The following is a 112,739-nucleotide window of genomic DNA, read 5'->3' as shown; positions in this document are numbered from 1 at the left end:
AGATGAGGTTGTCTCATTTCCTCTCTGGGGAACTATCAGGAAACAGGGAACTACCACCACCGCGACCCGGCTTCACGCGTTGCCGTCTCCTATGGCAACCGTGAGGAGGCGTGGTTCGGGGGTTAGTCACGCCCCCTTCTTCTCCAACCCTAACAATGATTGGTCCGAAGGGGCGGCGGTGGCGCGAGGAGGCAGATCCTGGATCGCTGCTCCGGCTAGCCCGCGCCGCCATCTTGGGTTGTGTGAGTTTCCGGGGCGTTTGGAGCGTGGCCTCTCTCCGGCCGGGTTCCGCTGACCGCAGGCCCAGGCCCGCATCCAAGTGTCAGGTTGGAGCCGGGAAGCGGCCCTGGTGGTAGCGGCGGCGGGGGCAGGATGAGCGCGGAGGCGGCGGACCGGGAGGCGGCCACCTCCAGCCGGCCCTGCACCCCGCCGCAGACCTGCTGGTTTGAGTTCCTGCTGGAGGAGTCACTGTTGGAGAAACATCTGCGCAAGCCCTGCCCGGGTGAGCGCGGCGTCTGCACCTGGGGAGCGGGACGCCGCCACCGGCGCTGTCCGCCCGGCCTCGCTCCCTTCCCCGCTTTCTCGGCCACCGAAGCCGCGGCCTGGCAGGCGCGCAAGGGAGCCCAGCTCCGGTGGAGCTCTTCGCTTGCCTAAAACATGCCCAAGTGGATGGAGGGTCAAAGAAAAGCTGGAAACAAAGGCTCTCCTGCCCCTGGAGGGGCGGGCTTGGCGCTGTCAGCCCAAACCCTTCGGTCCTTTTTTACGATTTACCTTTTTACTGTTGGGGTTTTGAGCCGGCGAGGCGGGTCCTGTGGTTGCTTGGGTCGGGGAGGCGGACTGGACCCCTCTGTCACTGAACCCCAAGCGGAATAAATTCAGGGAAATGGGGAGAATCAGCTGTTGGATGCTGATTCTGACGCTAGTTATTAGGTTCTTAAACATTTTGTTTTTCAATGAAGGACTTTTATTGACTCTTAGTTATTCCGAAGTTGGGTTGTAAATAAAAAGAAAATATTTTAAAGCAGGAACTACTGCTCTTTTGCAAGATGGTTTTTTATACTGATGGTAATGATTAATAGCCCAGTTAAATGGTTGTGATTAGGGAAGGAGGAAGACTCCAGGCATTCTCAAAAAAGGTATTGGCACGAAAAGGTAAGTTCCTCGGATAGCATTTTGCTAAATTCAAATCTATATATGGCTTATTCAGTCTCATAGACTGGCGTTAACTGATAGAGACCACTGGGTAAGTAGTTAGCGTACTTAGGCAGTTTTGCCAGCTGTGTAATGCCCTGATTCGTTCCTTTTGAAAGGTACTTGTTGAGTGCTTACAGGGTGCCATGCACTGTGCTTAATTGTTCACATCTGTTACCTCCTTTAATTCAGTCTTCATAATGATCATGTGAAGTAGATAATAGCCTCTATTTTGCATTGGAGGAAACAGGTGCAGAGGTAACTTGACGGAGGTCCCCCTAATTAAGTGTCAAAATAATAGTTCTAATGCTTGTATCTCATTCTTCTAATTGGCAGTGGTTATTTGCAGAACCAGAAATCTGTAACTATCATGTGCTACGCTGTGAGGTGCTTTTTTTTGCTTGCTTTCACAGTGACCTGTTACCCTTTCTTCCCCCTTACCACTCTTCCTGATCTTCCCCTTTAACTCACAAGTGCACTTTTTACATATGGCATTTCTTGGTCGTTATAACAGCACAGCTGTTTGGATTCCTTTTGGGGCAAAAAAAAAAAAAAAAAACAAAAAACAACACTTTTGTATCTTCATAATTAAAACTTAAATTTAAGAATTTATATTCTTTTAAATCCTAGATCCTGCACCAGTTCAACTTATAGTTCAGTTTTTGGAACAGGCTTCCAAACCTTCAGTTAATGAACAAAACCAAGTTCAACCTCCACCTGATAACAAGAGAAATCGTATTTTAAAACTACTTGCTCTTAAAGTTGCTGCACATTTGAAGTGGGACTTAGACATATTAGAGAAAAGGTACATGAGATTTCAGTGAAATTTCATTTGAAGTACTATTTAAATATCTTTTATTTCTATATATGCTTTTATGATATTGGCTCTTAAAAATTACAGGCTGGGCACTGTGGCACCATGCCTATAATCCCAAGCACTTTGGGAGGCCAAGGCAAACGGATTACTTGAGGTCAGGAGTTCCAGATCATCCTGGCCATCAAGGTGAAACCCCATTTCCAGCCAGGTGTGGTGGTGGGTGCCTGAAATCCCAGCAACTTGAGAGGCTGAGGCATGAGAATTGCTTGAACCTGGGAGGCTGAGGTTGTCCAGCCTGGGTGATCTACACCTAAACTGTTGTAAATTTCTCAATTGACTTATCTGAAGACAATGAATAAAAATTAAGGATAGATGTTGTGTAGTATTATGGATGATTTGCTATTGAATAATTGAGTTAATTTTACTGGTCATAAATCACTATCTCCTATTAAAACCGCTGATCTAGAATCAGTGCTTATTTGCTTAAAAATACTTTCAAGCCTGTGGTTAGAAAATGATTTATTTTCATCTCCTCAGCACAATTAAATACTTTATAGGAAGTTGGGAAGTATTCAGAAAATAGGAAATAATTACGGATGGGAGAGGTTTGTTTTCTTTTTCTTTTTTTTGAGACGGAGTTTCGCTCTTGTTGCCCCGGCTGGAGTGCAATGGCGCGATCTCGGCTCACTGCAACCTCCGCCTCCTGGGTTCAGGCAATTCTCCTGCCTCAGCCTCCCGAGTAGCTGGGATTACAGGCACACGCCACCATGCCCAGCTAATTTTTTGTATTTTTAGTAGAGACAGGGTTTCACCATGTCGACCAGGATGGTCTCGAACTCTCGACCTTGTTATCCACCCGCCTCGGCCTCCCAAAGTGCTGGGATTACAGGCTTGAGCCACCGCGCCCGGCCAAAAACCCCCCTTTTTAACCACATTCTTCAGCATTAAATATTAGAATTTTTTTTTTTTTTTTAAAGATGGGGTTTCACCATGATGGCCAGGCTGGTCTTGAACTCCTGACCCCAGGTGATCCACCCACCTTGGCCTCCCAAAGTGCTAGGATTACAGGCGTGAGCCACCGTGCCCGGCTAAATATTAGAATTTTTTAAATGTATTTTTAATCTGAGGGGGAACCCATATGTGATAGACTGAAGAGACATCAGCAGATACCAGTGAGTACAAAGAAGTATGGCATGTGTGAGGCAGCTGGAAAATTGAACACTGATAGGCTGTTTGACAGTAAGCAAGTCTACATTTTTTAGATGTGAAATTAATATTGTGATTGTGTTAAGAGTGAATTTTGAGATATATTCTGAAATATTTATGGACAAAATGATTTGGGAAGTGGTTAAGAGTAGAGATTAAATAAGATTGGCCATCAGATGATAATTGCTAAATGATGGTTATGTAGGAGTTCATTATATCATTATATTCTGTCTACTTTTTCTTTTTTTTTTTTTTTTGAGACGGAGTTTCGCTCTTGTTACCCAGGCTGGAGTGCAATTGCGCGATCTTGGCTCACCGCAACCTTTGCCTCCGAGGTTCAAGCGATTCTCCTGCCTCAGCCTCCTGAGTAACTGGGATTATAGGTGTGTGTCACCACACCTGGCTAAGTTTTCTATTTTTTTTTTTTTTTTCTTGAGACAGTTTTGCTGCTGTTACCTGAGCTGGAGTGCAATGGCGTGATCGCGGCTCACTGCAAACTCCGCCTGCTGGGTTCAGGCCATTCTCCTGCCTCAGCCTCCTGAGTAGCTGGGATTACAGGCACATGCCATGCCCAGCTAATTTTTTATATTTTTAGTAGAGACAGGGTATCACCATGTTGACCAGGATGGTCTCGATCTCTTGACCTCATGATTCACCCGCCTTGGCCTCCCAAAGTGCTGGGATTACAGGTGTGAGCCACCGCGCCTGGTCCAAGTTTTGTATTTTTAGTAGAGATGGGGTTTCTCCATATTGGTCAGGTTGATCTTGAACTCCCAACATAGGTGATCCACCTGCCTCAGCCTCCCAAATTGCTGGGATTATAGGTGTGAGCCACCATACCTGGCAGTATTCTGTCTACTTTTTTAAGTTTTTTCATAATAAAAAGTTCTTAACATCTTTCCATATTTGGTAAACCCGAAGATGTAGTTCCTTGAAAATGTAGCTATTTTCAGTGAGGATATGGAATTGTGTGTATTTTGTGTTTCTTTCGCAGTTTACATGCAAACGTGTACCTTTTGCTTCTTTTAAGTTTGTCTGTTCCAGTGTTGAATATGCTACTAAATGAACTACTCTGCGTCAGTAAAGTTCCTCCTGGGACGAAGCATGTAGACATGGATCTGGCCACTTTACCTCCAACCACTGCCATGGCTATACTTCTCTACAATAGATGGTAAATGTTTTCGTAAACCCAGAAGGTGCTGGGCAACCTCTGTTTCATTGCACTGTGGCTTTTAGGGGTATGCTTTTAATGGACCCATTCTGCTGCAGAGATTTCTTAGATCTTGGGAACTGTGAGTTTGATGATGGAGAAAATTCGTGACTGCATAAATGAAAAGCAGTCTAATAAAAATGTGGATGACTTATGAAGGATTTACCACGTGCCATTTAATGCTTCAGATAATTTATACAAACCTGAGGAGTACTTGAAGAAATAATTGAAATGACATTTATAATCTATTTTCTTTTTCCTGTCGTTTCTTCAGGGCAATTAGGACGATTGTTCAAAGTAGTTTTCCAGTCAAACAGGCAAAACCTGGACCCCCTCAGTTAAGTGTGTAAGTTGGCAGCTATGACCCTTCCTGGCACTTTTTTCATTAGAGTCTTTAAAATGTTCGCAAGTTTTTAATAACCTGTTGTAAGAAGTAGAATAAGAGGAGGAGGGCAGAAGGCCTATGTGAAGGTTTGTTTGAAGGGGTTAGAAGGACTAGAGAGTCAGGTAGTGTGCTAGATACAGAGCTCTGAGAAGGAAAGCACTTTGGGAATTGTGCCATTTATCTGAAAGCATTAAGGTTTTGTTTTGTTTTGTTTTTTGAGATGGAGACTCGCTCTGTTGCCCAGGCTGGAGTGTACTGGTACGATCTCAACTCACTGCAGCCTCTGCCTCCTGGGTTCAAGTGATTCTCCCATCTCAGGCTCCTGAGTAGCTGGGAGTGTGGGTGTTTGCCACCACGCCCAGCTCATTTTTGTATTTTTTAGTAGAGATCGGATTTTGCCATGTAGGCCAGGCTGGTGTTGAACTCCTGATCTCAGGTGATGCACCTCCCTCGGCCTCCCGAGGTTCTGGGATTACAGGTGTGAGCCATGGCACCCAGCCTGATTTTTTTTTTCATTTAATTAAATTGTCTTGAAGAAGATACATTTCTGTGTGGGGAAATTAATATATATAAATATTAGAGTACAATTATAATAGTTGATTGGAGGTTTTCTTTTTTAAAATTTAAAATTTTATTTTATTTTTTTTTTGAGATGGAGTTTTGCTCTTGTTACCCAGGCTGGAGTGCAACGGCACGATCTCGGCTCACCACAACCTCTGCCTCCTGGGTTCAGGCAATTCTCCTGCCTCAGCCTCTTGAGTAGCTGGGATTACAGGCATGCGCCACCATGCCCAGCTAATTTTTTGTATTTTTAGTAGAGACGGGGTTTCACCATGTTGACCGGGGTGGTCTCCATCTCTTGACCTCGTGATCCACCCGCCTCGGCCTCCCAAAGTGCTGGGATTACAGGCTTGAGCCACCGCGCCCGGCCAAATTTTTTATTTTTAAGGCTAGTCATGTGAAGCTGTGGGAGTGGAGAAGGATGGAGTTTTAAACCTGATCTTAATTTCCATGTGGCAGCTTACCCAAATTTGGAGCTAGAAAGCATAGTTTCTAACTTGATATGAATGAGCTTTTGTTAAGTTTTGCTCTTAAATTGAGTAAATGAGGCTGGGTGCTGTGGCTCACACCTGTTATCCTAACACTTTGGGAGGTTGAGGTGGGAGGATTACTTGAGCCCAGGAGGTTGAAGTTGCAGTGATTGTGGCACTGCATTCCAGCCTGGGTGACAGGGAGACCCTGTCTGAAAAGCAAGCAGAAAACCCAAACAAAGTAAATGAGAAAATACTGGTAAGTTAAGGAGCATCATAATAGTTGAGGTTTTTTCCAAACATGAAAATAAATAACATTAAAAACAGTCTTGGGCCGGGCGTGGTGGTTCAAGCCTGTAATCCCAGCACTTTGGGAGGCCGAGGCGGGTGGATCACAAGGTCGAGAGATCGAGACCAACCTGGTCAACATGGTGAAACCCCGTCTCTACTAAAAATACAAAAAATTAGCTGGGCATGGTGGCACGTGCCTGTAATCCCAGCTACTCAGGAGGCTGAGGCAGGAGAATTGCCTGAACCCAGGAGGCGGAGGTTGCGGCGAGCCGAGATCGCGCCATTGCACTCCAGCCTGGGTAACAAGAGCGAAACTCCGTCTCAAAAAAAAAAAAACAAAAAAAAAAAAACAAAAAAAAAACAGTCTTATTTAAACTGAACCTGACTTAAAAACAGTCTTATTTAAACTGAACCTGACTTTCAAGAATGATGCTCATTAGATTTTTTTTAGTCTTGAGAGTAACTTAATACTTTTGTTTTCAATTGTTTTTCTTTAGTATGAATCAAATGCAACAGGAAAAAGAGCTAACAGAAAACATTTTGAAAGTGGTAAGTACTGGCATCTGTTGCACAGTAGCATTTCAGGAACAATTTTAGAGCAGCAGTCCCCAGCCTTTTTGGCACCAGGGACTGGTTTTGGGGAAGACAATTTCCAGGAAACTGAATGGGGGGCAGGGTGGGGGTGGTTTCAGGATGATTCAAACACATTACATTTATTGTGTATGTTATTTTGCATTATTATTACATTGTAATATATAAGGAAATAATTATCCAGCTCACTTAGAATCAGTGGAAACCCTGAGCTTGTTTTCCTGGGGTGGTGGGAAACAGTGACAGCTCATCAGGCATTAATTCTCATAAGTAGGGTGCAGCATGGATCCCTCACATGTGTAGTTCACGATAGGGTTGTGCTCCGATGAGAATCTAATGACCCCATTGATCTGATAGGAGATGTTGCTCAGGTCGTAATGTGAGCGATGGGGAGCAGCTGTGAATATAGATTAAGCTTCTCTTGTTTATAGATGAAGCTTCTCTTGTTTACAGATGAAGCTTCTCTTGCTTACCTGCTCCTCACTTCCTGCTCTGCAGCCTGGTTCCTGATACCAGTACGTGGCCTAGGGGTTGGGGACCTCAGAGATGCATCTTCAAATCTGGGGGGACACAAGAGTTGAGAAGGTCTAAGTACAGTGACATTAAGGTTTTTACTATTAGGATATAGGTATTATTCTAAATCACACATAGACTTTCAATTCTAATAGTAGAGTACTTTACTGCTATTTGTTTCTATTTTTGACTATTTCATGATACATTAGTTCATATGAGAAACTGATTTTGGGCCGGGCGCGGTAGCTCACGCCTATAATCCCAGCACTTTGTGGGGCTGAGACGGGTGGATCACGAGGTCAAGAGATCGAGACCATCCTGGTCAACATAGTGAAACCCCGTCTCTACTAAAAATACAAAAAAAAAAAAAATTAACTGGGCATGGTGGTGCATGCGTGTAGTCCCAGCTACTCGGGAGGCTGAGGCAGGAGAATTGCTTGAACCCAGGAGTCGGAGGTTGTGGTGAGTTGAGATCGTGCCATTGCACTCCAGCCTGGGTAACAAAAGCGAAACTCCGTCTCAAAAAAAAAAAAAAACATACAAAAAATGAGCTGAGCATGGTGGCGCGTGCCTGTAATCCCAGCTACTCAGGAGGCTGAGGCAGGAGAATTGCCTGAACCCAGGAGGCGGAGGTTGTGGTGAGCCGAGATGGCGCCATTGCACTCCAGCCTGGGTAACAAGAGCGAAACTCCGTCTAAAAAAAAAAAAAAAAAAAAAAAAAAAAAATGATTTTACAGGTGATGTCTTTACATTCTTTTGTATTTTTCAAAAACTCTGACAAACATATATACTTTATATTTTAAAAATTACTTTTATAGTAAGTTACAGCAGTTTTTAATTTTAATTTTTTTTGAGACAGTGTCTTGCCCTGCCACCCGGGCTGAAGTGACAGTGATGCAGTCTTGGCTCACTGCAACCTCTGCCTCCGAGGTTCAAGCAATTCTCCTGCCTCATCCTCCAGAGTAGCTGGGACTATAGGCCTGTGCCACCGTGCCCAGCTAATTTTTTGTACTTTTAGTAGAGACGGGGTTTTACCCTGTTGGCCAGGCTGGTCTCGAACACATGACCTCAAGTGATCTGCTCGCCTTGGCCTCCCAAAGTGTTGGAATTATAGGCGTGAGCCACTGCACCGGGCCTAGCAGTTATTTTTAAATTGATCTACATAATGGAAAATTAGAAACCTGAGAGTTTCTATAATTTAGAAACGATCTCTGTAATTAACACCTACAGTGTTCCAGATTACCATGTGAGGTATAGGGGCTGGGCAAGGAGAGAAAAAGGTAAGAAATGATCTGTATTTGCTTGTATAGCAAATATGCTCTATTATTTTGAATGTGGAAGTTTTGTTACCTAGTTCGTAATAAAATGGCTGGCACATTGAAGCACGCAAACGTTTCTTGAATAAATTAAGTGGAATAGTGCAAATCTTTTTTTAGACAGGGTCTGACTCTGTTGCCCAGGCTGGAGTGCAGAGTGGCCTGATCTTGGCTCATTGCGGCCTCCACCTCCTGGCCTCAAGCGATCCTCCCACCTCAGTGTTCTCAGTATCTGGGACTACTAGCATGTGCCACCACGTTTGGCTACTTTTTGTATTTTTTGTAGAGATGGGATTTTGCCATGTTGTTCAGTCAGGTCTCAAACTTCTGGACTCAAGCGATTCACCCACCTCAGACCCCCAAAGTGCTGGGAGTACATACGTGAGCCAGTCTGTCCAGCTAAATCTTCAAAGGATTAGCTTTTCTTTCTTTTTTAGACAGAGTATTATTCTGTCACCCATGCTGGAGTGCAGTGGCACAATCTTAGCTCACTGCAACCTCTGCTTCTTGGATTCAAGCAATTCTCATGCCTCAGCCTCCCAAGTAGCTGGGATTACACATGTGCAATAACACGCCCAGCTAATTTTTGTAGTTTTAGTTGAAATGGGATTTCTCCATGTTGGCTAGGCAGGTCTCGAACTCCTGGCCTCGAATGATCCCCCTACCTCGCTTGGTCTCCCAAGGCGTTGGGATTATAGGTGTGAGCCACTGCACCTAGCCTAAAGCATTAACTTTTTCTACAGAAAAAATATACCAGTCTTTCCTGTTTTTCATATTTTCTAATCTCACAGTAGGAACTTATTTTCTTTGATTTAAGGTAACTTTATTTCAACAAATTTAATTGTACTCTTGCTGTGTTAAATTTGTTTTAATAGCTTAGTGTACTGAGCTACTAAATATACTGTACATAATACTCTGTCTAATATCAATTGCTATTTTTGTATTTTAATTTATTTATTGATTTTTGTAGCTGAAAGAACAAGCTGCTGATTCTATTTTGGTACTAGAGGCAGCCCTAAAATTAAACAAGGATCTTTACGTCCATACGATGAGAACTCTAGATTTATTGGCCATGGAACCAGGCATGGTAAATGGAGAAACTGAGAGTTCTACTGCTGGATTGAAAGTCAGAACTGAAGAAATGCAGTGCCAGGTATTTGTTTGATGTTTAATTAATGTATGGCAATTTTTTGGAAAATCTTATATGAAGTTATCCTCCTGTTTTTAATTAGAATTTATTTCTGCTTTTGTCTCTTAAGATGCTATTAAAGCTGCATTGTATTTATACATTTATAAGATTTGACATTTTTCTGAAAGAAATGGAAGGGAAATTTTATGTGATCTATTGTCTCTGAAATAGTTTCCTGATTGTATTTAGGAGACAGAGTTTAAGTACTGAGAATATAGTTACATATAATTGATTTGCAGTTCATTCATATTATGAGAAATGTAATCAGAACAAAAGAAAACAAAAACTAATAACGTGCTGGACTTTGAAAAATCTAGACCTTAGGAGACGCTGTCTAGCTTTTCAGGGATCTTAAGTTTGCCCACTTTATCTAACTCTGGGCCCCTAATTCATTTCACAGCTTTCAGTTGATGCCTATTGTTGGATATTACTTGATGTATTTATGTCTTCTTTTTTCCCTACTGGATTATAAACTCTTTGACATCTTTTTTTAAATTTTTTTAATTTTTTTTTTTTTTATTATGTTCTGTGTCTTACTTTCTAGCATAGAACCTTGAGTAAAATAGAGATATTAAAGTATTCAGCAATTTCCTAGAGAGGGCTACTAGAATCATGCCTTCTAAATTGTATTCTCTTTCTTCAGTCGTATGAGTTGGCATGGCTTCTTTATCACTAATTCCTTTTCTGGCAAGGTATAAAAATAGTTACGACAGTTTTGGGAAGGTGCCTGTATAGATGAGCTGTTTCCAGAGCTAAAGGTAATCATTTATTTAAGGCCCGATGAGCTCGAGTTTACAGCAGGAGTGGGAGTAATGAAGTATTGAGACTTGGTAACCTTTTTTTTTCTTTAAAATTTTATTTATAGAGATAGAATCTCCCTGTGTTCCCCAGGCTGGTCTCGAACTCCTGGGCTCAAGGGATTCCCCCACCTCAGCCCCCCCGAAGTACTGGGATTATAGGATACTTGGTGGTAACCTTTTAAAATCACTGATGAAACTCGCGTATAGTAGTGTTACTGGTACATAGTTTCTCATGATCTTTCAAAACTTGTTTAAAAGTTGTTGATAACACTTCTGATTTTTCACAGTATGGTGGATGATACAACCTGAAAACAGAACTTCTGTAAAACATCTATATGTGCTAGATCAACTATCAACTGTTCTTTTACTTACATAGCTGAGTGACAATTCCTGTTTATTGAAAGGCAAATTCATGGTAACACTCATTTCCTGGCATGATAATATTTAAAGTAGGTTTTTTACATTATTAAAATTTACCTGAGACTTAAAAGAAAAATTGTTATTTTTTTCCCCCAATAAAACCAGGTCTTAGTGCCCTTCAGGGCAGCTTCATTATCAGGTTTTTTTGTTTTTATAATAAATCTGTTGACCGCCTCTTAACCTCTAAACTCATTGTAGTGGCTAGTCAGTTACTAGAGTAATACTTGAAAATATCTTTTTGGTATTTTGCAGTCCATCTTTCCCTAGAAAGCAGGATTATACATAACTATAATAAATATGTGTGTGTGTGTGTGTGTGTGTATGTGTATTTTTTGCTCTTTTAGCACCCTTTAATCCAGATAGGATGAACTCTATAGAATGAAAATCAGCCAAGGATGGCCGAGGTGGGAGGATCACCTGAGGTTAGGAGTTTTGAGACCAGCCTGGCTAATGTGGTGAAATCCTGTCTCTACAAAAAATATAAAAATTAGCTGTAATCCCAGCTACTCGGGATGCTGAGGCAGGAGAATTGCTTGAACCCAGGAGGAGGAGGTTGCAATAAAAACAAAAAAAAAAAGGGAAAGAAAAATTCAGCCAAACATGTAGTGTGGTCTAAATAGTGTAAAGCAATGTTGTAGAGGCTAAAAAGAATTAACCTGGTTTCGTTGAATTGCACAGAACCATATTTATAAAGCTATCAGTAAAGAGTGGTTTCATGATGAACACCAGGCATGATTATGGTGTAGGAGTTTGGAAGAGGAGTAAGTATCTGTTGCCAGAGGTTGGTTTGGTGGTATAAAAGGAGTAAGGGATGTGAAATGAAGCTTATTTCTAGGTTCTTATGTGAATGGGGAATTCAGAAGACTGGTATGGTTAAAATAGAGTATGGTAGAAAGGTTTAGAAAGAGAAATTAGGCCAGATTCTGAGATTCTTACATAGCAGGAGAAGGAGTTTGAACTTTCTTCTGTTTGGGGGAATAATTGAAGACTTTTTCTTTTTTTTTTTGAGATGGAGTCTCACTCTGTCGCCAGGGTGGAGTACAGTGTCGTAATCTCGGCTCACTGCAACCTTCGTCTTCTGAGTTCAAGCTATTCTCCTGCCTCAGCCTCCTGAGTAGCTGGGACTACAGATGTGTACCACCGTGCCCAGTTAATTTTTGTATTTTTAGTAGAGACAGGGCTTCACCATGTTGGCCAGTATGCTCTCCATCTCTTGACCTCGTGATCCATCCGCCTTGGCCTCCCAAAGTGCTGGGATTACAGGCATGAGCCACCGCGCCCAGCAAAGAATTTTTAAATCAGTCAGATTAAGAAGACTTCATCTGTCAGCTATGTGTAGAATAAATTTGAGGCGTTTAGGAATCTGAGTTCAAACATGGGCTCTGCCATTACTTGTATGCTTTTCACGTCACTTTCTGGGCCTTTGTATTCTTATCCATAAAATGGCCAAGTTGAACTAAATAATCTGAGTCTTTTTTGAGTTTTGCATTCGGTAATTCCAGGTGTCAATTTAAGAAAGCTTTTGGAAAAACATATAAATTCTTTTTTGCCTGTTGTCCACATCTTACATACAACTTCTGTCATAGAAACATACAACTGGAAAAGTTTTCTAGTTTAAATTTCTCAATTTAACCAGTATGTTATGTTAGATGTGTACCACCTTCACTTTTGAGGGGCTCTCCAGCTTTTTTTTCCTTCTCCTGTATTAGAAGAATTTCCGATCTTTTCAGACTTGTAGGAGGCAGAGCCTGCTTCTTAAAAAATAAACTGAAAACTCCAGTACTAGCTTTCTCTAGCCTTATCTGGCTCAAGGGCAGGCATATCACATAAGTTTTACAAAACAGATGGGTACGCTTCTTTTAGACTGAATCAGGAGCTAGTCCTAGTAAGTCATAGCATTGAGGGTGATGGAGAATCCATTGTGGTGGTACGTAGTGGCAACAGTGACAGTAAAAACTGGTTTCCACGGCCGGGCGCGGTGGCTCAAGCTTGTAATCCCAGCACTTTGGGAGGCCGAGGCAGGTGGGTCACAAGGTCAAGAGATTGAGACCATCCTGGTCAACATGGTGAAACCCCGTCTCTACTAAAAATACAAAAAATTAGTGGGCATGGTGGCGCATGCCTATAATCCCAGCTACTCAGGAGGCTGAGGAAGGAGGATTGCTTGAACCCAGGAGGCGGGGGTTGCGGTGAGCCGAGATCGCGCCATTGCACTCCAGCCTGGGTAACAAGAGTGAAACTCCGTCTCAGAAGAAAAAAAAAAAAATCTGGTTTCCAGGGACAGCACTTGCGGGAATGGAGCTGCTGCTTTCAGGGTCTGGTCTTGGTGGCTACAGGTGACAGGAGCTGTGGAATCTTGTGTTGAGATTGTCTGCAGTGGTATCTTCATTAGACCAGTGTTGGCTCTCATCTTAACTGCATGCCTCTCTTGCCCTTTTTTCTAGTTGGATTCTTTAGTCTTTCTTTCTTTTTTTTTTTTTTTGGAGACGGAGTTTCGCTCTTGTTACCCAGGCTGGAGTGCAATGGCGCGATCTCAGCTCACCGCAACCTCCGCCTCCTGGATTCAAGCAATTCTCCTGCCTCAGCCTCCTGAGTAGCTGGGATTACAGGCACACACCACCATGCCCAGCTAATTTTTTGTATTTTTAGTAGAGATGGGGTTTCACCTTGTTGACCAGGATGGTCTCGATCTCTCGACCTTGTGATCCACCCACCTCGGCCTCCCAAAGTGCTGGGATTACAGGCTTGAGCCACCGCGCCCGGCATGATTCTTTAGTCTTTCTAACAATTCTGTAGGCAACCTGAAATGTCAGTAAATCAGTTTTCTGCTTAAATTGACCAGAGTTGGTTTATGTTGCTTGTGACTAAGAACATTGATGGTAGCACCGCTCTTTGGAATATGTGTTTTTTCTTTGTTTTCCTGAGATAAAGAGAATTTTGTTCTGTCAGCTCTTAAGTACCTGAGAAATTATTAAGCAAATTGGTGTTCATTATTATTTCAGGTGTGCTATGATTTGGGTGCAGCATACTTCCAGCAAGGCTCCACAAATTCAGCTGTCTATGAAAATGCCAGGGAAAAATTTTTTAGAACCAAAGAACTAATTGCAGAGGTAAATCCAGTCATAATAGGCACTTAATATGCAGTTCTTTAAAACATCTATATATTTTTTTGGCTTTGATTTTTCTGATGATAAAAATGTGTTCATTATTTGTAATGTTCAAGAAAGTGCTAAAACTAGTTTTAAAAAATTTGTAGTAATATAACCTGAAAATAACCCCTTTTAGAAATCTAATATATTTTCTTCCCAGTTTTTCTTTTATTTACATGTTTTTGTACAGTTAAGCTCATTGTAAATACTCTATCTTGCTTAAATCTTTGACTAGGCATTATAAATGTATCATGTGGAAGTACTCTGACTTCATTTCCCTTATGCTTGGGCATTTAGGTTGCTTATTATAAAGCTGCAATATTTGTATCTTTTTTTTTTTTTTGCATGTTTTTATTGCACTCTGTTAAATGCTTACAGTTAGATAGCCTGTGTAAAAATGAAAGTTTACTTCAGGCAAATTAATTTTTATAAGTTTAGTGAATTATTGGCCCATAAACTGTATACACACTTGAATCTTTTATATTGATAAAAATATAACTTTGTAAATTATATCAATTGGGTCTAAAGCGTGCTAAAGCTGAACTTTTTTTTTCTTTTTTTTTTTTTGAGACAGAGTCTTGCTTTGTCGCCAGGTGCCAGGTTGGAGTGCAGTGGCGCGAGCTTGGCTCACTGCAGCCTCCGCCGCCCGGGTTCAAACTATGCTCCTGCCTCAGCCTCACAAGTAGCTGGGACCACAGGTGCACACCACCACACCCAGCTAATTTCTGTATTTTTCAGTAGAGAACGGGTTTTGCCATGCTGGCCAGGATGGTCTCGATCTCCTGACCTCGTTGATCTGCCCACCTCGGCCTCCCAAAGTGCTGGGATTAGAGGTGTGAGCCACTGCACCTGGCAAGCTGAACTTTTTCTAATGTCGTTCTGGAATAATTGGATGATATGACATTGCATTTTGACATTTCAAAGGTATGAGCCTTTTCCAAAGGTTCTTTAATGAGATTAATAATATTTATTAATCCCAAAGAGTGGGTATTTATATATTCAAGCATAAATTTTTCTTCACATTTCAGGTATGTTTAAGTTTCTACAAGCATTACCATGTCAGTAGTTTTTTTTTTTTTTTTTTTTTTTTTTTGAGGCTATAATTTATCAAACCAAATTACTTTCCAGGTACATTTCTCAGCGCACTTCAGTTAGCAGTGAGTGTTTAAAAACCATTATTTTTTTTTAACTTGATGAGTGAAATATGGTATCTTTTATAAACTTGCCTTCCATTAATTCCTAATATGAGTAAACATTTTTACTGTGTTTATGATTTGTGCTTTTATTTTTACGATTCAGATGACTGAATTGTGAAGTATACAACTAGGTTTTCATATGCCTGGTGCCTGGAAAAATTCCCACTTCAATCTCTGCTGTCCTGAGTAGAGATATTGATCAAATGCCCTAGAGGTTTAAATGCTTCTGTTATTCTAGCTAGACCCACTAGAAATCCCCGTTTTACTTTGCCTAGGAAATTCATCACGTTTCTAATTTTGTGGCATTTCAGATACAAAAATTTAAAACTTTCATATTTTTTTAAACTTTTTTTTTTTTTTTGAGACGGAGTTTCGCTCTTGTTACCCAGGCTGGAGTGCAATGGCGCGATCTCAGCTCACCGCAACCTCTGCCTCCTGGGTTCAGGCAATTCTCCTGCCTCAGCCTCCTGAGTAGCTGGGATTACAGGCACGCGCCACCATGCCCAGCTAATTTTTTGTATTTTTAGTAGAGACGGGGTTTCACCATGTTGACCAGGATGGTCTCGATCTCTCGACCTCGTGATCCACCCGCCTCGGCCTCCCAAAGTGCTGGGATTACAAGCTTGAGCCACCGCGCCCGGCCAGTAAACTTTTTTTAAAAAATCCTCTGGGTAGAAGCATTTCTGTTAGAGGTGAGTGATGATTATGTTTTCTTTGCTCTCTCCTTTTTTTTTTTTTTTTTTTTTGAGATGGAGTCTCACTCTCTTGCCAGGCTGGAATGCAGTGGCATGATCTCGGCTCACTGCAGCCTCCAACTCCCTGGTTCAAGCAATTCTCCTGCCTCAGCCTCCTGAATAGCTGGGATTACAGGCATGTGCCACCACACCTGGCCAATTTTTGTATTTTAAGTAGAGACAGTGTTTCACCATGTTGGCTAGGATGGCCTCGATCTCCTGGCTTTGTGATCTGTCCGCCTCAGCCTCCCAAAGTGCTGGGATTACAGGCGTGAGCCACCTTGCCCAAGCCTACTCTCTCCTTTAAATCTCTGCCTGGTATATGTCTTTTAAAACATTTAAACTTGTCTTTAATTTTAACACCGTTTGTTCTTTGTTAATGTCTGGTCATACCAACTTGGTATGATAATGATGTCCACTTTTGTATATAGGCCTGAAAACGCTAAATCAAGCTTCAGCAAACATTCTTTGCAAAGGACCAGCTACTAAATATTCCAGGCTTTCGGGCCCACATTCAGTCTCTATTGCATATTCTTAGTATTTTTTTGTCCTCTTTGAGTAGTTTACAGCCCACAGAAATTGTTCTTAGCTCAAAGGACAAACAAAAACAGACCATAGGCTGGATTTGGCCTATAGCAACGGTTTTTTGACCCCTATTCTAAACCTTTAATGTTTTTGTTTTTTGATTCCTCCAATTTCGAATTTTTCATTAACATTTCCTTTCCATTAGCAATTTGTTAGCATTTCCATGTACTGTTAAAACATGCTAAGGTGGTGCTAGACTATTGTTTATATTACATGAGTGGATAATGGTGTATACCTCTTACTTTACAGATAGGTTCATTATCTCTTCATTGTACCATAGATGAGAAGCGGTTAGCTGGCTATTGTCAAGCATGTGATGTTCTTGTACCTTCTTCTGATAGTACGTCTCAACAGTTGACTCCGTATAGTCAAGTCCATATTTGTTTGAGATCTGGCAGCTATCAGGTAAGATTTATAAGGGGGATGCACTGGTATAGTTGAAAAGTTTTGGAAGCCAGACAAAACTAAGTTCAAATCTTGGCACCACCAGTTTACCAGTTATGCGACTTGGGGCAAGTCATTTACACTGTCAGACTGGCCTGTAACATAATGGTAATAATTATACCATTTCCTGAGATTATTAGGAAAATCTAGTGAGAAGTTATAGTTCATAATTTCTGCAAAGCATTACACAGATGTTAGTTTTTCATTGTTACTGTCTTTTCTTAAAGGTATAAAGCAGGCGTCCCCAAACTACGGCCCTCAGGCCACATGCGGCCCCCTGAGGCCATTTATCCAGCCCCTGCTGCACTTCAGGAAGGGGCACCTCTTTCATTGGTGGTCAGTGAGAGGAGCACAGTATGCGGCGGCCCTCCAACGGTCTGAGGGACAGTGAACTGGCCCCCTGTGTAAAAAGTTTGGGGACACCTGGTATAAAGTTTGCCTATTTTAAATACATTTTCTAAGAAATACTTGTAAGCAGGACTTTTAACATTAAACAATTGCAGGTAGACAGTCTTTAGTTGTGTGTTTGTTTAGCAGCTGGGATTGTTGGCTGCTAATATATTAATAGCTTTTAGTTTTACAAAACATTAAGTCTTGTGTCTTTTGGATGTATGGCTTGTAGCCCAGCTTTATTAGCCCTTCCAAATAATAAGACTGAAGGAGAAAGGGAGCACAGCGAACATGGCAATTCTGGTGGGTTTGGATGGTCTGTTACAGACACAGCCCACCTGCCCTTGAGCCTACTCACCATCTCAGTTTGGTTCATGAAAAGGCCTTTATGAGTCGTTTGAGACTTTTGTTGCCTCCCTTCCCCCACCTCTTGGTGTTTATCTTCAGTTTTATTATGAAAATCACTGGAAATTATAATTATACTTTTAAAGTCTTTATTGGAAAGCATTCTAAAGAAGAAACAGTGCATTCATTCATGTTATTTAACTCAAAATAGGAATCGCGAAATGACGAAGCCGTAACTGACTTTTAGTTTTGTGTCTCCAATTGGGTATTATTCCAGCTTTATAGTTTTCTTATCTAGGGGATTTTTTGTTTTTCACAGAAAATAGAGGAAGAGAAAAAACAAGATGGCACTTCTTTCTCCTGGTTTTGGCCCTTTTTTAAAAAAAAAAAAAATATTGCTTTGTTCTAGGAAAGAAAATTAAACTTTCTTGAAGTTTAATTACATATACAAGTGAATTTAATAAAGACTAGAGAGCTTTCAGTTATATCTCCTTAGTGAAGGTTTATGAAGGGTGAGGTCAATTATTATAAAATACAGATTCTTTCACAAGTTGGCTGGGTGTGGTGGCTCACACCTGTAATCCCAGCACTTGGGAGGCCAAGGCAGGAGGATCGCTTGAGCCCAGGAGTTCAAGGTTGCAGTGAGCTATGATAGCACCACTGTACTCCAGCCCGGGTGACAGAGCAAGACCCTGCCTCAAAAATGAAACGAAACAAAAACCCAAAAAACAAAAAAGCCTCACTGGAGTGGTAAGACCTGTGCCAATAAGACGTTAGGAATATCACCCAGAGATAGGCACATGTCACTGTGACTGTAATAAAGTTCTAAAATACATAAATCAGAAAATAGCGTAATGGGTAGCTAAGAAGGGGTCAATAACAGTTTTGTGGCAACTCTGAGATTCATCCCTTACACATGCAGGAGTATCTTAGAAATTGTATTTCTTCGAATGGGCTTGTGTTTTTATGAACGATGTGGGTTTTGTTTAGTGCTGATGAAGTCGTAGTTGAGCAGCCGTAGCAGATGTGTCTTCTGACATTTGGGAAGCTGCTGTGTTGCTCCTGTAGAGCTCTGCCTTGCTTGTGTTGTGTTATGGAGGTGAAGCTGATGCTTGCTCCATAGTTTTGAAACCACTTTTGTCAGTACTTTCCTGGTAGTGGCTGTCGAGCTTCATTTTCAGAAATCTCCCTTCCCCCTTCTCTCACTAGCACCCCTTCTTTCTTTTCTGCTCTTCCATTGCTTGAGAAGGAGCTGAGAAAAAGTCTGTATGTAACAATGGGTATTTTTTTTTGTAGTGTACAGATAATATATTTTAAATCATTTAAATTTATTAGAATTACTTCTTAGCATATTTTTTCAGCTAAATTTTTAAATTATTGTTTTTTTAAGAGATGGGGGCTGGGTGCAGTGGCTCGTGCCTATAATCCCAGCACTTTGGGAGGCCGAGGCGGGTGGATCACGAGGTCAAGAGATTGAGACCATCCTGGTCAACATGGTGAAACCCTGTCTCTACTAAAAATACAAAAATTAGCTGGATGTGGTGGCACATGCCTGTCACCCTAGCTACTCGGGAGGCTGAGGCAGGAGAATTGCTTGAACCCAGGAGGTGGAGGTTGTGGTGAGCCGAGATCACGCCATTGCACTCCAGCCTGGGTAACAAGAGGGAAACTCCGTCTCAAAAAAAAAAAAAGAGATGGGGTTTCACCATACTGGTCAGGCTGGTCTTACTCCTGACCTCAGGTGATATACCCGCCTGGGCCTCCCAAAGTGCTGGGATTACAGGCATGAGCTACCATGCCCAGCTGTTAATTAGCATTTTTTAGTTTGTCTTACGAACTTCTGTTTAAAGTAGAATTTCTTCTTCTTTTTTTTTTTTTTTTTTTTGAGATGGGGTCTTGCTCTGTTGCCCAGTCTGGAGTATAGTGGCTCGATCCTGGCCCAGTGCAACCTCTGCCTCCTGGGTTCAAGAGAATAACTTGAAAAAATTTTTCAAGCCTCCTGAGTAGCTGGAATTATAGGCACACGCCACAACACCCAGCTAATTTTTGTATTTTCTTTTTTTTTTGAGATGGAGTTTCGCTCTTGTTACCCAGGCTGGAGTGCAATGGCGCGATCTCGGCTCACCGCAACCTCCGCCTCCTGGGTTCAAGCAATTCTCCTGCCTCAGCCTCCTGAGTAGCTGGGATTACAGGCAAGCGCCACCATGCCCAGCTAATTTTTTGTATTTTTAGTAGAGACGGGGTTTCACCGTGTTGACCAGGATGGTCTCGATCTCTCGACCTCGTGATCCACCCGCACTGGGCTCCCAAAGTGCTGGGATTACAGGCTTGAACCACCGCGCCCGGCTAATTTTTGTATTTTCATTAGAGACAGGGTTTCACCGTGTTGGCCTGGCTGGTCTTGAATTCCTGACCTCATGATCCACCTGTCTTGGCCTCCCAAAGCGCTGGGATTACAGGCGTGACGCACCATGCCCAGCCTAAAATTTTTTTCTAATAACGTAGCTGAATTGCCCCTTACTGATTGATTCTTTTCTTACCTCTAATTTTTGGTTTGTGATCTTCAATTTTAAAAGGGTAGCAGGGCTGTTTTGCCCTTAACCAAATTTTAGAATTTTAGGAAAAGGTAAGATATTTCTGTGATTTTTTTTTTTTCAACTTGTATTTTCCATTATAGAAAGACTTGTTTAAAGCAAGAAACGAAACAAAAACAAAACTTTGTCATGATTTTTTGAAATGGGTGCAACTTTTTGTATGTGTTCTAGGAGGTAATAGAGATTTTCATTGAAGACAACTTAACCTTGAGTTTACCTGTCCAGTTCCGACAGTCAGTACTAAGAGAACTCTTTCAGAAAGCTCAGCAGGGGTAAGTGATTTAGTTGAAAAATTACTTTTTGGTTTTTGAATAAAATAGCAATGCATTCTGGTTTATCAAAACCACACCTTTGAATTACTTTTATGACTCTGACATTATTTTCATGTTGTTAATATATGGGAAATAAACATAGCTAGAGAAGCCACTCCGGTGTTCCTCTATCTAGTCCATTTTAAAAGTGCTTGGAGGGGCCAGGCGCCGTGGCTCATGCTTGTAATCCTAACACTTTGAGAGGCCGAGGTGGGTGGATCAGTTGAGGTCAGGAGTTCAACACCAGCCTGGCCAACATGATGAAACCCTGTCTCTACCAAAAAATATAAAAATTAGCTGGGTGCGGTGGTGCACACCTGTAGTTCCAGCTACTCAGGAGGCTGAGGCACAAGAATTGCTTGAACCCAAGAGGTGGAGGTTGCTGTGAGCTGAGATTGCACTACTGCACTCCAGCCTGAGTGACAGAACAAGAGTCATCTCAAAAAAAATAAAAATGCTTGGGGGAAAACTCATGTATAGCAGAATTTCATTCTGTTGCCTGATATGTAACTAAATTGTCCCTTGATGAATTCAAAACCTGTCTGCTTGCTTTCTCACCATGATTTGGTATATATTTATTAGTATGCTTGAATTGCTTGAATATCCTAAAATTTTACCTCTCAAAAACAAATGGTTCATTCTTGTGAATATAATTTTGTAATACACACTTTTCTTTTACACTAAATATAATGCTAGTTGATCTACTTTTGTATTCTACAGAAATGAAGCTCTAGATGAAATCTGTTTTAAAGTTTGTGCCTGTAATACAGTCCGTGATATACTGGAAGGCAGAACAATTAGTGTTCAATTCAACCAACTATTTCTTAGACCAAATAAAGAGAAAATAGACTTTCTTCTTGAGGTATGACATGTTTTTCTTTCCCCTTTTGATTTATAATTTGCTATAAGCTTACCAGTAACCTCTTAATTGCCAAATCCAGTGCCTTTTTTTCTGTCTGCCTTGACTTTGTGTGTTGGACAGTCAGCACTTTTGACAGATTATGCACTTCCACCTTGTCTTCTACTGTAACTCTTTTTCTATTTCTCCCCCATGTTTCTTTGGAATCTTTATTGGATTCTCCTCAGTCCTTCATTGACTTGTCCTTTGCTCTTCCTTTAGTGTTTCTGTTTATAGAACTTTTATCTTTGGCTCACTCATTTTTTATTCACTTCCAAAGCTTCACTCATTTGTTTCATCAGCTGTTTACTAAGAACCCCCAAATCAGACCCGTAGTCTCTCCTGTGTGCTGTGGGGTCTGTGTTTCTACTGCATCCTCTACCTCTGTCTTAACAGTCTTAATGTTGCAGATATTGAGAGAAATATGTAAAGCACAGATAATACCACTTCTAAAAATACAGCGTTGCCAGCACTCTAGAAGCGTTTGTTGTGGTCTTTATAACTTCCTCTGCCTTCCCTTGAGGCAGCCACTGCCCTGGACTTCTGTGATCATCATTTTCTTGCTTTCTTTTCAGTTGTATCCCCTCTGTATGCATCCTGAAAGAACAATCTTTAATATGCCTGTTTTGAACTTCATATAAATGGAATCATACAATATGTGCTCTTTATCTTCGTTCACTAAACGTTATATTTGTGAGATTTATTCAAGTTGCATATAAACACAATTTTTTTCATTGCTTTAAGATGTTAGAAAATTATATGGACCACGCCACATTTTCTTCATTCTTATCATGGGAGACATTTGTGTTTTTTATAGTTTATGGCCGTATACAGATACGATGATTAATATTTGTGTTTACAGTTTTTGTTGCTTGGAACATACTTGTACATGTATCTAGGTGCACATATGTACCAGTTTACATTATATACCTAGGGAAAAATATATCTGCAACATTGGTTTTTAATATCCAAGTGGTTTGTACCACCAGCATGCCTGAGTGTTCTCATCGTTCAGTATCCTTGTTAACATTTGATGTTGTCAGATCACCTGTGAGGTGGTTTTCTAACAGTACCTCATTGAGGTTTTCATTTCTACAACTCTTTATTTAGTTTTTACTCATGGATTTTGTTTTTTGAGGTACCTTTTCCAAGTGTTATGCCTCTTTTTTTTTTTTTTTTTGGAGATAGAATTCTGCTCTTGTTGCCCAGGTTGGAGCACAATGGCTTGATCTCAGCTCACTGCAACCCCTGCCTCCCAGGTTGAAGTAGTTCTCAGGCCTCAGCCTCCCAAGTAGCTGGGATTACAGGCATGTGCCACCACGCCCGGCTAGTTTTTGTGTTTGTAGTAGAGACAGATTTTGTCATGTTGGCCAGGCTGATCTCGAATTCCTGACCTCAAGTGATGCTCTTGCCTTGGCCTCTGAAAGTGCTGGGATTACAAGAATCAGCTGCTGCCCCCAGCTGTGCTATGTCTCGTTTTTCTATTAGATTGTCTGTCTTTTTTCTGGAGGGAGCTTTTTTTTTTTTTTTTGGGATACCTTTATTCTGTTTTTTTTTTTTAACCAATTTTAAATATTGCAGGTATCTTCTCTGAGTTTCACTTTTAGTTCTCTCTCTCTTTTTCTGAGACAGGATCTCACTGTGTCACCCAGGTTGGAGTACAGTGATTTGATCTCAGCACACTGTAACCTCCAACTCCCGGGTTCAAGCCATCCTCCCACGTCAGCCTCCTGAGTAGCTGGGACTGCAGGTGCGTGCCACCGTGCCTGGCTAATATTTTGTATTTTTGATAAAGATAGAGTTTCATCATATTGCCCAAGCTGGTCTCAAACTCCTGAATGATCCACCTACCTTGGCTTCCCAAAGTGCTGGGATTACAGGCGTGAGCCACCACACCCAGCTTAATTTTCTTTATATTTTTCCAAAGTTTAATATCAAATTTACCATATTTTTCCTTTATGACAGTGATTTCTGTGTCTTAAGAAAGCTTTTTTTCCTATCATGTCATGAAGATTTTCTTCTGTGTTATATCTTCTAAAAGTTTTATAGCATAACCTTCCTTTCACATTTAGGTGTTTAATCAACCTACAGTTGCTTTTGTGTGAAGTAGGGTGAAGTAGAGAGTGTTCCAGCACCATTTATTGAAAGGTTAATCTTTTCCACCAATCTCTAGGGCTATCTCTATTGTATGCCAAGTGTCTATACGTGCATGGGCCTGTTTCTGAGCCGTTTTGTACCAAAGTGCTATTTGTCTGTCTGTACCTCATTATGTCTATGTCCTGATACCGTCGAGAGCAAGTTCTTCTACCTTGTTTTCAAGGTCGTATTGGTTGTTCTTGTCCTTTGCATTTTTATGTGTAAACATTAGACTCAAGATTGTCAAGTTTCACAAATCTGTTGAATTTTTGTTTGCAATTACATTAAATTTAGAACCCAGTTTGGAAAGAAAGGATGCCTTTTTTTTTATTTTTTAAGCTTTTTTAATAAAAAATTTAATGGGCAGCCTCCGAAGCCAAAGTATGCTCAGGGAGACCCCCCCAAGAATTTACATCTTTACGTTATTGGGTGTCCTAATCCATGCATGGGTATGGCTCTTGATTTCTTTAGGTAGTCTTTAGTGTCCTTTAGAGCTTTCTAATTTTTACATAGGAGTCTTAAATTTTTTTTCATAGTTCTTTAAATATAGACTTGAATATAACTTATGCAGCTGAGCTTGGTGGCTCACCCTTGTAATCCCAGCACTTTGGGAGGCCGAGGTGGGTGGATCACAAGGTCAGGAGTTCAAGTCCAGCCTGACCAACATGGTGAAATCCTGTCTCTACTAAAAATGCAAAAATTAGCTGGGCATGGTGGAGCGTGCCTGTAATCCCAGCTCTCAGGAGGCTGAGGAAGGAGAATCACTTGAACCTGGGAGGCGGAGGTTGCAATTGGCTGAGATCCTGCCATGGCACTCCAGCCTGGATGACAGAGCCAGACTCCATCTCAAAAAAAAAAAAAAAGAAAGAAAGAAGAGATTGATATAGACGTATAAGTGAACTTTGTAATAATTTTGTATCCAACAACTTTGCTCAGCTTTTAAAAATTCCATTAATTTATCCATAAATTACTTCATTTTTCTACGCATGCAGTCAGTCATCTGTTAAAAATGCATTTTGTTTATTCCTTTTCTAACCTTTTAGTTTTGATGTCTTTTTACTTAATGTGCTGGCTGTTACCTACAGTGTCCAGCAGAAGTATGAATAGTGAACTGCCTCATCTCACTCCCAGTCTCAGAAGGAAAGCTTATACTACTTCACCATTTAGAATGATGTTTATTGTAGGTTTTTCTTATAGCTATCCCTTATCTGATTAAGGAAGTTTCTTTCCTTAGTTCACTGAACATCCTGTTTTTAAAATAATGAATTATTTTTAGATTCTATAAATGTTTTTTTCCCTGTCTATTGTAATGATCACATAATTTCTCTCTCCTTAACCTTTTAATGTGATAAAGCATAATTGATTTTCTTTTTTTTTTTTTTTTTTTCCTGAGACGGAGTTTCGCTCTTGTTACCCAGACTGGAGTGCAATGGAGCGATCTCGGCTCACCGCAACCTCCGCCTCCTGGGTTCAGGCAATTCTCCTGCCTCAGCCTCCCGAGCAGCTGGGATTATAGGCACGTGCCACCATGCCCAGCTAATTTTTTTGTATTTTTAGTAGAGACGGGGTTTCACTATGTTGACCAGGATGGTCTCGATCTCTCGACCTCGTGATCCACCCGCCTCAGCCTCCCAAAGTGCTGGGATTACAGGCTTGAGCCACCGCGCCCGGCCTTAACATAATTGATTTTCAAGTGTTAAACCACCTTTGCATATATGGAATAAACCCAACTAGGTCATGATCTTTTTTTAATAGAAATTGCTGAATTTGATTTGCTAATATATGGGATTTTTTTTTCTATATTCATGTCTGAGACTGATGCACATATTTTAATTTTTTATTTTTATTTTTATTTTTTTTGAGACGGAGTTCTGCTCTTGTTACCCAGGCTGGAGTGCAATGGCACGATCTCGGCTCACCGCAACCTCCGCCTCCCGGGTTCAGGCAATTCTGCCTCAGCCTCCTGAGTAGCTGGGATTACAGGCACGCGCCACCATGCCCAGCTAATTTTTTGTATTTTTAGTAGAGACGGGGTTTTACCATGTTGACCAGGATGGTCTCGATCTCTCGACCTCGTGATCCAGCCGCCTCGGCCTCCCAAAGTGCTGGGATTACAAGCTTGAGCCACCGCGCCTGGCCTAATTTTTTATTTTTTGAGATGGAGTCTCACTGTGTCACCCAGACTGGAGTGTAGTGGTGCAATCTTGGCTCACTGCAACCTTTTTCTCCAGGTTCAAGGGATTCTCCTGCCTCAACCTCCAGAGTAGCTGAGATTACAGGCACCCACCACTATGCCTGGCTGATTTTTTTTTGTATTTTTAGTAGAGATGGGGTTTCACCATCTTGGCCAGGCTGATTTCAAACTCCGGACCTCAAGTGATCCTCCCACTTTGGCCTCCCAAAGTGCTAAGATTACAGGTGTGAGCCACCACGCCTGGCCAGTGCACTTATTTTTTTCTTTTTTGTTTTGCCTTTGATGTTGGTGTCAAGGTCATACTTGTCCTGTAAATAAGTTGAGACATCTGTCTTTTTTATTGTCTGGAAAGGTTGGTGTAAAAATGAAGTCATTGCTGCTTTCAGTTTTGGGTAGAATTACCAGTAAAGCCTGGGCCTGGGTAACTTTTTTGTGGGTAGGTTTTTGATCAGTGATTATAGAGCTATAGTCTCATTTTTCTAGACTTAGTTTTAAGAAGTTATTTTCTACCTCACCAGAATCTAAGTAAAAAAAAAAAAAAAAAAAGGTGGGGGGGAGAAGTTACTTTCTAAGGATCTGTTCACTTCATCATAAGTTTATTAGTATTAAAATTTATCTTTTTTTTTTTTTTTTTTTTTTTTGGAGACAGAGTCTTGCTCTGTCTTCAGGCGCCAGGCTGGAGTGCAGTGGCACAGCCTCAGCTCACTTCAACCTCTGCCTCCTGGGTTCAAACAATTCTCCTTCCTCAGCCTCCCGAGTAGCTGGGACTACAGGCATGCACCACCACGCCCAGCTGATTTTTGTATTTTTTTTGGTAGAGACGGCGTTTCATCATGTTGGCCAAGATGGTCTCTATCTCTTGACCTCGTGATCCGCCCCCCTCGGCCTTCCAAAGTGCTGGGATTACAGGCAGAATTTGTCTTTTTAATATTAAAGCATCTACAGAGATACCCACTAGTTCGAGTTTTTCTTTTTAAAAATTGAGGTGAGTGAAATTCACATAACATGATCTGTTGCTTAACAAAAGTTAACATATGCTCCCTACATGATTCCCTGACACATGTACAATGCATCTTACTATGTGAATAAGTAATCTTTTGTAAAAGGAGACTCAAATATTATTCCCATAATATCTTACATGTGACAGCAAAGAAGCAAAATTATTAGAATGTAAGTATATTTCATATACTCCAAGATACTCAGATGTTATTTACTGATAGGTTAATTTGTTAATCAGAAAATGATATTTGAACATAGTAATTTTTTTTTGAACATAGTAATTTTTAAATACTAGGCTTTTTTTTTGTTTCTGTTTTTGTTTTTTTGAGATTGAGTGTCTCTCTTTCGCCCAGGCTGGAGTGCAGTTGTGTGGTCTTGGCTCACTGCAACATCTGCCTTTTAGGTTCAAGTGATTCTCCTGCCTCAGCCTCCCGGAGTAGCTGACCACCACGCCCAGCTAATTTTTTGTATTTTTATTAGAGATGAGGTTCACCCTGTTAGCCAGGCTAGTCTTGAACTGTTGACCTCAGGTGATCCACCTTCCTTGGCCTCCCAAAGTGCCCGACCTCCCAAAGTGCCCACCGAGCCTGGCCTTTTTTTTTTTTTTTTAATAGTTCCATTGAGGTATAATTCACATACCATACAGTTCACACATTTTTAGTGTATAAGTCAGTGGTTTTTAGTGTATTCCTAGATTTGGGCAACTATCAGTTCACTTTTTTCACCCCAAAAAGATAATTTCTTAATCATTACCTCTCACTCTTAATTTTCCCTGAGCCCCCCACCACCTGAGGCAACTACTAATCTACTTTCTGTACAGTTTTGTCTGTTCTGGATATTTTATATAAATGTAACTATGAAATAAATGGTTTTTTATAACTGGCTTCCTTCACTTAGCATGTTTCAGTATTGTAGCATGTATCAATACTTCATTCCTTTTTATACTTCATTGAATGAACGTGCCATAGATTTTGTGTGTTCATTCATTAGTTGGTAGACTTAAGGTTATTTCTACTTTTTGGCAACTGTGAATAATACTTCTATGAACATTCTATTTTATGTGTGTGTGTCAGTGTAGAAAATACTTAACAATTTCTTGATTAGGGACTTTTACACTATTTTGGCTTCTTATGAATAATACATGGGGAAGAATCCTCATCTAATGAATAAATTCAAAATATTACGAAAATATTATTTGTAGATGACTAATATAATCATAACTAGTTTCTTTGTTTGCATTGTTTACTTTTTAAACTTTGGTTACCTTTTTAATTATTCATGAGCCACTCATGAATATAGAACCATTAATTCTGTTTTCATGATAAGTCATTCTTTTCAACCATTTTCTTTTTGTTTTTAAAAAATTTTTATTCAGCTCTTCTGACAGGAGCTACTGATTTCTATGGTTTATTACTTAATATAATTTGGCAACATATGTGATAAATTCTGCGAGAACCGTACAACATGGTAGCTAGGTTAATCTGCTGTGTGTATACATCTGCAGTTATTAAAATGGTCAGATTCCATTTCCCCTTTTTAATGGATTCTTACTCCTTGGTCTCATCTCCTGTTAAGTTACTTAACCAAATCTGTTATTGGTATATGATTGAGAAAGGAAAATTCAGTTGTTTTTAAATCTAACCTTTTCAAATTATAATGTACATTTTTTAAAGTACCCATATTCAAATGAAAATTACTCAAATTCCTAGGTATGTTCAAGATCAATAAATTTAGAAAAAGCTTCAGAGTCTTTGAAAGGAAACATGGCTGCTTTTCTGAAGTAAGTACCTTTCTTTTCTTTCTTTTTTTTAACTTTGAACTTAGTCCTGTGAAAAAAGCATCTGTTACTACTTTTGTTTTTGTTTTGGGTGTCTTATAACCAGGCAGTAACTGGGGTTACTACCCATTAAGTTCAAATTTGTGTAGCTGTGTAAGATGTTAGGATTTTATAGTTACCTTTTTTGTATATTGTGGCATTGACATCACAATTTTAAATAAGGACCAAAGGGAAATCTTAAAATCTATTTCAAAATATCATTATACAGTTTATGTAATGGTGGCTTTTTCAATCACTTACTAAAGTTCATTGATATGATTGTTTTTCTCAAACTAAATTACACACTTTTTTGTTTTACAATATTTCTTACTGATCTAGGAATGTGTGTCTGGGATTGGAAGATCTGCAGTATGTTTTCATGATTTCTTCACATGAGCTTTTCATTACATTGTTGAAAGATGAAGAACGAATGCTACTTGTTGATCAGATGAGGAAGAGATCCCCTAGAGTAAATCTGTGCATTAAACCAGTAACTTCATTTTATGATATCCCAGGTTAGCTCTCCAGTCTGCCAGCTAAAATGTTGGCATGCTTTGTCCCTCTATTCAAATTACCATGGAAACATATTTGAGGATTCTCTCTTGTTTGTTGTAATTAACACTTTTGTTGGTAATTAATAGAAGTTCGCCTCTCTTCCATATCAGATATCTGTATAAGCAGTTATGTGCAAGCTCTGCCGAGCCAATGATTAGTGCAGAATCAGGCCTAGGTACATGAAAGATTTTAGCTGGGAAATAGACCGAGGTAACACTGCTGCCAATATGTTCATGCAGGTAACAACAAAAATGGGAGAGGAGTGGTGAGGGATGCTGGGACCAAAAAAGAGGACAGACGTTCCTGCATGTCAGTCTGTTTAACTGTGCTAGTATCTGCTGGCTGAACAGCTTTGGCAGTATTGCCGTTTTTGGCTTATTTGTTTGATTTATTTTTTTTTTCCCCATTTTTACCTTTACAAATACAAGCAGAAAGCCGGGTGCGGTGGCTCAAGCCTGTAATCCCAGCACTTTGGGAGGCCGAGGCGGGTGGATCACGAGGTCGAGAGATCGAGACCATCCTGGTCAACATGGTGAAACTCCGTCTCTACTAAAAATACAAAAAATTAACTGGGCATGGTGGCTCGTGCCTGTAATCCCAGCTACTCAGGAGGCTGAGGCAGGAGAATTGCCTGAGCCCAGGAGGCGGAGGTTGCGGTGAGCCGAGATCGTGCCATTGCACTCCAGCCTGGGTAACAAGAGCGAAACCCCGTCTCAAAAAAAAAAAAAAAAAATACAAGCAGAAAATACAATGCTATTTTAAAATAAGAAACATAAACTTCAAAATTTAGTATAGATGAGAGAGAATTCAGTTGGTTTTACAAAAGCACAATTTTAGCTTTGACCTTCATTAGATTGAAACTGGTTGAATGTCCAGTTGTAAAGGAAAAGGGTAAGGTTAATACATACAGAACTGCTGGAAATGCGTTACTGAAGACTGCCTCTGATAGCTGAGCTGTAATTAGGGATTTTGGTAATTATTTTTGGGTCTCTGGGAAAACCATGCTTAATGTTTATTACTCAAAAGTAACATTTTATAAATACTTTTGTTAGTATTTATAAACTAATAAACTACTTTTATGCAAAAGTAGGAATCTATATGTTAATTCTTTTCATATATTCCACATAGTTCTTTGCATGAACTTAATATTTTTATCTTGTTTATATTTTCATTATCTTTATTTTTAAAATGCGTGCATTTAATAAATGTAGATATAAAATTGTGTTAGGTCATCCATGTGAGGGTAAAGTTAATATGTAATATGCACTGTGTTAAATGAATCAGTTCTCAAGATGATAGCAGCTTTTAATTTATAGATATAATAATTTAAGTAAATTGTCATTCTCATAGCTGTATCTTTGAATTAAATTGTTGAAACATAAATCTTTGTTTTAGCCTCAGCAAGTGTCAACATTGGTCAGTTAGAGCATCAACTTATATTGTCAGTGGATCCGTGGAGGATTAGACAGATTTTAATTGAATTACATGGTATGACTTCAGAGCGCCAATTCTGGACAGTGTCTAATAAGGTAAGAAACCCTTTGTCAAGACCAGATAAGAAAATTGCCCTTGTTTTTTGAGGTAATTTAATAGAAAAGCTGTTCCCTGACCTTTTTTTTTTTGAGATGGAATTTTGCTCTTGTTACCCAGGCTAGAGTGCAATGGCACAATCTCACCACAACCTCCACCTCCTGGGTTCAGGCAGTTCTCCTGCCTCAGCCTCCTAAGTAGCTGGGATTACAGGCACGTGCCACCATGCTCAGCTAATTTTTTGTATTTTTTTTAGTAGAGACGGGATTTCACCATGTTAACCAGGATGGTCTCAATCTCTTGACCTTGTGATCCACCCGCCTCGGCCTCCGGAAGTGCTGGGATTACAGGCGTGAGCCACCGTGCGCAGCCCTCCCTGACCTTTTTAATAAGGACCTCTTTTGCTTAACGGTTTCAAGACCTTCACATGACCATAATTGCATTTTTAAACATCCATTGACAGAGAAAGTAGAAGATGTCAGAAACAGAAAGATACTATTAACATCTAAAAATGAGTTTTTCCATTTGTTGACAAAATATCTACATGCATGTTGTTTATTTTTTTGAGATGGAATCTCTCTTTGTCACCCAGGCTGGAGTGCAGTGGTGCTGTCTTGGTTTATTGCAACCTCTGCCTCCCAGCTTCAAGTGATTCTCCTGCCTCAGCCTCCCAGGTAGCTAGGTAGCTAGGATTATAGGCACCTGCCACCATGCCTAGCTAATTTGTGTATTTTTAATAGAAATAGAGTTTCACCGTGTTGGCCAGGATGGTCTTGAACTCCTGACCACAAGTGATCTGCCTGCCTTGGTCTCCCAAAGTGCTTGGATTACAGACATGAGCCACCATGTCTGGCTGCATTTTAAATATAATTGTAAATATATGTAAATGGTATATTATTTATGCAGCCTGTAGCCATTATATGCTGTGTATTGTATAGGGTATTTTATTTTTGGTTTTTTAATGGCCTCTTGAAATCTAAAGCCTATAGTTTGGAACTAGTTCATTAATGTCTTATTATAGAAGATTTTTGGTGTTAAATGTTCCTTTAAAATCCCAGCTAATATATTTACCTGTTTCTGAGTTTATTTATTAGAACGTTTTCCTGCATAGAACGTGCAAATGGAAGTAGTTTTTAAGACACTATTTCAGTGGAATGTAGCTTAAAAATAGAAAGGAAGTAATCTACAGATAACAGGAGAAATTAAAGCAGTGTGGTAATGCTCCTAACTATATACTGACTCCTTCCCTGCTGAAGATGTAGTAAAAAGGCAGCCAGAAATATGGTTTTTTTTTTTTTTTTTTTGAGACGGAGTTTCGCTCTTGTTGCCCAGGCTGAAGTGCAATGGTACAGTCTCAGCTCACTGCAACCTCCACCTCTCGGGTTCAAGTGATTCTCCTGACTCAGCCTCCCAAGTAGCTGGGATCACAGGCATGTGCCACCATACCCGGCTAATATTGTATTTTTAGTAGAGCTGAGTTTCTCCAGGGAAGTCTCGAACTCCCACCCTCAGGTGATCCACTCAGCTCGGCCTTCCAAAGTGCTGGGATTACAGGCATGAGCCACTACACCCAGCCTGTATTTTTTAAAACAGGGTTTGAACATACAAGCACAGAGAAATGAAAAAAATTGCTCTAAGAATTAGTTGGGCTTTTTTTTTTTTTTTTTTTTTTTTTTAAAGCATTGATGCTGTTTATTAGTGTGAATTTTAAAGATGAGGGCAGATGCAGTGGCTCATTCATGTAATCCCAGCATTCTGGGGAGCTGAGGTGGGTGGATCACTTGAGGCCAGGAGTTCAAGACCAGCCTAGCCAATGTGGTGAAACCCTGTCTCTACTAAAAATAACAAAAATTAGCCGGGCATGATGGTGTGCACCTGTATTTCTAGCTACTTGGGAGGCTGAGGCAGGAGAATCACTTGAATCTGGGAGGCAGAAGTTGAAGTGAGCAGAGAGCACGCACTGCACTCCAGCTTGGGCAACAGAGTGCGACTGTCTCAGAAAGCAAAAACCAAAAATTTTAAAGATGTACAAGTATAGCATAATAGTTGTTATAGGATATTCTGGAATTAACTGCCTGCTTTAGTTTGAATGTCAGCTTCATACTTAAATAGCTGTATAATCTTGAACAAGTTATTTAACTTCTTTGTGTTGTAGTTTCCTCATTTGCAAAATGATAATAGTAGCATAATAATACTTACCTTAGTATTGTTGTGAGGATTACCTGAATTAATATATATAAAACTCCTAGTCTTTGTGTCTTTTTTTCCTGACAATAATCCTTCAGAAAGTCCCAATCTATTATTTATTATGCACTGATTGTAGCGAATAGGTTCATTTTCATCAGCGTTATGGCTGTCATTTTCCGTTCTCTTTAGGAGACCACCTATGAATTATTTTTTTTAGTGTGATTAAAGATTATTGAAAGATTCTTTTCTAGATTTGGCTTTCTCTCTTTGTGTGTATGCGTGTGTGTATATAAGTATTTTTTTGTTTCTTTTAGTGGGAAGTACCTTCTGTCTATAGTGGTGTTATCCTGGGAATTAAAGACAATTTAACAAGAGATTTGGTTTATATTCTTATGGCCAAAGGTTTGCACTGCAGTACTGTTAAGGTGAGTAAAAGTGTGTATCAAACACCTGTTAAGAATGTGCTTGGCTGGGCGCGGTGGCTCAAGCCTGTAATCCCAGCACTTTGGGAGGCCGAGGCGGGTGGATCACGAGGTCGAGACATCGAGACCATCCTAGTGAACATGGTGAAACCCCGTCTCTACTAAAAATACAAAAAATTAGCTGGGCATGGTGGCCCGTGCCTGTAATCCCAGCTACTCAGGAGGCTGAGGCAGGAGAATTGCTTGAACCCAGGAGGCGGAGGTTGCGGTGAGCCGAGATCGCGCCATTGTACTCCAGCCTGGGTAACAAGAGCGAAACTCCGTCTCAAAAAAAAAAAAAAGAATATGCTTTATCGGCCGGGCGCGGTGGCTCAAGCCTGTAATCCCAGCACTTTGGGAGGCCGAGGCGGGTGGATCATGAGGTCAAGAGATGAAGACCATCCTGGTCAACATAGTGAAACCCCGTCTCTACTAAAAATACAAAAAAAAAAGCTGGGCGCGGTGGCTCAAGCCTGTAATCCCAGCACTTTGGGAGGCTGAGGCGGGTGGATCACGAGGTCAAGAGATCGAGACCATCCTGGTCAACATGGTGAAACCCTGTCTCTACTAAAAATACAAAAAAAATTAGCTGAGCATGGTGGCACGTGCCTGTAATCCCAGCTACTCAGGAGGCTGAGGCAGGAGAATTGCCTGAACCCAGGAGGTGGAGGTTGCGGTGAGCCAAGATCGCGTCATTGCACTCCAGCCTGGGTAACAAGAGCGAAACTCTGTCTCAAAAAAAAAAAAAAAAAGAATATGCTTTATGGGGCCAGGTGCAGTGGCTCATATCTATAATCCCAGCACTTTGGGAAGCCAAGGTGGGTAGAAGAATATGCCTTATGGCCAGGTGCCTTGGCTCACACCTGTAATCCTGGCACTTTGGGAGACTGAGGCAGGCAGATCAACTGAGATCAAGACCAGCATGGGCAACATGGTGAAACCCTGTCTCTACTAAAATTACAAAAATTAGCTGGGTACCTGTAATCTCAGCGACTCTTCAGGCTGAAGTAGGAGAATCTCTTGGGAGATGGAGGTTAGAATGAGCTGAGATTATGTCACTGTACTCCAACCTGGGTGGCAGAGCAATACTCCGTATCAAAAAAAAAAAAAAAAAAAAAAATATATGCTTTACTAATTTTAGCAGGAAGTCAGGAACCAGAAAATCTTAACTTTTCCTAATGTCTAAAATTACAGTCATGGCCGAAAAGGATATTTGAAAAGGCATTCTGGTTTGTTCTTTTTCCTTTACCTTTATAATTAAAATGGTCTTGATCAAAGAAATGGATGGAGAACATGCAAAGATATTACTTGTAGAATTCAGTTAGTAAAGATTGTGTACCAAGATTAAAAAACAAAATTGTTTAAAGTTAACTTTTGTGTGGCTCACGCCTGTAATCCAAGCACTTTGGGAGGCCGAGGCGGGTGGATCACGAGGTCAAGAGATCAAGACCATCCTGGTCAACGTGGTGAAACCCCATCTCTACTAAAAATACAAAAAATTAGCTGGGCATGGTGGCGTGTGCCTGTAATCCCAGCTACTCAGGAGGCTGAGGCAGGAGAATTGCTTGAACCCAGGAGGCGGAGGTTGCGGTGAGCCGAGATCGTGCCATTGCACTCCAGCCTGGGTAACAAGAGCGAAACTCCGTCTCAAAAGGTACTTGTGTAGTGTATTGTACGTGAGTTTGCAGTCTGGGATGTTGAGACTTAAGTGGAATGTTTTTTTTTTTTTTTTTTTTTTTTTTTTTGAGATGGAGTTTCGCTCTTGTTACCCAGGCTGGAGTGCAATGGCGCGATCTCGGCTCACCGCAACCTCCGCCTCCTGGGTTCAGGCAATTCTCCTGCCTCAGCCTCCTGAGTAGCTGGGATTACAGGCACGCGCCACCATGCCCAGCTAATTTTTTTGTATTTTTAGTAGAGACGGGGTTTCACCATGTTGACCAGGATGGTCTCGATCTCTTGACCTTGTGATCCACCCGCCTTGGCCTCCCAAAGTGCTGGGATTACAGGCTTGAGCCACCGCGCCCGGAAGTGGAATGTTAAATCATACAAAATAGTGCAGTTGCATGACTGATGATACACTAAGTTCTCTAGGAAGGTTAAAGACACCATTTGGAAGGCAGAAATGAACTAAAATTGAGGGTTAAATAAGTTATCTATGTCCCCACACCAGCAGCATCTGTGATATTTGGTAACTTTTATTTTGAGACAGGGTGTTGCCCTGTCACTCAGACTGGGGTGTAGTGGCACGATCACAGCTCAGTGCATCCTTAACTTTCCTGGGCTCAAGCGATGTTCCCACCTCAGCCCCCTAAGTAGCTGGGACCACAGGCATGCGTCACCATGCCCAGCTTATTTGAAATAATTTTTTTTTTGTAGAGACAGAGTCTTACTATATTGCTTAGGCTGGTCTTGAACTCCTGGGCTCAAACAGTCCTTCCACGTCAGCCTCCCAAAGTGCCAGCATTACAGGCATGAGCCACTAAACATGGCCAGAACTTGCTGGAAATACAAATTCTTGGGCCCCATTCTAGACTTAATGAATGAAATTCTGAGATGGGGCACATCTTTTAAAATAAGCCCTCGAAGTAATTTTGTTGCATGCTAAAGTTTGAGAACTGCTGCTCTAGACCAACATTTGTCCAGTGGAAACATAATGTAGGCCATATATGTAATCTATAATTTCATAAAGTGAGGTTGATTTAAATGATTTATTTAACTCAATATGTCTTAACTATCATTTCAACCTGTAATTGATAGAAAAAGTTGAGATGTTTTGCATTATTTTAAAAATAAATGTGCTAAGTCTTCCAAATCCAGTAAGTATTTTATGCTTTGTAGAATCTCTCGATTTGGACTGGTCACATTTCACATGCTCAACAGCCACATCTAGCTAGTGGCTGCCATATTGGACAGTGCATCATGAGACAATTGTAAGCCATTGAAAAGTTTTCATGGGGGAATGTAGTTAGCAGCTTTTCTCCTTCCATACCTAACATAACATTTACTGGGCACAGAGACTGTTCAGCAATTTCATAGACATCTGTTATTTCATTTATTCACGAAAAGTTTGTGAAAGGTATGATCTCAGTTTTAAAGGCATTACATTCTCCAAGGGCACACAGCTAGTAAGTGTCACAAGTGTTAGAAGGGATAGAAGAAAACATATTAGCGAAATATTTAGGAGGTAAAATCTGGAAGCAATTGGTAACTGATTTAATGTCAAAGGCAAGAGAGGGAGAAAGAATTGAGCGTGATGCTCAGACTTCTGGTTTGGGAGTCAGAACAGGTGGCAATGCCAGCAAGTGAATGTGCAGAAGCACATTTTTGCAGAGCAGATAATGCGTCTATGTTTACAATTTTAATTTGAGGCTATGGTTGGAAACAGTCTGAAGCTTGGAGAATGGTCTGGACTGGAGTTACAGATTTAGGAGTTACCAAAGATCACCCAGAGAGAATATAAAGAGCCTGAGACCCTAGGGAATGCAACACTAGGTCCAGGAAAGAGTGGTGTGGTGGGTGTGAGGAGCAGACAGATGTAGAGGATGTAATTGCTAGGGGAAAAGAAAATGTCAGGAAAAGGATGATACATAGCATCAAGTTGCAGCTCTTCATTCCTGTAAGATAACAGACGAGTGTTCAGTAGATTGGACGATTAAAAGATCTTTGGCTAGCCGGGCGCGGTGGCTCAAGCCTGTAATCCCAGCACTTTGGGAGGCCGAGGCGGGTGGATCACGAGGTCAAGAGATCGAGACCATCCTGGTCAACATGGTGAAACCCCGTCTCTACTAAAAATACAAAAAATTAGCTGGGCATGGTGGCACGTGCCTGTAATCCCAGCTACTCAGGAGGCTGAGGCAGGAGAATTGCTTGAACCCAGGAGGCGGAGGTTGCGGTGAGCCGAGATCGCGCCATTGCACTCCAGCCTGGGTAACAAGAGTGAAAACTCCGTCTCAAAAAAAAAAAAAAAAAAAAAAAGATCTTTGGCTCATGAGAGCTATTTCTTTGTAAAGATGGGGGTAGAAGCCAGATGATTGGAGTGAAATATGTGGAGAAACAGAATCTAGTCTTTGGAAACAGGTGAGTGAGGTAAGTAGGAAAGGATTTAGATCATAGCTGATTTAATTTACTTGATTTTATAGGTGTACGAAGATTTTAGAATGTGCAACCCTTGAATGGTCTGTGATCTAATTCTGAATATGTTGGATGGAGAAGGGTGCTTGTGATAGAATTTTACACCCATGTAAATATGGAAGTCTTTGGTTATTTTATAACTTTTATAAAACTTGTTTAACAATATAGCATGTATTTTATATTGTTTATTGGATTTTTTAAATTACAAAGGTATTAAATATCGGAATAAATCAATAATACAGGGATGATGAAAAGAGAGTCTAGCATCACTACCCGAGATAAGCAACGTTAACCGTTTGAATTAATCCTTCTCCTCTTTGCTCTGTCATCATAAAGACACACATTTTTTGGTTCCAAAGGAAGGTGACCCAGGCTGTTCTTTTTCTTTTCATAGGACTTCTCCCATGCTAAACAGCTCTTTGCTGCTTGTTTGGAGCTGGTAACAGAGTTCTCACCAAAGCTTCGTCAGGTCATGCTGAATGAGATGTTGCTTTTGGATATTCATACACACGAAGCTGGGACAGGGCAGGCAGGAGAGAGACCGCCATCCGACCTTATTAGTAGGGTCCGAGGCTATCTGGAAATGAGGCTTCCTGGTAAGACTGTTTCACAAAGACAAATTTCTGAAACTTGGTACTCAAATAATTGTGGGGGAAAATTTAAAAATATTTACTTTAGTCTATCATCTTTAAAAAAAGTTATTTGACTCCTAAAACAGAATTTGGGTTTGGTGTTCACTTGAGAACATTGGGAAAAATGAAGGAAACTGTTCGTTCCCTGGGATTCTGTACCACAAACTGGGTGACTTAAACAACGGAAATGTATTCTCTCCCAGTTGTGGAGGCTGGATGTCTGAAGTCGAAGTGTCTGCAGGGCTGTGCTGCCCCCAGAGGCTCCAAAAAAGACTCTGTGCTTTGCATCTTCCTAGCTTTTGGTGGCCCAGCAGTCTTTGGCTTGTGGCTGCATCGCTCCAGTCTCTGCCGTCTTCACATGGCCTTCTCCCTGTGTATGTCTTATAAGGACACCGGTCATTAGATCTAGGTTCCACCCTAATCCAGCTGACCTCCTCATACCTAATTACATCTGCAAAGACCGTTTCCAAATAAGGTCACATTCTCAGGTTCCAGGTACACATCAATTTTGGAGGATACTTGTACACGTACACTAGAGAAACTATATTGCAATTTTCCAGTGTTTGAAAGAATCAGAATGTCCTTGACTGTACAGGTTGAAGTTTTATTTTCTCGTTACAGCCACAAAATGCCCTCACACTGATTGCCAGTGGGCTAGAAATTCACCTGTGTCTACTTTAGGAACAGATCTTGGGTGCTTCATTCTGATTGTAAATGTCTTACTGTGAAAAGGGGCTTACTATATAAATGATCATCTATAACATATATAAATCTTTCTTAGTTAAAGCAGCTTCTTTTCTATTTTAGGAGTATTTAGAGCAATTAAATCATACTGTACACATTTAATAGTATAAACACTGAAATTGCATCATGAAGGAAGGTGCCAGTAATGTGTTGGAACAGAAACAAGTGCTACCATCTTGAGTCGTTTGGGTTAATTTCTAATTAAAGTCTAATTTCCAGCAGGGGCATGCAGTCAGAGATCCCAACTTTTTAGTACCCTGTGGGGAGAATACCTTTGATCTTTAACACATCAGTGCTCTTAAATGTTGTAATGTCTTCATGAGACTTGATCTAACAATATGCTGGCGCTAAAGCACACATGCTGCTTATATACATGTTTACTTTTTAAAAGCAGGAGGTAGGTTTTTCATACAGGGTTTTTCTAAAATCAGAATGTTTAAATCCTGTTGAGTGCTAACTACATGTTAGGCATTGTTCTAAGCTTTAGGTGTATAACTCAATTTAGTTCTCGTAGCAGCTCTGTGAAGCAGCTGCTATTTCCTTATCCCTATTTTATAACTGAGAAACTGAGGTGCAGAGAGGTTGAGGAATTTGCCCGCAGTCACACAGGAAGAGACAGAACTATGACTTTACTCCATCAGCCTCGCTTTGAAGCCTTTGCTCTTATTCTTTGAAATGGGTGTGGTGGCTCACGCCTGTAATCCCAGCACTTTGGGAGGCTGAGGTTGGCAGATCACTGGAGGCCAGGAGATTGAGACCAGCCTGGCTAACATGGAGAAATCCTGCCTCTACTAAAATACAAAAATAGCCGGGCGTGTTGGTGCATGCCTGTAATTCCAGCTACTCGGGAGGCTGAGGCAGGAGAATCACTTGAACCTGGGAGGCAGAGGTTGTGGTGAGCTGATGTAGCACCACTGCATGCCTGCCTGGGCAACAAGAGTGAAACACAGTCTCAAAAAAAAAAAAAAAAAAAAAAAAACAAGAAGAAAAGGTGCTATTATTTCAAATAGGAAGAACACTAAAACGATCTTTTTCCACAGGTACAGTTCTTGTCTTTGACTTTGACCAGGCCTCAATTACGGACTAAGCTGTCTGAGTCTGGCATAGCCTCATGGCAGTGATGCTCTCACAGCTCTGTACTCCAGTACCGCTGAAAGCATCAGGGTTGATAGGCATGGTCTCTCCATGGAGAGCATCATCTGCCACCTTTTCTGCTCTCCTTTAAGAAAAAAAATTCCCTAGTGATAGAAGGCCAATTTTTGGATGAATTAGATGCATGCCCGTATGTAGAACACAGAAAGGGAAGCACTCTTTTACATGGGTTGACCTGGCTTTATTATCAGGAACAAAAGGTGATCTTAACTGACAGGAAATTCAACTTTCTAGTTGTTATAGAAATAAGGGGCTAGGCGTGGTTTCTCACCCCTGTAGTCGTTCCAGCTCATCCCAGGCTGAGGCAGGAGCACAGCTTGAGGCCAGAAGTTTGAGACCACTCTGGGCGACATAGTGAGACTTCATCTCTACAAAAAATACAGAAATTACCTGAGCATGGTAGTGTGTACCTAGAGTCCCAGCTGTCATGGAGGCTCAGGGAGGCTGAGTTAGGAAGATTGTTTGAGCCAGCGAGATCGAGGCTGCAGTGAGCCGAGATGGCACCACTGCTCTCCAGCCAGGGTGACAGAGCGAGACCCTGTCTCAAAAAAAAGGTGGGCTGAGGGGGCTACAAATTTATTCTAAGGCCAATTATGTGTCTGGAGAGAGACCTTGACTTTTAATACCTTTGTAGCTAAGTAGGATGCATTTTTAAAAAATATTTTTTTAATTTTTAATTTTTTTTGAGCCAGGCCTTCTTTCTATTCCTCCGGGCGGAGTGCACCCTCCACCTCCTGGGCTCAAGCAAGGCTCCCAACTCAGCCTTCCTTGGTAGCTGGGACTACAGGTGTTCACCACCACAACTGGCTAGTTTTCGTATTTTTCTGTAGCATTGGGGTTTCGCCGTGTTGCCCAGATTGGTCTTGAACTCGTGGACCCGTTTCTAGATTCTAATTCTCCCTTAAGAATTATTCCTCTGGGCCGGGCACAGTAGCTCATGCCTATAATTCCAGCACTTTGGGAGGCTGAGGTGGGTGAATCACAAGGTCAGGAGTTCAAGACCAGCCTGGCCAATCAATATGGTGAAACCCCATCTCTACTAAAAATATAAAAATTAGCCAGGTGTGGTGGCACATGCCTGTTGTCCCAGTTACTTGGGAGGTTGAGGCAGAAGAATCGCTTGAACCCGGGAGGTGGAGTTTGCAGTGAGCCGAGATCGCGCCACTGCACTTCAGCCTGGGCAACAGAGCCACACTCCACCTCAAAAAAAAAAAAAAAAAAAAAAAAAATTATTCCTCTAGTCAGCCGGTATTACTAATCAGAGTGTCAGGTGATGAAGCCTTGAGTGAGAGTGCCTGATGATGAAAGAAATCCTTTTGGCAAGATGTATAGAACTCAATGATGTGCATGTATTTGGGGAACTAATCTCACTTCTGTCTTCATTTCTTCCTTTTTTTTTTTTTTGAGACAAAGTCTTCTCCTGCCTCAGCCTCCTTAGTAACTGGGATTACAGGCATGAGCCACCGCACCTGGCCTGTTCCTTCTTTAGATGATGCAAGCCGGGCTCGGTGGCTCAAGCCTGTAATCCCAGCACTTTGGGAGGCCGAGGCTGGTGGATCACGAGGTCGAGAGATCGAGACCATTCTGGTCAACATGGTGAAACCCCGTCTCTACTAAAAATACAAAAAAAATTAGCTGAGCATGGTGGTGCGTGCCCGTAATCCCAGCTACTCAGGAGGCTGAGGCAGGAGAATTGCCTGAACCCAGGAGGCAGAGGTTGCGGTGAGCCGAGATCGCACCATTGCACTCCAGCCTGGGCAGCAAAGGCGAAACTCCGTCTCAAAAAAAAAAAAAAAAAAAAAGAAGATGATGCAAATAATGTATCTTTATTTTGCTGTGTTGTTATGCATGTTTTTTGTTATGTCCAATCTTTTTTTCTTTTGGAGTAAGAGTTAAATAGTCATAGGCCCTATCTTTTTAGAAAAACTGAGAAATATAGTTACCCTAGAAAAGGAGGCGTTTAATAAATCTCCCCATTTTCAGTCTTTTATTTTCTTTTTCTTTTTCTTTTTCTTTTTTTTTTTTTTTTTGAGACGGAGTTTTGCTCTTGTTACCCAGGCTGGAGTGCAATGGCGCGATCTCGGCTCACCGCAACCTCCGCCTCCTGGGTTCAGGCAATTCTCCTGCCTCAGCCTCCTGAGTAGCTGGGATTACGGGCACGTGCCACCATGCCCAGCTAATTTTTTGTATTTTTAGTAGAGATGGGGTTTCACCATGTTGACCAGGTTGGTCTCAATCTCTCGACCTTGTGATCCACCCGCCTCGGCCTCCCAAAGTGCTGGGATTACAGGCTTGAGCCACCGCGCCCGGCCTTATTTTATTTTTATTTTTATTTTTTTTGAGACAGAGTGTCGCTCTTGTTACCCAGGCTGGAGTGCAATGGCGCGATCTCGGCTCACCGCAACCTCCGCCTCCTGGGTTCAAGCAATTCTCCTGCCTCAGCCTCCTGAGTAGCTGGGACTACAGGCACGAGCCACCATGCCCAGCTAATTTTTTGTATTTTTAGTAGAGACGGGGTTTCACCACTTTGACCAGGATGGTCTCAATCTCTCGACCTTGCCCGCCTCGGCCTCCCAAAGTGCTGGGATTACAGGCTTGAGCCACCGTGCCCGGCTCCATTTTCAGTCTTAACGTTGTTATTCAGCATTCATTTTGGTTTCTTTGCCTTTTTCCTGAAGTACATTAAAACCTGATGTTACATACTTTGAGCCACAAAAAAATCACAATATATTAGGGTATATTTAACAATTATTTATTTCAAAGGAAATAATGTTCAAAATAAGCCTGGGTTATTTTTTTCATATTACTTACCTAAGATTGTTTCTGGTGTGGTAAATATTTGTTGAATGACTGGTCTCTTACGAGTATTTTAATCAGAAAAAAAATAGGATAAATATGTCAACTCAGATTTTATTACAATTTGATTATATGGTTTACCTACTTTGCTGTAAATGTGCTGAAAGTTTATCCCATACTATTTTGTACTTCTTTTATTTGTGTGATTGTTGTCTGCTCACTTCAGTGATAAACTTCTGGAAGATAAGTGTCTACTCTTAGAGTTGCACAAAGGAATGTTGACTCCTAACGATAGGTGATTTTGTTGATTAATGGGAGGAACGTGCAATCTATTGTTGGGAAATTTTGCAGAAATGTGTGAAATGTTTTTTTATTTTTTCTGTAGCTTTTGGTTTTCAAATTTTATTGATTGATTGATTGAGACAGAGTCTTGCTCTGTCATCCAGGATGGCTGCATTGGCATGGTCATAGCTCATTGTAACCTGAAACTTTTGGGCTCCAGAGATCCTCCTGCCTTAGCCTCCCAAATACGGGCACATGTTACCACTCTTGGTTAATTTTTAAAACATTTTTTGTAGCCAAGCATGGTGATTCACACCTGAAATCTCAACACTTTGGGAGGCCGAGGCATGTGGATCTCTTGAGCTCAGGAGTTCAAGACTAACCTGGACAACATAATGAGACCCCATCTCTACAAAAATGTAAAAATTAGCCAGGTGTGGTGGGACCTGTGGTCCCAGCTACTTGGGAGGTTGAGATGGAAGGATCTCATGAGCCTGGGAGGTCAAGGCTGCAGTGAACCATGATCACACGACTGTATACCATACTGGGCGACAGAGCAAGACCCTGTCTCTTCAAAATTTTGTTGTTTGTTTTCACTCTGTTGCCCAGGCTGCTCTCGAACTCCTGGCCTCAAGTGAACTTCCTGCCTTGGCCTCCCAAAGTGTTGGGATTGCAGGTATGAGTCACCATAGCTGGCCAGTTTTTTTTATTCAATTGAACTCTGGGCAAGTATTTGCTTTGTTCCTACTTCAGTGTTGTGAAAGTAATTCCAACTGTTTTCTTCTTTGCTTTTTAGATATTCCTCTTCGTCAAGTTATAGCTGAGGAGTGTGTTGCCTTTATGTTAAACTGGAGGGAAAATGAATACCTTACACTCCAAGTTCCTGCATTTTTGCTTCAGAGTAATCCATATGTGAAGGTAATTAATGTTTAAATAAAAGGATTATTAGGATAGTATTATTATACTTGTTTAACTTTACTTTGAGAACGTGTCTAATTTCTTTGATACAAATGATTGGACAAATGCTTGTTGATAGTTTTTGATAATTCATGCATCTCATCGTGCTCTAATACATTGTTTAATACCATATAGTTCATGAGCATGTAGTCACAGATGATTTAGTTGACAGACAACACGTTGGTGTAATCCTAAGGTAGTGAGAGATTCACTTTCTTTGCTTTGGTTGCTATAATCATACTCCAGAACTGATGGATACCATCAGGGATGCACTTCATCTTCTTTCCATCTGAACACTTTACCCTCCTTGAGAATTTTACCCTTCTAAGTTTGATATGCCTGAATCTCTAACAGGTTTGCTATTAGTAATTATTCCTCTAAGGAAAGAATTTATTTAGTAAAGCAGTAGTCAGTTGTTTATTTCGTTATCTTAATTATATCCTTTGTAACCTAAAGTGCTTCTGAGTACAGAAAATATCAAAACTAAAGAGAAACTGGAGGTATTTGCTAAGATTATGTCTTTCATAGGTTAATGTGATACACACTCCAAATAAGTAGTGGACTTTTCTCACTTTCTGGTCTTACAATTAAAAAAATAAAACATGGGATTTCACATACTAAGTCCCTGTCTCCCTTTTAGGGTATATTTGGTCCTTCATATTTTCTAATTATTTCTAATTGTTGCTATTACCTTTTGTTATTTGTCCTTATTTGCCCCAACTGGTCTTTAATAATACTTAATCCTTTAAATCTGTGTCTATCCGGGAACTCTTGTAAAACTGTACCACTTTGTAACATTTGTGTTTGGTTACTTGTTTCTTCCTTCATATTTCAGGTATGTCCTTATAAAACCTGAGCTCATTTCATTTGTACCCTTTGAGGATTTATTGAGAGTTTGTTGATTTCTTCAGTTTTTTTCCCCCCTTTTTGTCATCTTTACACTTGCTCAGGAAAATTGCCATACTCGAATTATCCTTTTCTTTGAAATTTCAGACATTGAATTCTATCTATCTCTCTCCTTTTTTTAGAGACAGAGTCCTCTCTGTTGCTCAGGCTGTAGTGCAGTGGCACCATCTCGACTCACTGCAACCTGCGCCCTCCAGGTTCAGGTGGTTCTTGTGCCTCAGCCTCCCAAGTAGCTGGGTTTACAGGTGTGCACCACCACACCTGGCTAATTTTTTTTTTTTTTTTTTTTTTTTTTTTTTTTTTTTTTTTTTTTTGTATTTTTAATAGAGATGGGTTTTGCCATGGCTGGTCTCAAACTCCTGACCTCAGGTGATTCACCCACCTGGGCCTCCCAAAGTGCTGGGATTACAGGTATAGCCACTGTGCCTGGCCTGAATCATATCTATCTCTTTAGTGAACTTTCTGGCATATGAGTTCTTAATATCTCGGGCACTTGTCTTATTATGCCCAGTGGTCTTTTCTTAGCCTTAAGATAATCAGATGAGGGAACCATTTTATTTCAACGTTACCATCATTTACATGTAGAATCTTAGCTTGTTGCTGAGTGCTAAGACAGTATAGTAACTTTTCTCTTTACCCCTGGCAGTAAATTCTGTGGAGCTGTGCAGCAGGAGAGATAGGCATATGATTGTGTAATGAATGCTTGAGGGTCTGCAATGTGTAAGGACACAGGAAATTGTTGTATAGGTTGCCTAACTCTGAGAGAGGCTGTCTCACTGCTTCCTGCAGTTCCCCTGATCTGGTCCAAAAGAGGAAGGATATGTGGTGACTTTGTTAAAGAAAAGTCACTTAGGTGTCCCCTCGTGTCATCTGGTGGTTGGGATTTTGTGTGCCACCTTCCATACATAATTGGCCTCACTGCCTTGTTAATGTCAAGGAAAAAGGAATTGGAGAAAGAAGTTTAGAATGAGGGATCGTGTTTTGAAAAAAATACAATTTGGATCAGTTTCCACACTTATACAATGTAGTGTGGAATAGAGACACCACACACATACACACACACACACACACGTAGGAAAAAGTCAGAAAGGATAATGGGATATTAGGTGATTTTAATGTTTTCTATTCTGTTACATATTTTCTTACTCCAATATGTACTATGTAATCACAAATAGGAACAGAAAATTTGTAAGCATGTGACTAAAATACACCCTTTTGAAATAATATGAAACTGTCTAGTGTGCCCTTGGGTCAGAGTGGGAGGCAGTGCCACATAATTGGAAGGGCAGAGGATTTATAGGCACTTGCGTGGTAAAAGTCTAGGTAGCAGTAGGAGGGATTGGCAGTCACAGTGGTGCTAATGTAGGCTAAAACCTTAGGTTGTTCATGTGGCCTGCCAGGCCTCTTAAGGTGTGCCTGCTTCTTCTCCAGGTGCAGCTCCCCTGCCCCTTGACCTTCCAGCCCTGTGCTGGCAGCACTAGCATGCCCATGCCATGTTTCTCATTCTGCTCCTGTGCACACGCTGTTTGTCTTCCTAGCCTGGATGTCCTTCCCAGCTCTGCCTGTTCGTGTGATTTCTCCGATGCTTTGTCATACTCTTTTCTGTGTAAATGAGTGACTTGCTTCCTCTCCTTGCTGCCTTTGTGCTGTTGTACTGATGCTGCTGCTGTTGTACCATTGAGGTGGTACTTTTGTTGTGGTTATGCTGAATAGTAAGTTATTTGTCCACTTGTCTTCTCTATAATGAGCTGCTTCAGGGCAGTTGATTTTTATGTTGTGCTTTCCATGATACCCAGCACGGAGTAGGTGTTCAAGAATGTTTGTGGAATTCAGTTGGTTTGGGGTGTAAGACTTCTGAAAATTCTTTTTTTTTTGAGATGGAGTTTCCCTCTTGTTTACCAGCCTGGAGTGCAATGGCGTGATCTCCGCTCACCGCAACCCCTGCCTCCCAGGCTCAAGTGATTCTCCTGCCTTAGCCTCCCAGGTAGCTGGAATTACAGGCATGTGCCACCATGTCCGGCTAGTTTTGTATTTTTAGTAGAGATGGGGTTTTGTCTTTTTGGCCAGGCTTGTCTCCAACTCCTGACCTCAGGTGATCTGCCCGCCTCAGCCTCCCAAAGTGCTGGGATTACAGTTGTGAGCCACCGTGCCCGGCCCTGAAAATTATTTTAAACTTAAGTAATAAATTTAATGACCTAAAGTACAATAAAATATATAAAAAAATAAATAAATTTAGTGACCTAAAGTATGTGATCACTGACAATAGCAGATGAGTTTGAGCTAAGAGCTACTGTAGCCCTGGCATTACAGTGCAGTAAGTAGCTGCGTGTATTGTAATGCCAGTTGTCAGAGAAGAGTATGTTAGGGGAGCATGCTGGATGAAATGTCTGCTAGGCTATTGGTCCATGTCCATTCACCCAGTATAGGTAGGTTTTTTATGTCACTCTCACTAGCTTTGGAAAGCCACAGTACTCTTGTTAATTTTCATGATCACAGAGTTGTGGCTATGGAGAGGAAAGTCCTTGTTCTTAGAAGATGTATATGGAAGCATTTAGGGATGAAATGTTGTGCCTAACTTAGTTTAATATGGTTTAACAAAACAATTTATGTAGATATGTAAAGCAAGCATGGCAGAATAGTCACAATGTGTCAGGTATTTATTGAACTATTCTTTTGATTTTTCTGTTTAAAATTTTTCATAATAAAAAAATGTGGGAAGAACTGCTAGTTTTTGTCTTTATCACAATCTTGCCACCTCCTTAAAAAAGCCACCTTAAGCAGTAGGGACCCCTAGAAAACTTTGTAGGTCCATATTCAGTAGGAACCAGGGGTTCCTGATGAATTCAGAATTTCTGGGTGCTCCCTACATCTTAGGTCCTTGAGGCTGCTCTTATTCATATCAGTCACTTCGTGTAAACTGTCCTGCCTTACTTCTACCTCCTCAGATGAACAGTAGCTTCATTCCCAATTGGTACCAGTTTTCTTAGGGAAAAATTGCTTTAAATCTGTCTCTCTTATATCTGCCAACTTCAGTTTCCTTATTCCTTTCCTTATTTTTCTCATTAAAACAATTTTTTTCAGTGATTAAAAGCTGTGTGTGTGTGTGAGAGAGAGAAATCTAAGCATCATTTTAATCTCACCCTCTGGGCTTTTACTACAGTTAAAATCTTGGTGTATGCCTTCCATTACACCTTTTCTTTTTTTCTGTGTAACTAACGTGGGATCATACTATGTGTATTTAGCAACTTGTGTTTTTTTCCACACTTGATCAATCATCTGTCTCTTTGCATTGTCTCATTTTCATTTTCACTAGACTGTAATTGTTCAGAGACAAAGTTTGTCTGCTTGAACCAGAGGATCTTTCTCAGATTCAGATCTGTCAGTAGACAGCGAGCCCTGAATTGCTCAGTTGTACAGAATGCACAGCATAAAATAACTGTGCTTAGTCTATCTGGGCAGTCGTTGCATCTTTCCTCCAGTGTGCCTTGATAATAGAACTAATATGCATGACGTTACAGATTATCTTTTGTGTATTTTGTTTTTCATGTTACAGCTTGGACAGCTTTTAGCAGCTACGTGCAAAGAACTTCCAGGCCCTAAAGAAAGTAGACGGACAGCCAAAGACCTTTGGGAAGTCGTTGTTCAAATTTGCAGTGTGTCCAGTCAGCACAAGCGAGGAAATGATGGCAGAGTTAGTTTAATAAAGCAGAGGGAATCTACGCTAGGTATCATGTATCGGTACGTATTGGTATGTTTCTGTGAGTTGCAGTTGAGTTCTTATTGTTTATTCTATTTATTCTATTACCCTATTAAAGGTTGATTTCAAGAACATCAACTTTTATTCTGTGTATCATAAAGATGGACAGTCTTAGGAGTTCTGTAGTATTTGTCTGTGATGCACCTGTGTGCCATGGCCACCTTTGGAAATGTCTTCTGTTTATATATCATTTTAAGAAATCATTTAATCAACTGGAATTCAAAATCAGCAGTGTTTCAGGTTGAATAGTATTAAAGACTTCACATGTGATTAAAACAGGCAAGAAATGTTATTAGGTTAGTATAACAATAGACTATTACATTCTTTTTCATACTTGCAGAATTGGAGCATTAAGAATAAACCTTCACCTGTAATTTTCTTTCTTGATTTCTATTATTAAATGTGTATTCAAAAATTTTTGTTTTGTAGGAGTGAACTGCTTTCTTTTATCAAAAAATTACGAGTAAGTTTTATTAAAAATTGCTCTAATTACTGTTGCTGGTTTTTGTAGAATATGAGTAAAAAATACTGGTTACTTCAAAAACTGATTGAATTATTATTTTTTTTAGTTTGTTTATTTTTTTTAAGAGACAAGGGGTTTTTCTGTCACCCAAGCTGGAGTGCTGAGGTGTTTCACTCCATCTTCTAACTCTTGAGCTTAAGCAATCCTCCTGCCTCAGCTTTCTGAGCAGCTGGGATTGCAGGCACATGTCACCATGCCCAGCTAATTTTCTGTAGGGGTGAGGTCTCCCCTTTTTGCTCAGGCTAGTTTCCAGCTCCTGGCCTCCAGTGATCCTTCCTCCTTGGCCCCTCAAAGTGCTGGGATTACAGGTGTTAGCCACCTTGCCTGGCCTCTAGATAAATTATTAAAGTGACCTGTTAATGTGCTTTTCTTGAGTGATCATTATTGGTGGGTGGAGTAATCTGATTGGAAAGTTTGTTTTCCATATACCTTACCATGTTTTAGTGAACAATGCAAGCATTTCTTTAAATTTTAAGGAAGTCTTCATAATAGGGGCTAGATGTGTGAAGTCTGGCTTTAATTTTTGCTTAGTAGGATCAATGTTATATTTATTTACTGGACATAACTTAGGTTTCATCCTTTGAACATTACTTTAAGGAATAAAAAGTCACTTAAGAGTCATGTGAGGAGTTGAGCTTGGAGATAGCACCATAAGACATATATGTAAATATGCTAATTTTATGTAAATTACATGTTGTGATTTCCCTACCCCATGCAATTAAAAATAAAGTTGACTTTTAGTTTGCTCTAAAGCAGATGCTAAATTTAAAAAAGGCAGGGGTCTTTTAAAATGCTTGATATTTTTGAGACTGACAGGAGAAATATTAAATAAATACACTGTTTAAGGATACTGTGTATTCTTTCTCATAGGAACCACTGGTTTTGACTATTATTTTATCGCTCTTTGTGAAACTTCACAATGTTCGGGTAAGTATTTCATAATTTCATTTTAAAATATTGGAAAGAAATTTCTTTGTAAATCATACCTTTTTTCTTTTTAAAGGAGGACATTGTGAATGATATTACAGCTGAACACATTTCTATTTGGCCATCTTCCATTCCCAAGTAAGTAGTGGTATGCCTTATATTTTATTGAATGAGTTATGTATTTGGAAACCATTCTGACTAGTATAGATACCCTTAGATAATTTTATTAAAGGGCCAGAAATCTAAGATTCTCTTTTTTTTTTTTGAGACGGAGTTTCGCTCTTGTTACCCAGGCTGGAGTGCAATGGCGCGATCTCGGCTCACCGCAACCTCCGCCTCCTGGGCTCAGGCAATTCTCCCGCCTCAGCCTCCTAAGTAGCTGGGATTACAGGCACGCGCCACCACGCCCAGCTAATTTTTTGTATTTTTTAGTAGAGACGGGGTTTCACCATGTTGACCTTGGTGATCCACCCGCCTCGGCCTCCCAAAGTGCTGGGATTATAGGCTTGAGCCACCATGCCCAGCCAGAAATCTAAGATTCTACAGTCTTTGTGTTTCTCTATTATGATAATTATCTTCCTATGAATTGTGGATAAGGTGTAACTCTTTTTTTTTTTTTAATTGAGACTGAGTCTCACTCTGTTGCCCAGGCTGGAATGCAGTGGTGCAAGCTCCGCAACCTCCGCCTCCCAGGTTCAAGCAGTTCTCGTGCCTCAGCCTCCCAGATAGCTGGGATTACACATGCCCACCACCACGCCTGGCTAATTTTTGTATTTTTAGTAGAGACATGGTTTTGCCATGTTGGCCAGGCTGGTCTTGAACTCCTGACCCCAAGTGATCCACTCCCCTCAGCCTCCCAAAGTGCTGAGATTACAGACAAGAGCCACCACACCTGGCCCAGCATAACTTAAGTAGGAGTTAAGATTTATCAGCCTTAGGGCTAGGCGCGGTGGCTCAAGCCTGTAATCCCAGCACTTTGGGAGGCCAAGGCGGGTGGATCACAAGGTCAGGAAATCGAGACCATCCTGGTCAACATGGTGAAACCCCGTCTCTACTAAAAAAATACAAAAACTTAGCTGGGTATGGTGGCGTGTGCCTGTAATCCCAGCTACTCAGGAGGCTGAGGCAGGAGAATTGCCTGAACCCAGGAGGCGGAGGTTGCAATGAGCCGAGATCGCGCCATTGCACTCCAGCCTGGGTAACAAGAGCGAAACTCCGTCTCAAAAAAAAAAAAAAAAAAAAAAAAAAGATTTATCAGCCTTAGAACAGAAGATCTAAGTGGTCCTGATTAGTTGTCAATAGAATTGGAAAATTGGGGCCAATGAAAGAATGACTTTCTGTCAGATTTCCAGCATCTTATCTCTTTTACAGGTATCCGTTTGAAAGTGATTTGTTTTTTCATAATTTTTTGTATGTCTCATCTAATGCTGTAATTATCAAAGGCTCCCAGTCTCTCTTAACTTCTTTAGTTACTTTGAGAAATACTCCCTTTTGCATGCATTACCTGAGAATCAGTAGGATGATGGGGACTTCTTTTAGGGGAGGAAAATGTCTTCATTTACTTGAAGACATCATTTTCATTTTTCTTTTCCCACATGTAGCAACTTCTCATGTAGGGGAATCCATTTGTTTCTTCACAAATGTTTTTCCTCCCTGCTCTCCCTCTCCGTCTTTTTACTTTGTGCTTGTCCAAGCCTTCTGCGGTATCTTTGAAGAAGAAAATATTTTGGTGGGTAGGCGAGCCGATAATAGAATAACAGTAAAGAATGTGCTTCCATCTCAGTCTTAGAGATTGGAAAAACTCTCTGTCTCATCCAGGGATTTGGAGGGTCAGAGCAGGTGAGTGCCCCTGCCCTTCACTGACTGAGTCTTGTTTCCCAAGGGAGCACCATGCTGCGGGAAGCATGCATGTGTGCTCCACAGCATTTGAACTGCAGAGTCCATATGTTGCTGATTTTTATATAAAATCTGTTGTTAAATAGCAATCAAAGATTCAGGTAGAAACAGTTTTTTTTTTTTTTTCTTTTGAGATACAGTCTTGCTCTGTCACCCAGGCTGGAGTGCAGTAGCAAGATCTCAGCTCACTGCAACGTCCATTTGCCAGGTTCAAGCGATTCGCATGCCTCAGCCTCCCAAGTAGCTGGGATTACAGTTGTGCACCACCATGTCCAGCTATTCAGTTGTATTTTTAGTAGAGGTGGGGTTTCACCATGTTGGCCAGGCTGGTCTTGAACTCCTGGCCTCAAGAGATCCCTCACCTTGGCTTCCCAGAACTCTGAGATTATAGGCATGAGCCACTGTACCTGCCAGTTTTGCAGTTTTAATTGTTGGGTTCAGTGGTTGTGTTTTTTGTTTGTTTTTTTGAGACAGTCTTACTCTGTCACCCAAGCTGGAGTGCAGTGGCATGATCTGGGCTTACTGTGACCTCCATTTCCCTGGTTTGAGCAATTCTCCAGCCTCAGCCTTCTGAGTAGCTGGGACTACAGGCATATGCCACCACACCTGGCTACTTTTTATATTTTTAGTAGACACGGGGTTTCACCATGTTGGCCAGGCTAGTCTCGAACTCCTGACTCAAGTGATTGGACACTGCCTTGGCCTTCCAAAGGGCTGAGATTGAAGGTATGAACCACTGTACCCTGCCCAGTGGTTGTGTTTTTTAGCCTCTGTAGTATTACCTCATCGGCCTAAGTTTAGACTGTAATGATTGTTTTCCAATGTGTTTATAAATGAAGCAAACGAATAGTTTACCTTAGGGGCTCTGGGCCAGGCTCACGGGGTTTGAGTCCCAGCCTTTCTGCGTAGAGCAGGCGTCCCCAGACTTTTTACACAGGCGGCCAGTTCACTGTCCCTCAGACCGTTGGAGGGCCGCCACATACTGTGCTCCTCTCACTGACCACCAATGAAAGAGGTGCCCCTTCCTGAAGTGCGGCGGGGGGCCGGATAAATGGCCTCAGGGGGCCGCATGCGGCCCGCAGGCCGTAGTTTGGGGACGCCTGGTCTATATTCTCTGCCCCTGCTTTACTGCTTGTAGGAAGCAGGAGCAGTTAGCAGTTTCTTGGGTGCCAGCCTGGCTTTTCTCCTCATAGTTCCACCTTCTGACTCTCTACCTCAAGGTCTCCACATTTAGCCGGGCTCACAGTGACCTTTTTGATTCTCAGGGGCTGCCCAGTGCACTCACGTGATATACTTGTCTGGTCCCTCACCGCATTAAGGCCCCTGAAACATCTCCTCCAGGGGAGTCAGTAACTCTTATGAGAAGCGTTAAGGTGGATGTAAAGCCACCTGGCAGCATTGTCAGTGTCAGAGTTGTTGATTGTTTTGTGGCTTCTCATAGATGACAGAACTTAAAAATTATTTAGGGGCTAGGTACAGTGGCTCATGCCTGTAATCCCAGCACTTTGGAAGGCTGAGGTGGTCAGACTACCTGAGGTCAGAAGTTTGAGACCAGGAGGCCAACATGGTGAAACCCTGTCTCTACTTAAAAAAAAAAAAAAAAAAAAATTAGCTGGGTGTGATGGCAGGCACCTGTAATCCCATCCCAGTTCCTGGGGAGGCCAAGGCAGGAGAATCTGTTGAACCTGGGAGGCAGAGGTTGCAGTGAGCTGAGATCTGCCACTCCAGCCTGGGAGATAGAGCAAGACTCTGTCTTTTTAAAAAAAAAAAAAAAAAAAAAAATTTGGGGGACATTTTATGAGTCTCTTTTCTTTTGTTGCCTGTAAATTTTGCTAAAAACAGAGGTAACAGTTTCATCTTACTTTTAGATGCTTTAAACGTTTGTAAAAGATGCAGATTCACTTTCTTGGTGCAGTCTTGTCTACCTTTGACATTTTGAGGAAAACAGAACAAAAATCAAATTGTTTTCAACCCCTCATAAAATGTTAGCTCATCACACTTTCTTAGGCTTAGTTGGTTGATAGTTCTTATAAGAGATTTACTCCTAGTATTTAGCATTATATTTATGTTCACCTAAATTTTGGCTGAATCTTTGTTTTTAATAAATACATGCTTGGAATTGAAAGTTGACTTTTAAAATATAGATTAATGTTCTACGTCTTTCCTTTAGCCTCCAGTCTGTGGACTTTGAAGCTGTGGCAATCACAGTGAAAGAACTAGTTCGATATACACTCAGTATAAATCCAAATAACCATTCCTGGTTAATTATCCAGGCAGATATTTATTTTGGTAAGTGAGATGTTTGGTTGCTTTGTGTTTTGCTTTTATAGCACTTTTTGAAGTGAAAGTAAATACATGACATATTTTATTACACTACACTGCACTACTATTTTATTACTATTAAGTTTTCTTGAGATTTACTTGTCTTTAGTAAAATTAAAGCAGTAAAAGTATGCTTTTTTAGTGTAGAATCTTTGGTCCAGATGCTTTTAATTTTATGTTGACTATGTTTATTCTTTTAAAAAATAGTGAATTTAAAAAATCTAATTGGTAAAACATCTTTAAGGAGAATGAGGTTTTCTTTGCAAAATTACTGGTTAGATTCTAAAATCTCTCCAGGTACACTTGATCATTATTTGTATTCGTGGAGATACAGCCTAACTCTCCCCACCACCCCCCTGCTGGGTTATATGTGATAGCGTTTTCCCACTTGATATCAAATTTTCGGTGCTTTTGTTGCTCTGCAGAGCAAATGAAATTTCTGACTAGCATTATTTTAGAATCTGTGTTTTAGGAGTTGGTTTTTTATTTTTAAAATATTTTCCTCTCGTGCTTGTTAAGAGTTGAATTTTTTAGAGCCGAAGTTCAAAATGTGAAGATAAAAGGGATGGTGTGCTGAGTACCCGTGTGTCCACCACCCAGCTACTAATTAACAGTCATTAGCTTATGGCCAGGCATGTTTCATGTGTCCCCTTTCTCACACCATTCCTCTCTTCTCTGGATTATTTTGAAGCAAATACCGATTTTAATGCTCATTTCCACCCCAGCCCCCAAAAGAAGCTATCAAATTCTTGATAACTGTCAAATTCAAGATACCAACTTGATAGCTATCAAGTTCTTAGTATACTTATTCTGTACTACTTTATAAAATTAGGATTTGTTTCCAGTTTGGACATTTGGGAAATAAAATCCCCAAATACTAAATTCTGTACTAGGACATTTGACAAGAAATCTGAACTAAAGTTTTATTTCTAGATCTATGGTTTGAGTCTGCTTTTGTTAACTCATGAAGTTATACCTGAATCTTCACAAAGGAAGCCCTGTTTTTCAACTGTTACTATAATGCTTTATGTCTGTTTTTCTGCTTCAGCAACAAATCAGTATTCAGCAGCTCTTCACTATTACCTCCAGGCAGGAGCTGTGTGTTCTGACTTCTTTAATAAGGCTGTGCCCCCTGATGTTTATACAGACCAGGTAAATTGTTTTCATGGGCTGGCTGGCTTCTTGCCTACCTTTATATGTTCTTCCTGGGCCCCCTTTTGGCTGAACTTATGCATTTCCATGTAATGTGATGGTAAATCCCAGGTTCATGGCTCTAGACCAGATTGCTCTCCATGTTTTCATTGTCCCAGTTTCTAGCACCTATTGCTGTTTTGCTTTCCCCCAAACACCTCAAATTCAACCTGTCCAAACCCTGATTTGTGTCTTACTTTACCATAAAGTAATAAACTCCGAATACACTCCTAATAAATTCACCTGCCCTTTCAAAAACAAACTGCAAAATACCAAACATTTTTGTTTAACCATTTGAGTTGTTCAAGCCCAAACCCTGACCATCATTTTTGGCTTTTGTCTTTACTGACCTTCCCGCCACCATCCAGTTAGCTCTCAAATCACATGGATTCTATCTCCTAAATCCCTATTTTTCCCCTAATTTCTTTGGTATATATTTAAGGTGTACAGAATAATGTTTTAATATACATGTACACAGTGACATAATTACTACAAACAAAAAAAATATCCATTGCCTTTCTTAGTTACCTGTTTTTTTTTGTGATAAGAGCACCTAAAATCTACTCTCAGCAAATGTTTAGTATGCAGTACATTATTCAGGTTTAGTATACAGTACATTTTAAGGTACAATGAATTCTAGTCCTCATACTGTATATCAGCTTACTAGACTTACTCTATCTAATTGCAAATGTTTGCCTTTTGATCTACTTGTCCCCGTTTCCTCCCCATTCCTGTACCTGGTATCAAGTTTTGTCCATTTTTTAAATATGCATTGCTGTTTCCTCTGATTTAGGCTACCAGTATCATAACCTAACAAATGATAGTTTTAAAATACTTAACAATGGCTTTCGAAATAAGATTTGACATTTATTACATTTTAAAAGTTTATTTTTTATAGCACTTTTACGTTCACAGCAAAATTGAGTAAGTGGTAGAGTTCCCATATACCTCCTGTTCCTCCGCATCCAGCTTCCCTCTGTGTTGACATTCTATACTAAAGTGACACATTTGTTATAATCCATGTTAGCTGGTTTTTGAAAATAATGAGAATTTTGCTTTTGTAGGTGATAAAACGAATGATAAAATGTTGTTCTTTGCTGAATTGCCACACACAGGTTAGTTTATATTATTATGAAGTTGTTTTATTTTCATGTACGTTAGAGTTTATAATAAATATAAAGCATTGAACTGGAAATTAGCTTTTATTTTCCATATCAAAATCACTTGGAGTTTGTAAGAGTTTGGCATATTCTTTAAATTTTTAAAAATGGTTTATAGAATGTCAACTAAAATGAAAGTAAGAATTAAAAACATTTGACTTTTAAACTTCCTAAGTGGGGAAAAAGCATCAAGTTTTTCAAGATAATCTAGATTAGAAATGTGCATTAGTCATTAGGGAAATGCAAATGAAAACCATGAGATACCACTTCCTGCCCACTGGGATGGCTGTAATCTAAAGACATCTAATAAGTGTTGTTGAGGATGTGGGGAAATTGGCACCCTCGTATGTTGCTGGTAGGAATGGTAAAATGGTATAGCGTCAAAATGGTGTAGCCTCAGGAAGACAAGTTTCCCAGTTCTTCAAACAGCTAACCCTAAGAATTACTATATGACCTAGCATTTCCACTCCTAGGTGTATACCCAAGAAAACTAAAAACATAGGTCCAGAGAAAAAGCTGTACACAAGTGTTCATAGTAGCTTTATTAATAATAGCCAAAAAGTAGAAACAACCCTCATGTCCATCAAATGATCAATAACTAAACACAATGCGGCATATCCATGCAATGAAATGTTATTCAGCCATAAAAAGGAATGAATTACTGTTAACATGCTATATTATGGCTGAACCTTGAAAGATTATGCTAAGTGGAAGAAGCTAGACACAAAGGGCTGCATAGTCTTTGGTTCCATTCATATGAAATGTTCAGAGTAGGCAAATCTCTGGAGACAAAATAAATTAGTGGTTATCAAGAGACTTGAGGTGAGAGGGAATGGAGAGTGACTGCTTATGAACTTTTTTGGGGGAAGTAATGAAAATGTTTTGAAATCACATAGTGGTGATGGTTGTAAAACTTGGTGAATATACTAAAAACCACCAGATTGGGTACTTTGAGAAGGTAACTTTTATGGTTTGTGAATTAAATCAGTAAAAACTAGTTTTTATAGAGATGGACATGATGACCTGCGTGAAATAGACATTTTTTGTGTTAAGCAGACTGGCAGCCTGAATTTTGCCAAAACAAGCATCTGTACTTGCCAGCTGTGAAAGGTTTAATTGCACATTCTGTATGTCCTTGAATGTCATGACACTTTTGCTTGGCAGTTTTCCACCCCTTCAGTTCAGTTTTCTGAACTGGCTTTTTGCCAGCTTCTCATTCAAACAAAGCTCTGAAAATTTGTGGTTTAGGTCACTGACGAAGAAAATATTGGTCAGACAGACACGTGTACAAAGGTTTTTGAAGTTAAAATCGGATGAAATCCATAAATATGAGCTGATTCAATGTGATCTGTAAGGCTTCTTAAAGATTATATTCTTCTAAGAAGATTACCCTGTAAAACCAAACTGTCATGACTTGAAACCATTTTCAAATCTTTGTTCATGTAGGTGGCAATTTTATGTCAGTTCCTCAGAGAAATTGACTACAAAACAGCGTTTAAATCTCTGCAAGAACAAAACAGGTATGAATACTTTTTAAAAAAAAATAATGAGGTCAACATTTTCCTGCTTAAGAAGTAACTGAATTCTGTCTTTCAGTCATGATGCTATGGATTCCTACTATGACTACATATGGGATGTTACCATTTTGGAATACTTGACTTGTATCCTTTCATCAGTGTGTGATGTTAGAATGATCCATTTTTGTAAATTAAAGGAGTATTTAATATTGTATGTTTTTCAAATCAAAACTGAAAATGAGTTTAGATTCTCTCGTATTTAACACTATCAGATTTTTCTTAACTGATTCATTAGATCTTCATCATAAAAGAGGAGAAACAGATAAAAGACAAATTGCAGTAAGTTACCTTATGCCTTTCTTCAGTGATATAGTTTCCAGAATATTAAACAATTGTTAAGATGTGAACCAACGAAAGATAGTGTGCCTAGTTACTGCCAGAATTTGATTATCAGTGTTTACTTTATAAAGATCCTTCAATAATTTTAGCTGTTCCATCTCATTATACATTATTTTAAAGTGTTACATTATGTCATTTCTTAGTTCCAATGGCTTCCAATGGCTTCTTATCTCACACAGTTAAAAGTCTTCCAATATACAATTTGACCTCTAGCTTACCCACCTAACTTTCCTCCTTGCTAATTTCTCCTATACCAGTACCCCTACTGTTGTTTGAACAAGCCAAGAACATTCACCACCTACGAAGGGCCTTTGAAATTTTCTCTTCCAAGAACATCCAAATTCCCTCAGATCTCTTCTCAATTAATCATCCTTTCCTGATCATCTTATAAAGTAACAATTTCTGCTTCCTTTTTCCCTCCAGCACTCTTATTATTTCTTTTTCCATTTTTCTCTGGGACACTTACCAACATCTGACATGCTGTGTATTTATTTATTAGCTATTTCCCCACGAGAGTAAGGACTTGTTTTGTCATAGTTGGTACTTAGAATGGTGCTTGGCACGTATTAGGTGCTCCAGAATCACTGATTAGATGAATTCTTTTTTTTTTGAGACAGTCTTGCTCTGTCACCAGGTGCCAGGCTGGAGTGCAGTGGTGCGATCTCAGCTCACTGCAACCTCTGCCTCCCGGGTTCAGGCAATTCTCCTGCCTCAGTCTCCCGGGTAGCTGAGACTACAGGTGCACACCACCACACCCAGCTAATTTTTTTTGTATTTTTAGTAGAGATGGGGTTTCACTGTGTTGGCCAGGATGGTCTTGATCTCTTGACCTTGTGAGCCATCGCACCCGGCCTAGATGAATTCTTTATCTAAATTTGATGTATGGGCCAAAACATTTTAAATTGTATGGCCATATTTACTTGTCTAACATTTACTGCAGCAGTATCACCACAGGTATTTTCTTTGCTCTTTCACTTATATTAATAAATGCTCTTTATTAAGTCTTTTAAACTTTGTACTTGGACTAAAGTGTATGCCCATTGTTGAGAAGAAACAATAACAGCACTTAAAAGGAAAAAAAACATGAATGCCAGTTCCACTTGATTGGAGGCTATTCATTCTCCTTTTTCTAATTTACCCAGGGCTGGAAGGTCAATACTGAAAAATTTTCCTAGCTCCCCTTTGCTATTTCCAAACCACTTCTACTTGCATGATTTTTGAGACCCTTATTCTTTGAAGCATATACCTTCCTCACTAGCTCATGTAAGCATCTGGTTGTTCCTCTACATGTGTCAAAAGATGTGATGAATTTACCTGTCACCCTGAGCTTTACAAGTCCTTGCCAGCTTCAGCTCTGTGGAGTGTCATCTTTACTCTGTACCAGCCACTCACACCCAAAGCCATGTCTTATTGTCAGGCACAACTGTTCTGCGTATGATCTTATACTGCAACCCCACTCTCCGCCCATAACCTATCCTCCTACTTCCTGGCTCTCAAGGCCTTTACGCTCTGAGATGTTCAGGTTTGTGACTTTGTTCCCCTTCATTCCCTTCCATCTTCCCATCTCTACTCGAGTATGGCAAATACCATTCTGCACACTGAGAGATACTGATTCAGTTGGCCCAAAGTGGACCCTGGTATCCAATTTTTAAGTTTCCCAGGTAGTGTGAAGATAAACCAGGCTTGGGAACCCCTGCTATGATAGAACTACTCTTGATCAGTATTTTTAGCATCTTTACTTTATCCTTTACCTCACCTGGGAAAGCCCTAGCCCTGCATAAGTTCAAGTAATTTATGTGTTTTACTTTCTTGGGTCACTGAGACTATTGGAAAAAGTCCTACAACTAGGCCAGCAGTACATACTGGTGCTATTGCCAAACCAGTCTCCAACCTTGGTTGGCCCCTCAGCTTTTTTGTTTTACCTGCCACTAGTCGGCGGTCCACATTCTCTTTGGGGACTCTTGGACTTTCCTGTTAAGCCCCTGTCCTCTTTTCTATTCTCAGTAACTTCTTTTCCTCTTCTGTGCTTGTGATACACCAGTGAAGACTGACCAGGCCCTGTCTTCATGGATGTTACAGACTTAGGATGGTGACCTTGTGAGAGCTGGCTTCAGATTCCTATTTCATTCTCTGCTTTGTGCTTTTAAAATAACCCACAGCTGTACTCATTGTTAAGCCCACTATGTAGCAGTAAAAGAGGCTAAAGGCAAATTTTTATGCTTTGAATTCTCTCCCCTCAGTAACCTTTTAATGAGTGATTTCCTGTATTGTCAGCCTCTCCCATGGCCTATAAAAGATTTCATCCTACTACAGGTTTGTGCTGTCTGTGCCCTCTAGCCCTCTCATCCCTCTCTGCCTACCTTATGAAGCTCTTCAACCCAACAATTTGACTTCTGCCACCACTGCTCTTAACTTTTCTCTCAAGAGCCACCAAATGCCAGATCCAGTGGATACTTTTCAGTTGTTTTTCTGATTACATCTCCTTCCTTCTGGAAATTTATTCTTCTGGCTTCTCTGATCCCTATTTTAATCCACTCTTGGTTTTGATTACTGTCTACATGGAGTGTATTACTTCTCTCAAATATCTGGCTCCTATTCCATCTTGTTTCACTTTGGATTTTTATAGCCAGTTGTCTTTGGGATACCTGGTTGGTTTGAAACAACCCTGGTTATACTCTACTACCAACTTTTGCCACATGCATTCCTTCATGTTGAAATAGCATCATCCAACGATTTCTCCTATTCCCTGACTTCCCATACCTGATGATCATACCTGAATAGTAATTTCTCTTTTCAAGCCATGTATCAGAAGTCTTGTTGTTTAAGGAAATGCTAGGCTAGGCATAATGGCTCACTCCTGTAATCTTAAAATTTTGGGAGGCTGAGGTGGGTGGATCACCTGAGGTCAGGAGTTCGAGAACAGCCTGGCCAACATGATGACCCTGTCTCTACTAAAAGTACAAAAATTAGCTGGGTGAGGTGGCAGGCATCTGTAATCCCAGCTACTCAGGAGGCCGAGGCAGGAGAATCACTAGAAGGTAGCGGTGAGCCAAGATTGCGCCATTGCACACCAGCCTGGTGATAAGAGCGATATTCCGTCCCCAAAAAATGTGTTTAAATCTATAGATTTTTAAGGTTCTAAACTATGTATATTTAAGTTGGTCGAGGCACTGTATTCCACTATAGTGCTGAGCAAGTAGTTATTTTTGCACATTAAGAAAGTGGAGCCTGGGCTAGATGCAGTGGCTCATGCCTGTAATCCTAGCACTTTGGGAGGCCAAGGCAGGTGGGTCACCTGAGGTCGGGAGTTCGCGAGTTCAAGACTAGCCTGACCAACGTGGAGAAACCCTGTCTCTACTAAAAATACAAAATTAGCCAGGTGTGGTGGGGCATGCCTGTAATCCCAGCTACTCAGGAGGCTGAGGCAGGAGAATCACTTGAACCCAGGAGACGGAGGTTGCGGTGAGCTGAGATTGTGCCATTGCACTCCAGCCTGGGCAATAAGAACAAAACTCCATCTCAAAAAGACAAAAAAAAAAAAAAAAGTGGAACCGTAGTTTAATTCTAAAAATTACTATGTAGAGCTTACTTACTTTCAGTCAAATAAATTTACATGAATTAAGATAATTCCATAAACTATGGCCCAGTCCTTTCCTTCTGTGGCCCTAGTCAATCTTTTTTTCCAAGACTCTTGGGTTTTACAAGTAGAGGTTCAGTTAATCATTGAAAACCTTAGCGTTGTTAGCATGTAGGTAGCTTTATATTACTTGTACCAACAAAACTTAATTTTTGACAGACTTCTAATAACCTTACTTTTCTGTTTTGGAAGATAAAAGCCATCGGCCAGACAGAGTTGAATGCAAGCAATCCAGAAGAAGTGTTACAGCTGGCAGCGCAGAGAAGGAAAAAAAAGTTTCTCCAAGCAATGGCAAAACTTTACTTTTAAGCAGTTAATTTTGTTTAACTTTTATTTTTTAAACAATGGGCTAAAAATAAACAGTATTAAAAGGTTAAGTTTATATAATACATATGTACACATTTAGTGGTGTTTTCTTTTCAGACAAAATACTGAAATATTAGTTTAAAAACAAACTATACAGAAGACTTCATTAACAATAGCTTAAATTTATAATTTCTTCAAATGGAGAAGAGATTCACGTGTCAGATAAAATAAACTAGCTATCTAGTTTTCTAATTAAATCTATGAGGCTGGATTTTTGTAATAAAATGCTAATTTAAAATATGTAGAAGTAGCTAGCCTATGTACAGCAAGTTTTTGTGTCTTAATAAATATATTTCTAGGAGTCAGTATATATTTAAAACTCTTCTTCCTTAAGAAAATAGAAATTTAGGTCAAGTGTTAAGCTTTTATCACTTTGACACTGTCCTTATCTCACAATGTAGGAATTTAGAAAGGACCTTAACAGTTTTACAAACATAAATAAAGCCTTAGTCACTCTAAATTTAAAAAAAAAAAAACTATTTAGGGATATCTTAGAGTAATAAAGTGACTTCCTCATATAAATAGTTTGAAAGACTACTTAAGTTTTTCACCCAAATTGTGATATACAAAAAGGTTATTATCAAGCAACCTACATGTCAATAAAGCCCCACATAGGAAGGAGCCACAGCATTTATCTTGTTGATAATTTCTTTGGTACTCCCACTGTTTAGAGCACAAACTGAAGACCATGTTCATCTAAGCCTTATTAAAAAATGTGTTATGGCAAGGCAAATAAAGTAATTAAAAAACATTAAATTTCACCATTTGTAGAAATTCAAGTTTTATAATAGCTTGCTATAGCAGCTATAAATTAGTCACCTTATTACAAAACTAAATCTTTGTAAACAAGTTTAATTTTCAAGAACCAAATTGCACTAGTCAAGAGTGTAGGAATTTGAGAATCTAACAACTAGATTCAAAGTACTGTATCATTTAGTATACCCTTTAAGGTAGCACATTAAACTAAAACTCCAATGGTAAAATTTCTAGTTTATCAAGATAAACACAGTAACACTGGATCAAAGGAAAAACATTGCTATGGTATAAATGTGGCTGGCTTCTATCCAGTAAACCTTGGGAATGAAGTCACATCTTTGTAAACAAGTCCTGCTGTTTCTTTAACAATTAACATAGGAATTATAATTAAGTTTTAAAATCAAAGAATGGCAGTGTAACTTCTGAATTGGCTAGGACAATCACAGCACTATTTTCCTGTAAAACTTGAGTAGTTCATTGATACCAGTTTTACCCAATACTTGGTGAATTCCAACTTGTTTCCTTAGTTATCTTCTTTAGTGTTTTCCTGGTGGTTTTTCGGTGCTCTTCGGTGGTGTCATAATGCCTCCACTGCACACTGGTGACAGCTGTCCCCCTTTTCTGAAGGTGTTTATGTAATTTACTTCTTCCTATACATGGGAAGAAATCATGCACTGGTTTCATAAAACAAAGTCAAACCAGACTTCTGGGTACTTATTTGAGATTATTTAGGCCTAATTGTCTTTTTATGTCTTTGCAAGTGTGAATGGTTATATTCTGAATGTTTTTGTAATGCTATATACATTTTTTAACTTATGTAGACTGTTGGCATTGATGTTGAGACACTTAACAAATCTCACTTTGATTTCAAAGTAATTCTATTAACTTTTCCACATTTTATCATTTTGCCTTTGCCCATTAGAACTTTCTTTCCCGGCCGGGCGCAGTGGCTCACGCCTGTAATCCCAGCACTTTGGGAGGCCGAGGCGAGTGGATCACGAGGTCAAGAGATCAAGACCATCCTGGTCAACATGGTGAAACCCCGTCTCTACTAAAAATACAAAAAACCAGCTGGGCGTGGTGGCGCGTGCCTGTAATCCCAGCTACTCAGGAGGCTGAGGCAGGAGAATTGCCTGAACCCAGGAGGCGGAGGTTGCGGTGAGCCGAGATCGCGCCATTTCACTCCAGCCTGGGTAACAAGAGCGAAACTCCATCTCAAAAAAAAAAAAAAAACTTTCTTTCCCCTGACCATCGTATATAACTGCCTGAAGGAGTACTCTATTCCGACCATTGAGTGACTTAACTTACTAGATTCAAATAGCAAAGCCAAAAAACTCCAAAAAAAGAAAAGAAACATACCAGCATAGCCAGGTAACTTGTATGTGTCTGGATATTATGTCTGTCTTCCATAGGAATCTTCTTAAAAGTCTTCAGCTTCACTGGACTAGTACTTTTTACTACATTGACAAAAGGTACCATCCAATCTACACATTCTGAAATACTGTCCCACTCCAAACCTAATTAGAAAAAAGTTAGAAAAGCATGAAGGGTGTACATCAGAAACTATCTTGCATATGCCTAATCTACTTGCTGCTGTTTCTAAATTTTGAGATGTTTACTTTAAAAAGAAACCAAAACAAATTATAACAAGTTTAGCAAGTCAAAACATTATCACTCTCAAACTATATGACTGTGTTGAAGGGAAAAAGGACTTCAGAACTTCTTAACCAGTACCTTCTACATGAAACTGAAATGGTCAAATCCCAACCAACTCTTAAAGCAGAACTATAATGTTGATTTGTTCCAAATGTATTTAAATTCCATTTGGTCTTCTCATTTATAGATACATACTGAGTATTGGAAAGTACTTTCAACAGAAAGGAAGATTATCACTGAACAGCTAATTTTTTCTGCCAAAGTTTTAAATCCATGTGTAGCAGAATGTTAAAGTTCAGACTATAGTCCCATTAGAAGTTGTGAAAAAGTAAGACAACAAACAGTCTTACCTGAGGCTTTCTTAACCACTTCAATGGAGGTAAAATGGCACAAGGCAGCAGCAGTCAGTATTCTGTACTGGAACTCTAATGAATCAACGGCTAGAATACACAGATCTAAAAGCTAACAAAGGAAAAAAAGCACAAGCAATTTAGGAGAAGGATGAGTACTAAATGTCTCTTGCTGAAACTTGAGGGATCTAGAGATAAATAAGCCACCAACCTGAAGGAAGTAGACAAGGAAGGATTGCTGCAGTACAGTGTGACATGTACTAGCAGGAAGGGCACCTAATCCAGATTGGAAAAGATAGTGATGGCCTCAAGTTGCCATAAAAGAGTCTTATAAGGTAGCCAGGAAGATTGGGAGGCAGAGAATGTTCTAGGTATAGGAACATCACTTGGAACTCAGTTCACAGTAGTTCGGAACTCCTAAGATGAAAAATATGAAATAAGCAAGGAGCACCTTTCCTTCATTTCTGATCAAGGATAAGGGGTGGTGGCTAGAGCTATGGTCTAGATTGTATCACAAAGGGTCTTTAAGAAGTCAGAACTTCATAGGTTGATTCTTGTAGTTTTACTGGAAGATTTTTAAATCAAAGTTCCATTTTAAGAAAGATAGAATGGAGTGAAGCAGACAGATTAGAAGGAAACATATTTGGTTTTTTTTTTTTTTGAGACGGAGTTTCGCTCTTGTTACCCAGGCTGGAGTGCAATGGCGCGATCTCGGCTCACCGCAACCTCCGCCTCCTGGGTTCAGGCAATTCTCCTGCCTCAGCCTCCTGAGTAGCTGGGATTACAGGCCCGCGCCACCATGCCCAGCTAATTTTTTGTATTTTTAGTAGAGACGGGGTTTCACCATGTTGACTGGGATGGTCTCGACCGCTTGACCTTGTGGGCCTCCCAAAGGATTAAATCCCCTCCCTGGGATTAAAGGCGTGAGCCACCGCGCCCAGCCACATATTTGTTAAGCAGTGAGATTAGTTAAAAGGCTGTATAATCCAGGCAATAAGAGCTGAACAAGTAGCAATGGGATGGTATAGTATAAAAGGGCTAGATTTCATAGATTTGAAATACTTATTGTAGTGGAATTAAACTTAAAATCTGTTTGTCCTCATTGGTCCACAATGTAGGAGAAATGGGAGAAGAGTTGTGAATTTGAAGTGAACTATTACTATTATATACTCTAGAAACTCCACATTGTTTATCAGCTTATCAAAGATTTACCCTGTTAAAAGGATACAGCTGCCTAAGGCAGTTTTGGGATGTGAGGAATTCTGGATGAAAAAATTAAGCTTTTATAATAAAAAGTTTTACAAAGTAAACCAATTCTAGTATATACTTAAAATTGGTTATCCAATTTGAGTATTCATAACATGCTGGATTTAAGCACCACTGCCCACAAATTTTAACCTAGGTGACCTAATACTCCTCCCCAAATGTCTTCCCTATGTTAGATTTTCACATCCCACACAGAATAAGGAACGTAGATTTTCTTCATGTTATATGGCAGATACAGCAGCCTTAAGATTACTTACTAGAAATAAGAAAGAAAATTTTTAAAAAAAATTTTTTGAGATGGAGTCTCGCTGTTGCTCAGGCTAAAGTGCAGTGGTGCAATCTTGGCTCACTGCAACCTCCGTCTCCCGGGTTCAAGCAATTCTCCTGCCTCAGCCTCCCAAAAGTAACATGTTGGCCAGGCTGGTCTCAAAATCCTGACCTCAAGTGATCTGCCTGCCTCAGCCTCCTAAGCGCTGGCATTACAGACTGGAGCCACAGCACCTGGCCAAGTCCTCCTCCTCTAATTACTTACTTTGCTAAATATGCTAGCCTAGAACAGTTTAATTTGAATTTATATTCTAAAAAAATTTTTAACAAAGTAATCTTAATTCTAATATTTAACTTAGGTATTCTATGTATCCAAATGTAAAGACATCATACAGAATAATTATGCCATTATAAAGCTTAAACACAACTGGCTAAAAAATACTTTTCCCCCATTTTATACCCAAAAGAGATACTTTAGTATAAAGTGTAAGGACTTTGTTTTCCAGAAATATTAAGCAACATAAACACTGGGGACAGAACTTTATACATCAAAAGTTTTGGTTTAGAATTAAGGAGTGAATTCAGTACGTCATTATTTTGTGGTATAGCCTATTTTAAGACTATATATGCATTAAAACCTGTAATAATAACATTACCATTTTAATCAATAAAAAATGTCAGTACCTGAGCTATTTGAATGAATGTTTCCTGAGAATACTGAGGTAGAAGAACTTTAGGAGCATCTTTAAGAGCATCAACTTGGAGAAAAAGATTTAGCCAGGAGATGACTGTTACAGGACAAAGTTCCCATTTTAAAGCCTGTTAACAAAATGTTAAAATTCCTGTTAATGAATGTAAACACACACACCACATTATAGAGTTTAGTGGTTAATTCCCCATCCAACCATGACCATTGTCAATATTTTGATGCATTAACCTAGTAGAATTGGATCCTAATACAAATCTCAGTTTTGACTTTTTACATTGTATTTGAGATTTGATCATAACTTACTTAGTAACATTTTCTTTTTTGCAACTAGGAAAACATAATTATTACCTTTAATATAATGAGTTCCATCTTTAAGATATCCTCTTCACTGCAAGCACCATCAGTGACATAAGCAAACTCTTGGAGTTTAGGAGCGTAGATTTCCTTTAAATTATAATTTTTTTATTGAGCACAATTGAGATAGAAATTAAAAGAACCACAAATGTTCCTCACTTTACAATGGGATTACATCCCAATAAACCAAACAATTGTTTAAGTAGAAAGTGCATTTTTTTTTCTCTTAGAGAAATAACCAACACAAAAAAGTGCATTTTCTTTTTTTTTTTTTTTTTTGAGATGAAGTGTCTCACTCTGTTGCCAGGCTGGAGTACAGGGGCACTATCTTGGCTCACTGCAACCTCCATCTCTCAGGTTCAAGCCATTCCCCTGCCTCAGCCTCCTGAGTAGCTGGGACTACAGGCACTCACCACCATGCTTGGCTATAATTTTTTTGTATTTTAGTAGAGATGGGGTTTCACCATGTTGGCCAGGATGGTCTCCATCTCCTGACCTCACGATCTGTCTGTTCCAACCTCCCAAAGTGCTGTGATTACAGGCGTGAGCCACCACACCCAACCTTTTTTTTCTTTTTGAGGCAGTCTCACTCTGTCACTCAGGCTGGAGTGCAGTGGCACAATCCTGGCTCACTGCAACCTTTGCCTTCAAGGCACAACATTCTTGTGCCTCAGCCTACCCAGTAGCTGGGTTTACAGGCATGCACCACCACACCCAGCTACTTTTTGTATTTTCACTAGAGACAGGATTTCACCATGTAATCCAGGCTGGTCTCAACTCCTGACCACAAATGATTCACCCGCCTCAGCCTCCCACAGCACTGAGATTACAGGTGTGGGCCACTGCACCTGACCAGGAAGTGGATTTTCAACTTACAATATTTTCAACCTATGCAGACATTGCCCTGTTGTATGTCAAGGAGCATAATGAATGCAGGTTACTTTTCAACCATCATAAAGTCAAACCATGGTAAGTAGGGGACCGTCTATATATACAAATCACATATAGGCTTCAGATTTAAGGACAACCTCACTAAGTAATTGCAAATCTTAGTAAAACAATTCTACTATAATCAAAACAGTAGTAAGATATTTTCATATCTAGGTATCTAAATTAGCAACTGTTGATTATTGAAACTTCATAGAATTGACTTTGAATTTTCATTAATACAACTAGAATATCTTGTCATTACAATTTAAAACAGCCAAACTTGTTTTAAAATTGCCTAATATGTTGGTCAGATCAAAAGGAGACACCCTGCTTGGTGCAGTGCAGCAGCTCACACCTATAATCCCAGCACTTTGGGAGGCTGAGGTGGGAGGATCACCTGAGCCCAGGAGTTTTAAGAGCAACATAGAGAAACCTTGTCTCTACAAGAAAAAATAGCCAGGCATGGTAGTGCATCCCTGTAGTCTCAGCTATTCCAGAGGCTGAGGTGGGAGGATTGCTGTAGCTGGGGAGATTGTGGTGACCTGTGATAGTGTCACTGCAACCAGCCTGGGTGACAGAGCAAGACCCTGTCTCAAAAAACAAAAATCAAAAGACACCCAACAAATAAGATCTAGAAACTAAAAATATTTCCTTTACCCTAGTACAAAAATATGATAATCAAAATATACTTCATACAGCTTGGCTGACGGGTCTGTTTTAGCACTCCAGAGAAGAAGTAGAATCATCAAAGGATTAGAAGACGTGTCTCCCACATAGAACAGGCTAAAAGACCAGGATTTCAGTCTAGAAAGATGTCTAAAAAAGTGTAATTTCAAGTAAGGATAGACTGAATACAAATTTATGTGCCAAATTCGGCAGATGTGGGGATGGCTCTTAAAGCTCAAAAGACATCTTTTTTTTTTTTTTTTTGAGATGGAGTTTCGCTCTTGTTACCCAGGCTGGAGTGCAATGGCGCGATGTCGGCTCACCGCAACCTCCGCCTCCTGGGCTCAAGCAATTCTCCTGCCTCAGCCTCCCGAGCTGGGATTACAGGCACGCGCCACCATGCCCAACTAATGTTTTGTATTTTTAGTAAAGACGGGCTTTCACCATATTGACCAGGATGGTCTCGATCTCTTGACCTCGTGATCCACCCGCCTGGGCCTCTCAAAGTGCAGGGATTACAGGTGTGAGCCACCATGCCCGGCCTCAAAAGACATTTTTTAAAAAATACACTTAAAAAATTAATATATGATCACAGTCCCTAACTCTCAAAATGATACCATCTATGAAAGTTTTAGATGAAAGTATTAATGATATCCATCATGTATTAAAGTAAATTGAGCTTACGCAAAGGAAAAAAGAAAGGAGTTGCCTTCTATCATGGCAGCACTGCTGGATATAAAAATATTGGGCTGGATAAACCATTATTCTAATCCAACACAGTATTCATTTCATTTTATTAGCTGTTTAGTTTTCAAAGGTCATTCTACTGAATACAAATGCTATAATTATGTATATAAATAGAGCATCAATATATTTCATTTGGCAGAATGAGCCATGGGACATTTCACCTATATACTAATCCCAGAATTTAAACCAGAGACTTGTAATAAGGCTCAGACATTACAGAGGGAACTATGATAATTTATCATTCATCCCTGTGATAATGTTCAGAAAATGTACAGGTATTGATCGACTTAACCTATGCAACTTACGACCATTCGACTTTACGACCACAATCGCTAGCCACGACTGCTCCACGTCTGGCAGCGCAAATGTTGCCCAGCTGGGCGCCCGACAGTGCGGACCAGCTTCTGGCAGCACTACCATCTCCACGTGCACCATTTCAACTGTACATATAGCCTACTCAACTTACGACCAAATCGTGTTACGACCGTTCCGCGGTCCTGACCGTGGTCGTAAATCGAGCACTGCCTGTACTGAGAAACAAAAACATTCACTTTCCTAAGGAGTTAATATAAAACATGGTATTCTCTGGGATTAGTATGTTGATTTAAAAAAAAAAAGTTTGGGATAAATATATCTGAGGATAAACTTTGAGAACTTACCTCAAGTTTGGAAGCAATGAATAATGAGGTAATTCCAATGAGTTGAAGCATATTTTTATTTATATCCTTTTGTGTCAACATAAATCTATCAAAAAAGTCTTGTGCAAGATAAAATGTTTCCCTATGCAGTGTGTATACTTCACATACCTAGAGAAGAATCCAAACATTTAAATATCCTCTGAATTTCTCCAAATTAGAAAGTCATTTCTTAGCATTTCAGACTTTACATTTAAGCCAAACTGACAGCAAAGCTAAGACAGGAAAGGAAAAAAGAAACTAACATGAACTATTAGGATAAACAAATCTATTACCACATTTACTAGTTTTATAGTTTTTTTTTAAACATCATTTATTTTTCATATTTTACTGCACTGGTTAAGAATTATCGAAAGATACTGAACGGTTAACGTTGGTGATAAAATCTTAATCCCTTGTTTCTGACTTTAATGGGAATTGCCCTGATGCTTTACTACTGTTACTGTTGTTATTAATAATAATAAATAGTATCTGTCATTTCCACACTTATAGGGAAAGCTTTTAATTCTCACAATAACTCTGTAAGTAGGTACCATTATCAACATTTTGGAGGTGAGGAAATAGAAATACATACCAGAGTTCTTTTTTTTTTGGAGACAGGGTCTCAACTTTGTCACCCAGGCTGGAGTATGCAGTAGTGGCACTGCAAACTCCTGAGTTCAGGCAATTCTCCTGCCTTAGCCTCCTGAGAAGCTGAGATTACCAGTGTGTGTCACCATGTCAGACTACTTTTTTGTGTTTTTAGTAGAGATGGGATTTTGCCATGTTGGCCAGCCTGGTCTTGAACTCCTAGCCCTCCTTGGCCTCCGAAAATGCTGGCATTACAGTTATGAGCCACCACACCCGGCCACATGAGTTTCTAATAATGGATTAAAAAAAAAAAAATCTCTGCTGGCTGAGTGCAGTGGCTCACACCTGTAATCCCAGCACTTTGGAAGGTCACAGTGAACAGATCACTTGAGGTCAGGAGTTCAAGACCAGCCCAGCCAATATGGTGAAACCCCATCTCTATTAAAAATACAAAATTTAGTCATGCATGGTGGCCCGTGCCTGTAATCCCAACTACTCAGGAGGCTGAGGCAGAAGAGTCACTTGAACCTGGCAGGCAGAGGTTGCAGTGAGCCAAAATCATGCCGTTGTACTCCAGCCTGGGTGACAAAATTGAAGCTCTGTCTCAAAAAAAAAGAATGTTGAATTTCAAAAAAATGTCTTTCACATCTGTTGAGATCTCAGCATTTTTCTCATTTATTGTTAAGGTAATAAATTAATAGATTTTCAAATGTTGAATCAAGTTTGCATTCCTAGACTAAAGAATAAACTAAGACAAAGTAGAGTTCAACATTGCTGGATTTGATATATTCTGTAGGCTGTTGCATATGTAATCATATTTAGGCAAAAACAGGAATAAATTGAATAGGGTAGCCACTGGATAAATATCAGTATAACAAAAAGGAAAAAATTAAAAATTAACGTAATTGTGCTTAAGTTGATTCCATGATCACTAGACACTCAGAAAAAGTCAAAACCCAATGCCTTCTTGTGCCCATGATTAAAATCCAATTTTTCCTTCTAGTCAGAATAAGGAAAAAAAAATGACCTGAGATGCAAAAGGACATTTTATAGTCTTAAAAACTTTCCTAATAGCTTCTGAGAGCTATTCCTGCCATGTGCTACTCCTCCAAAAAGTCTATGGTCTTTTTTTCCTGAGAAGGCTTCATCTCTGTCTTAAAGACAGACTACAGAGCAAATATCCAAGAGTTGGAGAGAAAATCAGTTTGTCATCAACATAAGTAATCATTTCCTCAATAATAATTTGAGACTTTATTTTACAGTTATTATCCAGAGAAAGGGAATAAACCTAAACAAGAGAAAGAATTCTGGCACAAATCTATAGAGACTTCAGGATCACCATTCCTTTAAATTAGTGGTATAGTATATTTCTGAAAAGAACAGAAGAACATAATAAAGAGAAGGAACTGGAAGCATAGAGAGCTCAGGGCTTCCAGATATCCATAGTCTCATTATGGTTTAGAATACAGAAACCAGGATTCCTCATCATCGTTTGATTTTGGTAATGCAGAAAAAGACTTCAGAGGGCCCAGAAGCCTAGATCTAGTTCACTCTGTATAGCAGAATTCAAAACCTAATTAACTATACATTCTATTCACCTTGAGTATCTGTGGCTTCTAGAACAGCAGCTGGTACATAGCAGTATCCACAGATAACAGGAATTCTGAATTGGGTTTCGTTATATGTAGTAGCTTTGTTACGATTTTACTCTTATAGAGTTACTTTCCACTTTGGGTACCATCAACTACAATAAGTACCTCAAAAAAGCTTCCTGGGGATGGACAATAAACTCAGAGTACATGGAAAGCACATTTACAGCTAAATATTTTTCCATCATATAGGGAAAGGAAATTTGTATTGCTGGAACATACCTCTAAAAGCCAGTCTAGAAGTACAGACCTCATCTGTGGTTCCAAGTCAGAATGCAGAACTTCAAAATGTTTGTCATGAACATATCTGCTCTCCTTTTTTAACATGTTTAGCCAGACTTCCTTTGAACATCCCCAGCTATGGAAAGAGAGAAAAACAAAACATACATATATATATAATATATTTGAGAAAGTCTTGCTTTGTTGCCCAGGCTAGAGTACAGTGGCACAATCTTGGCTCACTATAATATCCATCTCCTGGGTTCAAGTGATTCTTGTGCCTCAACCTCCCAAGTAGCTGGGGGTTACAGGTGCTGGCCACGAAGCCTGGCTAATTTTTGTATTTTTAGTAGAGATGGGGTTTCACCATGTTGGCTGAACTGGTCTCAAACTCCTGACCTCAAGTGATCTGCCTGGTTCACTCTCAAAGTGCTGGGATTATAAGTGTGACCCACCATGACACGCCAAAAACTGTAATTTAAATTGTGCAATCCATGTAATATACAAGCTGTTTCACAGAGAGAAAATTCAACTTTCAGACAGTGAAATCCAATTTTTAATTAGAGCTTAGAAGAAACTCTTAAATAAGAAAAAAAACTCCTACCTCAATTTTTGGAAACCATTTCCTTTGTGTGAATAAACAGAAGGCTGAAATAACACACTGAGAACCTGCACTACGATCATCTAAACCTGCAGATTTCAAGAGAGTGCTTTCTTGTCTCACTTATTTATACTTTATAAAGGTTGCTGTTAAAAGATAACCATGTTGCTCTTCCCCTAAGTGGTCTGAGGTAATCTGTGAAAATAGTTGGCTATTCACTTGACCTGGAAAACCCCACAAAATCATGCAAATCAAGAGGTTCAAATCTTTGTGTTCACTGTAGGAACATTTATGAAACTGCCCAGGCCATCAAGGATATGCATATACAAAAAACCACGAAATGGCTGGGCATGGTGACTCACGCCTGTAATCCCTGCACTTTGGGAGGCTGAGGCAGGTGGATCACTGTGGTCAGGAGTTCGAGACCAGCCTGACCATATGGTGAAACCCCATTTCTACTAAAAATAAAACAAAAAATTAGCTGGGCGTGGTGGCACACACCTGTAATCCCAGCTACTCAGGCAGCTGAGGCAGGAGGACTGCTTGAACCTGGGAGGTGGAGGTTGCAGTGAGCTGAGACTGGGCCACTGTACTCCAGCCTGGGCAAAAGAGGAAGACTCCATCTCAAAAAGAAAAAAAAAATGCAGAGAGTAATGCTGAACTTAAGGGTTTAGATGTAGATTCTCTGGTCATTGAGCATCTCGAAGTGAACAAAGCACCTAGGATGTGCTGACAGACCTACAGAGCTCATGGTTGTATTAACTCATACATGATCTCTCCCTGCCACATCGAGATATCTTTGGTGAAAAGGAACAAATTGTTCCTAAACCAGAAGAGGTTGCCCAGAAGAAAAAGATATCCCAGAAAAAACTAAATAAACAAAAACTTATGGCACAGGAGTAAATTTAGCATTAAAATAAATGCAATTAAAAGTCAAAAAAAGCCGGGCGCAGTGGCTCAAGCCTGTAATCCCAGCACTTTGGGAGGCCGAGGCGGGTGGATCACGAGGTCAAGAGATCGAGACCATCCTGGTCAACATGGTGAAACCCCATCTCTACTAAAAATACTAAAAATTAGCTGGGCATGGTGGCATGTGCCTGTAATCCCAGCTACTCAGAAGGCTGAGGCAGGAGAATCGCCCGAAACCAGGAGGCGGAGGTTGCGGTGAGCCAAGATCGCGCCATTGCACTCCAGCCTGGGCAACAAGAGCGAAACTCTGTCTCCAAAAAAAAAAAAAAAAAAAAAAAAAGCCGGGCGTGGTGGCTCAAGCCTGTAATCCCAGCACTTTGGGAGGCCGAGGCGGGTGGATCACGAGGTCGAGAGATTGAGACCATCCTGGTCAACATGGTGAAACCCCATCTCTACTAAAAATACAAAAAATCAGCTGGGCATGGTGGCTCGTGCCTGTAATCCCAGCTACTCAGGAGGCTGAGGCAGGAGAATTGCCTGAACCCAGGAGGCGGAGGTTGCAGTGAGCCGAGATCGCGCCATTGCACTCCAGCCTGGGTAACAAGAGCGAAACTCTGTCTCAAAAAAAAAAAAAGTTGAAAAAAAAAAAAAAAAGGTGCACACCTGTAATCTCAGCACTTTGGGAGGCCAAGGCGGGCCGATCACGAGGAAGAGATAGCGACCATCCCAAGAAACAAGAGGTGTTTGGCTAGCAAAAAGAAAAAAAAAAAAGAGAGACCATCCTGGCCAAAATGGTGAAACCCTGTCTCTACTAAATACACAAAAATTAGCTGGTCATGGTGGCACACACCTGTAGTCCCAGCTACTTGGGAGGCAGAGGTTGCAGTGAGCTGAGATTACGCCACTGCACTCCAGCCTGGCGACAGAGCAAGACTCTGTCTCAAAAAAAAAAAAAAGTTTTCTCAAGAGTAATAGGAAAAAAATATTTAAAGCATGTGATCACAGCCAAGAGAAGTCTCAATCACCTCTATAGCAGGGTCACCTGTGGGGTGGGTAAGGCAGGACAGAGTGCAGAGAAAGGGAGATTGGTGAGTTTAAATGTCTGATTCCGGCCGGGCGCGGTGGCTCAAGCCTGTAATCCCAGCACTTTGGGAGGCCGAGGTGGGTGGATCACAAGGTCAAGAGATCGAGACCATCCTGGTCAACATGGTGAAACCCCGCCTCTACTAAAAATACAAAAAAAAATTAGCTGGGCATGGTGGCGCGTGCCTGTGATCCCAGCTACTCAGGAGGCTGAGACAGGAGAATTGCCTGAACCCAGGAGGCGGAGGTTGCGGTGAGCCGAGATCGCGCCATTGCACTCCAGCCTGGGTAACAAGAGCGAAACCCCGTCTCAAAAAAAAAAAAAAAAAAAAGTCTGATTCCATTAACTTGCTTATTAAGGCCAATCATAATACACTACATGTTTTGTATAAGCTGTACCTCTTAGTTATACTCATGAACTAGAAAAAAAAAGCATAGACCTTACTAAGAAATAAATAGGGTTCATAGATTAATTGAAAAAGCTTCCTTTGAGTTGAAACTGCAAGGAACAAGAATAAAAATTTTAAAGGAAAAGCTGAACATGTAAAAATGCTTCTAATCTTAACAAAAAAATTCAATCCCATTAAGTCTTTACAGTACTCAGCAAGCAAATGAAAATAACTTTATAGAATCGGTGTTTTAAATACCCCTATCATTTGTAAACAGCCCTACTATCAGATAAAATGATACATGCTTACATATTAGTAAACAATTTTTACAACTTTTTCTATTTTATAATGACAGCAAAAGACAAAATAATGCCATATATTAAATCAGCACAATTTTGTATCTTTGAAATAAAATTACTGAAATTTTTCTTACCTTAAATCAGGCAAAGGTGAAGGATTAATAAAAAGATTTTTAAATCTGTAATTTGTAAATCTGGAGAAATCACTTGTTCCTATTTCTTTGTGAGGTGTTTCAATGATAATGCAAGGACTGATCCCCCCAGATAATACAGGTGGCCAACAATTCTGTCAAAAAGAAAAGAAAAATATCAATTTGTGCAAGGGAAACCTTAGTTTTTGTCATAGATCTTTCATAAATGAAAGTTAATACATCTAAAGAATCTGTAATTTTAGCTAACATAGATGGCAACATAGTTAATTTGACATTCATATTTTATAAACAACCCATATAGCTCATGTTAATTTTTATAAAGAGTAACAGGATGTTTTAGACAACAAAATGCAATTCTGGTAATAGAAGACGCTAGCTAGGTGTTGAAGGAAGATAGTAATAAAATACATCTGTGGCCTAAAATACTAATCACCTTCAACATCATAGAATTGCATTTCTCTGTATCTTGCAATAGTAGCAGGGACTTTTTAAAATAAAAAGCTTTTTTAAAAAAAGTCTGCTCTGATACTTTTTAATATTTGAAGGCAAAACCTTAAAACTGGAATCAAGTGGAACCAATTACTTAAAGGATCTTTTTCCCAATAATGCTGGTTTCAAAGGGAATCACTATCTCCAAAGTGCTTTCCGTACAAAAACACATAGGAAGAAGAGATACCAAAGGGCTGCATGCCAGGCTGTCAGTGATCTCACATCCTATTTATGCCCAAGGAGCAGCTATTAGGACCGTCTACTAGAGTCTGCGAGGGAACAAAGAGCAGTATATTGGATAGATTAGGCGGGCCCGGGTGCACCAGGCAGCTCCAAGAGGGAGGGATTTACAAAAAGGAACCAGCTGCTTGAAGGCACTTACTCTGCAGCTGTAGTAGGATTCGGGCACATACAAACCCCCCCAAAGATAAGCGCTTTCCTGCTGACCTCTAGGGGCATTGAAAGTGTCAGAGAAATCTATTGAAAAGCAATAAACACATAATTCTATTCTTATTCGTCTATCCTCCATTTCCTCCCCAAAACCACCCAGCCCAATTCTGCATTACCCTAATTTCATACTGATGTTTCTTGGTGACCTCCTCTCTTCTTTTTTTGACATCCTGGAAAACAGAAAAGATCATTTGTAAACTAAAGTCCCAACGTGAAATTTCGTTCCTCCCTCTTTCTCCTTAAATCACCTGGGTTGTCTTCCTCTTCTTGGCCTGGATTATTTGGGCGTCTTGGGGGGATTCCGTCTGGCTGGGCTGGGGCTGCTGCTTAGCCTGTATACGGCTACTGTGATGAATTTTTAAAAAGGAAGTGTAATTAATAAGTCAAAGGCAGCAACTAATTTGAAACATGTCTCTAAGACAGAAAATGTTACCTTCGTCTTGACATTCTCTTCTTTCAGGTGTATAAAACCTCTGAAGGGGGAAGAGGAAAAGCCGCAGTCAAGTACATTGTCATTCACATTCTCCAAGTGCCAGTAAGACGCTGATTCGGGGGTTTTAGCTCCGTCCCTCGGAAGAGGGCCTGGGCCGAGTGACCCTGCCGTCTTCTGTGCTGTTAGCTAGCTCCTGGTAATTCATTTTGGATACACGCCTGCATCTCCTCAACTGAAAATTTACCAAAAATCTACCAAGCACTCCCGGCACCTGGAACGCGCAGGGAAGCACCTCTTCCCCAAACGGGTTTTTCTGGGTCTTCCACCCTCTCCCCCGTACACCGAGATTGGGGCTTGGGCAGCGCCCCCACGTCCCGCCTCCCGTCCTGGACGAGCGCGGAGAGGGGGTTGTGGAGGCGAAGGGCTGTGGAGAAGCCGGTTCCGCGCCAATTCGGAGAGCGGCGGTGGCGGGCAAGCAGGGGGCGGAGGAACTGACTGGTGTCACGGCCTCCAGTCTCCTTTCCCTCCTTCCCGGTCCCGACCCCCTACCGCCGCTCAGAGGGGCGCCGGGACCCCAACTCCTGACGGGAGGCGGGAGGCAGGGAAAGGAGCTAAAGAAAGGGGAGACTGGCCTGGCCGGGAACTTTCCTCCCCATGGAGGGGACCCGGCCTCCCTTCCTCTCTCCCCCGAGATAGGTCCCCGAATGAGGGTGGTATAGAGCAGTCCCCAGAATGAGGGGCGGCTCTTCAAGCCCCGCCGCTTCCCGGTCCCCTGCCAAGGGTCCTGACAGGGACGGAACGCGCGGACTCATGACCCCCAGTCGCCTAGCTTTCAGCCCTCCCGTATTTCCAACCCTGAGGCTCCCGCCTGCGGTGAGGGACCGGCCCAGCTGGGCTTTCTTTCCTCCCGCATCCCCCTTACGCGCAGCAGCTCCTCACCGCCAAACCCGCTACAGCTCAGCTCAGCTGGCGCCGGCGCCAACCCAATATATAGGCCGGGCCGGGCCCGCCCCGCACGCATGCGCCTCAGACTGACACCTCCGGACAGCGCGCTCCCAGCTCCCGCCCGCCGGTCCGTCCGCGCGCCCGCGCGTCGCGCCCTGTCCTCACTAAGCACCCGCCACCCGGAGCGGCCGTGGGGTGGACTCTCCCAGGCTTTCGGTCCCCGTTCACCACGCCCCACGGTGCGGCCGGCGGCGGCTGGGAGACTCCTCAGAGGCTCCTTTTCCGCTGCTGGCCTCCCCGCCGCCCAGCTCCCGCGTCTCCCGCCAGTTTGCTCTTGCCCTATCCCACTGCAAATCCTGGATTTCGGGGCTGTCAGGCTGCGGCTCTGTCCGGGCGCATGACAGGGGACGCGACTCAGGTGAGCATAGGGTGGCTGGGGCGCACCCTGGCAGTCCCGCCAAGGCCTGAGAGTACCCGGGTCTTTCCTGAGCTACGCGGGGACCTCGGGCCCGCCCCTGGGGGAGGAGCGAAGCGTTGACTGACGAGCTGGCCAATGGGAGGCGCGGGCGGCAGTACAACGTGGAGCGGCTGCAGAATGTAAACACCGCTCCGCCGCGCGCCGGGACACGTGCGTCTCTGAGAGCTCGGGTCCCGGCCCCGCGACCACCCGCAGCCCGCTCCGCCAGTCCTGCGCTGCACGCCCAGGGAAGGCATCTCCAGTCCGCCCACCCAGGTACGTATCAACCCTGCTTTCCAGCTCCCCCGACCGGGTTTCCCTCCCCATGGACGGGTCGCTCCCCTAGCCCGCTGCCCTGCCCCTGCAATGGCCTCTAGCTGCCACCCCGCAGTCCCCGCTCTGGAAACGCTCGCGCCACGCCGCGCCCTCCCTTGCTCCTTCCCTTCCCCACCTCCAATTCCGGGGTCTCCGAGGGTAAAATCCCTCTCCCTAGCGGGGCCCGGGAACGGCATTCCCCCTCCCCGTCAGCACGGTGGTCCCACGGGATCTGGCCGGGTGGGAAGAACGGTCGCCACCACGTGCCTGCCCGGGCCTGCCTGCCGCGCCCCGCCCCGCCGCTGCAGCCAGCGCGCCTTGCGGAGCCCGCGCGAGCCGCCAGCGCGGGAGGGCGCCGAGCGCTATTGGGAAGAGGCGGGCCTGACGCTCTTCCTTTTCCTTCCCCCGATGTTTAAGCTGTTTAAGCTTAGGGGTCCCTTCGCTGCCTCTGAACGCCGCACCCCCTCCCCCGGCCCAACCAGCACACCCCAATACTGCCCATCGTCAAGTGAGACTTTAGGCTGGTACTCCGCAAACAAGTTTTGGGGCGGGAGCAGCGGGGCGGGGAACAGCTCCGGGAACAAAGACCCCCCGGGTGCAGGAGCCACGCGAATGTCTCTCGGAACCCGCGGCTGCTCGTGCGGGCCGTGTCTGCCCCGGCACTGGGCGAGCAGGCAGGCGGGTAAGCGGGCCGCGCGCGCGGGAGCCTTTCCCGAGATGCACCGGGAGGCGGCGCCAGGCGCACCCGGCTCCCGCCAGGCTTTTGTGCTGCGCGGCTCGAGCGCGCCTGAGGCCCGGGAAAAAGCGGCCGCGGATGGGCGCTTCGGGGAGGGCGAAGTCCTTTTCCACACTTTTTCCATTGCTCGTCTTGAAACGCCGGCAAAGTAACTGTTTCTCTCCCTAATTTACCTGTAAGAGCCTTGCCCAAGGTGACAGCATCAGGAGAAGCCCATGCCTTGTCAGTCCCAAGAAACTTCCTGCCATTTCTAACGCTTAGGATGGCTCTCGCGGAGCAGAAGTTGCCTCCCTTTTGTTACCGGTGTAGCTGAAAGGTATAACAGCATGATGGCAAGAAGAGGGATCGGGGGTCGCCCAACAAGCGTCACCTGATCTGAAGCAGAACTGGTGGCCCTCGCGGTTGAATTTGATAAAATATTACTGAAAACCAAGATGTCGAGTAGCGTGTGTGGGATTCATCTTTGAATGATGAATGTATACTCAGTCCTAACTAGTAAATTAATTTTAAAAGACACTGCTCTTACAAATGTCCTTTGCCATCCCTTGACTGTGACGGGAACAGAATGCAATCATAGAAAAGGAGAAATTAGAAAATTCCGACATCGTTGTGTAGAAAGGAATAGGGTGAATTCTCCGGTATTACAGGTACCTGGTCAGCAGACAAGTGGGTCTCTTAAAAAAAAAAAAAGTTGGAGGGGCAAGCATGTTTGCTTTTAGCTTGCTCTTTTCCTACTCATCCAGTTTAAAAATTCACCTATTTTTTCCCTATTGTACATGTAAAGTTAAAACATCACGGCAAATAAACTATTGGCCTCTATAATGCTGCTTTGGGGTAACTATTCTGATTGCTCTGACATTCATTTTCAGGAGGAAAAAACCCTAGAAGATTCTTGGAGGCATATGCTTTAAAAAACAAAACAAAACAAAAATTCAGGCTTAGCCTGCCCATTTCTTTATTCTGTGCCTTTTCTTTGATGTATCTCCTCTGTTAAAGCTTCCCAGATCCTTTTCTCTGTGCTGCAGTTATGTTCATCTTACAGGTCAAAAATTAAGTTATTTAGATGTCTTTTATTTCGAACTAAGCCTCAGAAATTGTTTTGTTCTTTTTATAGCCAGTATTCAGCAGTTCAAAGGCATATAGAGTAAAACTTGGGTAAATGCTGATTTGAATTATGTGTAGGATATGCCATTATAGAACTTTGTCTCTAGGTTACAATGATGGATGATTGATCGATGGTGGAATTATTCCCAATAAGTACCGGGCTTTTAAAAACATTAATATACTTTTTTTTTAAGAACAGTTTTAGATTCAAAGAAAAAATGAACAGGTAGAACAGGACTTCCATATTCCCACTCCCCCTTCCCACCTGCCACACATGCAGTTTGCCTTGTTATTGACATCATATAGTATGGCACATTTATTACCCTGTGATATGTTTACAATTAATAAATCAATGTCGATGTGTTATTATTAACTAAAGTCCATACTTTATTCCTGTGTCTTTAGTTTTTACCCAATACCTCCTTACTGATCTAGGATCTCATCCAGGATACCCATCACATTTAAATGTCATGTCTTAGGTTCCTCTTGGCCATGGCAGTTTCTCAGACTTTTCTTGTTTTGATGACCTTCACAGTTTTGAGGAGTGCTGGTCAAGTATTTTGTAGGCTAACCATGAGAAAAACATCAGATGAATTCTAGTAGAGGAGTTGACTGGGGTATGGAATTGGGGAGGAAGATCATAGCGGTAAAGTACCATTTTCATCCCATCATATTAAGAGCTCATACTAGCCAGGCACAGTGGTTCACACTTAAATCCCAGCACTTTGGGAGGCTGAGGTGGGTGGATCACGAGGTCAGGAGTTAAAGACCAGCTTGGCCAACACAGTGAAACCCTGTTTCTACTAAATACATAAAAATTAGCTGGGTATGGTGGCATATGCCTGTAGTCCCATCTACTCGTGAGGCTGAAGCAGGAGAATCGTTTGAACCTGGGAGGCGGAGGTTGCAGTGAGCCAAGACTGTGCCACTGCACTCCAGCCTGGGTGACAGAGTGAAACTGTCTCAAAAAAAGAAAAAGTTCATACTGACATAATGATTTATTACTGTTGGTGTTGATCTTGATCACCTGGCTGAGGTAATGTTTGTCAGGTTTCTCCACTGTAAAATTGCTTTTTTTCCTCCCTTTCCATACTGTGCTCTTTGCAAGGAAGTCACTGTGTGCAGCCCACACCTAAGGAGTGAGGAGTGATCTTTTTTAGGATGAATTATCTGTATTATTTTAATTTCTTCTGCATTGGAGATTTGTCTCTTCTTCATTCATTAACTTAGTCATTTATTCCTATCAGTGTGTACTTATGGATACTCATTTTATAATTTGAATTATAACTCAATACTTTTTATCTTGTTGTTCAAATTGTTCAAAACTTTCACCAAGGTATTTTTCATACATTTTTATTATCATGAGACTCATTTGAAGCTAAGCAAAAATGGTCTTAATGATAATCAGTATTTCTCACATAACGAGAAAGGAATAAAAAATTTTCTTCCCATTCAATGAAATTTGCTTATCCTTCATGCTTATCTAAAACATATACAAAATAAAACAAATCTTTGTATTTTAGTAGAGATGAGTTTCACCATGTTGGTCAGGCTGGTCTCAAACTCCTGACCTCAAATCATCCTTCTGCTTTGGCCTCCCAAAGTGAATGAGCCACTGCACCTGGCCAATTTTTATAATTAGAATCAGGTGAGATGCAGTTTTAAAAACTATTTTAAATACATTTTTACTATAACATAGTTTAGACTTCACATTCTATGTGGAAGGGTCATTGGGACCTCTTGATGTCCACAGAACACACTTTGGGAACTGCACTGCATACATACATAGTTAACCAAACCAGAATCCTGGGAGTGAACTTAGTCATTCCTTTCTTCTTTTTTTCTCAGCTCCATAATCATAGTTAACATTTCCTGGGTAAGATGATATATTAGGCTGTACCCTAAGCCTTTACATACTATTAACTCCTTTAGTCCTCCACCAACACTATGAGACAGGTGCAAATGACTGTCATTCCTGGTTTATAAATGAGGAAGCTGAGACACAAGTGTAGCTTGCCCAGGATCCACAGTAGAGTCTGACTCCAGCTCCCGTGGTGCTGTGCTGCCTCCATTTATCACCAAAGTCATTTCTCTTCAGTTTCCAAGTCATTTCCATATTATGCTTTTATTTCCCTCTGCCTCAGTTCAGGACACCATTCTGTCTTCAGTGCAATACTCTTCTGTTTTTCCTGGCATGCATTACCCCTTGCAGTCTGCCTTCCAACCTGTTGCCAAACTGCCCTTCCAGAGTACAGATGCCACCCATACTACCCCTGAAGACCTTTCTATGCCTCGCCTTGGATTAACAGTCAAACCCCAAAACTTAAATACACAAGGCCTCTTGCGCCCAGGAGATCCACCCACATCGTTTCCCACACCTACTGCACTTCTCACCTTGGGACCTTTGCACCTGCACCTCATTCTCCCCATCGCCATTGCCTTTCCCCAGCTAGTTCCCATTTATTCATTAATACTCAAACACCGCCTTTTCTAGAAAGTTTTCTTGCGCTTTACTGAAGTAGGACTTTCATTTTTACCCCCTCTTCTCTAACTTATGCTTGCCTCTGCCAGGCTATAGGGAGCCTCTGGGGGCAGGGGCTGTCTCTTTCAGGACTGGCCTGGGGCTTGGTAGACACCAGCCCACTTTGTGGGATGAATGGAGGGGAGGGGGAAGAATTGTGCTCTCAGGGGGTGGCCCTCAGAACCTAACTTCAGGAAACACTCCCTTGAAAGAGCTTTGCAGCTGGCACCTTGGAGGGCTCAGCAGGGTGGCAGCAGAGCACTGCCCTCTGCTCCTGAGCTCTGGGGACCAGGGAGGCACCTGGGAGTCTAGGCAGATGAGCCTCTGGCCCAGCCAGCTCTGCCTTTGGCTGCCACCTCAGAGGGAGGGCCCTTAAGAAGGCAGGCATTATACAGTGTGAAACATAGCACACCTCAGAGATGGTTGGTCCAGTTCCTTCACGATTCCTGAAACTGCAGTGAGGAGAGAACAGAAAAGTTGGGCAGCAGGGGAAATCCAGAAGCTCTGGGAGGTTGGAATAGGCAGGAGGGCACAGAGTGCTCTGGGCGGGGCCCTGCTCTCCTGAGGAGGATATGACAGTTACCAAGAAGCTCTGTTCTCTGTACCCAGAGCTTGAGTTCTGTTGGATTGGGGAACAGGGTAACTGTGGAACAGATAACTATTGTTAGGCATGATGCAAAAGATAAGATGATATGGTAGAGGGGACTGCAGGGGCAGGGAGTGATCTGGGGAGGACTCACAGAGGAGGTGACATTTAGTTCATTCATTAATTCAACAATACTAGGGCACAGTAAAGCAAACAATTCCTACCCCTTAGAGCTTAAATCTAGTATAAGGGAGGGGGAATATCATAGAAAATAATAAATGTGTCAGATAGTAATAAGAACTAAGATGAAAAATAAGAGCACGGTGCGAGATGACAGGAGGTACTATGTTAAATATTCAGGCAAGACATTCAAGCGGAGACATTCAAGCAGAGAACTATGAAGAAAGAATAAGCCGTGCAGATAGGAAGAACTTCCTACGCGGAGGAACAGAAAGTCCAGAGGACCGTGGCACATTCAGTGCACAAGGAGGTTTGTATGGCTGGAACATAGTGAGCAAGGGAGTGAGGGGAAGGAGATGCAGTGGGAGAGAATGTTTTCAAAGTATCCAGCTGGCTGCTATGTGAAGCATAGACTCCAGCAGGGGAAAAGCGTGGAAGCAGTGACTGGATAGGAGATGGGTGCAAGGCAGGGAAGGGGGTGGTTTGCGGGAGCGGGTTGGGTGGTGGAGATGTGGAGCAGCACATTCAGGAAACACACTGAAAGAGTTGTGCTGATGGACAGACTGAGGCGACTGTGAGACAAGTAAAAGGCAAGCAGCTAGATGAATGAATGGCTGTCACTCAGAGGAGCAGCTGTGGGTAGGACAAAATCAGGAGCTGGTTTTAGATAAGTTAAATGTTTTTAAATTTCCTGTACATTTTTTTATTATCACCGTTATTACTATTTGGCAGAGTCTTGCTGGAGTGCAATGGTGCATGCTAAGCTTACTGCAACCTCCACCTCCCGGGTTCAAGCAATTCTCCTGCCTCAGCCTCCCAAGTAGCTGGTATTACAGGCATGCATCACCGCCTGGCAGAGTTTTTTTTTGTATTTTTAGTAGAGTCAGAGTTTCACCATGTTGGCCAGGCTGGTCTCCAACTCCTGGCCTCAAGTGATCTGCCCGCCTTGGCCTCCCAAAGTGCTGGAATTAGAAGAGTAAGCCACTGTGCCCAGCCTATTATGAAAATTTTTTAATATTCAGCAAAGTTGAAAGGATTTATAATGAATGCTCATATGTCAAACCACCTAAATTCCACTGTCAACATTTTGCTATTCTTACTTCATCACAGATCTTTCCATCCATCCATCATTCCATCTTATTTTCTGGTGCATCCCCCCGCCACTGAAAAAAAAAAAAAGAGATACCAGTACACCTCTCCCTAAGTACTTTAGCATGCATAGCATTAAAAGTTCAATATGAAACACATGGCCCAGGTATGGTGGCTCACATCTGTAATCCCAGCACTTTGAAAGGTTGAGGTGGGTGGATCACTTGAGGCCAGGAGTTCAAAACCAGCCGGACCAACATGGTGAAATTCTTATCTTAAAAAAAAAAAAAAAAAAAAAAAATGGCTTCGAGTGGTGACCCATGCCTATAATTCTAGTCATTCTAGAAGTTAAGGCACAAGAGTTGCTTGAACCCGGGAGGTGGACATTGTAGTGAGCCCAGATCATGCCACTGCACTCCAGCCTGGGTAACAGATTGAGACCCTGTCTCAGAAAAAGAAAAAGGTATGAATCTCAAGTATATAATCTTAATAAATAAGACTTGTGTAACCCAAACTCTTGTCAAGTTGTGCAACGTTAGCATCCCATTGTTTTTAATTTCATTCATGTTGCATCTATCAGTACTTTGCTCCTTTTTGTTGCTTAATATTCCATTGTATGGATATGCTACACTTTGTTGTTTTTAAATTATTAGCTATTGTGAACAAAAGCACTGTGGACATTCTTGTATATCCACAAGGAAGTCTTTTTGTGGACATACATAATATTTTTAAAATTTTTTTATTTTTATTTTTTGAGACAGAGTCTCACTCTGTCACCCAAGCTGGAGTGCAGGGGCACCGTGTTGGACTACAACCTCCATCTCCTGGGTTCATGCAATTCTCCTGCCTCAGCCTCCTGAGTAGCTGGGATTACAGGTACCCACCACCATGCCCAGCTAATTTTTACATATTTAGTAGAGATGGGTTTCATCATGTTGGCCAGGCTGGTCTTGAACTCCTGACATCAGGTGATCCGCCCGCCTCGGCCTCCCAAAGTGCTGGGATTATAGGTGTGAGCCACCGTGCCCCGCCTACATTCATTTCTTTTGAACATATACCTAAGAGTGGAATTGTGAGGTCACAGGGTAGGTGTATATTTTATTTTAAAAACCAGTAGGGGCTGGATGCAATGGCTCAGACCTATAATCCCAGCAATTTGGGAGGTGGAGACAGGAGGATTGCTTGAGACTATGAGTTCAAGACCAGCCTGGGCAACATAGGGAGACCCTGTCTCTACAAAAAATAAAGAAGTTAGCTATGTGTGGTGGTCCTATGGTGGTGGTCCTATGTTGTGCCCCTATGGTCCTGGCTACTCAGGATGCTGAGGTGGGAGGATCACTTGAGCCCAGGAGGTCAAGGCTGCAGTGAGCTGAGATTGCGCCACTGCACTCTATGCACTCTAGCCTGGTTGACAGAGAGAGAGAGAGAGACCCTGTCTCAAGAAAAAGAAAACAGCAACAAAACTGCCACAGTTACAATGCAGTACACCCCTGTATATCAACCAGGGTAAATCTGAGAAACAATGTTTGTCAAAAACAAAAGCAAATTATAGGTCACATTCATTATGATACCATTTATATAAAATTTGAAAGCATGTGATACAAATTACATGTAGTTGTAGATACATATTTATGCAGTAATAGCATAAAAGCATACTTCACAAAAGTAATCATCAGTTTCAGGACTGTGGCATCCTGGGTTGGGGAGAGGTGATGAATGGGATCAGAGAGGTTTATAATAGGCTTCAGTTATATCTGTAATATTGCTATTTCCTTAAAAGCATCTGAAACAAGTAGGGTAAAATGTTACTATTTAATAAACTGAGTGATGGATGCACAGAGATTAATCTCTACTTTTTGGTTCCCTAATTGGTAACTTGTTAGTTTTTAAGGCACTGTTTTTGAACTGTTTGCTCACTTCCCTACTGCCCTCTACTTTTGTAGGTAATGGAGGCTGGGTTGAACCAGGATGTGGGTAGGGCAGCACAGTCCTTTCCGATTCCTGTGCCTCCCTCTTAGAGACTGAGGGCAGAGGGTTCCTGTGGACAAAGAGCACCTCTGACCTGCCCCTGGCTCCACAGCCTTGAGATAACTTGCAGGCTTCCCTTCCCCTCTTGTTTCCTAAATCTAGGTCTGTGAACTGGGCCAAGCTGTCCCTCTAATCCCAGTTCCAATTAAAATTGAACCATACTTAAAATTGAACCATATTTTAAAATAATTTGTTCTGTTCCGTTTTTTCTTCCTTCAGAGACTATGTTTATGCAGTTTCATCTATCACTTCTTTAATTATTTTATTTTATTTTATTTTATTTTATTTTTTGAGATGGAGTTTTGCTCCTGTTACCCAGGCTGGAGTACAGTGGCGTGATCTCGGTTCACCACAACCTCCGCCTCCTGGGTTCAGGCAATTCTGCTGCCTCAGCCTCCCGAGTAGCTGGGATTACAGGCACGCCCCACCATGCCCAGCTAATTTTTTGTATTTTTGGTAGAGACAGGGTTTCACGGTGTTGACCAGGATCGTCTTGATCTCTTGACCTCGTGATCCGCCCGCCTCGGCCTCCCAAAGTGCTGGGATTACAGGCTTGAGCCACTGCGCCCGGCCCTCTTTAATGATTTTAAGTTCCTATTTTTTACTTTTCTTCTGTTCTTTGTCTTCCACAGTATCTTTCATAGTAGTGTCCCTTGTCCCTTGTGTTCCTTGTAATTTGTTTTTGTTTCTGCAGTTTTTCTGTATTTCTTTCCCATTTCTTTCCTAAAGCAGTTTTTAATCTACCAGCTCCTTTTTCATGCCCTCCCATGGTTTGTAACCTGCTGCTGCCTGACCACCACTTCCTTGAATTCTTTATTTCTGCTTTGTCATCTTCCTGCATAACTGTCATTGCCTCATTACATTTTTTTTTTTTAAATCATAATAGAATAGGGGTTAAAATTTTCTTCTTCTGGCCAGGTGTGGTGGCTCACGCTTGTAATCTCAGCACTTTGGGAGGCCAAGGCAGGCAGATTACCTGAGGTCAGGAGTTTGAGACCAGCCTGGCCAACATGGTGAAGCTCTGTCTCTACTAAAATTATAAAAATTAGCTGGGCCTGGTGGCACATGCCTGTGATCCCAGCTACTTGGGAGGCTAAGGCAAGAGAATCGCTTGAAACCAGGAGGGCAGCTTGCAGTGAGCTGAGATCACACCATTGCACTCCAACCCAGCTGAGCGAGACTCCATTTTTGTGGTAAGATATTTTGGATTAGTTTTCATTCCACAGGGAGGAAGTTTTACCACTCCTTTTCAGATTTTTTTTTTTTTCTGGCAGAACGTTTTGTGGATTTTTATCATTCATTTTTTGATGGGTTGGATTTTTCTGAACCAATAGTTAGCAAGAGAATTCTGTGATGTGAGAAGGGAGGAAGCTTTCCTTGATTCTCAGCTCGAGGGCTCCCTCCTCTGCTGTAGTGAGGTCTACTTAGTTTACTGGATGGCACCTCTGCGTAGCCAAATTTCCTCTGACTTTAGGATTCTAACCTCACTTGGATGGGTTTCACCAACCCCAGAGCTTCCTTGGCCCTTCCCCAGCCACTGATTTAGAGGCATCCTGCCTCTTCCTGCCAAGGTGCTCCTCTATCTGTCGGAAACTGCACTTTCCAAAGCTGCCTGGGACTCCTCCAGGCACTCTAGTGATTTCCTTCTTTCTCTCTTAGTGTTCTTGCCATCTTCCTTCTTGGTCCATCTCACAGTGGTTCCCATCAAGGGTGAGTCCTCTCCTCTTAGGGTTGAATTTCCCTGGGGATGGCTGGGATCTGCCACCAGCTGGACTCCTGTGCAGTTTCTGGTGTTCCCTATGGCACCTGCCCACACGTTGTAGATTACTGTGCTGGTTTGGGGGTGACGCCACACACAATGTGAAATTTGTAAACTTTGTCACTTCCTCATTTCAAGGAAGATGAAGTCTGTAGGTGTCTCGCACCTTCATTCTTGTTGCCCTATTGATTTTTAAAAACTACTTTATTTATATTTTTTTCCACATCAGGTAGGTAATATACCAGCATCATAACAAGATTTGAGGATGGCACATCTCACACGTGCACAGGAACACCCAGTCATCATGTTTATGAACTACAAAGGATCACCTTACAGATTCTAAGCAAAGCTGTCACCGCACTCCCGTCGGGCTGCTATAGAGTCCTTAGCAGGTATTCAAGTCCCTCCACAGTCTGCCCTGCCCCCTTTGGTTTTTCTCTGTGCTCTTAGGTATGACCACTACTCCAGCCAAACTAATCTATTCACCATTCTAGGAACTCATCCCACACATCCCTTTCCCTGTGTCCCCGCTGTTCCCACGACTGCACTGTCACTTCAGGGCTTCCATGTGGTAGCTGTTGTTTGTGGTGACCCCCTATGTATTTCTCCCCTCTCCCTTTCTGCTGCTATCAGAACCTAACCCACCAGCAGGGCTAGGTGTGTAAACCCAGTTTGTTGATTGTGGTGCCCCTTTCCTTGGCAACAGGGATTGTTTCAGGAAAAGATAAATGGTCCAAGCAGGGCCAAAGTCCTTCCCTCCACAAGAGCTAGCCAAGAAGCCTGCCCCTTGCCTCTAGGGTCACTGTGTCAAAGAATGTTCACCTGGGGACCTCCCATCTGCAGTATTAAAGGACACTGCTGACACAGAGCAGAGGGAGTGTCCTGGCTTAAGTCCTGGATCCACCTTAGTGGTTCTAGTAACATAAGCCAGTTGATCACATTTTAGCTTAAGATATTTTGAGTCATTTTGTCATGTGCAACTAAGAGAATCATGACAAATACACCTGACCTTGTTCTGCCTTTGCCCCTGTGCTTTATCTACTATAGTATACATTACACTATAGGGTAGTTATAATTGCCTATTTGTCTGTGTCTCCCACTAAAAGTCCTTAGTTTGTACCATCACCATCATGTGTCCAGTACCTAGCATTGTGCCTGGCCAGTGTTGGACAGTAAATGAAAATTCAGTTGAAACTACATGTCTGCCTTACCAAATTCTTCGTCAAGGTCTTAGACTTCCAAGTCCTTCATGAAGCCTTCCTGGCAAATGAGAGATTGTGTGTAAAATCTCTCACACTGTGGCTAGCACAAACCAGTCTCACAAGAGCTGCATCCTTCTCTGCTGTAGTTACTCCAGCCAGAAGTGATATCTTTCTCCTTGAAGCTCCTATATCTTATATAATCAAGTGGCATCAGCTCATACCATCTACTACTAGAGTTGTTTGTATTTCTGTTAAGTTTTCAATGTGATTATAAATGCCAGCAAGCAAGGACCTTGCACAGTGCATCATGCTAAAGAATTTGCAATTATTGGACACAATAATGAAGTCATATATGAGCAATAATTAGAGGTTAGATGGAGGCTAGTGATCCATTATTGGCTGCAGGAGTCCTTGTGTTGTATGAGACACAGATAGATTCAAAGAACAGAGTTCATCATGCCTTCAGTTCTGATAAGGGGAACTGAGTACTAGCAAGAGAAGAGGCCAGAAGTGCTGGGTCCAGAACTGTGTCTCATCATTCTCATATCTGCTTCATACTTTTCTTTGCCTGTGTCTTCCATATGTAATTAGTAATAGTCTGGCTGATTCAAACTTTCTTTTTTAATTTTAGTCCCATGACACATCCCTCAGGAGGTCCTGAGAATATGTGTCTGTGATTCAGCCTTTCTAATAGAATGTAAGTTCAAAAGGCCAAGGACTTAGTCTGCTTCGTTCATTGCTGAATCTCCAGTACCTAAAACAGCAGCTGGCCCCTATGTATTGGGTCATAGTAGGCACTACATTCATCTCTCTACTATGTCGAATAGTTTATTTCCCTTGTTTGTGCCTTTGTAAAATATGTTTAGATTTCTGTATTTGATTCACATTGTAAAAGGACATTTTCAAATCCAAGTCCCATGATGTGTTTTTTGTTGTTGTTGTTGTTTGTTTTTTTGTTTTTTCGAGACAGAGTCTTACTCTGTTGCCCAGGCTGGAATACAGTGGTGCAATCTCGGTTCACTGCATCCTCCACCTCCAGGTTCAAGTGATTCTCCTGCCTCAGCCTCCTGAGTAGCTGGGACTACAGGCATGTGCCACCATGCCCAGCTAATTTTTGTATTTTAGTAGAGACGGGGTTTCACCATATTGGCCAAACTGGTCTCGAACTCCTGACCTCGTGATCTGCCTGCCTTGGCCTCCCCAAGTGCTGGGATTACAGGCGCGAGCCACCACACCTGGCCAAGAGCTCTTAATTATACCATTGTGTACCCAGTACTTCACATTGTGCCTGGCCAGTGTTGGATAGTAAATAAAAATTCAGTGTCTTATTCACTGAAGTATAGTGCCTAAAACAAGAGATATTCCATAAATATTTGTGGAGTGAATGACTTAAATATTTGATTAGTGAAGTTTAAGTTGAGCAGAGAAATGAGAACTAATGGCTTAGATTTAGTAAGAATACTATGCCACATTTATTTGTTTATTTTTAGAGACAGCCTCACTCTGTCACCCATGCTGGAGTATAATTGTACAATCATAGCTCAGTACAGACTCAACCTCCTGGGCTCAAATGATCCTCCCACCTCAGCCTCCCAAGTAGTTGAGACTACAGGTGTGCACTGTCTTCCCTGGCCAATTTTTAAATTTCCTGTAGAGATGGGGTCCTGCCATGTTGCCCAGGCTGTCCTTGAACTCCTGGCCTCAAGTAATCTTCCCATCTAAGATTCCCAAAGTGCTTGGAGTACAGATGTGAGTCACCACTCCCAGCCTGTGCTACATTTATTTTAATATCTTTTTTGTTGTTGTTATTGTTGTTGTTGAGACGGAGTTTCGCTTTTGTTACCCAGGCTGGAGTGCAATGGTGCGATCTCGGCTCACCGCAACCTCCGCCTCCTGGGTTCAAGCAATTCTCCTGCCTCAGCCTCCTGAGTAGCTGGGATTACAGGCACGTGCCATCATGCCCAGCTAATTTTTTGTACTTTTAGTAGAGACAGGGTTTCACCATGTTGACCAGGATGGTCTCGATCTCTTGACCTTGTGATCCACCCGCCTCGACCTCCCAAAGTGCTGGGATTACAGGCGTGAGCCACCGCGCCCGGCCTTATTTTAATATCTTTATCGTTCACAAGTTATTTCACAAATACCCCTCACTTGAGTCTTGCGACAAACCTATGAGATTTATTTTGCCAGATTTATAGCTGAGGAAGAAGACTCAGAGGAGTCAAAGGGCTTATCCAAGATTACTTAACTTGCAGATTGGGACTTGAACCCAAGCCTTGACTTCAAATTTTATATTTGTATGAATTCATACAAATGTTATAGGAAATTTATCCACATTTTATAACTAGAATTATAGAATCTGAGAATTGGAAGTAGCGTCACACATCACAAATTCTGAACCCCTCACTTATTTTCCAAAAGAGGAAAATAAAGATTGGAGAGTTTATATATGGATCCAGAGGTACATATCCAGTTCAGGAATTTCAAAAAAAAAGCTGACTGGGCACGGTGGCTCATGCCTGTAATCCCAGAACTTTGGGACACCGAGGTGGGTGGATCACCTGAGGTCAGGAGTTTGAGGCCAGCCTGACCAACATGGTGAAACCCCATCTCTACTAAAAATGGTCTCAAACTCCTGACCTCAGGTGATTGACCCACCTCAGCCTCCCGAAGTGCTGTGATTGTAGGTGTGAGCCACCGCACCTGGCTGGAACTGGTTTTGATAGAGGCCTCTGAGCTTGAAAGTTAATAAAATAATAACCTGTTTCTTTCTCTGATACCTCCTGGTGTAGACCCCACCCCTGCTGAGAGTTCACACTGCACAGAATCTAAGAGAATCTTGTTTTCTCTCCAGTGGGAATGACTACCAGGACTGTTGGGAAGGCATTCCATTGTTTGGACTTCCATATCTCTATGAGTCCAAACCTGACAATGGGAACAGCTCAGACCTAAAGATCACATTCAGTAATGTCACTTTTCATTTAGTTTATGGAAACCAAGGTTCCAATTTGTAAGAGTATATGTTCAAGAAAGTTTACTAGAGCTTTATTTGTAATAGCAGAAACCTAAAGATAATTTGAATTTTATCAGGAACTGTTTAAAGAAGTATGGTTCATCTGTAATACAGAATATATCATGCAATTATTGTTTTAAAATGAGTTAAGATTACCTGTGTGGACTTGCAAAACTGTCTGTGATACATTCATAAGTGATAAAAATTGCAGAGTAATGTTAATGGAAAAATATTACTTTGGAGAAAAATAAGGAAATCTTCATATGTCTGTGTCTACGATTATATAAGCCTGGAGAAAGAAGTGGCAAGATGCCACCTCAGCTATTAAAATGTGTTACTGTGAGAGCAGATTTGGGTTGCGGAGGAGACATTAACATGTCTGTATTTGACTTTTACAGCAAGCATGTATTGATATTGTGATTTTTTTAATAAAGTGAATAATTTGAGGAGCATGGGTTTCAGATAAATAGATGGATTATAAGCTAGTTTTTATCACTTAATATTCGTGAGAGGTTTGGAATTAATAAATTACCTAACCTCAGTCTTCATCTGTAAAAGGGGAATAATACCTACCTCGCAATGTATAATTAAAGGAAGTATACAAAGTGTGTAACATAATCCTTTTTATAAATATTACTTTGTTTTTTCTTCCACACAAGCAATTTGGAGTAGAATATTAAAACCAATGCAAAATGTGTTGGATGATGTGTGTTTTCTTCATGTTCTCAACTTCGCCTTGGCCTTGGCATTTCAAAGAGGTGGATTAGTGTCTCCACAAAGATCCAGCAGATATTTACTACTTCTCTCCTTAGTCCTTTTAGAGACAAATTATGAATAATACACAGTGGTGCCTTGGCCCTCCAGGGGTTATCAGTTATTACTAACCCAGCCGAGAAGCAGGAAGGAAGGATTTGGGCCTCTGAACAGCCAAAACAGATGTCTAAAGTTCAAGCTCTCCTGGATCATTTATTCTTAATTTAGACAACAAAATGAGATATTTCCAGCCTTGGCACGTTGGTAAGGATGCTACGGGCCAGCCACAGTGGCTTATACCTGTAATTCGAGCACTTTGGGAGGCCAAAGCAGTAGGATCTCTTGAGGCCAGGAGTTCAAGACTAGCCTGGACAACACTGCAAGACCTCATTTCTACAAAACTGTGTTAAAAATCAGCTGGACATGGTGGCACACACCTATAGTCCCTGCTACTCAGGAGGCTAAGGTGGGAAGATTGCTTGAGCCCAAGAACGTGAGGCTGCAGTGAGCTCTCATCACATCCTTGCACTCCAGTCACGGTGACAGAGCAAGACCTTCTCTCCTTTTTTTTTTTTTTTAAGACCAAATCTTGCTCCATCACCCAGGCTGGAGTACAGTGGTGCGATCTCAACTCGCTGCAACCTCCACCTCCACCTCCACCTCCCAGGCTTAAGTGATTCTCCTGCCTCAGCCTGCTGAGTAGCTGAGACTACAGGTATGCACCACCACACCTGGCTAATTTTTGTATTTTTGATAGAGACAGGGTTTCACCATATTGGCCAGGCTGGTCTCGAACTCCTGACCTCAAGTGATCCACTAGCTTTGGCCTCCCAAAGTGCTAGGATTGCAGGCGTGCTCCAGTATGAGACCTTGTCTCTTAAATTTTTTTTTTTTTTTTTTTTTTTTTTTGCAGTTTCTTCACTTAAGACAGGCACATCAGGAGCTTTGCTGTCAATATGTAATATTTATTTGATGTCAGTTTTATAGTTTTAGTGGATGAACTGTGGGAATAAAGTAGTCTTATTAGTGATATAAAATCCTTGCAAGTCTTCGTCTGTAAATTTGGTATCAAACATTTCTGTAAGCCAGCATACATGCCACTGCAGGGAACTCATGCAGCTGCTATGGAGTAGTTATTGACCAGCCAGAAAGTACTTATCTGGTTACTCATGTTTTGTTTGCATAGTAATGCCTGGGTAAGTTATGTTTACCTCTCAAACATTTTGGATATTGCTCTTTCCAGCCACTGCCTGTTTTATCTCACGTGGCCAACAATAGTGGCACACCTCAGAATAGTCAGCCAGTTCCTCAAAGCCTGTGGATGCCCACACGCTAACATTGTGAAATGTTTTTCCTGAATGTGCCACCAGAAAAAAGCTGTTTCTTCAGCACTGTCAATCTGCTCAAGACTAAAGTTCTTGACCAGGCTCGGTGGCTCAAGCCTATAATCCCAGCACTTTGGGAGGCCGAGGTGGGTGGATCACCTGAGGTCAGGAGTTCAAGACCAGCCTGGCCAACATGGTTAAAACTATGAATCTATTAAAAATACAAAAATTAGCCAGGTGTGGTGGCAGGTGCCTGTCATTCCAGCTACTCGGGAGGCTAAGGCAGGAGAATCACTTGAATCTGGGAGGCAGAGGTTACAGTGAGCCAAGATTGTACCATTGCACTCCAGCCTGGGCAACAAGAGCAAAACTCTGTCTCAAAAAAAAAAAGACTAAGGTTCTTGTCAGATATGATTTTTATCAAATTTCTCAATATAATTTTCTAGTGATCAGAAGTTTTCTCTGTTTTGGTTTTAGATTATTTTATACAATTATGCTCCATATATTATATATATATATTATGTATCATGTATATATTTTATATATACATATATATGTATACACACACACACACACACACACAGAGAGAGATGGGATCTAATTAAACTTAGGCTCTGCACAGCAGAAGAAACTATCATTAGAGTGAACCAGCAACCAACAGAATAGGAAAAAAATTTTGCAATCTACCCATCTGGCAAAAGGCTAATAACCAAAGTCTACAAAAAACTTAAATTTACAAGAAAAAAACAACCCCATCAAAAAGTAGGTGAAGGATATGAACAGACACTTTTCAAAAGAAGACAGTTATGTGCCAACAAACATGAAAAAAAGCTCATCATCACTGGTCATTACAGAAATGCAAATCAAAACCACATTGAGATACCGTCTCATACCAGTTAGAATGGCGATCATTAAAAAAAAAAGTCAAGAGACAACAGATGCTGGAGAGGATGTGGAGAAATAGGAACATTTTTACCCTGTTGGTGGGAACGTAAATTAGTTCAACCATTGTGGAAGACAGTGTGGTGATTCCTGAAGAATCTAGAAATAGAAATACCATTTGACCCAGCAATCCTATTACTGGGTATATACCCAAAGCATTATAAATCATTCTATTATAAAGACACATGCACGTGTATGTTTACTGCAGCACTGTTTACAACTGCAGACTTAGAACCAACCCTAATGCCCATCAATGATATAGACTGGATAAAGAAAGTGTGGCACATATACACCATGGAATACTATACAGCCATTAAAAAGGATGAGTTCATGTCCTTTGCAGGGACATGGATGAAGCTGGAAACCATCATTCTCAGCAAACTGACACAAGAACAGAAAACCAGACACTGCATGTTCTCACTCATGAGTGTTGAACAATAACACATGGACACAGGGAGGGGCACATCATCACACACCAGGGCCTGTGGGGAGATTGGGGGAATTGGGGAGTGCTAACATTAGGAGGAATACCTAATGTAGATGACAGGGGTATGGATGCAGCAAACCACCATGGCACGTGTATAACTATGTAACAAACCTGCACGATCTGCACATGTACCCCAGAACTTAAAGTATAATTATATATATATATATATATATATGTATACATATATCTTGTATAACATATATATGATATATCCGTATATCATATATATATATATATATATATATATATATATATATATTTTTTTTTTTTTTTTTTTTTTTTTGAGACAGTGTTGCTCTGTTGCCCAGGCTGGAGTGCAGTGGTGCAATCTTGGCTCACTGAAACCTCCATCTTCTCTGTTCCAGCTACTCTGTCTCAGCCTCCCGAGTAACTGGGATTACAGGTGCACACCACCATGCCTGGCTAATTTTTGTGTTTTTAGTAGAGACAGGGTTTTACCATGTTGGCCAGACTGGTCTCAAACTCCTGACCTCAGGTGATCTACCCACCTCAGTATCCCAAAGTGTTGGGATTACAGGTGTGAGCCACCACACCCATGCCCTTGTATTTTTATAGCCAACCTAATGGATGTTCACACACACCTTCAAGATCTAGTTCTTTCATGGTATATTCTAATTCTAGTTATACATTCACTTGTTGAATCCACTCAAACATAGTGAAGGTCTAAAATTTTTGTCCTATGCAATGTTTTCCTATTTTTATTCTTGTTCATCGTCACAATAAAACTTCCGGTTTTTTGTGTCTTATATGATATGGTTCTACTCCATAATCTTTAGTAAAATTCCTCAGAAGACACACCTGGATCAAGCTTCTATAATAACATTACCCTGAACTATTGTAATGAGAGATGTTTTTTTCCTTTTATCTTTTCACTATTACCCACTGGGGTATCTTTGACTCTATTTTACATTTTCTTGGTTATAAAAGAACAAAAAAAAAAGCAACAAAATATTAGCACACAGTGGATATTTTGGGAAGAATGCCATGATACCACTAAATCTTAAATCGGTTTAAGCCAGGTTTTGCTGCAAGGTAAATTTTGGTACCAAACTTAGGGAACACTTTTTGGTTTAAAGAGCTTCTTAGACTTCAAAATTGTGAATAAGGAATTGTGAACTGAATGTTTTGGAATAAAGTTTTATGTGATGAAAAAAATATCAGTTCCCAGATACATTCATTTACTGTTAAGGACCTAGGACAGTGACTTTCAATTTTTTTTTCCCCCAACCAGAGACCCCTTTAGCCTTGGAATTATGTCTGTACAACTATCAGCAAAGGTTCTGATTGCTGTGAATAACCAGCTTAACCACACCGAAATGATGTCATTTATAGAAACAAACATTTTGTTCTATATACCAACTGAGGTTACAAATAAAATTTATTTACATATATATGTAAAATAAAACAGATTCCTTTTACTAGTTTTACCAGAAAAGGTCTTAGGTTGCCAATGCCCCAGGCTCTGCACACAAAAATGAATGTATGGTCCTTAAAAATAGAAAAGTGAGGGCTGGGTATGGTGGCTCACACCTGCAATCCCAGCACTTTGGGAGGCCAAGGCAGGTGGATCACTTGAGGTCAGGAGTTTGAGACCAGCCTGGCCAATATGGTGAAACCCCCTCTCTACTAAAAATACAAAAATTAGCAGTCGGGTGTGGTGGCGTGTGCCTATAATTCCAGGTACTCAGGAGGCTGAGGGAGGAGAATCGCTTGAACCTGGGAGGCAGAGGTTGCCGTGACCCAAGATTGAACCACCACTGCACTCCAGCCTGGGTGACAGAACGTGACTTCATCTCAGAAAAAAAAAAAAAAAAAAAAAAAAAAGCTACAAATAATAAAATTGGAAGACAAATCGTTAAACAGTTTATATCAACATAGAAGTTTCTGTAATAAAAAGTAACACTACTACAGTAAGCTAAGGATTTTAGCCCTCTTGTTTTTACCTATTCCAGTCTGCCTCGTGAGAGCTGCAGAGTTGTTTACAAATATCTTTGCGTTAACCTGAAATCTGCGAGGTAGTCTAACATACTTAATGGAATTCATACTATAACACACGTATTGCTGTGGAATACAACTGGAGTCCACATTTCTCAGACTAGTATATTTACCTCCTAATATAACAATTGCAAATAGAAATTAAGTTCTGCCAAAGTTGACAGTAAGATATACAAAACTTTGGGTCCAAAATGAATTATTTTTGTGTAACAATCAGGTGATTGAATTACTAATGTGCATTGGCAATGGCATCACCCAAAATTGGGTTTAAAATAGAAAATTCAACCACAAAAAAAAAAACTCAGTCTTAGAAAAACTTTAGTGCATCAACACTATAGAGTGTATAGAAAATGTCAAAGAAACGTACAAATTCTGTTATAAAAAGGGCGAACATTTTAGTTGGAACACAGAACTCATGTCATCTTGCTCTGTCAAATCCTCCCCTAAATGTTATGACCATGTGCATTCACGTTTTACCAACCCCATTTATGACAAGATATACACGTGATAATTTTTAAGTTTAGTTTGCTTTAAGAATATAAAATACATCAATCTCTTCCTGTTTGCTTCTTACGTGTGAGAATATTAGTGAAAGCCTCTTTCTGCTCATGGTCCCTCAGATATTTCTACACATCTCGGGGGGCTGTGAATTGATATTCTGCAGCACAAGTTGCCAAGTGTCTGTTTTGTCAAGTTTTTTATTTTTTTCGATCAGCAAAACTATAAGTTGTTTCTTAGTTCCAAGACTTTCTAACTTGCTCTGGATTTCTGAGTAAATATTTGTAATTTTTTTTTTCCAGAATAAAATTCTGCCTGACTTTTAAAACAACTTCAAGTGTGCCAACCTGACCAATCTGACTCCCTGCCTGATAAGTGCCATGGATGCAATCCGGGTGCACCAGAGACGCAAAGCCAGCCTCAAAGAATGATTCGAATCTAAACACAGGATCATTTCGTGTTCCCTAGGGCCCAGGCTTGGTTTGAAGCAGAGAACCCTGGCCTGCACTTCCCAGGGTTTCCAGACGTGATGGTGCAGAGTAGGCCCCGGGAGACCGGCCAAGAAATAAGCTTCTGGGGAAGCCACCACTTCAGACTCTGTTAATGTTATTTCGGAGGCTGGGATGATCCCAGAAAATCCTGGTCAACACTTTAATTACTAATCCAGTTTTCACTGTTGCAGACTTCTCTGGAGGCTATTTTTAGCCTGTGAGATAGCCATATCATTTCATTGATGTTTTTTATGTTATGACATCCTCTTGAATACAGTTGTCAAACTTTTCTTTGACAGGAATAATTTTAGCCTTGTATTTCCACATTAGAGAGCACCCCATATGGGGATACATAAGCCAGAGTATGTTCTTTTTTTTTTTTTTTTTTTTTTTTTGAGACGGAGTTTCGCTCGTTACCCAGGCTGGAGTGCAATGGCGCGATCTCGGCTCACCGCAACCTCCGCCTCCTGGGTTCAGGCAATTCTCCTGCCTCAGCCTCCTGAGTAGCTGGGATTACAGGCATGCGCCACCATGCCCAGCTAATTTTTTGTATTTTTAGTAGAGACGGGGTTTCACTATGTTGACCGGGATGGTCTCGATCTCTTGACCTCGTGATCCACCCGCCTCGGCCTCCCAAAGTGCTGGGATTACAGGCTTGAGCCACCGCGCCCGGCCAAGCCAGAGTATGTTCTATCTGTATCCCCAGGTTCCCCCAAACTGGAAAACTTCCATCCTTTACTTCCTCCTCCTTTTGGCCTCATCCCCCGCACCCCAGTCGCACTCGTCAATTCTGTGTTCACAGTATCTCCAACATCCTTCTCTTCCCAAACCATTCCCTGTATTTTACCCTTGGGAGGTGTTTAGTAAATGCTGACCAACTGGTCACAATTCATTTCCCTTTTTTATTCCTTGCATTTGGATATGACACTAGTTTTCATGTGGTTGAGTGTTAAGTTTTATTTAAAACCTATAGGCCAGGGTGTATTGAAACAACTTTGGGACACATTCTTTTTAGCCAGATAATTCAATGGCAAAAACAAACAAACAAACAAAAAAAACCTTGAAAACTTTAAGGAAGCGAATCCCTCACTTCTTTTAGGACTATCTTTTGAAATACATATATTTTCAGCTTAAAGAACTTAGAAATAAAATTTTGCCCCAGTAGATGACTAGATGAGCCAGTGTAATTATTTGAAAGTATTTTTTTTTTTTTTTGAGACGGAGTTTTGCTCTTGTTACCCAGGCTGGAGTGCAATGGCGCGATCTCGGCTCACCGCAACCTCCGCCTCCTGGGTTCAGGCAATTCTCCTGCCTCAGCCTCCTGAGTAGCTGGGATTACAGGCATGCGCCACCATGCCCAGCTAATTTTTTGTATTTTTAGTAGTGACGGGGTTTCACCATGTTGACCAGGATGGTCTCGATCTCTTGACCTCGTGATCCGCCCGCCTCGGCCTCCCAAAGTGCTGGGATTACAGGCTTGAGCCACCGCGCCCGGCCTATTTGAAAGTATTTTTAAGTGGTTATTACCTTTTTTTTTTCTTAAAGATAGGGTCTTGCTCTGTCACCCCAGTTGATGTGCAGAGACAGAATCACAGCTCACTTCAGCCTTGATGTCCCAAGCTCAAGCAGTCCTCCCAAGTAGCTGGGAGTACAGGTGTGAGCTCATCTACCTGTGGTTCACTTTTTAATTGAGTGTGCCCCATAATGACTGGTTCTTGTTTATTTTTTATTTATTTATTTTTTCTTTTTATCGGGCAGCCACCTGAGCCAGAGTAGGCGCAGAGAGACTCCTGGTTCTTGTTTACTTTCAATTAAGAAGTCACACTCCAGCCTGGCAACAGAGCAAGAATCTGTCTCAAAAAATAAAAAAATCTAAACAGTTTAGAATGTCATATATTTTGTGCAGTTCCTATGATTTGCTCTGTCATTTTCAGAGCTACCAGGAATACATAGCGTTGATTCTGCCCACTTGCTTTTGGCTACACTTAACTCCATCCCTGGGACAGACAGAGAATGCTCTAAGCCCTCTAGAGTGATATCCACTCCTCCCAGGCCACACTGGAACCCCCTGGCGGCAGTGAAGGCACTATCCTGTCTCCTGGAAACAGACCAGCATCCTCATATGCTGAGTGCATGCAGCGGGAGAGCCCTGATGTTCTCAGCACTGACCTGAAAGGGATTCCAGGAGCTCTGTATTGTCTGAATTGGCATCCACAATCCACATTGCAAACCAAGCAAGTTAGCAACAAGGTATAAAGCATTGCAGTGACAAATTAAGAAATCCACACTTGGACCTAAATGTTAGGTCACAAAATTTTTAAAGTGGAGCAGATTCAGGAAGGCTCTGTGGGATTTTTTTGTTTTTGTTTTTGTTTTAACATAGAATTTCCTATAGTGTGTTCACTTTGGCAGGTCACACTCCATGTTTAAAATACTCTTAGAGGATGGGACCTCCAAAAGAAAATGTTAAAAGGGGCTGAGCGCAGTGGTTTACGCCTGTAATCCCAGCACTTTGGGAGGCCAGTACGGGTGGATCATGAGGTCAGGAGCTTGAGACCATCCTGGCCAACATGGCGAAACCCCATCGCTACTAAAATACAAAAAATCTAGGCTGGGCGCGGTGGCTCAAGCCTGTAATCCCAGCACTTTGGAAGGCCGAGGCAGGTGGATCACAAGGTCAAGAGATCGAGACCATCCTGATCAACATGGTGAAACCCCGTCTCTACTAAAAATACAAAACATTAGCTGGGCATGGTGGCATGTGTCTGTAATCCCAGCTACTCGGGAGGCTGAGGCAGGAGAATTGCCTGAACTCAGGAGGCAGAGGTTGCGGTGAGCCGAGATTGCGCCATTGCACTCCAGCCTGGGTAACAAGAGCGAAACTCCGTCTCAAAAAAAAAAATCTAGCTGGGCTTGGTGGTGCACACCTGTAGTCCCAACTACTCAGGAGGCCGAGGCAGGGGAATCCCTTGAACCTGGAAGACAGATTGCAGTGAGCCGAGATTGTGCCACTGCACTCCAGCCTGGGTGACAGTGAGACTGTCTCAAAAACAAAAAACAAAAAACAAAACAACCATCTGGATAGAACTCAAGGTAACGCCTTGAATGATCGATTAAAAGATCCTAACCAGGTGTCTTAGTTTATTCCTGCTCTATAACACAATACCCTAGACTGGTAATTCATAAATAGAAATATATTTCTCACAGTTCTGGAGGCTGTGAAGTCTGAGGTCAAGGCACAGGCAGATTTGGTGTCTGGCAAAGTCCCACTCCACCTTCAGGATGGCTCCTCTTGCAGTATCTTCCCATGGCAGGAGGGGAGGGCCAAGCAGTTCTGAAGCCTCTTTTATAAGGACATTAATCTCATTAGTAAGGGCAGAGCACTTAGGGCCTAATCACTGGAGCAGTGATTGTAGTCCCTGCGTGTCCCTCACCCAGGGTGGTACAGCGACCCCAGAATGTGGTCGAAGGAAACAAGGTGAAGGCTGGGGCTTGAGTCCCCACTGCCTGCCATCATGGCTGCTGTAGCCCAGTGTTGCTGCAGAATGCCTGCCCAGGCATGGGCACTCCAGGATGCCACTCCGGAGCCCCACTATACTTGACCCTCCACCCCCAGTCCCAGCTTGCTCCTGGAAAGCTGCACACTGCTCACAGGCTGTGTTGCCAACCAGCCTCTGTGAGCATCCCGCAGCTGTCCTTCATTTGGGGTTCTGCATTCACCTGCAGCTGAGTCTCTGTAGAAACGAAAGCCTTGAATTCCCATCTCTGCTCATAGTTTTTAGCTGCCCATCAGGGCCAATCTCCATACTCAAAGCACTCACCTGCATCCTCTCCAGCTCTGGGAACACCTTGCTTAATCCTCTTCAATAAGGCTAGATTTAGCCCTAAGAAAACGCTCTTAAATTCCTTTACTGGAAGCCGATGAGACATACAAACAACCTACTCACAAGTGACAGAAACCCCAACCCTAACTAGTTTAAAAGGAATTTTATTTCACATAATAGTCCGAGGGTAGAGCTTGATCCAGACATTAAATTATGTCACTATGGCAAGTCATCTCTCCTGTCCTTGCACATTGGCTGTGTCTGTCAACTTCCCCCGCTTGTGGAGCAAAGTAGTTGCCATAGTCTCGAATCTTCACGTGTTTCTTGACTGAAGTCAAGTGAAGATGAGTCTCAGCCTTCCTCAGCAGTTCCAGAGAGCCTCAGTGCATCTCATTAGCTTTGACTGGGGCACAGTGCTACCCTTGAGCTATCCTGTGGCCCGGGAAATGCATATCTGATTGACCAGGCCTGATTCATAGGCTTATTCCTGGAGCTGGGAATAGTTAATGCCATCTGAAACTAACCTGGATTCTGGAGACAGAAGTAGAACCCTAGAAGAAAATTGGGAAACTATTATCAGAAGGAAAATGGATGCAGAATGTTCACAAATACATCCCCTCTTTACTCAGTGTTTTTTCTTAATTACAAATGTATTCTGCCCAGTGCTCTATACAATTCTTTCTCTACTCTCTTCAAAATCTGTAATACAGTGCTTATCAAACTTTAAAATGCAAACAAACCATCCGGGGAATCCTATTAAAAATGCAGATTAACATCCTTCAATAGTGTGATGATGGCTGAAATATGGGAAGAGCAGGTGTCACAGGAGCTCAAATAGGGCTTCTCACTGATTAGCCTCAATTGCCTCCGTGAAATAGGAGACAGAAGGCCAGCAGTGGTTTAGGCCAATGGTCTCAAAGTGTGTTCCCTGGAATAGTAGTGGCAGTATCACCAGGGAATTTATTAGAAACACACATTTTCAGGCTCTATCCTGGATTTACTGAATTAGAAATTTCAGAAATGGGGTCCAGCAATCTGTTTTAATAAGCCCTCCAGGAAACTGTGCACACTGAAGTTGGAACCAATGGGTTAGGGCCTTGCTACTCATGGCTCTTGAGCTAGCAGCATACGGATCATGCTAGAAAGGCAGAATTTCTGGTCCCATACACAACAGACCTACTGGATTAGAATCTGCTTTTTTTTTTTTTGGCTGGGTGTGGTGGCTCACACCTGTAATCCCAGCACTTTGGGAGGCCGAGGTGGGCAGATCACGAGGTCAACGGATCAAGACCAGCCTGGCCAACATGAAGAAACCCCGTCTCTACTAAAAATACAAAAATTCGCTGGGCACAGTGGCTCAAGCCTGTAATCCCAGCACTTTGGGAGGCCGAGGCGGGTGGATCACGAGGTCGAGAGATCGAGACCATACTGGTCAACATGGTGAAACCCCGTCTCTACCAAAAATACAAAAAATTAGTTGATCATGGTGGCGCGTGCCTGTAATCCCAGCTACTCAGGAGGCTGAGGCAGGAGAATTGCCTGAACCCAGGAGGCGGAGGTTGCGGTGAGCCGAGATCGCGCCATTGCACTCCAGCCTGGGTAACAAGAGCGAAACTCCGTCTCAAAAAAAAAAAAAAAAATTAGCTGGGTGTGATGGTGTGTGCTCGTAGTCCCAGCTCCTCGGGAGGCTGAGGCACGAGAATCGCTTGAACCCAGGAGGCAGAGGTTGCAGTGAGCCGAGATTGCGCCACTGCACTCCAGCCTGGCGACAGATCAAGACACCATCTCAAAAAATTTTTTTGCTTTTTTTTTTTTTTTTTTTTTGAGGCAGCGTTTTGCTCTTGTTTCCCAGGCTGGAGTGCAGTGGCATGATCTCGGCTCACTGCAACCTTCGCCTCCCAAGTTAAAGCGATTCTCCTGCCTCAGCCTCAGGAGTACCTTGGATTACAGGCACCTGCCACCACGCCCGGCTAATTTTTTGTATTTTCAGTAGACACAGGGTTTCAACATATTTGTCAGACTGTTCTGAGACGCCTGACCTCAGACGATCCACCCGCCTCAGCCTCCCAAAGTATTGGGATTACCACTACCGCGCCCAGCTGAATCTGCATTTTTTAACAGGATCCCCTAGATAATCTGTTTGCATTTTAAAGTTTGATAAGCAATGTGTTAGGGATCTTGAAGAGAGTAGAGAAGGAATTGCAGAGAACTGACCAGTTGTACACAAAAGAATTGCCAGACTGGCACTTGAGCTTGCATGCCCTCCATATCTCACAGCCCTGATCCCCACAAAAGTCATCTTTTCCCCCAGTAGCTCTTAGGCAGCTCAAGTGTAGAAACAAGTCCTGCATTCTGATTGGCATGTGGTTGGAGGTTAGCAGAACAGGCATGTCAGAAAGAGAAAAGATTGAAAGTTGACATGTGACCATAAGTGGCCAAACCGGTGGAGAATGAAAGTGTAGCTGGAAAGGAAGGAAGGGGGTCATGAAGAAAAGTGGTGGCAACCTGAATGTTTCTGGTAACGGGAAGCAGGTAATGACTGAGAAAAAGCAGAGTCGTGGTCCAAGACTGCTATATAGGGTCTGTGGAACTGCTGATAGGTCCAGAGAAAACTGTCCAACAGAACCTTCTGGATGATAGAAATGTTCTGTCTGCACTGTCCAATATGGTAGCCCTAGCCCCATGTGGCTGTGGAGCAGTTGAAATATGACTAGCATGACTGAAGAACTGTTGGAAACATTACTAATCGTTCTAAAGGCCAAAGCTGTACAAAAAGGTTCTCAGAGAAATGCTCCCTTATCCTCAGTGATTCCAATTCCTCTTTCTATTCCAACCCTTTTTATCCACCCTCTGTAAGTAACCACTCCTTCATTTCTGGCTTTTTCTTCCTGTATTTATTTTGCATAATAAGCTGACAGTGGTGTGTTTTCTTATATTCCCTTCTTACATGAAGTGTAGCTTACTATAGATACTCCAAATTTCGCTTTTTTTTTTCACTTGAGTATGTTTAGAAATCAATCTGTTCATAAAGCTCTTCCTTAGTTTTCAAAAAAGCTGCACAGACCTCTATTGTGTGGATGTGTCATAATCTATCCACAGGATTTAGGTTTTTCAATTTACATTTACAGTAGAGAGTGCTTCAGTAAATAACCTTGTGGTTTGTACCAAATCACAGCAAAGGAGCAAGATAATCTGAGGCCACCTATCAAACTGTGAACCCTTGATGTGCCCATCCCTACAAGGCACCTTCACACATTTGTCTACCCACTTTAGACTCCACACAGTCACTGCCTTGAGACCTGATCAAGCTGCTAGATTCCTGGCAGGTCTCAGCAGCAGCCATTTCCCCTGCCATTCCAAAGTAGGGCTTTTTTTTTTTTTTTTTTTTTTCCTTTTCAAGATAGAGTCTCACTCTGTCACCAAGGCTGGAGTGCAGTGGCATGATCTCGGCTCACTGCAATCTCCACCTCCTGGGTTCAAGCACTTTTCCTGCCTCAGCCTCCGAAGTAGCTGGGATTACAGGCATGCACCACCATGCCTGACTCATTTCTGTATTTTTAGTAGAGACAGGGTTTCACCATGTTGTCCAGGCTGGTTGTGAACTCCTGACCTCAGGTGGATCCACCCACCTCAGCCTCCCAAAGTGCTAGGATTACAGGCATGAGCTATTGTGCCTGGCCCAAAGTGGGGCTTTCATTTCAACTTGCTCCTCAAATCAGCGTTCCTGACTTTATTTTCATCTTTGGTTAACTCCTTCTTACCCGTGGCACCCATTCTTTTCATCTCAACAGAAAGACTCAGATAACAAAAATCTGTCTTTCAATAGGCTACAGAAGTCCGGGTGCGGTGGCTCAAGCCTGTAATCCCAGCACTTTGGGAGGCCGAGGTGGGTGGATCACGAGGTCAAGAGATCGAGACCATCCTGGTCAACATGGTGAAACTCCGTCTCTACTAAAAATACAAAAAAAATAGCTGGGCATGGTGGCGCGTGCCTGTAATCCCAGCTACTCAGGAGGCTGAGGCAGGAGAATTGCCTGAACCCAGGAGGCGGAGGTTGCAGTGAGCCGAGATCGCGCCATTGCACTCCAGCCTGGGTAACAAGAGCGAAACTCCGTCTAAAAAAAAAAAAAAAAAAAAAAAAAAAAAAAAAAAAAATAGGCTACATTTGTAGAATACTGATCTGCCCCAAACATTATTCACCTGGGAGTTATTCTTTGGGCATCCTGTTCAATTATTCTGAATGTTTACTGGCCTATTTAAACCAGAGATCCACAAAGGGTATCAACGGCATCAGGGAAGGCCACATTGTCCTAAAACACTTCTGTAAGATTCTATCTCCATTCATTTGGGAGAAGATCCATTGGGAGTTCATGCACCTGGCCTTAAAAAGGCTTAAGAACTATGTATTATTACATTCTGTATTTTTAAACATTGATTGGAGGGAAAGGTACTGGTTGGGGATCACCTGCCAATTCCTGTTCACTTAAGTGACTCCTCATTTTAGGTTAAAAAAAAATTTTTTTTTTGAGACAGTCTTGCTCTGTTGTCCAGGGTGGAGTGCAGTGGCACAATCTCAGTTCACTACAACCACCATTTCCCAAGTTCAAGCAATTCTCCTGCCTCAGCCTCCCAAGTAGCTGGGACTACATGTGCACACCATCACACCCAGCTAATTTTTGTATTTTTAGTAGAGTCAGGGTTTTGCCATGTTGGCCAGGCTGGTCTCAAACTTCTGGTCTCTTGTGATCTGCCTGCCTCGGCCTCCCAAAAAGTGCTGGGATTACAGGCATGAGCCACTTTGCCCAGCCTTAATATACAAATTTTATACACACTTTAAAAAACATATTTAAAATGCATATTAAACACATCTTTTGGACAACCAAAACAGTAAGTGGTACCTCCGACTATAAAATAAAAGAATCTGACAAGTGTGAAGTTAAAGGACATTTTATTTATTGACAGATTAAAAACATGGTGCAAAATGCACCACTGAACCCAATTACAAAGAACAGGTGTTAACACACAATGTTTAAACGCTACACTCATTTTTGGCAAAGTGCTGTATTGTTCAGTCTGTGTACAAAACTGACCATCTATGAACCAATCAGTATAAAAAATTTCTATAAAAAAATTTAGACAGTGGCTCAAGAAAACAAGCTGCCATTTATGCATAGATTGATGTACAGTAACCTAACCAAATGTCCCTTTTGAATTTTCAAGTCGATGAAAAAAAAGTGTGTTCAGAAACACATTAAGAAGGCACATGGTACAGTCTACAATACTCTTCAGTCTCCGTAACTCACGCCCTGCCCTTATAAAGAAAATATGTTCACAATTTTACTTGAGAAAAAAAACAAAGCCACTTAAAAAAAATAACACACACAATTACTAAAGTTTAAAATCTCTAGAAGAAAACAACCAAAACACAAGCAAAACCACTCATACACTCCAGGCCTGAAACACACGTCTAACCTCCCCAGGTACTGGTTTAGTTTTCAGAGGTCCACCTAGAAAACAAATACTAAAACTTCAGGCAAACAGAGCAAAAATGGACATTTAACCATTACACAATGTTAAAAAATGTCACAAAGAAAATTCTCAATGATAGACAAACACTGTCCACTCAAGCTGCCTGCCTTTCAAGAGTAACTTCTCCTCCCATGCAGAGGATACTGTTGCAAATAAAAGATATCCTCATCTGCATGTTTTCCAGTACCTCTTTCTCCACCCTAAACCACTTTAATTGGTGTCAAATTTCAAGTGAGATTGATATATGGCAAGGCTGACACCACTGTATTATGCAGATTTTCTAAATAAAGCATTTTATGTATAATTTTAAGCATTAAAATAAGTAGATAGGGATGCCATTACTAATACATCAGCATGGCTGATGGCAGTGAAACCATCCATGATAGAAGCCCAACTTTCAACAGTTTAACCAGTATTTATGGACCTTATAAAATAAAAAGATAATTTTAAAGAAACATTACAAACATATACTGGTGTCTCCCAGTAAAAGGAGCAGTCTCTCTTAATTGACTCAAAAAATAAAAACTAATACCTGGAAACTCTTAAACTTTTCCCACTAATCTATTTAAATGTAAATATCTATCTTCTAGTTGGAGTCCTTCATCTTTTTGTTTCCAACTCAAAGCAAATGAGAATAATGAATACATAAAATAATATATAATGTATTTCATTGAGAAGGAAGAGAAGTAGCAAGGATTTCAATGAAGACATAATGATTACAAACCAGTGTGCTATATAGATTTGAGAAGCAGAAACAATGCTCAACAGCCCGCTCAAGTTTTAAGTAAACTCTCTTCTCACTCATCAAAGTACTGATACAACAGAGAATGTATGTAAACAGGAACAGTTTGCATGGGGATTGGAAAAATGTACAGGAAATTAATACATTTTTAAAAGGTCTCTGCGATAGGAAGTCAAAAATCCAATCACTGCATTTTCCTGCAAAAAATTCCCCAGCCAGTTGACCATATAAATGCATTGCCACAGAAGATAAATAATGGATCACTAATTTTCAACTTACAGTGCAGTACACAGTTCAATTAGTTGAGGAAGAAAAATAAACATAAGATGTACATTATAAAATGTTTTATCAACAAAAACAAACTTTGAGAAACATGGTGCAATGTAAAAGCTAAGCAACTCATTCACAAAGCACTGCTTGGGTACGCCACATATTCCAGACTTTTTCCAAGTAACATTCTATGTTATCAGTTAGAGCTACTTAACAGAGGGGTCTTACTTCTCACTGCTTGCATTTTAAAGAAATATCACTAAAGCACATTGTAAACCACCAATATTTACAATAGAAAATAAAAGATAATAAAATGCATTTTGGCCATGTTTCAGAGAATACTTAACAATATTATCGTTCTGCGTTGTGGCTGGCCTTGTGGCTTACATACAGGAGATGCCTAACAGCTAATGACCAAGAGCTTCAACTGAATTATATAACCATTTTCTTTAATTATTACATGTGCCAATTTTAGGCAGAAACCACAGCATGATATTCCAGGTGGTGTGGTAATCCCAACTTTGAAAAAAAGCCCAATGAAGGTAATTTTTTCTTTTCTACACACAAAGCATAAAAAACTAGCCCCAAACAAGGCAAACAAAAAGTCGGTACGGAAATCTGAAAAAAGGCCTTTGCCGTTATATACAAATCTGTTTATGCTGCCAAACAAAATCCCATGGCTGAACTTCTGCAGCTTGCGAGGTACTAACGACTTACATGCAATGTATGAAAAAGAGACACCGTGTATTCAGAGGCTTACAGCCTGAAGACATTAAGCTGGTCTATTTTCAAGTTACCAAAGCATGGCCATATAACAAACATCGTACAAAACACACACCTTCATGGAAACTATACCGTTTCTCCCAACTCTGGTAAACACAAATAGTAAGAAAACAACTTCTAACTCAGTTTGACAAAACTTTACAGACTTGGCCCCTAATTAGAAAACAAATAAATAAAGGGGAAGTCAAAATGGGAGGGGCAATAAGGAGAAAGGGGGGAATCTAGACTCTTGTTCTAAAGAGACATCCTGGCACTTCATCACAGCCAGGAGAAGAACATTCTAAAACCTCCATGTAACTACACATTTGACCTCTTCTACTCCAAACGCTCTAGTCTAGTCAGAAAAGAGCACAGCTCTTCCCTGAAAGTCTCCCAGGGTTCCCTGCATCAAGCCACTACAGGGTTATTGAAAAATATAATACTTCACATAAGTATATGCTGCTTTTCTCTTTGAAAACATTTTATAGACCTGTACTCATTTAATTAGGGTTGCAGAGGAGATGGAAAAACAAGCTGTTTGATGATGAGGGTGACACTTCTGTCAGTAGAATGTGCTTTGGATTGTAAATGGGTTTACTTAACTTCAGAGGAAATCAGTCAGAGTGGATGGCTCAGCAAAACCCATCACAACTGTGGAAAAAGGAAGTGACTGGCTGGAGGTAAGGAAATAGATTTTCTCTATGTTAACTGGCCTGTGTGTGACTCGAACCCTGCACCCTGGCCTCA

At 41.3% G+C, this 112,739-nt stretch overlaps 2 protein-coding genes and 1 non-coding gene across 4 annotated transcripts; 1 reads left to right on the top strand and 2 right to left on the bottom strand.

The window, feature by feature from the left end:
• The first annotated feature begins 203 nt into the window (after positions 1–203).
• On the top strand, positions 204–79,365 carry INTS8 (integrator complex subunit 8). 2 transcript variants are annotated; one of them, XM_074386847.1, is made up of 28 exons: positions 204–502; positions 1,822–1,996; positions 4,245–4,385; positions 4,699–4,770; positions 6,629–6,680; positions 9,522–9,704; positions 13,963–14,070; positions 16,874–17,029; positions 20,569–20,669; positions 21,429–21,570; positions 28,645–28,715; positions 29,091–29,266; positions 30,702–30,835; positions 33,338–33,448; positions 38,010–38,211; positions 44,018–44,139; positions 48,638–48,822; positions 49,271–49,304; positions 50,235–50,291; positions 50,368–50,429; positions 54,358–54,476; positions 55,558–55,661; positions 56,765–56,815; positions 58,307–58,380; positions 58,457–58,521; positions 58,673–58,716; positions 78,446–78,520; positions 78,605–79,365. In XM_074386847.1, exons 1-28 carry the CDS (start codon positions 373–375, stop codon positions 78,911–78,913), a joined length of 3,255 nt encoding a protein of 1,084 aa, XP_074242948.1. In that variant the 5' UTR covers positions 204–372; the 3' UTR covers positions 78,914–79,365. The 2 variants fall into 2 exon arrangements, with proteins under 2 accessions (XP_074242948.1, XP_003938802.1); XM_003938753.4 differs by lacking the exons at positions 78,446–78,520; positions 78,605–79,365 and adding an exon at positions 62,606–62,804 and having other exon boundaries at positions 206–502.
• On the bottom strand, positions 64,072–79,398 carry CCNE2 (cyclin E2). Its single transcript, XM_010349389.3, has 12 exons — positions 79,358–79,398; positions 78,419–78,458; positions 78,234–78,330; positions 78,102–78,155; positions 77,029–77,180; positions 73,617–73,752; positions 71,140–71,286; positions 68,132–68,227; positions 67,759–67,893; positions 65,542–65,653; positions 64,895–65,052; positions 64,072–64,185 (listed from the first exon to the last, which is right to left on the bottom strand). The coding sequence occupies exons 2-12, from the start codon at positions 78,430–78,432 to the stop codon at positions 64,072–64,074; spliced, it is 1,215 nt and encodes a 404-aa protein (XP_010347691.1). The 5' UTR covers positions 78,433–78,458; positions 79,358–79,398.
• A 10,963-nt stretch (positions 79,399–90,361) lies between these two features.
• Positions 90,362–90,464, bottom strand: LOC120362450 (small nucleolar RNA U13). Its single transcript, XR_005578357.1, has one exon. It is a non-coding gene; the product is annotated as a small nucleolar RNA U13 (small nucleolar RNA).
• Positions 90,465–112,739: the final 22,275 nt, after the last annotated feature.

The sequence above is a fragment of the Saimiri boliviensis genome, chromosome 15, assembly GCF_048565385.1.
Source record: "Saimiri boliviensis isolate mSaiBol1 chromosome 15, mSaiBol1.pri, whole genome shotgun sequence".
NCBI lineage: Eukaryota > Metazoa > Chordata > Mammalia > Primates > Cebidae > Saimiri > Saimiri boliviensis.
The sequence above is the reverse complement of the archived record's forward strand: the minus strand, read 5'-3'. Positions and strand labels throughout refer to the sequence as shown.

What these genes read in the sequence shown, in the direction of transcription:
- INTS8 (XM_074386847.1), top strand. Translation starts at nt 373, where the DNA reads ATGAGCGCGGAGGCGGCGGACCGGGAGGCGGCCACCTCCAGCCGGCCC. An exon ending in TCTGGACAGTGTCTAATAAG is followed by an intron (nt 30,836 to 33,337) that starts GTAAGAAACCCT and finishes TGTTTCTTTTAG; the next exon opens with TGGGAAGTACCTTCTGTCTA. An exon ending in AGAGTAATCCATATGTGAAG is followed by an intron (nt 44,140 to 48,637) that starts GTAATTAATGTT and finishes TTCATGTTACAG; the next exon opens with CTTGGACAGCTTTTAGCAGC.
- CCNE2 (XM_010349389.3), bottom strand. An exon ending in TCATTGCTTCCAAACTTGAG is followed by an intron (nt 68,228 to 71,139) that starts GTAAGTTCTCAA and finishes TATAATTTAAAG; the next exon opens with GAAATCTACGCTCCTAAACT. An exon ending in TGGAACTCATTATATTAAAG is followed by an intron (nt 67,894 to 68,131) that starts GTAATAATTATG and finishes TTTTGTTAACAG; the next exon opens with GCTTTAAAATGGGAACTTTG.